At 35.2% G+C, this 144,179-nt stretch overlaps 1 protein-coding gene across 1 annotated transcript; it reads left to right on the forward strand.

The window, feature by feature from the left end:
- Window positions 1–34,392: 34,392 nt before the first annotated feature.
- Window positions 34,393–118,023, forward strand: Tacr3 (tachykinin receptor 3). Its single transcript, XM_027935474.2, has 5 exons — window positions 34,393–34,937; window positions 70,377–70,565; window positions 74,674–74,824; window positions 115,325–115,521; window positions 117,711–118,023. Exons 1-5 carry the CDS (start codon window positions 34,393–34,395, stop codon window positions 118,021–118,023), a joined length of 1,395 nt encoding a protein of 464 aa, XP_027791275.2.
- The last annotated feature ends 26,156 nt before the right edge of the window (window positions 118,024–144,179 follow it).

Genomic DNA, 144,179 nt, shown 5'->3' on the forward strand with positions numbered 1-144,179 from the left:
TTGTCGGATGCCATGAGGAATACCTATCTTAACTATGCCCATTGAATGAATTTACAATTTCCCTTTTTCAGGTAGGTCTAACTATTAACCAGTCACAGGGTGGATGCTTTCTAGGTTGAGTGTTAGTCAGCTTTTGCCACATTGACCAAATACCTGACAAGAGCACCTTAGAAGAGGAAAAGTTCATTTGGGGCTCAATTTCAGAGGTTTAGTTCCTGGTTAGCTAACACCATTGCTCTGTGCCCCAAATGAGGCTGTGTGTGTGTGTGTGTGTGTGTGTGTGTGTGTGTGTGTGTGAATATAAAAGGTTCATGATTGAATAGATTATTGAGACATTGAGGGAAACATAGGGAAGAGAGAATGAGGTCTGATGTAAATACATGCATAATTTCTTGCCCGATTTCTAATATTTCTTCCTGATTCTTCATGAGGAAAGTTGCTCAGCTCATGGCATCCAGGAAGTAGAGAAAATAAGAACTAGGAACCAGAGATGGGTATAGTCCAATGCCATGACCCCAGTGACCTACTTCTTCCAGCTGTGCCCCACCTTCCTACAGTTACCACCATTCAGTTTATTTTGGCAATAGCAGTTTACTACTTCATCAAATGTACTAATCCACTGATGTTACAGCTCTTATAATCCCACCTTATCATCTATGAACATTGCTAGATTGTTTACTACATGAACAAATTATAACAAGGGTCAAACTTCTACTCCTGAGACAACATCTGTAAAGCATGTTACATTTTTGGCATTCTCAGATAAATGGTTGTTGGGATAGTCACGTTTAGCCAAATGGAATAGGTACTTACTGAGGAAGAACTTTTTTTTCTTAGTATTTAGATGGAATTCCTCAGTTTAAAGTAATTCTTCAGTTACTGTTTGGGGTTTTGTTTGTTTGTTTGTTTTTTGTTCGTTTTGGTCATACATGACAAGAGAATGTATTTTGACATATTATATGTACATGAAGTATAATTTCCCATTTTGGGGGAGGGGCTGTACTGGGGATTAAATTCAGGGGCACTGTACCACTGAGCCACATCCCTAGCTCTATTTTTTGTATTTTATTTAGAGACAGGGTCTCACTGAATTACTTAGGGCCTTGTGGTTGCTGAGGCTGGCTTTGAACTTGCGTTCCTCCTGTCTTAGCCTCCCAAGCCGCTGGGATTACAGGCATGTGCCACTGCGCCAGGCATAACTTCCCATTTTTATGGTGCACATGATGTGGTGTTACACTAGTCATGTATTCATATATATGAACATAGGGAAGTTATGTCTGATTCATTCTCTTCTTTCCTCTTCCCATGCCTCTTCCCTTCTCTTCATTCCCCTTTGTTTAATCCAATGAACTTCTATTCTTCAGCTCCCCCACTTATTGTGTGTTAGCATCTGCATATCATAGAGAACATTTCGCCTTTGCTTTCTTGGAATTGGCTTATTTCACTTGGCATAATAGGCTCCAGTTTCATCCATTTACCAATAAGTGCCATAATTTCATTCTTCTTTATGGCTGAGTAATATTTTTATGTGTATATACCATATTTGCATTATCCATTCATCTGTTGTAGGGCATCTAGGTTGATTCCATAGCTTAGCAATTGTGAATGAGCTGCTAAAAATATTGTTGCAGCTGCATCACTACAGTATGCTGATTTTAAGTCCTTTGGGAATATGCTGAGGCATGGGCTAACTGGGTCAAATAGTGGTTCCATTCCAAGTTTTCTCAGGAATCTACATACTGCTTTCCAGACTGGTTGCACCAATTTGCAGTCCCACTAGGAATATATGAGCATACCTTTCCCCCCACATCCTCGCCAACATTTATTATGACTTGTATTCTTGATAATTGCCATTCTGCCTAGAATGAGATGAAATCTCAGTGTAGTTTTGATTGGCATTTCTCAAATTGCTAGATCTGTTGAACACTTTTTCATATATTTGTTGACCGATCATATTTCTTCTTCTGTGAAGGGTCTGTTCAGTTTCTTTGACTATTTCTTGATTGGGTTATTTGGTTCTTGTTTTGTTTTGGTTTGGGGATCAAATTTTTGTGTATCCTAGAGATTAATGCTCTATCTGAAATGAAGGTAGCAAAGATTTTCTCCTATTCTGTAGGCTCTCTGTTCATGATCTTATTTCTTTGCTGTGAAGAAGCTTTTTAGTTGGTACCATCCCATTTATTCTTTTTTTTTTTTTTTTTTTTTTTTGAGAGAGAGAGAGAGATTTATTTTCATGTGATGCTGAGGATCGAACTCAGCACCCCATGCATGCCAGGCAAGCACATTACCCCTTGAGCCACATCCCCAGCCCCCAATTTATTGATTCTTGATTTTACTTCTTGCACTTTAGGAGTCTTGTTGAGGAGTTCAGTACCTAAGCTGACACAATGATCCTACTTTGTCTTCTAGTAGGTACAGTCTCTCTGGTCTAATACCTATGTCCTTGATTCACTCTGAGTTGAGGTTTGTGCAGGTTGAGAAATAGGGATTTAATTTCATTTTGCTACAATAAATTTCCAGATTTCCTAGCACCATTTTTTGAAGAGGTTATCTTTTTTCCAATGTATGTTTGTGGTGACTTTGTCTACTATGAGATAACTGCATTTATGTGGGTTTGTTTTTGTATCTTCTCTGCTGTACCACTGGTCTTCATGTCTGTTTTGGTGCCAATACCAGGCCATTTTTGTTACTATATCTCTGTAGTATAACTTGAGGTTTGGAATTGTGATACATCCTCTGTCATTTTTCTTGCTAAGGATATCTTTGACTATTCTGGGCCTTTTATGTTTCCAAATTAGTTTCATGACTGCCTTTCCTATTTCTACAAAGAATGTCATTGAAATTGTAATAGGAATTGCATTAAATCTGTGTAGCACTTTTGGTAGTAGAGCCATTTTGACAATATTAATTCTTCCTATACAAGAACATGGGAGATCTTTCAATCTTCTAAGGTCTTTTTTCATTTTTTTTTCTTTAATGTTCTATAGTTTTCACTATAAAGGTCTTTCATCTCTTCTGTTAGATTGATTCCCAAATATTTTTTTGAGGCTATTGTGAGTGGGATAGTTTTAATGGAAGACTCAAATGGCATATGTAGTGGCCTCCTGTCTATTCATGTGATTGATAACTTCAGGGGCTTCCCTTGTTGCATATTCTTGAATATGTTATTTTCTCTTAATGGAGACAATCTCTGTGTACTTTCCTCACAAGTGTTATAACCCAGGCAGCAAAGAATATTTCCAGCTTCAAAATAACTGTATGCTCTTCAGCAAAGAAAGTTCAGTCAAAAACAAAAGACTAGCTATCCTGTATGTACATTAAAGACACATCATATTATATCCTAATTCAAAAGCCTTAGTTGTTTCTGTTGGATGGTAGTAACAGACTTTTGCTAAATGTCATTCAACATAGCTGCATATGGCAGACACTTCCAAAATCACGTAAGTGTGTCAGAGTGAGGTCCAAATGATTTTGATTGTATTCTGGGCTTTTGAAGTTTAAAGGAAATCAGTTCTTGATCAATTTTAAGAATTAATGTTTTTCAAAGTTGTGTTTTTCCTGGTAATTTTATGAGCAGGAGATAGTAAAATTTCCAGATGTGGTATGTTTTCTCCAGAAACTGAAAAACGAATTCAGTTTTTTTCCCCTGCCACTTGCTTTAATTTTGAATCTGGCAGAGACAATAACTTATGTTTGGTTGTCTGAGGAATATCTCCAGTCATTCCTATGGCATGTTGAGCCAAGAAATTTTTGTATTTGCTATAATTCCTATACTTTAGTTTGGTTGAACAACATTACTCTGGAAATTGTATGATTATTAAACACTTTTAATTCATCCCTAGCTTGTTCTCAGATTGAAATATCAACAATATAATGAATAAAAGAGCTTTTTTTCCAACTTAATCAAAAGTGAGTATCTTCTGTCTAGATTTTGGCAATAAGTAGAATATTTTAAAATTTTGTGGACACACAATAAATGCACAGTAGAGGCCATTCCAAATGAATGAAAATTGAATTTGATTTTTTCTAAGATAGAGGCATTGGTAAAATCAATCTTCAAATATCAATTTCCTATATTTATGGGACAGCATAATTATTAATATCAAATTGGACACAGCTAATGCTATTTGAAGCATCACTCTGTTCAGTTTTCTGTAATCTCTGGTTAACTTCCAGAATCCATCTGCTTTTCTTAACAGTCATATTTGGTAAGAGTTGGTAAGTACTAATTCCTGCATCAAATAGATCCTAAATTAAAATAAAATTTATTTATGATCTCCATTTTTCCTATAGATTTAAATTACCCACAGAGTGGTCTTAGTTCACTGAAAAGATTCCAACTTAGCATGCTTAGTTTTAAACAGGATGAAGAGAAGATATAAACAACATCCTATCCTAATGATTTGGGCAAGGAAATTTTTCCTATTTGGTTGTTATATTTATTCCAATAATAAATTCAACTAACAGTGAAGCAGTGATTATACATAAATTTCATTCATAAATTCCCACTTGAACCATATTTTCACTAGCAGGCCTTATGCAAAGAAGTCACCATATCCTTCCCATTCAATTATGTACCCTTTTAATTTCATTACAATTTTCAGTCTATTGAGCACAGCATAATGATGCCTCTTCACTATCTTCAGGTCATGCAATGCAATGACTGTATGTCAATTCCCACTGATTCATTGTTTATCTCTGAGAGAGTTGGATTAAGTGATATCTATCTTCCCTCCAAAAAGGGAACTTTCAATAATTTGACTTTTTTGTTTTTTCCTTTGATTTTTTCTTCAATCATCCCAGGAAATGATTTATGCAGATGAAGATATCAATTTCTTCTAAGCCTAGGAAGACCAATAGAATCTATAAATACTTGTCTGAAGAGTTAACTCTCTAAATAAACTATCTTTTAATAAATTTACTCTCTAAGATTTTAGAAACACAATTTTCCTTGAAGCATAGCAGATAATATTTTTATTATCAAGTAATAAATTGTAGCATCATAAGCCACAGTAATAAATATTACAAAGACTAGGATCAAAATTTCCCTATTTTAAAAATAATTTATTCAAGCTTCCCCCATCCCCCAAAAATGTTATTAATCTCTCCCTAGGAAAAAACATGAATGTTTATCAGCCTGGTGTTTCCAGAGAGATAATTTTAAATCCCTGGATAAATGATTAATATCTGATAAGTAGAATACAAATCATCAGAGTTGGATTTAAAGTCTGCCATACAGAGTGGAAATTGCAAGCATAATTGCTTAAGGTGAAAAAGAATCTATTATGTAAGCTCATTTGTCACACTGTCACTGCAAGTCAGGAAGATTCTTTTACCCCAACATCCTGTAGTCCTGGAAGTAGAAGCCAACAAGGAAAAATCTGCTGGTGGCAGAAAGTAATGTACCTTCTCTGTGCCTAGGGAATAGTGGTGGCAGAAGCCAGGACACAAATAAGGGAAGCACAGGTCTTTTACAATAGATATTTGCCAATAGACACATATGCGCGCGCGCGCGCACGCGCACGCACACACACACACACACACACACACACACACCACAGGTAATCATCAGTGATAAATCGTATCTTTCCTGTACTAATATGTCAGATCAATCTTAAAATGTGCACCAATAATAGAAGACATTTAAAAGATAAGATAAAGAATAAAAATAATAATGTTCTAATAAGTCCTTATACATTCTAACAAATCTTTTCTAGGGGAGGTTGAGAGGCTTGTGGGAAGCCGGTTGTGGCAGTTGGGCTCTGAGGGTTTTTCCTGAGGAGCTGTGTGGTGTGGTGTGTGTGTTCTAAAAATAAAGTTCGTTTCTTTTGACAAGTGGCTCCTGAATTGTGCCCAGCCAGACTGCGGCAGAATATGCATTTCCTTGGAGACCAAAGTAAGGGAAACGGCCATGATTAGATTGATTAATATTTATTTAGATGAAATAATCCCTTCTTTAAATGCTTTACAAATGTGGCTATTCCTGGAAACTTTTAGCATTATTTCTATTCATCCTTTTCAAATTTTCATTTTGCTTTGTTTTACACTAAAAGAAAAACACTTTAAAAACCCTGAAAGAATTTTGAATGTTCAAAATTTAAATATTCAACTAACCTACAAATGCTCAAATTTTAAATATTCAACTAACCTACAAATTTTGTTTTGCCATAGAGAAATCATAAAATAATGAGGCTTCAATGGGCTATCTAAAAATTAGTGTAATTATCCTATATCTCAGTATGAAATTAAAACCAATTTATTCCATAGATTTGAAACAGATTTTTTTTCCTTAAAATATACCTATTAAAATTAGGCTTGGAATTCCTGTTAAGAAAGAGAGAAAAGGATACTTTGTGCCATTGATCACATACTTTTAGGCTCTAGCACACTACATATTTGGCCATCATTTACTAGAAATCCTTTTCTATTTCTGTCAAGCAATGTGGTTCTATTATGAATATGAGATATTTAGATAAATAATGAAATCATCAAGGAAAATACCCTCATAAAGGCTTTGTTTCTATATTATCAGAATCAATATTCAAAACATCTCTCTAGAAAAACATCTCTCTAGAAAAACATCTCTCTAGAATAACATAAATTGAAGTATAAATAATTTTTAAATGCTCCCTTTATATTTTCCCTTTTATTTTGTTGACTTTTTACTAATTGCTGGGACATTCTTTTTGTTTGCATCATCCTGTTTTACTGTTTTTGTGATGGTTTAACATAAAAACCCACAGTAGCCTGTTCCAATGACTTCCCAGTGAAATTGTGTCCAAAGATGATTGAGTTTGAGATTTGCACACCTATTTGTTTCCTGACCCTTCCAGTCACATTTCAAATTATTTCTCTATTTCTCAGTTTCCTCATTGATAAAATAAAGATATTAATAATAACAATGCACTGGCATTTGTACTATCTAAGTGTAAATGTTCCTGAAAGGTTTTCATTCTGTGGGAATTTACCGTTTTAGAAATGAGACATATGGGGAAAATAGGGTTAGGAACAGCTCTCAGAATCATTAATGGAGACAATCTCTGTGTACTTTTCTCACAAGTGTTATAACCCAGGCAGCAAAGCATAATAATCAGTATGGGGTTGGGGGAACGCTTAGTTGAAGGCAACTTCAGTAGATATGCATCTTCAACAACTGCCCAATAAGAAAATCATCATTCCCTAAATTGCCAATCCCATGCAGCCATAAGTGCTTCAGTATTCAGAGTTGCCTCTTTAGTTGTTAGGATCAATAGCTTCTCAAGGAAGAAGATGAACCCTCAAGGGGGAAAAAAAGGAAAAAATAAATTTGGAACCATTTGGAACACTGCCCCCAAATTATCACACCCGGGTTGGGGACTCAGTGATGGTCATACACAAACTCCCTGAGTTTGCTGAGGATTCCTACTGGAAAAATTAAGCCTATAAGACTGCTGCTCTGCTCTGTGAGTCCAAGCAGCTCCTGTAAGGCTACAGGAAGTCCCTCAAGCCAAAGAAAATGAAGGATCCAGGGGCTTGAACTGGGAAGCTAACATCAGCAGAAACTATCCACCTGTCCTGCAGACCAACCCCGCGGTTGTTAAAGGGACCTGGGGAAGGCATCAAGAGCACCCGCCACAGTGTCTCATGCTTCCTTGTCAATATCCTCAGTAGATTTCAGATTTTAAAAAACCAAAAAAGAGCAACGTTAGTAAGAAAGAAAGGGTTAGCATAATTAGCAGTGCTGTGAGATTCAGTCAACTCAGAGAAAATACCAAACAATCCCTTCTCGTTTATCACGTCATTGTCATATTGCTAACTTCAATAAAAAGAGAAAATTAACTGCAATCTGTAATCAAACTGTGTGAGGTTTTGCTGCTTGAAATGTTATGATTTGAAATATCTGTGGTAATCAATACAAATGTGAACAGTATGAGGATTTTGACTAGGGATTTTTCTTCCTCCATTTGGATTTTCTACCCACCCTCCAGCAGCGAGTGTCCAACATCTAGCCACCCCATGATTTTGTTTTTAATGGTTGTGTGACAGAAATGCCCATGTGACATCAGAAATGTCATTTTAATTAATTATGAAAGTAAGGACCAAAGATATTTTGTATAACTGTAGATTATATGCAGGGATCCTACAAGTGTTTTTTATAAAATTATCAATTGCTTTATCTTTCCTTTTAATTTTTGAATATTTTAATATAAGTACAATTATGTTTTAATTGTAAATATATATCTATCTCTCTCTCTCTCTCTCTCTCTCTCTATATATATATATATATATATATATATATATATATATATATATATATATATACACTTTCTTTTTGGTCAGGATCAATAAGTTTGTAGAATACCACACTAGCCAAAATATGGTATGAATATTGTAATGTAATTCATCTTCAGAGAGGTAGTTGTATTTGAAAGTTAATCTAAATCATGTCAACAATCCATAATCAAATCAGCTGTTGATTATAGATTATTTTCTTAGAAATGTTCTAAGAAATGCACTACAAATATTTGGAAGTAAAATGTGGGCCCAGAAAATTTCCAATGCCATTATGAGAAAATTGTATCTATTTTTCTCTTAACATACTTTCATTCTTCAATAATCATAGTATTTCAAATGAAAATTTCTAGAAACCATGAATGAAGCATATGTAAATAGACAAATCAGCCTCTCTGGTACATACTAATTTTTAATTCCTCATTAAAATGAAAACAAAGAAGTGTATATACCAATCATGGAATCTCACAGTATCACTGATGAACTTTAATTCAATTAACAGTATCTGAAGAGCTCCTATTGATAGAACTAAAGAGAAGCCGAATGATGCAACTATTCCCTAACCACTAACACCCACCTCCATAAATCAGCCATTCTTATATTTGAAGTCATATACTCTCTAATAAGCTTTGAAAATTTAATTTTTCTTTCAATTGTGTCACCAATATCACTTCAATAATAGGGAAAATCCTAGGGTTTGGTGGTAATCCACAGATATGGGACCTACAGCCCCACAGCTACTTAGGTAAAACTATTAAAGGGAACAAATCCTGATGTTACTGGGATAATTTTTATTTGTAGGGAATTTGTAAGAATGTTTTTATTTTTTGGTATATTGTCTCCACATTACTTGAAGACAAAAATCCCAATGGCAAAATAATCATCTAGAGAGTTCTATGGAATTATATTGTACATGCATTAGATATTTTAAGATCCCGACAAATAAACTTGGGAAACTGGAAGGAATGAAAGGGGATGAGAGCTAAGAAGTAAACGAAGAAAGTAGAGAGAGGGATAATTTATATCGTGCAGATAATATGCTTCTCATTTCTAGCATATATACTAGAGAGAGGAGGAGATTGGAGACAAGACTCTTCAATTATTCCTAACTCTCACAGTGAAAGGTATTGAACAAGTAAATATGGTTCTGGTGTTTGAAATGCACCTTTTCATTTGATCTCTGAACATAATTTAGTACTTTCATCTTGAGCTGAATTGAAGAAGCAGAAATGTATGCCAAAATTTGAAGACTAGTTATTTCATTCTTTAAGAAATATGGTTCTTACCTATACTTCATAGCTGATATAAAGGATTCTCCAGGGTAACTTTAAGATTATGACCTTTTATTGTACAGACTATAGAAGCTAATCCCCATGTTATCTGTGACTATGTTGTGTTTGTGTGTGTTGTGTGTTGTGTGTGTTGTGTGTTGTGTGTGTGTTGCTAGAAACATTTCCATATGAGATTCAGTCATCTAGAATCAGCACAGTGGCTCATACCCAGCTCTAGCTCAGGGTTGCCTTCTTTAAATCACAATTTCTTCAGTCCTATTTTCGTGGACAGTGTTTTCATTCCAGATTCTCCACTCGCCATTTGTTTATTTGTTGGAGAATTTTTGCATTCCTTTTCTAGGAAACAATCATTATAAGACCTGAGTCCTTGCATGCTTGAAAATGTCTTTCTATTATCTTTATATTTGAACATGAGTTTAAACAATGGGAATAAATTTATTGGAACACATTCTTATTTCCCAAAGAAAATTGAAGATTTCTCCAATTGTCTTCCAAAAGTAAGGTTGTTTTGTAAAATTCCAAGGAGAGATTGATTTATTAAACAGACAGGTAATTTGATATTGTGGTTAGCCATATTTTTATACATGTAAGCTTTTTATTAATATCCAGAATTTAAAAAAAGCTAATTCCAACCAGTTTATGCATTGCTTTTGTAAATAGACTTTTGGAAATTCCCTTCTCCACCAAGTCTGATGAACGCACTCTTATATTTTATTTTTGCACAATTTTTCCATTCCTTTTCTTTGATTCTGCTCTTCAGAAACTCTATACATATGTTGGATAACATTTTTATTCTATAACTATAATTTACATTATAATTTTTTTTTTATTTTTACCTACTAAATTGTGCTTCTAGTCAAACCTGCATTCTATATTCTTTTCTGTAGTAGCCATTCATTTGATGTGTACCTGTAACATATTTTATTATTTTTGTAATTTAAAAATTATTTGAATTCCATTTAATTAAATATTTATTTAAATATCTTTATTTTTCACTCATAAACTTAATTATTTCTTTAAGATACTTACTTTTCATCGTATATTTCTTTATCATGTCAGTGTTCTGCTTTTTACTTCATATGAAATCTTTGATTAGGTATTTAATAATTGTTATAGATTGTTGTATTAGATTCTTTAGAGGAATAGAACCATAGAATATATAAAATTGTAAGAGAGTATTTATTAGATTGACTTACACAACCAGAGGTTGAATCAACTTACAATGGCTGCAGGCTGGAACACCAAAGAAACCTGTAGCTGCTGGGTTCAAGAAGCTAGAAGTGTCAGAATAAGAGGAACCAATGGAGAAGCCCCAGCTCAAGAATGAGGGCCTTGGAATCCCTGGAGAGTCACTGGTACAAATCCACAATTGAAGGCTGAAGAATCTGTAGTCTTATTTTCAGAGGCCACAGTAGCAAAACATGTACCCACTCAAGAAAGTTTTGGCATATACTTCGGCTTATATCCAAAGGACTTAAAATCAGCATACTACAGTGATAAAGCCACATCAATGTTTACAGCCCAATTCACAATAACTAAACTATTGAGCCAACCTAGATGCCCTTCAATGGATGAATGAATAAAGAAAATATGGTACATATACCCAATGGAATATTACTCAGCTTTGAAGAAATGAATAGAGCTGAGGAGTACCATACTAAGTGAAATAAGCCAATCCCCAAAAAACCAAAGGCAGAATGTTTTCTCTGATAAGCAGATACTAATCCATAATGAGGTGGGTGGGTGGGGAAGAATGCAGAAAATTTGGATTGTGCAGAGAGGAGTGAAGGGAGGGGAAGGGGTTTGGGGATGGGAAAGATAGTGGAATGAGATGGACATTATTACCTTGTATACATGTATGATTATACTACCACTGTGACTGTGCACTATGTTCAGCCAGAGGAAAAAGTTGTGCTCCATTTGTATACAATGTGTCAAATTGCATTCTACTGTCATGTATAACTAATTAGAACAAATTTTTAAATAAAATTTTAAAAAAGTGACACTGCAAGAAAGAGAGCTTCATCCTTCATATTTTATTACATCTATTGCCTATTGGACAATGCCATCCACATTCAAGGCAGGTCTTCCCCACTCAGTTCATTAACCTACACTGAAATTATCTAGTAACGCTCCCACAGCCTCATCCAAAGTGTGCTTTACCAATTTTCTATGCATATATCAATTCATACATGTTGATAACGAAAATCAACCATCACAATTATTATTCATCTTTGATTTGTGAATGTGAAAAGGGCCGGGGTGCTCTTTTTGAGCCAGCTGTTTGTCAGATTAAAATGAGGTGAAGGCCAAATTCTTCTCTTGGTGATAGGAAGTTTGAGTTTAGTCTATTGTTATCACTGAGCACTTTCTGATGAATTGTGCTCTGGTGTATAAAATCTTTACATCTTATAGTGTAGCTCTCATCTCTTTTATGTAATAATTTCTTCCTTGAATTTCTCTGGCTTTCTAAAATCAGAAACAGACAATTATATTTAACCTAAATAATTTTAGAATCTATTCTGCAAAAATGGCTTGAATATTTATGTTTGTGCTGAATTTTTCCTGTACTGCCACTTTTTTTATTACACAGGTCTCAAAATTGTTCACAATCTGTTGGACCAACAATATCATTATATTCTAATTGATTTACACAATTGGGGGCTGGATATCTATTTTGGGGGCTCTGTTTTTATACCCACTTAATAGGAAAACTCAACTCTACCAATTTATAGTCATTTGGCAAACACTCCTCTTGGCCTTGAAAGGATATATAATTGCATGAGCCAATCCTGTTCTGCTTATTGCTCTCTGAAACTGAATCTGTTCATAGATTCCATTACAGAAGTTTTCTTACCTATTTTTAAAATTTTTATTGTTTTGTGTTTGTTTCAGACAAAAGAGCAGTGTAATCATATTTGGACCATCAGCTTTAACTAGACAATGTTCAAGCTTTAAAGAGTTTTTTTGTTATTCTGTTTGTTTGATTTGGTTTGGTTTTTCTCTTAGAGTTGAGCTGATTAGAGGGAGAGAATTTAGGGAAATAACAATGAATTCAATTTCACTTAGCTGCAGTTTCAACTTTTCATTTGATGTGTTTGCCAACTATTTTATGGTTTATTTTCGTGGAACAATGGTATAATAAAATGACTAAGATCCCAGATACTGGTTCTAAATTCTGGATACAATTCTGCCTCCCATTATTTCTGAGATAGTATGTGTGACTTTGGTTATTTAATATCCTAATACCTTTGTTCTTTATTGAAAAATTAAAATATTATCAGCATCATGTATATCCATAGGACACATAAATAAGGCATGTAAGTAACCTGATTGGAACAGTGCCTGACACAAAAAAGTGCTCAATGAATTATTATTTTTTATAAAAATAATCTATAGTTAGGAGATATATTCAGTTAGTATAAGCATTACATATTTAGTATGCTTTATGTGGTACACACTTAATACAAAAGATATATGGTTAAATATAATTATCACAATTTACTGAGGATAAAACTGAGCCTAAGAGAAGGTAAGACCAGTTCATTAAAGAGAGTAATAGTCCCAATAAAACCTTAACCTCTGTTTTAAAAGCTTAAACTCTTTAGTCTTTCCTAGGAACAATAAAAAATCAATAATAAGAGATGAGATGGTTATTGCTTGATTGGTTGCCTCAAGCCATTACTTACTAAAGTACAGAACACTAATTTAATAAGTATGCAGAGTGTCATTTTTGTTAACTGTGTTTTGTTATTTTTGGAGATATTATAGTAATGCTATTAGAACATCATCAGATTCAATTAGCTCACCAGTCAACAATACCAGATCTTTAATAAAAGTGGATCTTCATTTGGAATTTTTGTTTAATAGGGGACATCTCACAGTAAAGAAGATATTTCTTTCAACTAGTCACTCAGATTCAGAAATCATCTTTCTTTTGTCCCCTTCTTTCTCTGTATCAAGGCTTTCCTAAATAAGATCATCTTTTTATTCATAATTTAAATTTTAAAGGTATGTAAACAATCCATTTGTAGACATAAAGAGATGTGTAAAAATAAAATATTAAAATCATGAACAGTTTTATTTAGGATTTCCAACAGTAACCATTAAAATCAATAAGGGTAAACATTCTTTTTTTATATATTTTTTTATTATTAGTTGTTCAAAACATTACAAAGCTCTTGACATATCATATTTCATACATTTGATTCAAGCGGATTATGAACTCCCATTTTTACCCCATATACAGATTGCAGAATCACATCGGTTACACACCCACTTTTTTACATACTGCCATACTAGTGTATGTTGTATTCTGCTGCCTTTCCTATCCTCTACTATCCCTCCCTCCCCTCCCCTCCCATCCCCTCCCCTCCCCTTCCATCTTATCTTCTCTCTCTACCTCATCTACTGTAATTCATTTCTCTCTCTTGTTTTTTCCCTTTCCCCTCACTTCCCCTTATATGTAATTTTGCATAACAATGAGGGTCTCCTTCCTTTAACATGCAATTTCCCTTCTCTCTTTCTTTCCCTCCCCACTCTTGTCCCTGTTTATTGGTGATCTTCTTCTCATGCTCTTCCTCCCTGCTCTGTTCTTAGTTGCCCTCCTTATATCAAAGAAGACATTTGGCATTTGTTTTTTAGGGATTGGCTAGCTTCAGTTAGCATAATCTGCTTTAATGCCATCCATTTCCCTGAAAATGCCATGATTTTGTCATTTGTTAGTGCAGAATAATACTCCATTGTGTATAAATGCCACATTTTTTAATCCATTCATCTATTGAAGGGCATCTAGGTTGGTTCCACAGTCTAGCTATTGTGAATTGTGCTGCTATGAACATCGATATAGCAGTATCCCTATAGTATGCTCTTTTAAGGTCTTCAGGGAATAGTCCGAGAAGGGGAATACCTGGGTCAAATGGTGGTTCCATTCCCAGCTTTCCCAGGAATCTCCATACTGCTTTCCAAATTGGCCGCACCAAGGGTAAACATTCTTAAAGGTTTTTTTCTTCATTGTGATCATGCAAGTAGATTATCTGTTCATGGAATATAGGCAATATATATACATATATAAAAAAAATGTGTATATATATATATATATATATATATATATATATATATAAAACTGTCTATATGTATCTATAATTATATACACACATATATGTATATAGAGTTATATATATAAAACTGTATGTGTATATATGTATATATATAATCATGTTATATATATAATTGTGTATATATGTATATACACAAATATGGATGTTATATCATTAACAGTCTTTAAAATATGTTCTTCAAATGGAAGGGTAAAAGCTAATCTTTAAAGGTGTCATGTTTCATTATTTTACCATTCCAAAATTATTTACATTATCACCCTCAAAAATATTGTTACAATGTGTCTTTGTATGTGAATTTTTGTGTGAATTTCTGATTGCTTTCTTTCTTTTTTTTTTTAAATTTTTTATTGTGGGTTGTTCAAAACATTACAAATTTCTTGACATATCATATTCCACACTTTGATTCAAGTGGGTTATGAAATCCCACCTTCACCCCATACACAGATTGGAGAATCACATAATTTACACATCCATTGATTTACATATTGCCATACTAGTGTCTGTTGTGCTCCGCTGCCTTTCCCATCCTCCACCCTCCCCCCTCCCCACCTCTCCCCTCCCCTCCCCTCCTCTCTCTCTACCCCCTCCACTGTATAACCCTGAGGGTCTCCTTCCATTACCATGCAATTTCCCTTCTCTCTCCCTTTCCCTCCCACCTCTCATCCCTGATAAATGTTAATCTTCTTCTCCTGCTCTTCGTCCCTACTCTGATCTTAGTTACTCTCCTTATATCAAAGAAGATATTTGGCATTTGTTTTTTAGGGATTGGCTAGCTTCACTTAGCAAAATATGCTCTAATGCCATCCATTTCCCTGTAAATTCTATGATTTTGTCATTTTTTAATGCAGAGTAATACTCCATTGTGTATAAATGCCACATTTTTTTTATCCATTCGTCTATTGAAGGGCATCTAGGTTGGTTCCACAGTCTTGCTATTGTGAACTGTGCTGCTATGAACATCGATGTAGCAGTGTCCCTGTAGCATGCTCTTTTTAGGTCTTTAGGGAATAGACCAAGAAGGGGAATAGCTGGGTCAAATGGTGGCTCCATTCCCAGCTTTCCAAGAAATCTCCATACTGCTTTCCAAATTGGCTGCACCAATCTGCAGGCCCACCAGCAATGTACAAGTGTACCCTTTTCCCCACATCCTCGCCAGCACTTGTTGTTGTTTGACTTCATAATGGCTGCCAATCTTACTGGAGTGAGATGGTATCTTAGGGTGGTTTTGATTTGCATTTCTCTGACTGCTAGAGATGGTGAGCATTTTTTCATGTACTTGTTGATTGACTGTATGTCCTCCTCTGAGAAGTGTCTGCTCAGGTCCTTGGCCCATTTGTTGATTGGGTTGTTTGTTCTCTTATTGTCTAATTTTTTGAGTTCTTTGTATACTCTGGATATTAGGGCTCTATCTGAAGTGTGAGGAGTAAAGATTTGTTCCCAGGATGTAGGCTCCCTATTTACCCCTCTTATTGTTACTTTTGCTGAGAAAAAACTTTTTAGTTTGAGTAAGTCCCATTTGTTGATTCTAGTTATTAACTTTTGTGCTATGGGTGTCCTATTGAGGAATTTGGAGCCCGACCACACCGACTGTAGATCGTAGCCATCTTTTTCTTCTATCAGACGGTGCGTCTCTGATTTGATATCAAGCTCCTTGATCCATTTTGAATTCACTTTAGTGCATGGCGAGAGAAAGGGATTCAGTTTCATTTTGTTGCATATGGATTTCCAGTTTTCCCAGCACCATTTGTTGAAGATGCTATCCTTCCTCCATTGCATGCTTTTAGCCCCTTTTTCAAATATAAGATAGTTGTAGTTTTGTGGATTGGTTTCTGTGTCCTCTATTCTGTACCATTGGTCCACCCGCCTGTTTTGGTACCAGTACCATGCTGTTTTTGTTACTATTGCTCTGTAGTATAGCTTGAAGTCCGGTATCGCTATACCGCCTGATTCACACTTCCTGCTTAGCATTGTTTTTGCTATTCTGGGTCTTTTATTTTTCCATATGAATTTCATGATTGCTTTCTCTATTTCTACAAGAAATGCCGTTGGGATTTTGATTGGCATTGCATTAAACCTATAGAGAACTTTTGGTAATATCGCCATTTTGATGATGTTAGTTCTGCCTATCCATGAACAGGGTATATTTTTCCATCTTCTAAGATCTTCTTCTATTTCTCTCTTTAGGGTTCTGTAGTTTTCATTGTATAAGTCTTTCACCTCTTTTGTTAGGTTGATTCCCAAGTATTTTATTTTTTTTGAAGATATTTTAAATGGAGTGGTTGTCCTCATTTCCATTTCAGAGGATTTGTCGCTGATATACAGGAATGACTTTGATTTATGCGTGTTGATTTTATATCCTGCCACTTTGCTGAATTCATTTATTAGCACTAATAGTTTCTTTGTAGAGCCTTTTGGGTCTGCTAGGTATAGAATCATATCATCTGCAAATAGTGATAATTTAAGTTCTTCTTTTCATATTTTTATGCCTTTAATTTCTTTCGTCTGTCTAATTGCTCTGGCCAGTGTTTCGAGAACTATGTTGAACAGAAGTGGAGAGAGAGGGCATCCCTGTCTTGTTCTAGATTTTAGAGGGAATGCCTTCAGTTTTTCTCCATTCAGAATGATGCTAGCCTGAGGCTTAGCATAGATTACTTTTACAATATTGAGGTATGTTCCTGTTATCCCTAGTTTTTCTAGAGTTTTGAACATAAAGGGATGCTGTACTTTGTCGAATGCTTTTTCCGCATCTATCGAGATGATCATATGTTTCTTATTTTTAAGTCTATTGATTTGGTGAATAACATTTATTGATTTCCGTATATTGAACCAGCCTTGCATCCCAGGGATGAATCATACTTGATCATGGTGTACAATTTTTTTGATATGTTTTTGTATCCGATTTGCCAGAATTTTATTGAGGATTTTTGCATCTAGGTTCATTAGAGATATTGGTCTGTAGTTTTCTTTCTTTGAAGTGTCTTTGTCTGGTTTAGGTATCAGGGTGATGTTGGCCTCATAGAATGAATTTGGAAGTTCTCCCTCTTTTTCTATTTCCTGAAGTAGCTTCAAAAGTATTGGTATTAGTTCTTCTTTAAAGGTTTTGTAAAATTCTGCTGTATACCCATCCGGTCCTGGGCTTTTCTTAGTTGGTAGTCTTTTGATGGTTTCTTCTATTTCCTCAATTGATATTGGTCTGTTTAGGTTGTCTATATCCTCCTGACTCAATCTGGGCAGATCATATGACTTAAGAAATTTATCTATGCCTTCACTATCTTCTAATTTATTCGAGTATAAGGATTCAAAATAGTTTTTGATTATCTTCTGTATTTCTGAAGTGTCTGTTGTGATATTGCCTTTTTCATCCCATATGCTAGTAATTTGAGTTCTCTCTCTTCTTCTCTTCACTAGCATCGCTAAGGGTCTGTCGATTTTGTTTATTTTTTCAAAGAACCAACTTTTAGTTTTGTCAATTTTTTCAATTGTTTCTTTTGTTTCGATTTCATTAATTTCAGCTCTGATTTTAATTATTTCTTGCCTTCTACTTCTTTTGCTGTTGTTTTGCTTTTCTTTTTCAAGGATTTTGAGATGAAGTATGAGATCATTTATTTGTTGGTTTTTTCTTTTTTTAAGGAATGAACTCCAAGCAATGAATTTTCCTCTTAGAACTGCTTTCAATGTGTCCCATAGATTCCGATATGTTGTGTCTGTGTTTTCATTTATCTCTAAGAATTTTTTAATTTCCTCCTTGATGTCTTCTATAACCCATTGATCATTCAGTAACCTATTGTTCATTCTCCAAGTGATGTATGCTTTTTCCTTCCTTCTTTTATCGTTGATTTTCAGTTTCATTCCATTATGATCAGATAAGATGCATGGTATTATCTCTACTCCTTTATATTGTCTAAGAGTTGCCCTGTGACATAATATATGATCTATTTTTGAGAAGGATCCATGTGCTGCTGAGAAAAAAGTGTAACTGCTTGATGTTGGGTGGTATAGTCTATATATGTCAATTAGGTCTAGGTTATTAATAGTGTTATTGAGTTCTATAGTTTCCTTATTCAACTTTTGTTTGGAAGATCTGTCCAGTGGCGAGAGAAGTGTGTTGAAGTCTCCCATGATTATGGTATGGTGGTCTATTAGACTCTTGAACTTGAGAAGAGTTTGTTTGACGAACATAGCTGCACCATTGTTTGGGGCATAAATATTTATGATTGTTATGTCTTGTTGGTGTATGGTTCCCTTAAGCAGTATGTAGTGTCCCTCTTTATCCCTTTTGATTAACTTTGGCTTGAAATCTATTTATTTGATATGAGTATGGACACTCCTGCTTGTTTCCGAAGTCCATATGAGTGATATGATTTTTCCCAACCTTTCACCTTCAGCCTATGTATGGCTTTTCCTATCAAATGCGTCTCCTGTAGGCAGCATATTGTTGGGTCTTGTTTTGTGATCCATTCTACTAGCCTGTGTCTCTTAATTGGTGAGTTTAAGCCATTAACATTTAGGGTTATTATTGAGATATGGGTTGTTCTTCCAGCCATATTTGCTTATTTCTGTTACTAAACATGGTTTGTTTTCCTCTTTGATTATCTTCCCCCCCTTTACTGTCCTACCTCCCACTGTTGGTTTTCATGGTTATTTTCCATTTCCTCTTCCTGTAATGCTTTGGCGAGGATATTTTGAAGAGATGGTTTTCTAGCTGCGAATTCTTTAAACTTTTGTTTATCGTGGAAGGTTTTAATTTCATCCTCCATCCTGAAGCTTAATTTCGCTGGATACACAATTCTTGGTTGGAACCCATTTTCTTTCAGTGTTTGAAATATGTTATTCCAGGATCTTCTAGCTTTCAGAGTCTGTGTTGAAAGATCAGCTGTTATCCTGATTGGCTTACCCCTAAATGTATTCTGCTTCCTTTCTCTTGTAGCTTTTAAAATTCTCTCCTTATTCTGTATGTTGGGCATCTTCATTATAATGTGTCTAGGTGTGGATCTCTTATGATTTTGCACATTCGGTGTCCTGTAGGCTTCTAGGATTTGGGATTCTGTCGCATTCTTCAAGTCTGGGAAGTTTTCTTGTATTATTTCATTGAATAGACTGCTCATTCCTTTGGTTTGGAGCTCTGTACCTTCCTGTATCCCAATGACTCTTAAGTTTGGTCTCTTAATGTTATCCCATATTTCTTGGATGTTCTGCTCATGGTTTCTTAACAGTCTTGCTGAGCTGTCTATGTTCTTTTCAAGTTGAAATACTTTGTCTTCATTGTCTGATGTTCTATCTTCTAAGTGTTCTACTCTGATGGTAGTATTCTCCATTGAGTTTTTAAGTTGGTTTATTGCTTCCTGCATTTCTAGGATTTCTGTTTGTTTGTTTTTTATAACCTCTATCTCCCTGTATAGTTGATCCTTTGCTTCCTGGATTTGTTTGCGTAATTCGTTGTCGAAGTGATCTTTCATTGTCTGATTTTGCTGTTTAATGTCTTCCTTGATACTCCAGATCATCTGAAGCATGTATATCCTGAATTCTTTATCTGACATTCCATCTGCTGCAGCTGTTACCTCTTCTAAAGTTGCGTTGACCTGCATTGCTTGTGGTCCTTTCTTTCCTTGTCTTTTCATACTGCTTGCGTATCTTTCCTGCAGGCGCGGGCGGCGGCTCTGCTCTCTCCTTATTCCAATTGGGGTGTCGTGGCTACCACGCCAGCAGGTCACTGGGCCTGTTCTGGGCACTGGCGGCGGCTCTGTTCTGCCCCTATTCCAATTGGGGTGACGAGTGTACCACGCCGGCAGGCCAGCGGGCCTGATCCGCCGGTCGGTTGTAGGTTTGCCTACCCTGCAGGCGCGGGCGGCGGGTCTACTCTGCCCCTACTCCAAATGGGGTGACGTGTCTGTCGTACCGGCAGGCCACTGGGCCTGTCCCGCTGGTCGGTCGCAGATCTGCCCACCTTTCGGGCACGGGTGGAGGCTCTGCTCTGCCCCTACTCCAATTGGGGTGTCGTGACTACCCCGCCTGCAGGACGCTGGGCCTGTTCCTGGCATGGGCGGTGACTCTGCTCTGCCCCTACTCCAATTAGGGTGGTGTGTGTACCACGTCGGCAGGCTCCTGGGCCTGATCCGCCGGTCTGTCGCAGGTCTGCCTACCTTGGACGCGCGGGCGGCGGATCTGCCCTGCCCCTCCTACCACGCCTGCGGACCCCTGGGCCTGATCTGCAGGTTGGTCACAGGTCTGCTCACCCTGCGGGCACGGGTGGCGGTTCCGCTCCGCCCCCACTCCAATTGGGGTCACGTGGCCACCACACTGGCAGGGCCTGATCCAGGCACGGGAGAAGGATCTGCTCTGCCCCTACTCCAGTTGGGGTGACGTGTGTACCACACTGGCAGGCCACTGGGCCTGACCCGCCAGGCTGTCACAGGTTTGTTTACCTTGCAAGCGCGAACGGCGGCTCTGCCCTGCCCCTCCTACCACGCCCATGTACCACTGGGTCGCGGGTCTGCCCACCTTGCGGGTGCGGGTGGCGGCTCCGCTCCGCCCCCTCTCCAATTGGGGTCACGCGGTCACCACGCTGGCGAGCCCCTGGGCCTGCTCCGGGCGCTGGCGGCGGCCCGGCTCCTCCCCTCTGGCTCGACGACAAATTGAGGAGACTCAGGTGTCTGTGCCTCTCCCCCCCTACCAGGAAACCAACTGTTTCTGTCGCCGCTGGTATTGATGAAGTTCTCTCCTCCACCGCTTTCTGATGACATCAGATCTCTGCCATGTTGGTATCCTATGCGAATGGCAGCATTTTGTTCCCCTTGCCGGGCAACCAAAGCAACGGGTGAGTCCTGACCGGCCCTCAGCAGGACCCGGACCAAGAAGCAGTTTCCGCGGGCTCCTAGCCCCGGGCCAGGGAAGTTCCGTGAGCCGGAACTCGGCCGCTCCGTGCTCGGTGTAAGCTCCTATAAGAGTAGGCTCCAAGAAGCAGTCCCCGCGGGTTCAGTTCCGGGAGCCGGAATTCAGCCGCTTAGTGCTTGGTGTATGCTCTGATAGGAGCAGGGTCCAAGAAGCAGCCTCCGCAGGCTCCACAGCCCTGGGCCAGGGCGGTTCCGGGAGCCGGAACTCGGCCGCCCCGCGCTCGGTGTTCGCTCTGATAAGATCAGGTTCTTAGAAGCACCCAGGCACTGAACCCTAGCAATCTGTCTGCAAGCCGCAGGTGAATGGCAGCCTGAAATTACCTGTTCTATGGCTGAATGAGCTGCGGTCAGTCGAAAACAGGGATGGTGACGTCAGCTTTCCAACATGGTGGCTGCTGGCCTCCTCTGTGGTCTGACCGGTGTGGAGAACCGAGATGGACCGCTTCCTTCCTCCGTCTCGAACCCAGAATTCAGCCCTGAGTACGGTGCTTGCACGGCTGGCAGAAACTGCAGCGCTGTATCCCTGCGTCGCTATCTCCTCGTTTCCCAGCGCGCGCTGCAGACTCTAGCGGCGGGGCGATTTGCTGAATAAGCAGTGTGACCCTCCGTGCAACAAACCTCTCGCGTTTGAGTCCCCGTAGCCGATCCTCATGCGATGGAAATCCTTCCTCCAGGTTCCAGAGCACCCCATTATTGCTGGAAATTCCTAACAAGATATCCTTTAGCCGTCCTGACTTGTCATACTCCCACACAGTGAAGCAGCACACGGGGGCAATGCACTCCCCTCACCGCCATCTTCCTTCTCCTGATCATTTTCTTGATGAAATTAAATTCTTATTCATGTGCCTTGTTAAAGTCCCATGGATGGTTTGGGAGAATTGGGGTCAAACACTAAAATATCTAATTTTTTGAATCTTACAATAATATTTATGTGATGGTTTATATCATTTGCTTTGGAGTGAAGTATTTCATTCTGGCTCCACCCCTTACCAGCTGTGTGCCCTAGGGCATGCTAGTAATGTCTATGAGACTCAGTTTTTTAATACCTCAAACAGGGTTTAAAATGTGGGATTGTTTTCGCATAAATGAAGTAAGATAGGTAAAGCTTTTGTGCCTGGCACTCAGTATATTCTATGTTGATGATAAAAAAAGAGAATGGAGCTCATGCCCTCAATCTGCTAACTCTGTCATTTAGATAATGGTTGCTATTATCCTTTTCTTTAAAGACTTTGCATATTTTCAAAATTAATAAATTATTTTTCATCCTTTAGTTCTTCAGAAGGAAAAATTTCCATATATATATGTGTGTGTGTGTGTGTGTGTGTGTGTGTGTATCTCCCAAGAGATAAGATTTCTAACCCTATAGTTATTTATATGACTTTCCTACAAATTTTCTTGTCATACTCCCACACAGTGAAGCAGCACACGGGGGCAATGCACTCCCCTCGCCACCATCTTCCATCCTGATTGCTTTCTTGATCAAATTATTAGAAGTTAACACTGAAATGAATGGACTGTAATAGTGAGAATTTTCTTAACATAGTATATATTAGTAAATTGTTTTATATTATACCAATTTCTACTTCCTTAATTTATGTACCAACATATATTATTGTAATATAATTTTAAAATTACAATTTTGAAGTGTGGAGGAATTCATGGTACTTTTTTATTCATGGTTTCTTTAAACATTGCTTCCCACTCAATGCTTCATTTAGTAACATCTATATACAGCACATAAGCATCCAATCTCCAATTTAAAATCTCTTAAATATGACTTTCAACATTGCAGTTGCTCAAACGTAGCAGGTAAGTTCAGTTTGTTTGTTTGTTTGTTTGTTTGAACCTGTTCCTTTTTCCACCTACCATCCTGTGTCTTAGAAAAAACTCTTTTTGGTGGGGTGCAGGAAGGTGGATTGAACCCGTTGGGCACTTTGCCACTGAGCTACATACCCAGTCCTTTTTATTTTTTGTATTGACACAGGGTCTTGCTAAGTTCTGAGGTTGGCCTCGAACTTGCAAACCTGCTGCTCAAGAGTCACTAGGATCTCTAGGATTAGAGGCATGCAACACATATCTGGCTTGAAGAAAAATCTCTTGAAATCTTTGTTTTCTCATCTGCAAAATGGGTACTACAGATACCTCAGTACTGTAATTTAAGGGTAAAGGACAAGCTATGTATGTATAATGCTCCCTAAATGATAGCTATTCAAGTTAGGTAAAATAAATTAGTCTTTCGAGGCAACTAATACATAATTTCATACTACTTACTGTGATTTGGATATGATTTGAATATGTCTCCCAAAATTTCACTTGCTTGAAGTCTGTTTCTCAGAGTGGTGACACTGACAACTACTAGAACTAAAAGGTGAAGCCTAGTGAAAATTATTAGGCCACTTCAGAAGGTATTAATTTAGTTCTTTCAGGACCGTAGTTAGTTCTTGCAAGAATAAGTTGTTATATGGAAGCCTCTCACCTCCCCTGAATCTTACTTGCTTCCTATTTAATCATATGATCTCTCCTCTTGCGTATGCTCCCACCATGATGTCATCAACCATGTGGTGATGTATCCAGAAGGCCATCACCAGAAGCTGATCCAGCAGTGCTGACTAATCTTGAACTTTCAGCCTTGAAAACAGTGAGCTATATAATCCTCTTCTATATACATGCCCTCAAGTATTCTGTTATAGCAGCATAAAATGAAAGTAGAGTATGTTTAGAAAAATTCCCTAGCTAGACTGCATCAAAGCACAAGTCTTTTAAGATTCCCAAACCTACCCTATCACTTGTCATATAATAAATGCTCAGTTAGTATGTTCTAATTCAGTGAATGCTGATCAGCTACTCCCCATTCCACTGAAAGTTCCAAAGTCACAGGAAAAATGTCATTCTTTCAACTAAAGCCTATAATAAAGCTCTGGTCACAAATACACCAACCTTTAAGCATTTGTGGTACCATGTTCGTTCCTTTTACAAAAAAAAAAAAAAGAAAACCATTCCAAAGAAGAAAGTTATATATTCAAAATGAACTCACTATTTCAAAAATCTCAGTATTCTTTTTACCCAACTGTGCTATTGTTTCCAAACATATGTATCACAGAAAGGAATAACTAAATGGACGACAATTCATTCCACATGATATAAACACAGGAAGTAACTTGCAAGACATAAGTGAACAAAAGAATGAAGATTAGTTTCAGATTGTCTTTTGTGAAAATTGAGTATTTTAAGGAAAGATCATTGTAAAACAAAATTAATATGTTTCTCTGTATTATAAGCCTCTGAGAAACAAATTATAGCCTTACTTCCAACAAGTGATTCATTCAGAAATTCCGGGAAATCAAATGTACACTTCCAAATGATTTAATTTCTTACATTCTCAAACAGTATAATTTAATTTTGTACTTTTTCTTCACTCAGGTTTTGTAAAACCTTCTCAGTTAACTGGATATGAAGAGCTTTTTTATACTTACTACTTTAAATGTAAACAAAAAATGTTATGTAGATTGCATCTCTTTGCCTAAATTTTGTTAAAGGAAATACACACAAGAATCACTAATGTTGTATGGAGATTCCTTGGAAAGCTTGGAATAGAACCACCATTTGACTCAGTTTTATCCCAATCCTCAGCACATTCCCAAAGGACTTAAAATAAACATACTACAGTAGTAGAGCCACATCAGTGTTTATAGCAACTCAACTCACAATAGTTAAACTTTAACAGATGAATGAATAAAGAAAATGGGGTACCTATACACAAAGGAATGTTACCCAGCCAAAAAGAAGAATGAAATTATGGAATTTACTGGTAAATGGATGGAACTTAAGACTATCATGCTGAGTAAAATAACCAATCCCTAAAAACCAACAGCTGAGTGTTCTTTCTGATACATGGATGCTCACTCACAATAAGGAGGAGGAAGGATAGAAGCACTTTGGATTAGAAAAATGGGAATGAAGGAAGGGAGGCGGAGGGGAATGGGAATAGGAAAGATAGTAGAGTAAATTGAATATTACTTTATTTTATGCATGTCTGAATACATGACCAATGCGTAATTCCACATCATATACAACCAGAAGAATGGGAACTTATAATCCATATATGTATATTATGTCAAAATACATTCTACTGCCATGTATAACTATTAAAAACAAATAAAAAATAGATACAATTTAAATAAAATAGTAATGTTATCAGTAAAATAGTTAATGGAGCCCAAAATTTTGACACATTAGTAGTTTCCTAATAACTATGTAAGTAGAGATGTGAAAACTACATTTCTAATGATATTGTCCAGTAATCGAAGGAAACTGATATTTCCAAGTACACGTTTTATAGAGAAGAGGAATAAAAATTGTTGTTCTGTGGAAATTTAATGTAGGATTTTGTGACAATGAATAAATTTGGTGTTTAGATACTCCATGTCTATGTACATATAAAATATGAATTTATAAATTCTGCCTTTCTATTATGTGCAAAAAATATAAAGTCATCTTGAAGTAACTGCGTACCTAGTACTAAAACAAAATCTAGCATGATCTGAGAAGCCAGTAACAACAGTCAGTAGTGTTAACCTCAGGTCCCTTGAGTAAGGGAAAAAGAACAATGCACAATCCTACTATTTCCACCATGAAATTCACCAGTGTGTTTCCTTACACAGAACATAAAATCATTTATTCTGAACATGGTTTAAAACATAAATTAAGTTCTAAAGTTACAATTTGCAATACAATAAAAACTTCACATACAAATGACAAATTCCATGAAATAAAATTTATTTCTGAAAACTCATGCTTTTGTAAATTAAATGTGCCCATTAGCATTTCAGTATCTAATTTAGGAACTGTCAATTTCATATTATAAACAGGAAGAAAAATAATATGCTAAGCATATAACAATTCCATTACAATATCTACTATGCTAATCACTTTAATAAAATTCACATTTTACTCTCAAATCTCTTATAATTGGGAAATCACACAGGTAAATCAATAATTATAAGATGTTGTCAAAGCATCTGAGCTGAATAGGATAGAATGATAGACTGCTTTTTCATAGGCACTTTCCTTTAAAAAGGAAATAAGTAAAACGAAATTTAAGAAACAAGTGACAAAGTAATAGAAATGAAAAAAAAAAAAAAAAAGGATTTCCAGGAAGAAGGAACAGAATTGTGAATATAAGGTGTGTAAAAAAATAGGATTGCATCGGAAGAATTGCCAGTGGCTTTATTTTATAAAGAAAAGAACCATCCAGGGCAAAGAAAAAACCAAATAATTGAGGTAAGCGGAGACCAAATATTGGACAACATTGTTGCTCTTCAACAAAAGGCTTTTGTCAAGGGAATGACTGATCTGATTTAGGTCTAGAAGATCCATCTATCCCATGTTAGAGAATAGTTGACAGGAAGAGTGTGGACTAAAACTAGAATGATCTGTTCTGAATCAGAAGTCAAAGGTCATATGTTTTCCTCTCATATATGGAAGCTAGAGGGAGGGAAAAAAAGAGGGGGTAATTTCATAAAAATAGATGGGAGACCCATTGAGGAAGGAGAACAGGAGAAAAGAAGGGAGGAGAACGGAAAGTTCTGGGGAATTTAAAGGATCAAATTAAAAAAAAAAATCTGTTCTGAGCCCATCATAGACTCCACAGGAGAAGTAATAGGAATTTGAACTAGGGAGTAAGGAAGTAGGAATTTAAATAAGAAAATTGAGATTAAAAACTGCTAAGAATATTAAATCATTCTACTGAAGTTAGTAAGTTATTGGATTTGTGGCAAAGGGGAATGGGGAAATACAAAGAAATTTTGACACTCTCAATATCCTAGTTTGGGAAATTCAATTCAGCCAGACATATTTCCTTATCAACATGGCAAAAATAGGAAGAGCAGACTAAAGATCTTGAAGATAGATTTAGTTTGCATCCTGTAGAGTGGGAAATGACTGTAGGACATCTGAAGTATCTAAATCTGTGACCATGGAGAAATAGCTGATAGACATTGCGCATTGCATCTAATAGGATGGGCTTCATGAAAGGATATGGGCTCGGGTGAAGTATCTATGTCAGGAAAAGTAATAAAAGCAAGTCAAGATAGGAATCTTTGGGAACACCAAATATAAGTGCTAGTTAAAGGAAGGAAAATCTCAAAACATATTGCTTAGACATGGGGATAGAGGAAGGGAGATACAGCAGAGAGTTGTTCTACATCCCCACAGAGGGAGAGACTCAATAATGAGAAAATAATAGTATTGTTGTGGGTTGGCTTGTGGGGAAGTGGGTGTGCTGCTATAACGAATAATCAAAATTATGGAAGTAGCTTTGGAATTAAGTAAGGTTTATGGCAGGAAGAAATTTTAAGCATATGATAGAAAAGGCTTAGATTGCCTTGAAGGGACTACTAAAAATATACACTAAAGGGAATTTCAATAAGGTATTAGAAGAAAATGAAAAATATTTTATTGGAAACTGGAAGTAAAATGGTCCTTTTTATAAAGAGGCAAAGAACTTGGCTGAATTATGTTTTGTTTTTGTGTGGAAACTAAAACTTGCATATGATGAATTTGGATATTTAGCTAAGGAGATTTCCAAAAAAAGTGTGGAATGAAAGGCCTGGTTTCTCTTTGTTGCTGATAGTGTAATGCCAATAGGAAAGATATAACAGTTAAAGAAAAAAGAGCCAGAAGATATTGAAATATTTGTAAAATTCACAGCCTGTCTATATTGCAAAATGTGATAAAGCTATGATCTAAAAAAAATCTAAATCCTTCTTTATTAGAAAGTTTAAGAATGTGACACATGGATCCAATAAACTGGCTCAGCAGAAGCACAGCCAACATGGATTAAAGGGAAAAGACAAGATAAAATGAAGAAAGGCAGTTAGACTTCTGGAATTCCATAGGTAAAAACAGGAAATGTCCTATACCAGTACTCAGCACAAACCACGTGTTATCTTTCATAAAAGGGGACAAACAGCTCCAAAAATGGCTATGAAGTTATCAGGGCTTCTGCCCTCCTGGGTCCAATGGGCAAGGCCATCACCTCCTTGGTAATGCCACCAAGGACCCAGAGGCAAGGATCTATAGGGTTCTAGAAGGCCTAGAGACATGGGCATCCAGAGAACAGAGTATAAACCATAGACGATGATTCCCAGGACTTGACTGGAATGAACTTTGACTTACTGGGTTGTAAACTTGCTTTCGACAGGGATCCTTTAATTCCTCCACTATCTCCATTTTGGAATGGGAATGTCCATCCTATCCTACTCTCCATTATATTTTGGAAAAAGATAATTTGTTTCTCAGCTTCAAAATCCTGTGAATGAAGAAGAATTTTGCCCCATAACAGACTATAAGAGTAAGACAGAGTCTTACTCATAACTGGTTTAAATGATGACATGTAAGGACTTTTAAGTTGACATTTAAATATTTTGGATATAGATTTGATGCCGGAATGGCTTAAGGCTTTTGAGGATGCTGGTATGAGGTGAATATATTTTGCATGTGGAATGAACATGATTGGGAGGAATAGAAGGCATACTATTGAGGAAAGATTGTGTCCCACCCCAAAAATAATGTTTAAATCCCACCCCCCGGTAAATATGTGACAATGTTTGCAAATATGGTCTTTGAAGAAGTAAGAACATTGAAATGAGGTATAGTGGTTCAAGATTGTTTCTATTCAAACAATTTCTCTCTATAAAAAGAGAGAAACTTGTATAGAGAAACATACAGGGAAAGTGATGGTAAAGACATACAGGAGGAAGACCATCTAATGACAGAGGTAGAGATTAGAGAGTGATCCATCTATGAGTTAAAGAACCCAAAGATTGTGTAGAGAACCTAGGAGAGAGATATGAAATAGAGTCAGCCCCAGAGACTCTTGCAGGACCTAGTCCCCAACTTCATTTCAGCTTCCCAAACTGTAAGACAATAAATCTCTGTTGCTTTAAGTTATTCAGTATATGGTACTTTATTATTAAAAGCCTGGTAAACTAATATAAATACCAAACGCTGCTACTGCAAGAAGTTAAGGATGGAAAATGACTAATTGGCTTAATATGCAGATAAGTAATAGAAAAGTGCATTGATAGACCAGTATTAAGTATTCCATACTTTAAAATGATATCATGCAGTGAAGAAGTAGAAATATTGAATTTAAATCTAGGGATAGAAGAAGTTGAATAAAAGGAATAAACATAGCTACTAAAAGGGGATATGGGCAAGAAAGTATATTTTAATGTTGATTATTAGATATGTCAATATTAAAGGGAAAGGTAAAAATGAATAAGATGTTGAAGAGAAAGAAAATAAATTGTTAAAAGATAAAATAATGTGTTTTAGAAAGAGAAATGGCTGCCAGGCGTGGTGGCATATGACTGTAATCCCAGTGACTCAAGAGGCAGAGTCAAGAGGATCACAAGTTCAAAGTCAGCAACTTAGCAAGACCCTGTCTCAAAATAAAAATAAATAAAAAGGGCTGGGGTTTTGACTCAGTAATTAAATATCCCTGGGTACCAAAGAAAGTACCAAAGAAAGAAAAGAGAAATGACTATCTCTGGGATAATAAAAAATGATGAAAATGGATGAAATACACAGAAAAGTTAAAATTCTTGGCTAATGGTTTTTAGCTTCGTCAGATAAATTGGAAACAACATCATTTGCTGAGTGTTAAGAAGAAAGAGGTTAGAGAAGGAAGAGATTTGACAAATAGATGGATATTTTCGAAATGGAAACTGATTATACACATGGAGAGGTATCTGACAGAAAGCAAGAATTTTTAAGAAGCAAGCACCTGTCTACACAATTAAGTGGAGATGTATTGATTGATTGATTGCAATCAATATTTAGGAACTTGATTACAGGACCCCAAACCCAAAATGTGAAACTGACTCAATGTAATTGCAAAGCAACTGTGATGAAAAACATCAAAGAAAAATGTATAAATCAGGGGTCAAAGTACTGAAATTGATAAGAAGGGGAAATTTTTCAAAATGGGAAAAACTGAACATATTGAAGTGAAAACTGTCAAACAGAAGTTCACTGTCAAAGACATAAATATTACATTTAGACAAGCTCTTCTGCCCCAAAATAACTCCTTCACTAGCTAGCCAGCAACATTATCTGAAATTCTATCCTATTATACTTATTTTGGTGAGGCTGTTAAAATAAAAAAATAAAGTATGAAATATATGGCACTAAGTTCAAGCTGCTAGAGAGGACAGAATAATTAATGCATGACAAATGTCCATTCTCTTATTATAAGTTGTTAAACAGTTGGAAAAACATTGCCATTATACATTCTAAACAAAATCATAGATAGCAAATGAAATTTAGAAGAATTATAATATCTTTAAAAACATATATACTAACCATTATTTTGAGAAATGAAAGAAAGGTAATAGTTATTCTTTTTAAAAGTGAGCACACACATTTATTTGTTAACCAGCCTGGTTATACAGTCCTGACTGTATGATGAAATTTGAATGATATGCTTTTAATAACTAAGAGTATTGTGATTGTAATTTCAAAAGTAATTTTATGCATATTCCCCAGAGAAAGCCAGTTCTATATTGCAAGAAAGCCTAGAAAGAAAGAAGTATAATCTTTTAAATATAGTACTTCATAATAAAATGCATTCATACTTCTTGATCATTGGGGATATATGTATATATAGTGAGTATTCACAAAAAAAAGAATCATAATTTGGATGATACTTATGCAATTAAACTAACTTGCTATTAGGTAAAATCTACTACCATCTTCTACCAAAAGATCTACCAACCTTAATTTCTTTTCCTGCTGTCTTGTATATTAGCATAAGTACATATTCACTCTCCCAGGTTTTAAACACTAGAGTGTAAGTTCCTGTTTAGAAAGTGAGCTTTGAATCATTAACATTTTCTCTGCTCTTCTGCTTCTTCCTTTACTGGTCCAAGTCTAATACTTTTGGAGTTCTTATGGTAAAAGAACGAGGAGGAGGAAAAATGAAGGAAACAGCTGAGTGAACTCAAATAAGACCAGAATTCAGAATGTGGAGCTACAATGGGCAGATTGTTCACCAAATTCTCTTACTCAAGAAACCTCATTATTAGCCCTAAACTTATCAACCTCAATTTTCAAGGTATACACTTCTGATAATTTTGTCTTTCTTTTTGGAACTTTACTACCTTCTCACAAAGAAATTTATTAAGAGAAGCTGAGAATTCAGAATCCAATGGACACAGTACTGGATTAACTTTCTCATTTTTTTCTCTGTATTTTCTTATTCCTATTTCTGCATCTGCTTTAATGGCAAAAATACTGCTATACTCCATGAGGAGAGAGGTCATAGCTAACTGCTTTGTTGCCATGTTCCCAGTACCTGGCACAATACCAAGAAGTATACTCAATACACATCTGAGAATTGATAGACAGGAAGGAATACTGATGAACTTATTGAGATCCAGAGAGATTCTAAGACAGATCAAAGAAGGAAAGATGTTTTGAATCCTCCAGACCCCTCATTTGGAAAGGAAAAAGACTTTTAAAACTCTTTTTATTGAATCTGCTTCTGACTCCATCATTATCATTTGTTTTATTTCATTTAGGAGGGGGATCATATCACCTATACTATTCTATAAGCATAATATAGATAGAATTGCAGACTTATAATATTTTATTGTATTAGAAATAAAGTTAAAGTGCAAAATGGTTGTATTTTTACACAAGATAAGTAATTTTACAACTTTAAATTTTTAATCAAAATAAGCTTAATTACCAAACTACCATATAACCTATTTCATAATCTTGATAAGTGGTGTGTCATACAGAGTATTTCTAAAATACTCCTTCTTGTACCATTAGAGAAGGAAGAAACTTTCATTTGTCACTCAAATAATTTCTAGAGGTTGAATTAGGAAGAAAGAAGCCATCTGCCTTTCAAAGTAAAATGATTTAATTTAGAATTAGTAATCAGGAAGTATGAAGTCTTTATTAGCTTTATCTATGATTCAGCACATATTTTCACAGGCTTCTCTGGGAAGAAATAGGAAATAATAACGTGATAATGATCATGTTTAGCATGCATTTATTGTGAAGCAGGGTTTTCTCAGTGTAATGGTTTTCAGATTGCCTCAGACATTTCTATACACTACACTTTTGGTCACAAAAATTGTAAGAAGGAAAACTCTATTCATTTACCTTAAGTACATTTTGCATAGCAATCACAGCAAGGTTTTTGAAGAATATGTTCTAACTTAGAAAAAGTAAGAATGCAGAATGTCTTCCAATCATAAATGCTACTTACTGCTCAGATCCATTTCATCTGAAAATGTTCAGAAGCAATGCAGGTTGATAAATAGAAGGAAGGATACTTAATATTTATTGGGGTCTTCTTCTTACCTTGTTTTGTTGAAGGCTGTTGAAATTCCTAATCCAAAATTATGCTGTAAATTAAATTTGTAAATAATCTTTACTTTCGAGTAAAGAAGCTGAGACACAAAGAGAGTGGTGTGTGGAAGATGGTTAAGAATATGTTTAACCCCTTATGATGCATCCCTATACACACACTAAGAAACTAATGAAGGAGGGTTTCTCACTAGAACATCCTGTAAAGTTGCCTGTGAGATCAGTCTAAGCACAAACTACTTCTCCAGTGTGCCCTTCACAAAGAACTAGCTCACCTGCTCTCAGCCAGAGCTCTTGAGTCGCCCCCTTGGTCTGCCTGGGAATCTTTATTGTTGCTGGTCCTCAGGTTCAAACCCTTAAAACCAAAGCAACAAATGTCTGGAACCACATTAAAAATTTTTTTTTTTTGTATGCATTTACATTGCCTATGTGATACAGTTCGACCCAAATCGTCCTTGTATTTCAAGAAAACTTAAATCTTGGGATTTCTGGTTTACCCTCCGTGTCAGAATCCCATCCCAGAAGAAACCATTGTTTCTCTCAGCCTGAAGGCAATGAGTGGACAGAACTGATTTCAGGTGGCTGTAGAAGGTAAATAGAGGGGCGGGGAAACCCATCGAAAGAGGAAGGGGGGATCTAAGACAAGGAAATGTAAACCCAGGAGCAGAATGTTGAATGAAACTCCAAAGGCCACTGAAACAAAAGAAAGTTGCAACTCCCAGTGCCCCCAGCCTGCAGCAGGTCACACCCATGCACATCTTTTCGGAAAGATCACTTGGGATCCTGCCTTTGCCTCACGGGTAAATGGTTAGTTGATTTAGAAAAATACGTCCCACAGTAAACGTCTGAGAGCGGGTACATCAGCAAAATCCTGGGAGTTAAAGGAAGGAAAGCAACATTTGAAAGATTTTAATGATAGTTGATATAATGCAGCCCTTTCTTGTGAGCGCATCAGCCCTCCACGGTTCAGCTGTCTGGCAAATGAATGAAATCCAAAGGGCGGGATGGAGAAAAGGAGCGCAATCGTAGAGCGGGAGAAGGGGTTCGTCAGCTCTGCTGCCCCCACAACGTCACCGAAGAGACTATAAAGCGCGCCTGCAGCTCAGGATTCTCAGTTCTCCAGCCTATGCCCAGAGATCCGCCAGGGCGGGATCTGAGTTCCCCACTGGGTACAGTCCCAAATTGTTTCTTTCGCATCTTGTCCTTCCCGCCTCCCAGGACTGCAAACTCCTCAGAGGAAGTGCGACTCTTGCTCCCCTTTAAAGGCTGGACCAAAGCATCCCTTAACCAGCAAGAGCTACGGTACTTTGTCTACTCGCTTCCCAGGCGGGACTAACGACCGCCGGACACGACAGTGACCAGGAGGCAAAGAACAACTTTAAGGGAGTGGGCTAGGGCTGGCAGCGGGGCGAGGTCTCAGGCTACAGACCTGGGGCCATGGCCTCTCTCCCAGCAGCAGAGAACTGGACAGACTACCCGGGAGGAGTCGATGTGGACTCCGGGAACCTGAGTGCTGCTCTCGGAGTCGGAGCGGCGGCAGGGACAGCGGAGACTGAATGGCTGCGTTTGCTAGTGCAAGGTGGCAACTTCTCCTCTTCCTCCGAGCTGGGACTGCCTGAGGCTTCGCCCGCGTCCTCCCAGCCCCGGGCCAACCTCACTAACCAGTTCGTGCAGCCGTCCTGGCGCATCGCTCTCTGGTCCCTGGCATATGGCGTGGTGGTGGCAGTGGCGGTCTTTGGAAATCTCATTGTCATCTGGATCATCCTGGCCCACAAACGCATGAGGACCGTCACCAACTATTTCCTCGTGAACCTAGCTTTTTCTGACGCCTCCATGGCAGCTTTTAACGCGTTGGTCAACTTTATCTACGCGCTTCATAGCGAGTGGTACTTCGGCGCCAACTACTGCCGCTTCCAGAACTTCTTTCCTATCACAGCTGTATTCGCCAGCATCTATTCTATGACGGCCATTGCAGTGGACAGGTGAGGGGAAGAGGGGGAGGAAGGAGGAAGGAGAGAGAACTAGGCTGCGAGATAAAGTTACAAAAGAAATGATGACTTAGTGGGGGTCTTCGAAAGTAAAGGAACTAAGAGTTTTTGGAGAGAGTCCAGTGGCTGAACCAGTGTCTGGTTCCGTGGCCTCCTCCCACTCAAGCCTTAACTCTTTGAGGGCATCGGAGAGGGACTGAAGAGGGCAAAGCAAAGTGATGTAAAAAAAAAAATAATAAAAAATTCTTTCCTTCTGAGTAGGACCATTTAGCTAGAAACATTTAATGATGCCAAATTTATTCAAATGACTTTAAACAATTGCCTGAACTTTAGGTTCACAGTAAAATGTTTTTTGTTGTTGTTGTTGTTTTTGTTTAACATGTTTTGTCTTCTTTTTCTTTCTGTTGGTCACTATCCTGGCTGATAAATGAGGAGTTACCCACCGACCTCCCCTCCTTTCTCTGGTCTGCTGGACCTCATTCACAGGGTCCTCCCCACTCCCTAACTTTTGGCAGAGGCAGCAAGTTCCCTCCAACTGCCAAGCTGACAGTTCCCATCATGTCTCTGTTAGCTTTAATTTCCAATAATTTGTGAAGATCATAAACTGGATAAACTCTATGCCTGGAAGTGTGTAACAGTCATTCAGAAGATGGGGAACATTAATCCATCCCAAGGATTAAGCGGTTTAAAAATGAGACACACTACAGATGTTTAAATTTTTTTTTTCAGAATGAACCTCTATTACAGTAGGAATTCTGAGATGTGTGAGCAGTTAAAAGAAGCTGAATGACCCTCAAACACTTGTTCCAGTATTCTGATTTCTAAAAATCCTGCATGCATCTAATTTACTTTCTTATATTGAACAGTGTGAAATGTACACACTTGTGAAAACACAATGGTGAATCTACCTGTTATTGAAAGCTAGATATATTTTAATTCAATATTAAGTAGAAACAAACCACACCAGTGGATTCCAGGGCTGGCTTTGTGATTGACTACTAAATGAAAGATGCAGAGGGATGATGTCACTTTAATGTCTCAATGTTCTAATCTGTGAAAAGAAAAAAGAACTTTTTTTATATTAACAAAACTTTTTCAAAGTAAAATGAGGCTAAATACTAATTGTTACTGTGTTCAGCTGCCATTATGAGAAAAAAAAATTTTAAAAAGTCAAATGTTTTTTCCTCGAGTTTATCCTCTATGCTTACTATTTTGAAATGGCAAGCACAGTGGTATTAATAACATAGATCTATAGAAACTATTCTCACATACCAGGCCCAAAAGGTTAAGTTGAAAAAGCAGTTATTACATTCACTAGGATAAACACAAAGTAACACTTTTTAAAAGCCTTATAACTTGTACTTTCCCTTTCTCCTAACCTCTGATCTTCCACACACTTTCACCCTTTCATTTCTGGATAGAAGTGAATGTAAAAAATGAACAAAGTCAGCTCTAAGTTGGGAGAGGTGAAAATGTCTCCTGTCTTGCTCCACCAATATAGAAGTGAATATTCTTTGAGTTTGTACATCTTTTATATTTTTAAAAAATTTATCTTAAGTATTTGCTTTTTAAATATTGTGATCAGAGGAGAGGTATTAGCATATAATTTTATAAAATGCTCACAATCTTCTTGAAGTGGTAATGAGGCAATATAAAATTTGATGGAAATTTTAGTGCATGTGAAGTTGTCATTTCAGTTCTAAGGGGAAAAAACAGGTTATTTTTCCAATTTCTTCCTGTCAACATTTCCAAAATGGTTATTTTAACCGATAACATAATGCTGTTTGATTACACTCACTGGTTTGAGATTAATGTGAACTTTGCTATTTATTCTTTTCTCCTTCTTATATCACTACAACTATACAAAATTTATACAGTACAATTTGCTATAAAATCTGAAATATACTTGGTTTGTATACAGAAAATATTCTTTAAATGTTCTTATTTCAGCAGACAGTAGCTAAAAAGAAATACAGAAGTTGAGAAAACTCTGATTATGATAATTTCTGGACTCAAAGACTGTGTAAAGATTACAGGTGTTAAAACTCGCAATAATTTACCAGTCCATGGAACTTTTCTGCATTGATGCCTTATCAAATATGGATTGACAAAGCTGACCCTTTGAGATTTTCAATCATTTTATAGATTACAGTTTGCAAGATAAATCCTTCTGGGGTTATGTGAGTCTTGCCTTTGTTTATGGTTGCATAGCCTAACTGCCTCATGAGCTGAGGACATATTTAGGATATGCTCATAGAAATTAGTACCTTATTGAAATAACTGTAAATACTGAATAATCCTTAATTGATTCCCATTAATAAAGAAATACATCATTTAGATCATGGTGTCAAAGTTAGGCTTGAAAAGGTTTATGAAGACCTGTATTCTACAAATGGAGAATTTTAAGCTAATGGTCACACGTTTGTCGTAATAAAATGCACTGGGTTTTCTGTGAAATGTTTAGCACTCATTTGCACCTGAATGGTTTGCTTTTTATTTTTACTTTGTAAATAATTCTACTAAAAATTTGAGTGTGAGGGCACAGGTTCAACTCCTCTGAAGAATGGTATCTACTGCTTTGTTACAAATTCCAGTGTTCTTACTGGTCAAGAATCTTTCAGTCCTTCTTGCCTGGGGGCCACTTCATCACCATCACCAGGCCCCTGCCCACACAAACAAACATGGTAGAATTATTTACCAATGAAAAGTTGCTTTTCTCGCTGCTGTCCTTCCCAAACTTGCCACTTTGAAACATAGCATTTGGAAATAAGACTTATCTAAGAGATGCCAAGCTTTCCAAAGATCATGAAGTTAAACTAAGATTCAATCACAGCACTCTGCTCTAGGAACGACAGTAGTCTTCACACCTGCATTATTACATCTTCTAACTAGTTGTGAAGTCTGTATTTGACTGGACAAAGTCAGCATCTTCAAGAAAATTAGATATAACACTTGTTTATACCATGTATCTTTAATTCATTGTTGCTTCCTGGTACCTTTAGAGAGAGATTTGATATGCTTTATCTAATAGATCCAAAGTACTAACAAAGATAGCGAAAAAAAAATATGTCTTTAAAACCCAGAGACATACCTGGCATGAATAATTATTAAAAGGAATATGCAGTTGAACTAATATATAGTTGAACATAAAGGAATATTTTTAGTCAAAGAAATAAAAATGTATATTATATGCTACTACTCTTCTAAATTTCTTTCATCTTCAATTTTGCTCTTTTTTTATAAATCTAATTTGTACAAATTATTCATTGAACCTCTGTGAAGTGCTTTCAAATTTGATTATGAAGAAATAATATTATACAGTCATAAAAATTTGTGAGGTTTTGATCTGGCAACAGATTATCTAAATGTATTATGGTAAATTTTATATATGGCTGTAAATATTGTAGATATAAATGCTCTGGTAAAATTTTTAGAAATTATTTATTAGTCTGATTTGAGTACACTGAACCAGGCTCATTCATCTTCTAGGGAAGGTTCATGCAGTTAATATTCTTTATTAGTGTGATAGTCATACGCAGCTCATTATTTAGTCCAGATAATAAACTTGATGAAATTAGCCTAAAGTCAATTATTTTATGCCCTTGAACCATTCACAAAGTAGTAATTAGAGTCATACTTTGGGAAATATTACTTTTAGTAAATTTATAAATCTTTGGCTTCTTGGAGTTCTTTTCAAGGATTTAAAAATATCCTATCAGTGTCCAGTAAAAGTACTGCTTTAGTGAAGTGTGAAAGTTCTGTTAAAATTATAGTGTCAATTCTTATAAAATTAATTATGAGCACATCAAAAAAGCAATACATATTTGAATTGAATAGATAGAACATTCAATTAAAGAATATAGGCTTTTCAGTATATTAACAGATATAGTGTTAAAAAGAAACCATTACATGTCACATATTATTTTACACTAAGAAATTTATGTAATCCATGGAGCACAGTGGTATATACCTCTAATCTCAGCAGTTTGAGAGGCTAAGGCAGGAGGATCACAAGTTCAAAGTCAGCCTGAGCAACTTAGCCAGGCCCTATTTAAAAAAAAATAAATAAATAAGGACTGTAAAAGTAGCTCAGTGATTAAGCACTTCTGGGTTCAGTCACTGGTACTAGTACCACACACAAAAAAAAGAAAGAGAGAGAGAGAGAATATGAAGGAAGGAAGAAAATTATATAAACTGAACACAAAAAGAACAAAGGACATAAATGGAAAGTTTACAAAAGAAGAAGAAATAAAATACCTAACAAACATAAAACTCTCAGTTCCTTATATTCTATATTTCCATTTCCTCATCTGATAAATGCTCCTTAAGTCACTCAAATCTCATTTCTTTTCTTCTCTACCTGAAGAGTAACATTATCAAAGCTAGGGAATATCTCAGTTATTGACTTTTTTCACCTGGCTGTACTCCTCCCAGGCAGCTTCTGCCTAGAAGTCCCTTCTCTGGCTTCCAATTTTTCTAATCTCCTCTTTCCTCCCTAGCCTTTTTCTCATGATTATATTTCTGAGTCTCTACCTGCATATAGTAATTAAACACATAGGTTGCTCAATGCTAAATTCTCTGTATGATTTTCTTCTTACTTTTATTTTCTGTGCCCAAGTAATTTCATCCACACCTGAAGCTTCATTTATCCCATTTGAATGAAGAGCTTTTTTTTTTTTTAATCTAATTGTTTTTCTGGGTTATAGGTGGCATATAAGGGCCCACAGAATGAAAATACAAATATATATGAGCCAAAAATTAAGACAAGGCAAGATGTATAAACATATATACATATGGGAAATATTACTTTTAGTAAATTTATAAATCTTTGGCTGAATAAGATATTAATATATGTAGAATAAGATATTAATATATATCTTTTTATATAAATAAAACGATGTCTAGGACAAAAGGGTAACACACATTCAGTTCAAAGAGGTCCTAATATCTTATGAAGTTTGAATTTGAAATATGGCACTAAACCTCTTGATAACATATTAAAAGGAAATAAAATTAGTAATATAGTTTACACTGTTCATAACGACGGTGCACACGTATGTTTTAAGTGTTAAAAAAAAATTCTGGTTTCAAGGAGTCTTTGTATGGGCAATATCCTCAATTACATTATTGAAAGTGCAAAGACAGGTTTTCTACAGTTTTTTCTTAGCATTCCTCTGAGTGGGCCAAAAGCCTATGGCATGGTGTCAATGCACAACTCAGTAACAGAGTTCTCAGTTCTCATGTACTAAAGCAACATGTGATTGCAGATTGCAGATATTCTCACTTGATGCGAGGATAAAACTGTAAGAAACGATAAACTATATTTTCTCCAGTAGTATGTTCCTTACCTGCACTTTGTATATAGCTTGAGAAGTTGGTAACTCAAAGTTGTAGTACATGGTCAAAGTTATCCAAGTCATTTTCATTCCTGTCCCTAGTCTCTGATCCTGATCCATTCTCTTTCCCAGTCTTGTATTTGTATTTGAATATATTCTTTCTCTAGTTCATTATTAAGTGTCACACCTACACAGTGGAGAAAAACAAACATATTATTCTACTTCCCAAATATAGCCAACCAAGGATCTTCACATCCACATTGCAACTCTTCATGGATTTTTTATTTATGTTCTCTTTCTTTCTCTTCATTGTAGCCATATATAATATATGAATTTATTTACATAACATAATGCCTATATACAGGTATATTTATTTGATAACTAAAATAATATCACCTTATTATGTCATCTTTAAATTAACATGCTGAGTTATTAAACATTTTAATAGATTATAGATCTTGGATATATTTTGGTATCGAATTACAAAAACACATATCCAACATATATATTTTTGTATTTTTCTATAAAATTTTTACTTTAATTTATTTGGTACAAAATTCAAAAAGCAAATGCTTGCTTTGAGCTCTAGTTGTATATACCCAATTACCTACTTGACATTTCTACTCAGATATCTGAAAGTCTCCTTAAATTCCTCCCATTATCTTTCTTCCAAATCTTTTACTCTTCAATGTTCCTCCAGTTGTTCAAATAGCTCCCAAATCTATTACCTTTTTCTGACTTAACCACATCTTCTTTAGTATAAGAAACCCTGGTTCTTTACTAGAGAACTCCAGTAGCCTCCTCATTGGTCTCCCATATCTAAACTTAACTCATCTTAATGTGTTCATGTTGCAACACAGAACAATGTTTCAAAACATGCATGAAAAACATGTTTCCTGCACCACTACTTAGAATCCTACAATGTCTTCTTGATGTTCTTATGCAAAGGATATTCTTAATCCAGAACTACTTCAACCATACCATGATGCAATGGCCTAATCTCTGTTCCCACCTCTCAGATCCTCTTTCAAGTTCACAGCTGTATGATACTATCTTTTGCCATAGCCTTTGAACATACCATTTTCATTCTGCCTCTGATCTCCTTTTTCAATTTCTTATTAGCCAGATGTACTCCTCTTTTGGATAACAGTTCAAATGTCACTTTCACAGAGAAGACTTCTGCAAACTTTCCAATTTAAATGTTCTTTTACAGGTTTTCTGAACATGTGAGTCATGACATTTTTTATAGATTAAATTTCAAATGTAATTTGAATAAATTAATGACTTTCTCTAACAGACTGAACACAAGTGAGGCAGAGTCAATTCTGTTCTGGGTCCTCTTTGTATATGTATCCCTGTTATAATAACTTGAGTATTGTAAAACACACAGATTGTTACGTAAATTAGTTATAAAAATAATAAAATAAATGAAAATTAAGGCAATGAGATACACTTTTTATCTATTAAAATTGTCAGAGAACATCCAGTGATGAGGTCATTTTTGTACACTTTTGAAAATACAATTTATATATATATATATAAGTTATATTTGGACACAACATCTTTATTTTATTTACTTACTTACTTTTTTTATGTGGTGCTGGTGATTGAACCCAGCACTTCACGCATGCTAGTCGAGCGCTCTTCCGCTGAGCCATAATCCCAGCCCTGAAACTACAATTTTTTAAGGTTTGAAATTATCAATTATTATTTCATATACTTTAACCTAACAGTTAAACATAAATTGACAAAACCATTTCAAAATACAATTTGACAATACCTATATCATTCCACTCTATTCTTTAAATTTTTTTATGTCATTCTAAAGAATTAGTTCTAAATAGTAACAATAGATGGTAATATAAATTCATGTTCAAGGATATTATTTTCAAACCAAAATTCAAGTAATTGAAAAAAGTCAAAATCTCAACAAAAGAAAATGATAAAATAAATGACAGAACATCTAAAAAAGGAAATTCTACATAGAATTTTTTTAAAAAAAACACAGGCTTAAATATAACTCTGAACTTCCCAAGCCTCCAGGCCCACGAATATAAATGTGATAAAATCAGCATGAATATCCAGACATTTTCTAGCTATGGTCTCCCAGATATTTCAGAGTCCCTAGCAGTGGGGAGGCTGTGTGTCTGACACTGGTTCTTCAGGAGTTCCCATTAGCACTTCTCACTAAATGTCAACATTTTGATACAAAGCATGACTGTTTCTTGGAGCAGTAATCATGTCCTATTTTTGGATTGCTGGTTTTAGTATGTTGCATCTGATTTTGCAAAATTCACAAATTATAACCTTTGTCCTCTGCCTGAACTTTTTGTGAGTTTGAAAGAATGACTCCCTAATTTTTTGCTAATTGTATTCTAATTTTTTACTAACCAGAATTTCTTCAACTTCTATTTCCACTTTCTTTCCTTGGGATTATCTCTAAATTATATGTCAGTAACATTAAAGCATAATAAAATGGCAAACATACCATTTAAGCATTTACAATATAAATGATAGAGTTAATAACTTTAACTTATAACAAGTTCCTGAAAGTCAATAAGATAATATTAGTGTAAAAATGTAAGAAATGGCAATTTTAGAAGAACACAATTGTTACCTGGATAGATGAAATATAGTCATTGTTATAATAATCAAATAACTTCGCATCTGCCTAAAAATAAACTACTAAATTTTTTAAAACTACCATATTTGATATTGATATATTGATGATTAAAGTTGAATAAGTAGTCATTTCAGTTTTAAACCAGAACAACTTTAGAGAAATCAATTTGGCTATGTATACTGAAATCATTCACCCCTTAGACATAACAACTCTCCCTCTTGCTATACCTCTCTATAGAAAATGAAGTTTCTATGAAAATTTGATTGCTTGTGATTTTTAATATTACAAATAGTTCTAAAATAGACTTTCCTATACATGTTTTACAGTGAGCATTAATCAGTGATTAAAAATAACATTTTGAGAGTATTTTATGCAAAATTAGAATAAAATATTAATTTAAAAGTTAATATAAACATAGGCAAAATATAATATATGCATAATAATATACATGTAAATACACATATGAATAAATAAAACAGTAAAAGAAAATACAGAACAAACAAGGATGTATAGCAATGTTGTTCCGTAGTGATAGGTTTGTGGGGAATTTGTGTTTTCATATATATATATATACACACACACACACACATACACACACCTCTATATTTCACATGTACATATTTCATGGTTTGGGGAAAAGTGTAACCTCTTGTAAAGTAAGACAAGATTATTCTTCCATAATTTCATTTAGAACAGTGAACTAAATGTGCATACTCTTTGTTATTACTCTGTTATTCTGTGGTTGATTTACTATTAGAAAACCAGGCAATCAATGACTATGACTGCCCTTAGACGTGGCCTTAGAACTCACACTACAAGTTCACTTACAGGCAAGTCTCTCATGTGATGGCAGATATCTAATGATGCGTTGCACGAAATTTTCATTCATTGTCAGCTAGATATGGTTACACCATTTTATTGGTAAATTTTGAGGGGAAAACACTCTGAAAGGTTCAGAAAAATATCTTACTAGCAACACATACATAAAATTTCAAAATTATTGGAGACAGTTTTTGACATCATCTCACATGATGACTGTCCTCAATTATGGCAAGTTGATTAATCATGGTGTTCAAATATTCTTTATCCTTACTAAATTTCTTTATTCTCATTTTGTGTTCTTGTTCTTTTGGCTACTGAGAGGGTGTTAAAGCCCAACTATAGTTGGGAATTATTTATTATCTTGGTTATAAGTTTTCTTTGTACACTTTGAGGCAATCTTAATATAATATAGGATTGTTATGCCTTCCTGTTGAATTGATCCCTTTCATCATATCAAATGTTCCTTTTTATATTTAGAAACATATCAAAATCTATTTTTTGTGTTATATTTATAGTCAATCTTTTCACATAAATATCTTGCTCTCAGGATATTTAATAATAAATCAAGAGCTTAATGTCATGATCTGTGGGTATATAAATTCTAGTTGTATTATTCTATTTTATTTTATTTTAAAATTAAAATCAAGTAAAAAGTATTTTACTTGACATACAGGTATAGGATTTGTGTTGCATGAATAAATTCATCCATAACCATTACCATCAGGATATAGAATAATTCTATCACCACAAGGGAGGTCCTTCAATCTGTCCCTTCATATTCATACCCTTTACCTGCCAAAAAGTCTGGAAACTCTGAACAATCCTCTATCAGTGTGGTTTGGTCTTTGGGGAAATATATTAATATTGTTATATAATATGAAAACTTTGAAACTGGTTGCTTTCATCAAAGCATCCCAGAGATTATCTAAGTTATTGAATGTATCAAAAGCTTTTTTTTTTCCTTTTTTATCCTTAAGGGTATTCCATAGTATGGCTGCCCCAGAGTTTGTTCATTCCCCTGTACAGGACATTTGGGTTGTTTCCCAGTTTTGAGCAATTATAAATAGAATGGCTATACAGGTTTTGGAAAACACAATTTTCATTTCTCTAGTAAAATACTGAGAAGTTAGAGGGCTCTGTCTTATGGAAACATAAATATTTATACATATTTATATACATATTTACCATTTTGAGATATATACATATATGTGTGTATAAATAAATAAGTATATATAACTTTATATGAAACTGCATAACCAGCAAGCAATATTATGTTCTTTTTATTTTATAGTTATATATCAATGTGGTTTTTAAGAATATTTTTTTTAGTTGTAGATGGACACAATGCCTTTATTTTATTTACTTTTTAATGTGGTACTGAAGATGGAACCCAGTTCTTCTTGTGTGCTAGGCAAGTGCTCTACCACTGAACCACAACTCCAGCTTTCACTATGGTTTTAATTCACATTTTACTAATATATAATGATGCTGAATATCTTGTGTGTGCTTATTTGCCACAGATATGTCCTTTCCATTTATAAATTGGGTTATTAATGTTGAGGATTTGAAAATTTTTAATAATCTCTTGAGTTATAATTTATTGTAAGATGGATTCATTTTGCCAGACCATGGGCAGATGTCTATAATCCCAGCAGTTCAGGAGGCTGAGGAAGGACTGAAAAGAAGCCAGGCTCATCAACTTAGCAAGACCTTGTCTCAAAAAAAAAAATTTTTTCTTTTGTTTTTTCCTGCTGTGACCAAAACACATGACAAGAACAATTTTAAGGAGGAAAGGTTTATTTATATTTTTACAGGTTTATTTATTTACAGTTTCAGAGGTCTTAGTAGTCCATAGCTGGTAAACTTCATTCTTTGGGGCACAAGGTGAGAAAGAACAATATGGTGGAAGAGTATGGTAGAAGAAAGTGGCTCATGACCTGATGATCAGGAAGCAGAGAGAGAGAGCTCTCCTCACCATGACAATTATAAACCTTAAAAACAAACCCAGCTCTTCCAGCCACACCCTCTGCCTTCAGTTACCACTCAGTTAATCCCTATCAGAGGATCAGTTCACTGATCTGGTTAAGGCTTTCTTTACCTGATCATTTAACCTCCAAACCTTCTTGCCATGAGCTTTTGGAGGACATCTAATATCTAAACCATACAGGCTGGGGATGTGGCTCAGTGGTTAAGCACCCCTGAGTTGACTCCCTGGTACAAAAAAAAAAAAAAAAAAGATGTACTCATTTTAAATATGCAACTCACAGATGTTTAGTTAATTTTTAGCTATGTAGCCATCAACACAATCCAATTTTAGAACATTTCTATCACTCCAGAAAGAAGCCTCACTTCCAATTGCAGTTAATTCCTGTTCCACACCTAGCTCTTAGCAACCATTAAACTGTTTTCTCCCAATATAGATTTGACATCTCTGGAATTTCATATCATTGAAATTACACAATACATAGTCTTTTGTATAGACTTCAAGTTGTTTTCTCTATTTTAAAATTGCATTTTATATATTTTTATTAAATTGTAAGGTTCTTTGCACATTCTGACAAAAGTTTGTGATTGGACACATGATTTGAAAATATTTTTTCTGAGTCTGTGGCTTATCTTCACAGTGTATTTAAAGAATAACCATTTTTAATTTTGAAGAAGTACAATATGCCACTCTTTTTACCCTTTATTATATGCTTTTGTGGTCCTATCTAAGAAATCAGTTCCTAACCTAAGGTTGTGATGATTCACTCTTATGTTCTGTTCTCTTAGGTTTATAATATTAGATCTTACATTTTTGTATGATCCAGTTTCAGCTGTGTGTGTGTAAATGTTTTTTTTTGTGTGAATGTGTGTGTGTGTGTGTGTGTGTGTGATGAAGTAACAGTCTATTTGGTCTTTTTGTGTGTGACTTGCCAATTATCCTAGCACTATTTGTTGAAAAGATTACAGTTTCTTGCATTGGATTGCTTTTGCATGTTTGTGAAAATTCTGTTGAACATAAATGTGAGCTTTTATTTTGGGATCTTTGATATTTCTAGACCATTGATCTATATTTACCTCTTTTTATGGCAGTATCACAATATTTTTATTAGTGTGCCTTTGTAATAACTTTTGAAATATGAGCTGTCTTTCAATTATCTTCTTTTTCAACATTGTTTTGACTAGGACCTTTGAATTTCCTCATGATTTTAGGATCTGGTTTTTCCAAACTGATATAGAATAAAGAGTTTTACAAAGATAACATTGCCATGGGAGAGTGCTGTTAGTTTAAGAGTACCGAGTCTTCCATTCCATAAATACTAATTATCTATTTATTGAGGTCTTTAATTTTTAGCAATTCTTTGTAGATTTCAGTGTATAAGTCTTGCACTTATTTTATCAAATTCATTCTTAAACATTCCATTCTTTCTAGACTATTATGAAGTAATTTTAATGTTTATTTTCAGATAGTCCATAGCTAATATCTTGATTTCACATGAATCCCATGAACTTAGTGAACTTATTAATCTACTAGGCTTTGAGTTTTGTGGATTCCATGGGATTTTTAGTTTGAAAAACTGTGTCATATGTAATGAAGAGAGTATTACTTCTTCCTTTCCAATCTGGTTGCCTTTCATTTATTTTATTTTATTTTCATTATTTTCATGTTTTACATGATTGATTAGGAACTTTTCATGTTTTCTTTGATAACTAGAGCTTCCAGTACAAATAAGAAGGGAAGTGGTGGAATCAGACACCCTTGCCTTGTTTGAGATTACAGGGCAGAATTCAAACTTTAAGAGTTAAGTGTGATATTAATTGTAGGTTTATTGTAAAACTTTGAGGAAGTTTCTTTCTATTCTTAATGTTTTGACAGTTTCATTATGAAAAGAGGGTGGCTTTTATCCAGTGCTTTTCTGCCTATATTGATATGATTATTTATTTTTTATTTTCCTTTTACTGTATTACCTAAATTGAAGATCTGCCTGAAGTCCTGAAATAAATCCTACTTTGTCATAGTGGATAAAGCTTTTCTGTTTCTGAAATTTTAGTTAGCTAATATTCTCTTCAGAATTTTTGCATCTCTATTCATGAGGGATATTGGTCTATGACTTTTCTTTCCTTGTGAAATATTTTGACTTTGATATAAACACTTCCCATATGATGAGAGGGGACGTGTTCCCTTCTCTATTACATGGAATAGTACATGAGCTATTGGTAACATATATATTTTAAATATTTAAACAGATTCACCAATTAAACAATATGGACCTGACTTTTCTTCATAGAAATATTTTTATTGTTAATTTTATTTCTCTACTTTTCATAAAGTTATTCATATTTTTTATTTTAATTGAGCCAGTTACAGTAATTTGTCTCTGTTTTCCATTTTTAAATTTCATCTAAATTGTCTAATTTGTTAGCATACAGTTGTTCAAAGTAATACCTTAATAACCTTTTAATTTTGATAAGGTCAATAGCAGTGTCCCTTTTTTTTTTCTTTCCTGGATTTAAAAATTGTTATCTTCTGCCTTTACTCATAAGTCTAGCTAAAGCATGTGATTTTATTCTGCCAAAAAACCCAACTCTTGGTAGGGCTGGGGATGTGGCTCAAGCAGTAGCGTGCTCACCTGGCATGCGCGGGATGCTGGGTTTGATCCTCAGCACCACATAAAAATAAAATAAAGATGTTGTGTCCACCGAAAACTAAAAAATAAATATTAAAAAGTTCTCTCTCTCTCTCTCTCTCTCGTAAGTAAATAAATAAAATATGGATGCTTTGCAGTTCAAGTTTTAGTTTTGAAGAAGAGTGTCTACCTCCAATGAAACACTACATTTTCCAACAAGTAGTATTTTCAGAGAAGAGACTGTCTAGTTGGATGCTACAACATTTTATGAGGCCTAGTGATCCTCATGAATTAACTCTGCCCTGGTTCTTATCCTAAGACTTAAAATAGATCAGAGTTAATTCCAAACCAGGACAGTTGAATAATATTAACAAAGTTCATAGAAACTGGAGAAAACATCAGACTATCAGCTAATGAGCATATTGTCTTCACATTTGAAAAGACAATCACTCAGAAAATTTTATGGACATGTAATAAGAACAAGGGTTATTATATACTTATTTTCTTTTATTGGTTTTCTTTATGAGTACTTCCTTGGACAACAATTCTTATCTTTGTTATTTTATCTTCTATTTTTTAATTTGTTTTTATTTTGATTTTTACTAATTGTTTCCTACTACTCTTTTTGGCTTTAGTTTATGTTTATTTCTTAAAGTGGAAGCTCAGATTTTGATATCAATCGCATCATTCTTTTTTACTAATATGGGAATGCATATGTAGCTATCAGTTTCTCAGGAGGTACTCTTTGACTCTCTCTTTAAAATTCTGATATGTTTTCATTTCATTCAGCTCAAAATACCTTTTAATTTTCCTTGTGATTTATTGTTTGTTTGTTTGTTTTTTTGTTTGAAAGGGTGTGCTTACTGGGTATTGAACTCAGGGGCACTCAACCACTGAGCCACATCCCCAGCCCTATTTTGTATTTTATTTAGAAACAGGATCTCACTGAGTTGCTTAGCATCTTGAGGTTGCTAAGGCTGACTTTGAACTCACAATCCTCCTGCCTCAGCCTCCAAGCCACTGGGATTACAGGCATGCGCCACCGTGCACAGTTTATAATTTATTCTTTAGCCCATTGGTTAAAACATCTCTTTTTTTAATTTCCACATATTTCTGAATTTTCCAAGTTTCCTTCTTTTGTTGATTTCAAATTTCATTCCATTGTGGTCAGATACCATACTTTGTATTACTTAAATCCTTTGATATTTCTTAGATTTTATTATAGCCTGGCTATAGTCTGTCCTAGACAGTGCCCCCTACCCCAGAAGATGTGTATTCTGCTGCTGTTAGATTTAATGTTCTATAAATAATCAGACTCCTTCTTGGATTGTGTTGTTCAAGTCTAATCAATCTTTGTTAGATTCTGTCTACCCATTTTCAAAAGTAGTTAGTGTAAGTATTCTACCATGGTTGTTGAATTACCTATTTTTCTTTCATTATATCTGTTTTACTTTATATATGTTGAAATTATCTTTTAAGTGTGTATCTATTTGTATTTATATTCCCAATAAATACCTACTCTGTCTCCAGTAACTTTTTTTGTCTTAAAGTTCATTTCATCTGATATTACTCTAGCCCCTCATCTCTTTTACTTTTATTCACTTATTGTCATTAAATGTTTGCACAGTATGTCCTTTTCTGTTGCTTTACTTTCAACCAACTAGTTTACTTAAACTTTTTTCTTCACACAGATTTGAAATACCATTTGATGTTTCCTTCTTCCCAAAGATAAGTCCCTGAATATTTACTTTAGAGCAGTTCTTTTTTAAAAAATTCTGTCTCTTTGATCTGAAAGTCTCTTTATTTCAACTGTGTTTTTGCAGTATATTTTTCAGTTTTCTCTTTTACACTTTGAATACTTTGTACCACTGTCTTTTCAGGTTTCTGTTGTTTCCCAGGAAAAGTCAGCTGTCAATTTTAGCTGGCTCCCTTGCATGCAGTGAGTTTCTTTTAACTTGCTAACTGCAAAGCTTTGTCTATTTGTCTCATTTTCCTTTTTGCCTTTACTTGGAAGCACTTCTATTATGATGTGTCCAGGTACTGATCTTTGTGTTTATCCTACTTTGAGTTTGTTGAGTACTTGTATAGATAATTTAATGTTTATCAAAGTTGGGAAGTTTTTAATCATTATTTCCTCAAATGTTTACCTGTTCTTGCTTTTTCTTTAGATATTCCCATTTTGCATTTTGTGTCTCACAAATCACCGAAGCTCTGCTCATTTTTCTTTTTAATTTTTCTTCCTGTTTTCTAATTGGAAATCTCTATCAATATAAGTTCTTTGGTACCTTATTCTACTAGTTCAAAAATATCTACAGAGGTTTTATTTTTCTGTTGTTGTTGTTGCTGCTGCTGCTTACTAAATAAATACAAAATTTAAATGAGATTTTATCTCATAATTTATATTTCTTTGATAGTCTCTTTGATGAATCAGTGATTTAAGACATAGCTTCCTGTAGTTTTCCAAACATATTATTAATATGTTTTAAAGTCTTTAAGTCTATCTTATAAGGCCCTCATAAGATAATTTTTAATGAAGGCATTTATTTCCATGTCTGGGACATATTTTTTTGTTTATTTCATGTTTCACAACTTTGTGTGGAAAACCAGACATTTGATATAAACTATATAGCCACTCTGAGTTCTGATTCCTCCATTCTACTCTGGGGCTTATTGGTGCTATGGATTCTTATTTGTTTAATTATTGTTTATTTATATAATGGCTTGTCTATACTAATTTTGTGGGGTCTTCTTTCCCCACAGTGTGCGGCCTATAATGTCACTACTTAGTTGTTTGTTTCTGGTTTTTATTTTCCTGATTTTTATTGTTAACTCTATCATCCAAAGAAAGTTTTATCTGTGTCGGCTTTTACTGGTTAGCTGATTTGCCAAAGACAGGTCAGAAGTTGTGCTTAAACACCTTAAGGTGGAGGAAATGATTCTTCCTCATGGGATCCTTACAGAGTTCTGGGAGTTACAAGTCTGCCTCACCTTCCTCCAGCATCCAGTAACTCTCAAGAACTTTCTCCAGTCTCTCTTAAGTAAGGACACAACTCTGCATGCACAGTCTTCCAGACCACCAGGGTAATGTGCAATTTTAAAAGAGCCTTTAGTGACTTCCAGAGGTAACCCTATAAATGTATAACTGGCCTCTGGTTTGTTGCTTATTCCAAAGAAGAATTCTACCTTATTACTAGCCTTCCCTGATTGTTTACCATTGAGATAGCTATTGTGTTTTATTTTCTTCCATTTAAGTAGATATTCTATTATCTGGAGGCAGGGAAAATCTTTGGGTCGCTTGTGTTGCTTCCAGCCTAGTTTGGTAGGCCCCCTGTTAATCCCCCAAGATGAGCAACTAGTGAGTTAATTCTCTCAGCCCCAAGGAGAGTGGACAATGCTGTTTCCTAGTCTTTGCTCCCCCAGGAGTGGTTTTTCTCCATACTCTGCTTTCATAAAGTCAGCAGGGCAGCAGAGGTAAGAGTAATAATAAATGTCCCCACAGCAGGCAGAATTTCCACACCATAAACAGACTTTAACTGTTCTCATGGAGATCCAGAAGATTTTCATGAATAAATATGTGTTAACTTGTTTGACCCTTGTTTAATTTTAAAGGCTTGTAATAGTTAATTTTGACAATTGTGTTCATAATGTTTTCATTGGTTTTGAAGCACAGGTTTTCTGGAGCTCCTCACACAGTCATTCTGGGAATATGCACTACTCGGTGGCATTTTAAATGCTCTTATACATTCTGCATATAAGTCTTTTGTCAGGTATGTGATTGGCAATCTCCTGGTCTGTAGTCCCAATTTTTTCCTTCTCTTCACAGAATTTGGTAGAGCAAATGTTTTAAATTTTGATAAATGTGAACTTATTGTTTCTGCTTATATGAGTCATCCTTTCATTGTCATATCTAAAAACTCTTTTGCTTTTGCACAGACTACCAGGATTTCCTCCTGTGTTTCTTCTAAACATTTTATTGTTTTGTATTTAACATTCAGATATATGATTCATTTTGAGTTAATTTTTGAATGAAGTATGAGGTTGAGCCCAATGTAAATTTTTTTGGCATATAGATACCCAAATGTTTTGAAATATTTAGTGAAAAAAATATCATTTTTCCATTTAATCACTGTTGCACCTTTGGGAAAAATCAATGGGCCGTATTTATATAAGTCTATTTCTGGACTCTCCATTCTGTTTCATTGATCTATGTCTGTGCCAAATCCACAATTTCAATTACTGCAGTGCAGACTAAGTCTTAGGATACGGTCGCATGATTCCTCCAAATTTAGTCTTCTTTTCAAAGTTATTTTTACCGTTCTTTATTTTACTTTTTCAAATAAAATTTAGAATGAGTTTTTATATGTCTACAAAAACATTCTCCTCCTGAATCTATTGTAATTGCATGAAATCTGTAGGTCAATTTGGAGATTATCAACACAATTAATTTGCTAAAACTTCTAAACTACAAACATATCTCTTTCCATCTAGTTAGACCTTTTTAAAGCAGCATTTTGTGGTTTTTGCATGTAGATCCTGCATATATTTTGTTAATTTTATGCCCAAGTATTACTTTTTTAAGACGATATAAATGGTATCTTAAAATTTCAGTTTCAAATTGTTCATTACTAATATATACAATTATTTTTTTATTGTTTGCTGATCTTGTATCCTGAATTCCTGTTGAACTCACTAATTAGTTCTAGGTAGGTTAATGGATTTATTAGAATCATCTGCATAAACATTCTTTAATGTGAATAGAGATTATTTATTTCTTCCTTTGAATCATATGCCTGCCAATTCTTGTTCATGACTTGTTGCATTTCAGGTATGATGTCAGATAAAACTGGTAAAAGTGGACATTCTTGCATTATTTTGGTCATAGGGAAAATATAGAGCTTTTTAAAATTAGATGTGATATTAGAGGTTATATGCAGAGTCTATCAACTGATTTAGGAAAATTGCTTTTTGTTTTAATGTGCTGTAACTTTATAATAAATGTATTTTGAACATCATCAAATGTTTTCTGCATTATTGATATGTTCACATGGTTACTTTGTATTAAATTTATTTACTTTTAATTATTAAAACCTTAAGGGGCTGAGTATATAGCTCAGTGGTAGGGCATATATTTAGCAAAAACCTAGTTTGATTGCCAGTACCCACACAAAAAAATTCTTGAATTATGGGAATAAACACCAGTTGTGGATGGAGTTTTTTTTCTCTCTCTGTATCTGTCTCTCTCTCTTTCTGACTCTTTATATAATCTCTAATATAATTTTAATCATTTATGTATGATTATTTATATATAAATGATTATGCATTTATATAATTATACATATGCTTATATATAAATATTATATATGATTAAAACTTTCATTAGGGATTAGGGGTTTTGGCATCTATTTTCACAAGGAATGTTAGCTTTCTTTTTATTATATTCTCTTTATCTGGCTTTGGTATCAGGGTGGTATTGGCTTAAAAATGAACTGTGAAGCTCTTTTATTTTTCAATTATGGGGCATTATTTTCTTTGAGTATTTCATAGAATCCCATCATAATACCATTTCTCCTAGAGATTCATATTTTGGAAGTCCAACATTTTGGGTGACCATCTGTAGCTTGTGGATATTAAGAAATTGATCTATTTTATCTGAGAATATGTGTGTGAAGAGTTGATCATAGTATTCTATAATACTCTTTTCAAATACTTGTATCTTTAGTGATAATACTTATTTCATTTCAGATATTGGTAATTTGTGTCTTTTCTATTTTCTTTGTCAATCTTGCTAGTATAACACCAAGTTTAGTTACCTTCTCAAAGAATTGATTTTGGATTCATTTATTTTTAATTCTATTGTTGTTCTACTTTCACTTTCATTGATTTATTCTTTAATTTCTTTTCTTTTTCTTGTTTTGGGTTTATTTTGCCCATTTTTCTACTTTCTAAGGCAAAACCTTCAATTCTTATTTGACAACTATTTTTCTTTTCTACTATAAGCATTTAGTATTATAAATTTAACATAAGAATAACATCTAAGCACTGTTAGTTGAATCCTACAGATCTCTGTGTGTGTGTGTGTGTGTGTGTGTTGTTGTTGTTTTGTACCAGGGATTCAATGTTCGAGCACTTAACCACTGAGCCACATCTACAGCCTTTTTTTATTTTTTATTTTGAGACAGGGTTTGTTAAGTTGCTTAGAGCCTCACTAATTACTGATACTTGTCTCAAATTTGTGATTGTCCTGTATAAGCCTGCCAAGTCACTGGGATTACAGGCAATTGCTATTACGGAGCTGGGCTCTTCCAGGAAACTGAGGCAGTGCCAAGACTCCCCTTCAAATCCTGATTCATGTGATCAAGTCAAAGATTTCAGACATGTCCATCAAAGAAACAGGAATGCATTTATTGAAGCAGTAGGAAAAGGGACACTCTCAAGGGAGAGATGCATTTTCTCAGAGAGCAGAGGGACAATGTGCTTCTCCTGCCTTCCAGTTTTATTGGCGGTACCAGAGAAGTTTCCAAAGAGTCTTTCCCATAGTCCTTGCATCTGTGGACCTACCTCTTGACTTTTGACTGACACCAGGATGACATCAGACTTTTAAGTCCCCATTGCCATGGCAACTCTATGTCACCTTGGCCCATGCTGACTGATTCTAGTTGGATTATTAATCATTTTTACAGGTTTTATGGTTAGGAGGAATTGTCCCTTTCTTCCGGTCTATGTAAAGGGTCACCAAATTTCCTCCCTTCAGAGTAACTTGGGTTCCTCTCGTCAATATTATTTCATGCCTGCATTTCTGTGCAGGTACCAGGTAGTTTCCTGAGGAATGTGACGTATCCTTTCCACTTAGACCAGGCAGGGATGCAGGTTAATTGCCTTTTGGCAAAAGAGGCATGTGGGGGTCAGCCCAGTGGGCCCATTTTATATAATTACTCTCTTAACCTCATGTTCCCACCATCCTCCTCTCTCTGTTCCCTAACAGTACCACCATGTCTGGCTGAATCCCACAGGTTTTGATATTTTGTATTACATTTATTCATCTCAAAATTCTTTTTAATTCTCTTGAAACTTCTTTGACCCATTTTGTAGTACTTTTAGATGGTTCTTATTCTCTCTTCCTCCCAGTCTTCCTCCCTACAGTTGCCTCCTGTTGAGTGAAGGCTGGATCGATGATTTGCATCTAACCAATAGAATGTGGCAAATGTGATGTGATGTCATGCTGGTCCTCACCTCATGTTATCACAGGTTCCATCTCACTTAGCAGATAGCTCTAGAGTCTTTGTTTCTCTACTGATGACTTTAAATAAGCAAGTTGGCATGAAATCTGTTGCCTCAAAAACATTCTCCCAAAACCCTTCAAGGGACAAAAGTAGATCCCTCTCCAGTCAGCACTGCAGATGGGAACAGCTAAGCCAACATCTTGACAAAGCACATGAGATTCTAAGTGGAGCACTCAACCAAATTGTCCCCAGACTCCTGACTCATGGAAACTGTGAGATGATAACTGTGTGCTGTTTTAAGTCACTAAAATCAGTCACAGTTTATAATAGAGCATATAAAACTAATACATATGGATTATTTAGCAGTGTTTTGTGTAATTTTAAAGTTTGGAAATTTTCATATTATCTCTATTATTGATTTTTTAATTTAATTCCATTATCACTAAAGAAGATTTTTAAATTATTTTGATTCTCTCACATTTTTAAATTTTATTTTATATTCCAGGATATAGACTCTTGAGTGAATGTTCTATTTGCACTTAAAAAGCATATTCTGCTGTTGTTTGGCTGAGTACTCTAATCATCAGTTAGATCCGGTGTGAGGTAGAGTTGTTTCATTCTGCCATGCTCTGGCTGATATTTCTGAGTTCTATAAGAACAGTCATGTGCCACATGGTAATGTTTCAGTCATTGATGGACCACACATGTGATGTTAGTCCCTTAGTTAAAGAAGCTGAAAAATCCTAGTGCAACAGAGGGCTCATGTGTTTGTGTGATGCTGGTGTAAACAAACCTACTTTATTGCCAATTACTATATAAAATTATATTACATGTCATTATGTACAATGTATAATACTTGATAATAACAAATGGCTATTATTAGCTTATGAATTCACTATACTATACTGTTAATGTTATTTTAGAGTGTATTCCTTCTACTTACTAAAATATGTTTACTTAAAACAGTATGTCAAGTGATATGGAAACAACTTCATGTAACTCATGTTCTTCATTGTCTGAATTGCACTGAGGCCACATCAAGTGCCTAACCTACACATGTGCAGATACACTTTAAAATGTTTGAACAATGACAAAAATCACCCGACATTGCAATTCTCAGAATGCATCCCCATTTTTAAGGGACTTATTTCAATTTTTAATAAGAAAATGTTTGTGAAGTTCTAAATTATAATTGTGGATTTGAATATGTATTCATATACTGTCAGTTTTTGCTTCATTTTATAGCTCTGTTATCAGATACATTAGGGATTCTTACACTTTTTGGTGAATTGACCCTCAGCATTTTGTAGTATCTTCTTTATATCTGGTAATTTTCTTTGATGTTTCTGTGTCTAAAAGTAACATAGCTATTGAAGCTTTTTTAATAATTTTTTTCAATTTTTTAATTGAATTTATTTTAATTGATACATAAAAACAAAAAAAGTGTGCATACTAATAGCATACCATATAATGGTTTAATACCTATATATGTCATGTGATGTTTACATCAGGTAAATATTTGTAATTCCTAAAACATTTATCATTTAAAATTTTTTCTAGTTTTTTGAAATGTACACTATGTTATTATTCTCCATAGTCACCCTGATGTGCAATAGCACACCAGGACTTTTTGATCCTGTCTAACTGTAACTTAGACCCACTGGTCTGTCTCTCCCATCCCTCCCTTCTCCCCTATTCCCCTCAGCCTCTGCTAACCAACTTCCATGACAACTTCTATGACAGCCTTCTCAAATACCAAGTGAGTGAGATTGTGTAGTATCTGTCTCTCTGTGCCTGACTTATTTCACTATGGTAACTTAGCCACTCCAGTTATCTTAAAAAGTTAGATCTTTTATCATTGTTTTACTTTTAATATGCTGGGTCATTATAAAAGTTCTCATTCAGGTACAAATTTTATAATCTGTGACTTCAGATGAATTATAAACAAAAGATGATGCAACAAAGAAAGATAGTATGCTCAATAAATTTCTGACAATATATTTTAGGACATGAGATACTATGCTTTAGGGTAAATTTGCTATCATCAAAAAGTGACTAGAGTTGAGAGACCCTCTTAAAGTGTAAGAATATTAATCTGTATTTTTGGTGGGGGGTGAAATATTATATGCAATTTAACCTCCTCTAATGTTTTAAACTTCAATTTCATTCTGAATTTGGTAAGTGAATTTATTTCAAAACTTTAAAAAGCATACCAGGGAGCCTGTTGGTTGTAATATGTCAAAAGGAAGGATAGCCAAACAAAACAAAAACAAAAAAGTAGTTTTATTCAACTATATATGGGAAAATGAGAGAACACTTAAATAAAACAATTAACTCAAATAGAAAACCATGAACAAATTAGCATTTTCTTTTGAAAAATGTTGAGACTGCTACTGTCAAACAGATAGATGTTCAACTATAGCTTCAGAACAATTTTCAATTATTTAATATCCCTATTAAGCCCTACTGAGAACATAAATGAAATTCCTTATTCTGGAGAGCTAACAAGCTCTTTACATGGTGATTAAAACAAAACTAGAGTATCTATATTTGTCATCAATAATTTCAGGTGATGGATGGATTAAGTAAAAGATGATAAAGTCCAAAAAAATACCTCCTGAGCAGATTTTCATTCTTAGCTACATATTAAGGTACAAATAAGACACTAGTGTATATACAGCTATCAGAGCAGTTCCACTTGATAATGATGAGAACAATATATTTTCCTTAAATAAATCTGGAAATCTTCTAATGGAATGTGACTAGAGCAAATGTCCATAGTGTTTCCTATTACAGTACATTCCTTCATTTCTACTGGGCATGCTCAGATTTTTCTCTTTTAATCTGATTTAAACATTCCTCCTAATTCCAGCAGCTCCTGTAGATTCGGCACCATTTTCTTTACATTCTGTCACTGTGATTACTACTCAATCAAGTAGCTCTTTATGCTAACAATAGAAAGAGTATCCAAGCTCACATTGGCTACTTGATTTCTTGAAATCAGTTTTTTGTTTATTTGTTTGTTTGTTTTTTGGGGGGTGATATCAGAGATTGAACTCATGGGCACTTGACCACTGAGCCACATTCCCAACTCTATTTTGTGTCTTATTTTAGAGACAGGGTCTCATTGAATTGCTTAGTACCTCATTTTTGCTTCAGCTGGCTTTGAACTTGAGATCCTCATGACTTCTACTCCCAAACTGCTGGGACAACAGGTGTGTACCACCGTGCATGGCCTGAAGTCAGTTTTACCTGTAGATCCAGACCATACCTTATAAAGGCATGAGGCTGCTAATCATGAAAAGGGAGCAGGGAATCCATTAGAACAAAGTTTATTCAATGTTATTCCACTTAGAATAATAACTCAAAGCACAGCTATATTGAAAAGAAGTAAAATCATCAGTCTACTCTTCTAGGAATAGACTTGGAAACTCCTTAAAGCCACTTGTTATGTAACCTAAGAAATAAATACTATTTCGTCACAAGTTAATATGAATGTCTCATAATATTCTGTTTTAGAAGATGCAAATATGGTAGAATTGAAGACCTTCAGTTTTATGTATGTAATATGTAGTAATTTTTGCATGAATACTAAGCTATAGCTTTCTTTATATAGCTAGCATGCAACATGTAGAAGTTGCTGACTACACCAGTTGGCAGTCTGAGTTATTCCCTGCTGTCATTCACCCTGCCCAGTTTCCATGTGAAGGTTTTCAAGTAGCTAGATATTGCACATATTTTACACTGGAATGATGGAATTTTATCGAGCCAGACACTCTTGAGACAGATTTTAATTGTTCCAATATTTAGTTAACAAATAATATGATAATCAAAAATTAAAATCACAAAATAGAGGTTACATTTCGAAAGCTCCTAACTCATCTAATTATACAAAGCACACAAAAATATTTGCAAGTGATTTCCCACTGATCCTTAATCCCCATTAAGATCTAAGGAGCACAGCCCACTTTTATTTCTTCAAGGACTGGACATTGCTTGCACATAGTCTGTCAATATAATTTTAGGCATAATTTGACAGGAGTTAAAGAGTACTTTCAATTGAAGTATTTAAGAGAAACAGAAAAGAAACATAGTTGTTTATCAGTACAATAACAGGCTTTCCATGTGGAATTTAAGATGTCACAAATCCTTTTTTATTACACCAAATGACTCCATGTGTAAAAGAATGACAAAAAATAATATAATAAGATATGAAATGTTGTGTCTCAATTCCTGCATTCCATGTGCTTCCAATTTACCTCTTTACCCACCCCCCTTATTTAAGAAAAAAATGCTATGTAGTTTTTACTTCTCTGATGACAGCTTTCACAATAAACCATCTATCATATAATTTAAATATGCATCTTCAAACTAAAGTTTAAAACTGCCTGATTTTACATTTTTAAAATAAGTAGAATGCAATTAAAAACACCCATACCCTCTTCTCTTGTCCAGCTTTCCCAAACTCAAAAGTGACTATATAATCTTGCTGTTTTATAGATGTCTTATGTCTGCACCTAAAGCCTGAAAATGAGAAAACTCCTAAAGTGAGAACCCTTAGTGCACATTTCATGAAAACAAAAATTACAACTACAATCTTGAGTTAGAGTTCTGGCTCCTAAAAATCAAATATGATAGTCCCTGCTGAAAACCTTTTCCACCTGCCTAACTATTCCAATCTTGAGATTTGAAATATGCTGATCTTAAAATGTCCATAAGAGCCATTATTTATATGCTATATTGTCACTTCAAACACAGAAGCACAGTTCTCCCCAGGAAGGATGAGAATTCTGTTTAAATATTTTGGACCAGGAGAAGTATGAACTCAGGACCATGATTGGTCTTTAACTAGAGAAAGCAACCTGACAGGGCAGAGTCACACCCTCCAGAACTAAACTTTAATTTCCTATTTGTACATACTAATGTACCATGAGAGATGTCAGTTAACACTGTGAAGATAATAAAGTGAGTATAATAATGTTCTGAAATTAATGGAACTTAAATCCAGAGTGTGAGAAATTGATCATTCAGGGTTAACTGTCTGGCATCCTGATTTGCTTCAGTAGTGAAATGTGAAAATTACAGAACTGGAAAACACTTGCTCTTTGAAGTCAAATTATATGACCTAAATCATTTGTCTCATGAGCTTGGAAAGACTTGGAAGAGTAATAGTCCACAAAGTGCCTAGGCAATTAAAATAAAGAATCTCAGATTTATAAATGTGGTATGCAGATAAGTAGTCTTTACAAAACAATAAACAACTACCTTACCTTGTGCTATTTTCTATATTTTTTATTGTTTTGTTTATCTTTATAGCATTTACTATTATTTATTGTTATAGAATCTAAGATAACTTTTACATTCATTCGGTACTCAATACAAGCTTAATTGTAAGAGTGGATGACTGGAAAGGGGCAAGTTTTAAAATTCTTTTTATCACTGACTAAATTGAGCTCAAATCAACTTTAATAGGATACCATGAAAATGTAATTAAGAGGCATCTATTTTCCACCTATATTATCTGAGTTTTGAGATTATCTAATACTTTCTCCCATTGCACACTTAACCAATTATATCATTGTGACTTAAATACCCAAATCATTTGGAAATTCTCCTACTTGACTGATGTCCTTGTCCCTGTGAATTTAACGATGATATACAGGAACTAGAACAGGTACTTATATAAGAAAAGTGTTTGATATGCTGTGGTTCTAGATTAAACAAAATAAAATGATTAATTCCTAGGGCAACTAAAGTACTTACAAATTCTCCAAATGTAGCATGAACTATTTCAATTTAACCAGTGAATCACTGAACACTAGAGGCCCTTGTTCCAGTTACAGAAAAGATCTCATTACTCTTCATTCAAAAAATTGTTGCAGAGATTTAAAAGAATTATCACCTGTTCCACATTACTGTAATGAAAGTAATTTCTCTTGAAAAGCTAGGGACAATGTTAAAAATTGAGTTTTTTAATCCTTAGAATGGAATTTTCACATAAACTTATTTTTTTCCATGTCAACCACAAGTACCTAAGAATCACTTTAAATAAGTTATTTCTTATTTTTCTATTGTCTTAAGTTTACCTCTATGGATCTTTTTCTTCCCAAATGTTAATTTCATCATGTCTACTATAGCTTAGAATGACTTAGGTTGAATATTTATTGTGGCTGACATTATCTAACTCTGTTCGAATGTATTGTGTAGTTTAAGGTAATTTTGACATTATAAAGATAACTCTGTAATGTTTTTTTATTCGTATTTAGCAAAATAAAGAAAACTAACCCCTTAAAATGGTATATATTCTGAAGCACTCATTTGTAAATGATGATTCATTTATACCTATGTCTAAATAGTCAAGAACAATCTGCGGTCACCATTTGACGATTACATTGACTACTGTGGACCAGATACATTAAAAGATGTTATGAAACCGAAGAAAGAATAAATCAGTATCCCTTTCCTCTTGGAGATCATGAGGTAAAAGTTAAGCATAAGCATAATACCTTTGGAACACTTGAGTATGTAAAAACTAGCTCAGGAAGAAGAGAACAGAAAGAATCTATGGTGATCATTCTGTATCTGAGTGGAAATCAAAGGAAAGGAAGTTTCCTAATTATAAAACTTAAACCAAGGTATGAACAAAAGGGATCATTTCTGCTTTTCGGTTCAGATCTACTCTACTCTCTGTGAATTCCATCCCTTTTTCTGTTCCCACCCCACCCCCAAGACTGTGGGTACTGCATGAAGAGAACCCCTTTCATTCAGAATTTGTTGGCCTTGCCTAGACAATGGGAGGAAATGAGAGAAGGCATGACAGTGATTTAGGGGTCTATCTACCATTCCTTTCCTTCAGGACTGTTGCAAATTGGCTGGCTATTCAAAATATATCCATATCTCTGGTTGAGTGTCTTCCTCAAACTTTATCTCCTAATTTCAGATTCTAGAATCCTTTCATCCTTTAGGCCTGGGAAAGCAGTGGTACCCACTCCTTAGTATTACTAATCCTAATGTTTATTCATTTCCACCACAATCACAACTCTGTAAATGGCCTTTTTATTAAAATCTGTTTTGTTTTCTTATTGGACTATGCCACATGTTTTTCCTGGAGTTTTGACTGGTACAATGTACTATATTTCAGAGAAAAAAAAATGTTACTGTCACTATAGTAAAGACTGTAAAGGGTTGCTATTAATCTATAGGAAGCAAAGAAACAGGGATATATTGAGAAAGATAATTTTGAAGACATTGTGAAGAAATCCAGGACAGAGCAATAGCAAGAAAACACATTATGATGGTTCAATGGTCCAGACATTGGTAATTAGAAGGGAGGGAAAGAACAGATTTGGTGATATCATAAATTGGACTGGTAAGTTTGTGACTATGCAAAAGAAATGCAAAAAGAAAGAATCAAAACAAATAATATGTACATATGATATTTCAAATGACAGCACTCAAAATATTGACTTTCCAATAATGAAAAACCAATGGATGAAATATAAGCATAGTTTTATTATATATGGTCACATTCAGGATTCTTCTGAAGTCATTCACATTTTAAGAGGACATATATAAAATAATTTGCATCCACTTTCATGACACCCTTTCCTGTAATTTTTTATTTATTCTTTTTGTTATACAGGACAGTAGAATGTATTTTGACATATTATGCATACATGGAGTATAACTTCCCATTCTTGTGGTTGAACATGATGTGGAGTTACACTGTGTATTCATATATGAACATAGGAAAGTTATGTCTGATTCATTCCACTGTCTTTCCCATTCCCACTCCTCTTTCCCTTCATTCCCCTTTGTCTAATCCACTGAACTTCTATTCTTTCCTCTCCTCCCTCCTCCTTATTGTGTGTTAGCATCCACATATCAGAGAGAACTTTCAGTCTTTGATTTCTTAGGATTGGCTTATTTCAATTAGCATGATAGTCTCCAGTTCCATCCATCTATCAGCAAATACCATAATTTCATTTTTTATGGATGAGTAATGTTATGTATGTATACCACATTTTATTTGTCCATTCATCTGTTTTAATGGCATCTAGCTTGGCTCCATAGCTTAACTATTGTGAATTAAATTGTTATAAACATCGGTGTGGCTGAGTCACTGTAATATGCTGATTTTAATTCCTTTGGGAATATGCTGAGGAGGGGAATAACTGGGTCAAATAGTGGTTCCACTCCAAGATTTCTGAAGCATTTCCATACTGCTTTCCAGAGTGTTTGACCAATTTGCAGTCCCACCTGCAATGTATGAATGTACCTTTTTCCCCACATCCTTGCCAACATTGTTAATTGTATTCTTGATAATTACCATTCTGACTAGAGTGAGATGAAATCTTAGTGTTATTTTAATTTGCATTTGTCAAATTGCTAGTGATGTTGAACATTTTTTCATATATTTGTTGATGGATTATATTTCTTCTTCTGTAAAGTGTCTGTTGGGTTCCTTTGCCCAATTATAATTGTGTTATTTGTGGTTTTTGGTGTTAAGTTTTTTGAGTTTTTTATGTATTCTGGAGATAATGCTCTATCTTAGGTACAGGTGGCAAAGATTCTCTTCCATTCTGTAGGCTCTCTGTTCACTTTCTTGGTTGTTTCCTTTGCTATGAAGAAGCTTTTTAGTTTGGTACCATCCCACTTATTGATTCTTGATTTTACTTCTTATGCTTTAGAAGTCTTGATGAGGAATTTTGTTTCTAAGCTGACATGATGGGGATTTGGGCATGGCACTCTTAATTTAGCTATTGGTTAAGAAAAATTCCTGCAAGAATTAATGGAAGGAGACCTCATTGTTATACAAAATTACATATAAGAGGATGTGAGGGGAAAGGGAAAAAAAGAGAGAAATGAATTACAGTAGATGGGGTAGAGAGAGAAGATGGGAGGGGAGGGGACGGGAGGGGAGATAGAAGGGGATAGGAAAGGCAGCAGAATACAACAGACACTAGTATGGCAGTATGTGTAAACGTGGATGTGTAATCAATGTGATCCTGCAATCTGTACATGGGGTAAATAAGAATTCAAAATAAGAATTCAAAACCCACTTGAATCAAATGTATGAAATATGATATGTCAAGATCATTGTAATGTTTTGAGCAACCAATAAAAAAATAAATAAAATGTCATCAAATTTGAAAAAAAAAGAATTATTTAGTATTACTGCCAATTATAATATGTAGCTTTCTTTAACTGCATACATAGATGGAGCACAGAAAAAGAAGCCAATAAGGGAAACAAATAGCTGGACAGGAATTTGAGTTCAGTAATATTTGATAATTGGGTCAGACTTGTAGCATTTTCAAGTTACACAAAGTAAAAACAGTTATTTCAAAATGTGCAGTTTTCAGCATACTAGTTTGTCCCTATCAATATGCTTCTTCTCTTAATCCTAAGTGTAAGGGCCTGGAACTATGATTAGCTTTCAAATAACTTGTCTGTGATTAGAGCTAGAATTCAAAATTGAGAGAAAGCTTACTTCATCTATTTCAGTAATTCATCTAATAGTTTATGTTCTTTGGTCCACACAATAAATGGTTACTCTATTCCTGAACACCTCCAACAGAGCTTGGAAAGAAAGAAAGAAGGAAGGAATGAAGAAAGAAAGAAAGAAAGAAAGGGGGGGGAGGGAGGAAGAAGAGAAGAGAAGGAAGGAGGGAGAGAAGGAGGGAAGGAAGGAGAAACCCAAAAAACCTTGTGACAATTCTCAGTTCCTCTGAACAGTTGCGATCATCTTCCTAAAATATGCTGATTTTAAGTCCTTTGGGAATATGCCGAGGAGGGGGATAACTGGGTCAAATGTTTGTTCCACTCCAAGTTTCCTGAGGAATCTTCATACTGCTTTCCAGAGTGGTTGCCCAATTTGCCCAGGGTAAGGGCAAATTCTAGTGGCAATTCTCAGTTTCCCAGGACAGATGTGATCATCTTCCTACACAAATATTGCAGCATTAGCTATAAAGTGTGTAACAGTGCTCTAATATCTGTCCCATATTACAGTCTTTCATATATTTAGTTAAAGCAAGCGAGGGCTCTGTCTCTTTTCTGGGCTTAAGGTTTCACTTCCTTTACTTTTAAAAATTATTTTATGACATAGCTATTGCTCCTATCTGGAAGTTCCTTCAGCTCTTTTCCTGTAACACCTCTACCGATAAGCAATCTTTTGCACCATCTCTTCATCTAAAAACTCCCCCCCCCTTTCAAAATGAAATAAAACTGAATTAAATGGCTTTTCTATTGCCCTGCAAAAGGACTTTGTATATATTAGGGAAGTATATTACCTTAAAGTCTAAGGAGAATATCATGTATAATATATGATTATATATACTATCTTTGTTATTTCCTTAAAACACTGAATACTAGAGATATATTTATAGGTGAATTTCAACTTAATATATATTTAAATGAAAGCATTGCTTTCAAGAAAATTATCTGTCACAAATTCAAAAGCATTTTACTACTGAATGTATACACTGGTATTTGATAGAAATTACATTTAAAACTGCTTCAGAACAGAGCCACATTGCAAGCAGAAATTCCCTCTCACCCAAACCAAAATATTAGCCAGGTAACTTGCATCCCTGCTTTCATTCTTTCTCATCAGTCCATTTTCCAGATTAAAACCAGACACTGGCTTGGAAAGAAAATCTGATTGTTCCAGTCCCTAGTTAAATCCTCTCAATTACTTTTCATAGTAAAAAAAAAAAAATCTATAATATGCACTATAACTTCATCTCAAACCACATGCCCCCCTTCTACTTTCTTTGTTTCCATTTCAATAGTCTCTAATGCTTCTTCTCCCTGTTGCTTTAGTTTCCTGGGGCTGCTTTGACTTAAGAACATACCACAGATGACTTGAAATAATAGAAATTTATTGACACACAGTTCTGGAAACTGAAATTCTGGAACTGAGGTGTAGGCTGGGTCATGCTCTCTCAAAAACAAGTAGGGAATCCATTCTTGCTTCTTTATAAGTTCTGTTGGGTTTCTGACAATCTCTGGTGTTCCTTGACATGTTGATGCATCACTTCAATTCTCTATCTTCCCATGGCACTCCCTCTCTGTATCTCTCTATTTCCAAATTTCCCCTTTATGTAAAGGACACAGTAATATTGAATTGACCTCATTTTGTCTTGACAATCTATGTGAAGATCCTCTTTCCAAATAAGGGTACATTCTAGGATACTGGGGATTTTGGTCTTCCACATATATTTTTAGGACAGGCACAATCCAACACCTAAAAACCCCCATGCACCCAAGAGTATTCCACAGATTATCCATTTCCCCAGTAATCTTCTTTGCAACCCTCACTTTTCTGACACTTTGTCTACTCACGTTTCCATGTTTCAACCCAGAGTGGTGTATCTTAAGGAATACTGATGTATCCTAAGGAATACTGATGTATCGTCTCAACATATTTTTCTCAGTTAATGCATTCACTTGACTTTGTCTTTGTGACAGTTGTTACATTTGTAATTTTTATTATTGGTGAGATCATTTGGTTACATTTTACTATGGTTTGGATGTGGCTGTGATTTATCCGCCTGGGATTCAATTAGAAGCTACGACCCTAATATGGTGGTGGGAATTTTTAATGGTGGCAGAGCATAGTGGAGTATGGTTAGGTCACCAGGGCTGCCCTCTCAGAGACTTAACAGTCAAGGGATCCCCATTAGTTCTTGTGAGAGCAAGCCTGGCCCCTCCTCACTCTCTGGCTTCCCACATGGTGTTTCCTCTCACAAGTGCTCCTGCCATTGTAGTACTGTTCACCCCAAAGCACTTAGGAGAGCCAGGCTGATGCCAGTGCCTCATCTCTGAGCCTCCCAAACTGTGAGCCAAATAGCTTCTTTTCCACATAAAATACACAGCTTCAGGTATTTTTCATAGCAACAGAAAATAGACTAATTTAGTACCTATCTATTTCATCAGCTTTGAGATCTGTGAAGGTCATTTTTGCTCTGTGCTGTATTATCACGGTGTTTGAAATGCCACAGGAAGCTTTTAATAAATATTTTGTTGAAAAAATAAATAATAGAAAGAACAGAAATGGCAATCATGCCTGCCTGAAGTTTCAATATTTTTATTCTCACTAAAATATTGAGAACATAAATTGTTTCCACATAATTCAAATAAAACAATAGTTTACCTCTCAGGAAATAGCTTATATAGAATCAGGATAAGTGGCCCAATTAATTAATAATAAATCTGCAATTTATTTTGAATTGTCTGAGCAATGGTAGCCATACAAGAGTCTTTTATTAGTCTTATAAAAGCAACTGTATAAATATTCAAATTGCATTTATAAACTTCTAGGGCACAAAAAGTAAAAGATTACAATAGAATTGGGGAATATTTATTTTAGTACTACAATAAAATTTATTGACAAGTGTTGTGCTTGGCTGGGAAATACATATTGATATACTGTGATAAATACTGTGTGGGTTATCATCAACAGCAGTGGCAAGATAGCTTGCAATTCATGTTTGATTTTGTTTTTAATATTACACATAAAGGTTTTTGGATTCAAAAGCATAATACTACTTCTGATTCTTTGGGAAGTTAGCAACATTACATCTTTTTTTTTTCTATTCCACAATTCTTTACATGAATGGTTATATTCAAAAGCTATAAATAGTAACTATATGGATTTTTAAGACTGGCACAACTAATTTAGAATTCCTCTTGTCATTATGACTATTTTATTGAATCACTTTAAACTCAATTTTCTTTTCTGTAAAATAAAAATATTATCTACTTGATAATATTACTCTAGGTACTAAATGTATAAAATGGCCCTGGTTAGCAGTCAAAAATTGTTTCTTGTAATATCTTCACCAACATAAGCACCAAGACGTGAATTTTAAATAGTTTTCCATTTAACTGTTCATTATATTTTCTTTATATGGTTCATTTTGTTCTCCTAAACCAAGGTTTTATTTTATAGTTTTTATTTTTCTACTTTTTTTATTAAGATTTACTTGACACACAAAAATTGTACCTACTTAACATATACATTCCAACAAATTTGAACAAGCATATACAGCTATGATATAATCACAACAAGCAAGATATTAAATATATCCATTGCGGCCAAAGCTTTCTTTGTGTTATGATGTGGGAGGGCTGTTTTGTTTTATTTTGTTTATGCAGTAACAACATATCTGTTAACATAAAATCTATCCTCTGAACAAATTTTAAACTATACCACTTGAAAATTAAGGTACTGTTATTGTATAGCAGATCTCCAGAGCTGTTTTCTGTCTTGCAAAACTGAAAGTTTACACCCTATGCAACAATTTCTCATTGTCTTCTGCTACCCACTGCCAATCACTGTTCTACTCTCTGCTTCTCTGGAATTTGACTATTTTTAGGTACCTCAGATATGTGGAATCCTCCAGCTCAGTTAAATAAGCCAATCACAGAAGGGCAAATTTTTTTTATGTCTGATTCATGTTTGCCTATTAGCCATCAAACATAATGAATAAAGACTATTATGTTAGGAAAATTGTAACTAAAGTCAATATTAATAATAATGTAAACATAATTTCCAATATTGCTACTAAAAATCTAATAGTAATGGGCTGGGGCCATAACTCAGTGGCAGAGCGATTGCCTAGCATGTGTGAAGCACTGGATTTGATCCTTAGCATTGCATAAAAATAAACATATAAAAAGTTCTAATAGTTACACAAAGAGAAATAAACAAACTGGTAATTTATATTATCCTTATTTTGAAATAATTTTTCTTAAGTTTAAAATATTTTAGGCTAAGCAATAGTCATTCTTTGACAGAAATATCATCTTTGGAAATTTTATGTATTTTAAAATGTCTGTGAAAAACACAAAATAGCCAACAGTGTAATGCTTTATTGATATAAATATTAAATTTTAATATAATATATTATTTTCTTCTTTAAACATTAGCCAAATTTGCAATTAGCCATATGGTATCCAATTTAAAACTGAAAATTATTTCTCTGAGATACATCATTTTCTTTTTTTATGGAGGGAATAAGATTTGACCTTTCTTAAGAATTCATAGTTCCCAATTTCCCATGATTCACTGACAGTCATATGTAAGTGTACTCTGCTGAGCCTCAAATGTATTTTCCCATTTGTAACTATGTTTTCCAGTTACATAGTTGTAATGGCACTAGGTTAGATACCAGGAAGATTTACACAATGCAGTGTGAGTCCAATTTGTTGGGTAACAGGAAATCATGGCCTCAATCAAATTTGATTTATCCATCATACCTGAATCCTGAATTTGTCTCCTGCTACTTTTAAATGACTATGTTGACCACATTTTTTATTGTAGTTCTTCATCTTTGTCAATTATATAGGTACCATCCATATTACTTTGTCAGAATTTTTTAAGAAGTTAAAGAGACAGAAAAGAAATGAAGACTTTGAGGAGAAGAACTAGTATTTTTAAGCACCTATTATGTGCCTTTTCAATTCAATTCAACACACGTTTATGAATTTTGATGATGTGGTAGGCACAGCACCAAACAATCAATATTCTTCACTTATATTATTTCTATTGATCTTACTGCACCCTAAGTGGGTGTTCTTATTTCTATTTTAAAAATAATGAAGCTGAGGTTTAAAAAGGTTAAGCAACTGTCAGAATAGGATTTGAACCTAGATCTGCCTAGTTCCTCAGACTACTGCCTTTGTACAACCCAAATCTTCATCAACTCATTTACCAGAACAGAGATAATTGCATCTATAGAAATACCTTTGAAGTTAATTTTTAAACTCCAACATCAAAAGAATCAACAAAACATTCTTTTTTTTTTTCCATATAGGTATATGGCCATTATTGACCCCTTGAAACCCAGACTGTCTGCCACAGCTACCAGGATTGTCATTGGAAGTATTTGGATTCTGGCATTTCTACTTGCCTTTCCTCAGTGTCTTTATTCCAAAATCAAAGTCATGCCCAGCCGCACTCTTTGCTATGTTCAATGGCCAGAAGGTCCCAAACAACATTTCACGTAAGTTAATTCTCTCTAATGATTTTCAATTCAATTTATCAGACACTTAGGGAAATAGTGGTTTGGAGCAGAAATTAATAAGACATAGATGTTTGTCTCAGGGCTCACTTACTACTTGGAATAAAAAAAAACATAAAATTATTATAAGACAGTGTGATGTGGTCAGAAAGTCTGTATAAGTTACAAAGGTTTTAATTGGAAACGTGATGACTTCCATATGGGACAGCACGGGAGAGTTTCCTGGAGTCAGTGATAACAAATGAAAGAACCTTGCCAAGGAAAGCAGGGTTGTTATTGATTGAGAAGTTCGAACAGAGGAACCAAAGCCCGAATGTGTTGATTGCTCTTTTAGGGAGCCTGGCAGAAGGGAAGGGAGGTCCTGGCAGGTCCTCTAAGTTTGCCTTGGCTTGATTTGGTCTTGTTCATTTGTTTCAGCATTAAGAAACCTGAGCACTGGGTCAGAAAGGAAATAGGAATGGTGTAAGCTAGAATTTGGCATTTTGTACTTTGGATCCACCTAAAGAAAAGCAAAAGGGAAAAATAGCATAATCATACACTTGATTATATTTATTGTAACTTGATTATATTTGTTATTCTGATCATTTGAATTTTATTACAATAAAATGCTTATTTTCCTACTTTTGATAACCTATTTTTTTCTTTAAAACTAAGAAATGATTCAAATAATGGTCATCTTTTAAGCAGTCATTTTAATCTAGAATTTTTAAGAAAAAAAATATTAGCTGGCACTAGTAAAGCAGAATCAGGCAGCAGTTATTAAACTGAATGCTGTATTCTGTTCATTATAATTAATAAATCTTAATTGTATAACAATATCATCCTTGAATTATTTACTCACTGAATTACTTCTCCATTGACTTTTTCCCAAGATTTTCCTCTTTTACTTGAAGAAATAATACAGAATTAAAACTGCCGAAGAAGTTAAATACAATATATATTCACACACACACACACACACACCAAATCCAGAAATTTGCAAAGATGAAATACATGTAAAATTAAGGTAGTTATCATCTGAAACATTAAAAAAAATACAAACATACGATAATAGATGCTACTGTTTAAAATCACATTGGAGGGAAGAAAACACTTATTTAGGGACAGATACACCACAAGGAACAGGTTTGACATCAACAGTGAAATAAATTCATAAAGCTATAGTATAACTAGTTAATCAATTTAAGAATTGTTCCCAGCTGGGAGCCATGGTACATGCCTGTAATCCCAGCAGTTTGGGAGGCTGATGTAGGAGGATTGTGAGTTCAAAGATAGCCTCAACAAAACTGAGGCACTAAGCAAATCAGTGAGACTCTGTCTCTAAACAAAATACGAAATAGGACTGGGGATGTGCCTCAGTGGTTGAGTGCCTCTGAGTTCAATCCCCAGTACCAAAAAAAAAAAAAAAAAAAAAAAAGAATTGTTCCCAAATATGTTACATTTCGGCCCTCAACCCTTTTCATTTCTACAGACTTCAACTATTCTAAATTTCTAGCTACTGAGAGGGAAAGAATGATTATAAGCTTTCCACAGAGTTACAAAATATACATAGACAGGAGATCGGCTATCACCAGTCTTTTCTCACCACCAGTCCTTAATTTTTCTAAGAAGTAATGAAGAAAAAATTCAAACACAGGTGTAGACACTTTCTCCAATGTCAAAGGGATGGGGACCATTATTAATGCAGAATGATAAAGAATAAGTTATATTCTATATTTGTAAAATATGTCAAAATACTCTCTACTGTCATGTATATCTAAAAAGAACAAATAATTAGTAGAAAATTATTTTATTTTCTACTGCATTAAATTTTGACCAAACACAGGAAGTCTTCTATCCTTTTTTTGTTTGTTTGTTTTAGCTGGTCAAAGGTCACAGACCTGCTTTTTAACCTACTGTGTACTTTAAGTCAGCTGAATATCTAAAATGAAAAATGCGCTAAAAAGAATTCTAACTATGATCTTTTCCAAGTCTGTTGTGCAAAGGGCTTAAAGCTTTACTAATTAAAGTAATGCAGGGAACAAGAGCTCTAAGCCTGTCTCATTCTCTGTGTGGAACAAAGTACCAATGTTTCCTGGAACTTGCTAAATTTTGCACAAGCAAGAAACCTACACATACTCGAACATAGAATTAGTTTCATTTTATTCCAGAGAGCTTCTTCTCTCCTGGTAAAGAAACAGCATAAGGAATGAATCTTAATTGGTCTCATCATCAGAAGTCATAAACTTGGTCTTTATTTCATGAAGTCAGACAATTTTTTTAAGTACACTGTGGAAGCAGACAGTAGAATCAGCTTCCTGTGGTACAGACGATTACCTTATATCTAGCTAAAACAAATATCAACTTGAATGATCATCCAAAGTCACTGTTAATCGTACCATTGAATAAAGTTTACCACTGTGTTCTTCTAAAGGAAGTTGTCAAAAATAAGAATTCATTGAACTCCAGGTGAGAAAAATCAAAACAATTCATACTCACTAATGAGTTGTCCATTCAAGGCTAACTGATAAGAAGGTGCCCAGCTACAACTGACTCAACGACACTATACTCAAGTCCTACCTGGGAAGTGTGAATTTCCATTAACTAAGGGCAGAGTGAGGCAGACAAGAGCTACTTCTGTAACATTTTAATATCCAAGCAGCATAATAGAAACTGTTCCCAGGGTGATGCATATTCCATTAACCACACTGAATAAAACAGATGTATTATGCATTTTTTTCTTTTCTTTTTGTTTAAGAAGCTTGTTTATCTCCCTTTGACCACTGAAATATACTTTGAAATGATTCCATGTTGATTTTAGTCCAGGAAGCAACAGTAAGAAAGTCACTTATCCAGTAGGAGGTGAGAAACAGGTTATAGAGTTGCTGTACAGTCCAAGCAACTGCAGCAAGAGAGACAATCATGGTTGTCTTAGGCTTTTCTTCCTTTAGCATAAAGAGGTGTTTCGACCAGCCCACAGCTCTGTGTCACATTTTTACTAGATTGCTACAGATTTCTGGAATCTTTGCTGTTGTTCAATGGCCCACTTATTGGAGCCAAAAATTCTAGATGCTAGAATGGGAACAAACACAGATACATAATAAAACAGGAAACACAAGACAGAACAGATGGATCTAGATAATATATAATCCAGCAGGTTGGTGCTGCAATTATCTCCCTCCTCCACCATCCCTGAGGTGCACATCCCTGAGGTACACTCCTTGAGTGTAAGCCTGAAGGCTTACCTCCCTCCCCACCCACACAGTGACTGGAGCACTCCCCATTGATACAAAACTTTAAATCAGACACAGCAAGCCACTAAGAAATAGAAAAGCAAGGTTTAAGATTCACTTTAAAAGAGAGAGAGAGAGAGAGAGAGAGAGAAGGATAGGTATTGATAAGACTATTATAATAAACTCCTCAATTACTGTAAAGCCTTGTTAAAAAAATGAAAGCCACACTAAATTTGTAAAATTCTATTTAGGCTATAAAGTTATTACATAAACTTCTACTCCTCCCTAATTGAATCCTTATAATTTTGGTTGAAAGCCATGGAATCCTAGAATTGATTTTGATAATTATTGGTGACTTATATTGTATGCATGTTATTTAACAAGCTAATAAATCAAAGGCACCATGATTTTGGAAAAACGCATGTGTCTTTGCCAAATTTTTAAAATCACACATAACTCCTGTATCCAATTTATCTCAGAGTACCTACTTAACTTTTAATTTTCATTTAGATGAAAAACAGTTTATTTCTAATATTTAATTTCTAATATGTTTAGCTTAGCTGAATAATTACTAAATAGAGAACCAAGCAGAGGAAAGGCATTCATTCTCCATTTACTAAGCAAAGAAAATATGCATAGATTAAATGAGCACTTGCAGTTACATGCTTCCATATACAAAGACTAACATAGGTCAATTGGCAGCATTTGAAACATGAATCCAGGTGACACTAATCATGACATGACATTTTGATCAGTTTGTGAAATGAGGACATAAAGTGAAAATTATCTTTGGCATTTTTTATTATGATTCAAAACTGAACAAATTTGAAGTTCCACATATTTTTTTTTCCAAAAGATTGTTTTCTGATTCCTTACAGGTACCACATTATTGTCATTATTCTGGTGTACTGCTTCCCGTTGCTCATCATGGGTATCACATACACCATCGTTGGAATTACTCTCTGGGGAGGAGAGATCCCAGGAGATACCTGTGACAAGTATCATGAGCAGCTGAAGGCCAAACGAAAGGTACTGTTCTGTATAATTCACCTAGCATTGTGCAAACTGTGGCACATCGGAGACAGGAAAACTTACTCATGGCATTTTAATATAATATGATTTGATATTCTACTTCCACTTTTTAAAATGTCTTCTTTTCCACCGGACGTAGTGACACACACCTGTAATCCCAGCAGCTCTAGAGGCTGAGGTATGAGGATCACAATTTTAAAGCCAGCTGCAGCAGTTTAGTGAAGCGCTAAACAACTCAGTGAGACCCTGTCTCTAAATAAAATATTAAAAAGAGCTGGGGATGTAACAGTGGTTGAGTACCCCTGGTAACAAAAAAACAAAACAAAAAAAGACTTCCTTCCTTTGTTTTCCAATATTTTTCTTTTATATTCTGTCTATGTTGTTGTCATTCTGTAAGCCACTGTCCATGTGCAGTATCAGAATATTAGAGCCTGATAGAACAAGAGTTACTTCCTTACAGCAATACTTTTTTTTTTAGTTGAATTCTTTATTGTTGCCATCTTAAAATTATTACTAATTTTTAACAAAGGGTCCTATGTTTCCATTTTTCATAGGGTTCATAATTTATATAACCAGTCTTGTGTAGGAGTACATCTTTTAGATATAGGAGTGGGGAAGGACTTCTGTAAAATAAAAACCCAAATTTTAAGGAAAAAATTATTTCTCCATGTAAAGAGTAACATGGATAAAGTAATGAGGTATCATAACATATTAGAATTTGTAAAGTTTCCAGATTGGCAAGACACTAACATCTAGAATGTACAAGCCATGAATCTTGATGAAGTTTTCCAAACTTGCAACTTGATTTTCAGAGGAACAAAAATTCCTTTTTTACATTATTGTTTGTACTTCAATTAAATATTTTATAATTAAAGTGCACAGATTCAATAGTAATTACAACAGATACAAACATGTTTGGGAATAAACACAAAACCTCGTGGGAAGCATTGAATTCATTTGATGAGAGCATCAACCTGAAGAGCAGCCCACTACCTAGGAATCCATAATGCTTTGGGTTTTATTTTTTTTTTAATTTTTTATTGTTGGCTGTTCAAAATATTACATAGTTCTTGATATATCATATTTCACACTTTGATTCAAGTGGGTTATGAGCTCCCATTTTTACCCCACATACAGATTGCAGAATTACATCAGTTACACATCCATTGATTTACATATTGCCATACTAGTGTCTGTTGTGTTCTGTTGCCTTTCCTATCCTCTACTATCCCCCCTCCCCTCCCCTCCCCTCCCCTCTTCTCTCTCTGCCCCCTCTACTGACATTCATTTGTCCCCCTTGTATTATTTTTCCCTTTCCCCTCACTTCCTCTTGTATGTACTTTTGTATAACTCTGAGGGTCTCCTTCCATTTCCATGCAATTTCCCTTCTCTCTCCCTTTCCCTCCCACCTCTCATCCCTGTTTAATGTTAATCTTCTTCTCATGCTCTTCGACCCTACTCTGTTCTTAGTTACTCTCCTTATATCAAAGAAGACATTTGGCATTTGTTTTTTAGGGATTGGCTAGCTTCACTTAGCATAATCTGCTCTAATGCCATCCATTTCCCTGTAAATTCTATGATTTTGTCATTTTTTAATGCAGAGTAATACTCCATTGTGTATAAATGCCACATTTTTTTATCCATTCATCTATTGAAGGGCATCTAGGTTGGTTCCACAGTCTAGCTATTGTGAATTGTGCTGCTATGAACATCGATGTAGCAGTGTCCCTGTAGCATGCTCTTTTTAGGTCTTTAGGGAATAGACCGAGAAGGGGAATAGCTGGGTCAAATGGTGGCTCCATTCCCAGCTTTCCAAGAAATCTCCATACTGCTTTCCAAATTGGCTGCACCAATTTGCAGTCCCATGAGCAATGTACAAGTGTACCCTTTTCCCCACATCCTCGCCAGCACTTGTTGTTGTTTGACTTCATAATGGCTGCCAATCTAACTGGAGTGAGATGGTATCTTAGGGTGTTTTTGATTTGCATTTCTCTGACAGCTAGAGATGTTGAGCATTTTTTCATGTACTTGTTGATTGACTGTATGTCCTCCTCTGAGAAGTGTCTGTTCAGGTCCTTGGCCCATTTGTTGATTGGGTTGTTTGTTCTCTTATTGTCTAATTTTTTGACTTCTTTGTATACTCTGGATATTAGGGCTCTATCTGAAGTGTGAGGAGTAAAGATTTGTTCCCAGGATGTAGGCTCTCTATTTATCTCTCTTATTGTTTCTTTTGCTGAGAAAAAACTTTTTAGTTTGAGTAAGTCCCATTTGTTGATTCTAGTTATTAACTTTTGTGCTATGGGTGTCCTATTGAGGAATTTGGAGCCCGACCCCACCGTATGTAGATCGTAGCCAACTTTTTCTTCTATCAGACGGTGCGTCTCTGATTTGATATCAAGCTCCTTGATCCATTTTGAATTCACTTTAGTGCATGGCGAGAGAAAGGGATTCAGTTTCATTTTGTTGCATATGGATTTCCAGTTTTCCCAGCACCATTTGTTGAAGATGCTATCCTTCCTCCATTGCATGCTTTTAGCCCCTTTATCAAATATAAGATAGTTGTAGTTTTGTGGATTGGTTTCTGTGTCCTCTATTCTGTACCATTGGTCCACCCGCCTGTTTTGGTACCAGTACCATGCTGTTTTTGTTACTATTGCTCTGTAGTATAGCTTGAAGTCTGGTATCGCTATAACGCCTGATTCACACTTCCTGCTTAGCATTGTTTTTGCTATTCTGGGTCTTTTATTTTTCCATATGAATTTCATGATTGCTTTCTCTATTTCTACAAGAAATGCCGTTGGGATTTTGATTGGCATTGCATTAAACCTATAGAGAACTTTTGGTAATATCGCCATTTTGATGATGTTAGTTCTGCCTATCCATGAACAGGGTATATTTTTCCATCTTCTAAGATCTTCTTCTATTTCTCTCTTTAGGGTTCTGTAGTTTTCATTGTATAAGTCTTTCACCTCTTTTGTTAGGTTGATTCCCAAGTATTTTATTTTTTTTGAAGATATTGTGAATGGAGTGGTTGTCCTCATTTCCATTTCAGAGGATTTGTCGCTGATATACAGGAATGCCTTTGATTTATGCGTGTTGATTTTATATCCTGCCACTTTGCTGAATTCATTTATTAGCTCTAATAGTTTCTTTGTAGACCCTTTTGGGTCTGCTAGGTATAGAATCATGTCATCTGCAAATAGTGATAATTTAAGTTCTTCTTTTCCTATTTTGATGCCTTTAATTTCTTTCGTCTTTCTAAATGCTCTGGCCAGTGTTTCGAGAACTATGTTGAACAGAAGTGGAGAGAGAGGGCATCCCTGTCTTGTTCCAGATTTTAGAGGGAATGCCTTCAGTTTTTCTCCATTCAGAATGATGCTAGCCTGAGGCTTAGCATAGATTGCTTTTACAATATTGAGGTATGTTCCTGTTATCCCTAGTTTTTCTAGAGTTTTGAACATAAAGGGATGCTGTACTTTGTCGAATGCTTTTTCCGCATCTATCGAGATGATCATATGGTTCTTATTTTTAAGTCTATTGATGTGGTGAATAACATTTATTGATTTCCGTATATTGAACCAGCCTTGCATCCCAGGGATGAATCCTACTTGATCATGGTGCACAATTTTTTTGATATGTTTTTGTATCCGATTCGCCAGAATTTTATTGAGGATTTTTGCATCTAGGTTCATTAGAGATATTGGTCTGTAGTTTTCTTTCTTTGAAGTGTCTTTGTCTGGTTTAGGTATCAGGGTGATGTTGGCCTCGTAGAATGAATTTGGAAGTTCTCCCTCTTTTTCTATTTCCTGAAGTAGCTTGAAAAGTATTGGTATTAGTTCCTCTTTAAAGGTTTTGTAAAACTCTGCTGTATACCCATCCGGTCCTGGGCTTTTCTTAGTTGGTAGTCTTTTGATGGTTTCTTCTATTTCCTCAATTGATATTGGTCTGTTTAGGTTGTCTATATCCTCCTGACTCAATCTGGGCAGATCATATGACTGAAGAAATTTATCGATGCCTTCACTATCTTCTAATTTATTGGAGTATAAGGATTCAAAATAATTTTTGATTATCTTCTGTATATCTGAGGTGTCTGTTGTGATATTGCCTTTTTCATCCCGTATGCTAGTAATTTGAGTTCTCTCTCTTCTTCTCTTCGCTAGCATGGCTAAGGGTCTGTCGATTTTGTTTATTTTTTCAAAGAACCAACTTTTAGTTTTGTCAATTTTTTCAATTGTTTCTTTTGTTTCGATTTCATTAATTTCAGCTCTGATTTTAATTATTTCTTGCCTTCTACTTCTTTTGCTGTTGTTTTGCTCTTCTTTTTCTAGGATTTTGAGATGAAGTATGAGATCATTTATTTGTTGGTTTTTTCTTTTTTTAAGGAATGAACTCGAAGCAATGAATTTTCCTCTTAGAACTGCTTTCAATGTGTCCCATAGATTCCGATATTTTGTGTCAGTGTTTTCATTAAACTCTAAGAATTTTTTAATTTCCTCCTTGATGTCTTCTATAACCCATTGATCATTCAGTAACCTATTGTTCATTCTCCAAGTGATGTATGCTTTTTCCTTCCTTCTTTTATTGTTGATTTTCAGTTACATTCCATTATGATCAGATAGGATGCATGGTATTATCTCTACTCCTTTGTATTGTCCAAGAGTTTCCCTGTGACATAATATATGATCTATTTTTGAGAAGGATCCATGTGCTGCTGAGAAAAAACTGTAACTGCTTGATGTTGGGTGGTATATTCTATATATGTCAATTAAGTCTAGGTTATTAATTGTGTTATTGAGTTCTATAGTTTCCTTATTCAACTTTTGTTTGGAAGATCTGTCCAGTGGTGAGAGAGGTGTGTTGAAGTCTCCCATGATTATTGTATGGTGGTCTATTAGACTCTTGAACTTGAGAAGAGTTTGATGAACATAGCTGCACCATTGTTTGGGGCATATATATTTATGATTGTTATGTCTTGTTGGTGTATGGTTCCCTTGAGCAATATGTAGTGTCCCTCTTTATCCCTTTTGATTAACTTTGGCTTGAAATCTATTTTATTTGATATGAGTATGGACACTCCTGCTTGTTTCCGAAGTCCATATGAGTGATATGATTTTTCCCAACCTTTCACCTTCAGCCTATGTATGTCTTTTCCTATCAAATGCGTCTCCTGTAGGCAGCATATTGTTGGGTCTTGTTTTGTGATCCATTCTACTAGCCTGTGTCTCTTGATTGGTGAGTTTAAGCCATTAACATTTAGGGTTATTATTGAGATATGGGTTGTTCTTCCAGCCATATTTGTTTATTTATGTTACTAAACATGGTTTGTTTTCCTCTTTGATTATTTTTCCCCCCTTTACTGTCCTACCTCCCACTGTTGGTTTTCATTGTTATTTTCCATTTCCTCTTCCTGTAATGTTTTGCCAAGTATGTTTTGAAGAGATGGTTTTCTAGCTGCAAATTCTTTTAACTTTTGTTTATCATGGAAGGTTTTAATTTCATCTTCCATCCTGAAGCTTAATTTCGCTGGATACACAATTCTTGGTTGGAACCCATTTTCTTTCAGTGTTTGAAATATGTTATTCCAGGATCTTCTAGCTTTCAGAGTCTGTGTTGAAAGATCAGCTGTTATCCTGATTGGCTTACCCCTAAATGTGATCTGCTTCCTTTCTCTTGTAGCTTTTAAAATTCTCTCCTTATTCTGTATGTTGGGCATCTTCATTATAATGTGTCTAGGTGTGGGTCTCTTATGATTTTGCACATTCGGCGTCCTGTAGGCTTCTAGGATTTGGGATTCTGTCTCATTCTTCAAGTCTGGGAAGTTTTCTCGTATTATTTCATTGAATAGATTGCTCATTCCTTTGGTTTGAAACTCTGTACCTTCCTGTATCCCAATGACTCTTAAATTTGGTCTCTTGATGTTATCCCATATTTCTTGGATGTTCTGCTCATGGTTTCTTAACAGTCTTGCTGAGCTGTCTATGTTCTTTTCAAGTTGAAATACTTTATCTTCATTGTCTGATGTTCTATCTTCTAAGTGTTCTACTCTGCTGGTAGTATTCTCAATTGAGTTTTTAAGTTGGTTTATTGCTTCCTGCATTTCTAGGATTTCTGTTTGTTTGTTTTTTATAACCTCTATCTCCCTGTATAGTTGATCTTTTGCTTCTTGAATTTGTTTATGTAATTCATTGTTGAAGTGATCTTTCATTGTCTGATTTTGCTGTCTGATGTCTTCCTTGAGACTCCAGATCATCTGAAGCATGTATATCCTGAATTCTTTATCTGACATTCCATCTGCTGCAGCTATTACCTCTTCTAACGTTGAGTTGACCTGCATTGCTTGTGGTCCTTTCTTTCCTTGTCTCTTCATACTGTTCGCGTTCCTTTCTACTTGGTGAAACTGTTGTGCTATTGAATTTTCCCCCTATATATTTATATTGGTCTTGTATAGTTGCAAAGTCTCCCTCGCAGGCGCGGGCGGCGGCTCTGCCCCTCCTCCAATTGGGGCAATGTGCCTACCACGCCGGCAGGCCGCTGGGCCTGCTCTGCCGGTCGGTAGCAGGTCCGCCTACCTTGCAGGCACGGGCGGCGGCTCTGTCCCTCTGCGGGCCGCTAGGCTTGTTCTGTCGGTGGTCGCAGTTCTGCCTACTTTGCAGGCGCAGGCAGCGGCACTGCCCCTCTGCAGGCCTCTGGGGCTGTTCTTCCAGTGGGTCGCAGGTCCGCCTACCTTGCAGACGCGGGGGGCGGGGCGGCTCTACCCTTCCTCAGGCCACTGGGCCTGTTCTGTCTGTCGGTTGCAGGTCTGGCCTGTTCTGATGGTGGTCACAGTTCCGTCTACCTTGCCAGCACAGGGGGAGGGGGCGACACTGCCTCTCAGCAGGCCGCTGCTCCTCTTCTGCCGGTGGGTCGCAGGCCCGCCTACCTTGCAGGAGTGATTGGAAGCTCTGTCCCGCCGCAGGCCACTGGGCCTTTTCTGTCGGTGGTCACAGTTCCGCCTACCTGGCAGGCACGGGGGATGGGGGGCGGCTCTGCCTCTCAGCAGGCCGGTGCTCCTCTTCTTCCGGTGGGTTGCAGGCCCGCCTACCTTGCAGGAGTGATTGGAAACTCTTTCCCGCCGCGGGCCACTGGGCCTTTTCTGACAGTGGTCACAGTTCCGCCTACCTGGCAGGCGCGGGGGGTGGGGGGCGGCTCTGCCCCTCAGCAGGCCATTGGGCCTGCTCTGTGGGTGGTCACAGTTCCCTCTACCTTGCCGGTGCAGGGGGAGGGGGCGGGTCTGCCTCTCAGCAGGCCGCTGCTCCTCTTCTGCCGGTGGGTCGCAGGCCCGCCTACCTTGCAGGAGTGATTGGAAGCTCTGTCCCGCCGCGGGCCACTGGGCCTTTTCTGTCGGTGGTCACAGTTCCGCCTACCTGGCAGGCGCGGGGGGTGGGAGGTGGCTCTGCCTCTCAGCAGGCCGGTGCTCCTCAGCAATACTTTTTTTAAAAAATCACCCTTTGCAGAGTATTCTCATTTATTCTACCAGAAATTGCCAAAATTTCACTTTAAATGGAATCTCAGCTGATTTTATTTAGGCAACTGTAGCTATAATTAACCCTGATTGAACAGAGTGCCTATGATGTACTCAATAATCTTCCAGGAATGACATCTCTCTTAGAAAGTGCTATAATTCCTGGATGTCTATTCCGCCTCCATCATGCTCCTGATCCAGTCATCACGTATATCTGATTAAGAAACAAGAACTGTATTAGTGCTCTTCTACAATTCGTTGATACAAAAAGAGCCTATTTCTGACTATTTCACATTTAGTAAGAAAACACCTAAAACTTAAACAGGATTGATGTTTCACTAAAATTTTTTCAAAGATTTTTTTTCCACCTATCATTGATTCATTGACTCAATGAATGAGATTTGTAAAAAATTGGTGAAACTTAAAAGTATCTTATTCCATCATCTTCTTTCCAATTAATGTGTGCCTATTGCATACTGGAGAGGTTTATTTCAAAGATAAATGAGCATGTCAATCACTATTTATTTGTTCCATTTATGATTAATTTATTCATGTAAAGCTTCTAACAATCACATGGGCATTTCCTTTAAAAATCTCTCAACAATATTAAAACTAATTAACAACATACACTCACTTAACAATGATCACTCAGGTTTAAAAATATAATGCAGCAAAAAGATTCCATTTTAATATCATGATTTTTCTTTGATATTGACAAATTATGCTAGACAAAGCTTATGCTACATACATATGTATATGAATGATATACATGATTTTCTCTTTCAATAAACTAATCTTAAAAATGATGCACACAAACCACCAAATTATGCATTCAACATCTAAAAAGTATTACTGAAAGTAGAACTCCAATAATATGTTCATCTTATCTGAAGTTTCTTTTACCCTTTTGCAATTTCAACCCTTATTTTTAAATATGTTGTTCATATTAAACTATGTTTGGGGTATCAACACATCAAATAATTGATGTAATGTTATATATTTCAGAATAATTTCTGTCTTTGTATTACCTACTTAGTTATCTTTTGTTTCTTATTGGTATAGACCTTTTTTTGTTCTGCCCCTTTCCCTGTTCACTTCTACACAAATTAAAATAATCCCATGATTATAGATTAAGAGGATTTTTCCCACATACATGTAGTAATTTTCTAGGAAGAAATGAAAACTTAATCTCAGTTCTTTATTTTTGAATTTAGAGTCCCAGAAAAAACAAAACCAAAAGGAAGTATATTTTTACTTTGCCCCTGTATAGCCAGTGAGAGTGAAGAATAAATATTCCCTTTTGATTTCATCACCCTACAACTTCAAAGTAAAATATCAACTCAACCTGTGTGACTCTTCTAGAACATTTCAGAAAAGGAGGACACTTAAAGGTTTTGTCCATTTATCTCCCTCTCAAATTTATCTGAGCTGAAATAATGCAAAGTTAAATCCAAGACAGGGACTTAAAAGAAATACCCTTGTCCTTGGATTTCTTGTACACTCTTAAGGCCATAAGTATATGGACTGATTTTGCTCTAAATTTTAAAATTTCAAAATACAAGTAGCTCTTAATTTTTTAAAATAAATTGATACTGTATTTTAATTTTAAACTGACACATAATAATTGTACCCATCTAAAAATCTGAATATTGTTCTGGATTTGAATTACATACATTACTACTAATAATAATATTTTCACATTTTTATGTGATCACAAATAGATGTAAGTCTTACCTTGGACTTACTATTTAATCATAGGCTGTATAACAGAGACCACAACCTTGATAATACAAACTGGACTTGAGAGATAAATATGGATATGATAGTGCAAATTAAGCATGACTATTGGGAGGAAAAACTCCATAAACAATTATGAGCCATCCTCTTAAAAATAAAAATTGGTAGATATTGATTCTCAAACATACATGTACAAGAATAAATAAATCCACCCCTCAAATTTTACATATATCCTACCTAAGATTATATATTTTGAAAATAATACCACTGCTTGTCGTAAGCACTGGGGAGAAGACTGTTAATTTTGAGTAATATGTTAACATACTTCCATAAATACTTCATCATTAAAACTGTAAAGTTAAACCTGAAAATCAATTTTTAACCTTTAGGGCTCCAAGAACTTTAATAAGATCCAAGAAGCAATCTGTAAAAGTGTTCCAACAATTTAATCATATCTCTAGAACTGGTCTTTTATCGGAGAAAAAGAAATTATAACAATACATTAAGAAACCTTCATGTAATTTACTTTAGTTTTCAAAGCACTTTGTATTCCTCATAACACAACCAAGGGTATCTTTAATTTATAGTACATATCCTGTTTTAAAGTCCTGAATGTTTTGTACCCATTGGCTTTAAATATGTTGTCTATTTAAATGTTTTAAAATAGTGAGTCTCTTTATTATAGCAAAGTAGTTAAATTAAGAATTCCTGTACTTTAAGTAAAAGTATATTCAGCTGGATGCAAAATACAAAATATCAATTAAGGTCATACAATTCTCAAAGACTGGACTAAGGTTTATTCTGTTCTTCAATGGTAGTTGGTTAATAATCTTGTCAAAGCTCTCCTTCAGGAAATGTGAACTATTTGGTACATTGCTATAACATTTAATTTGGAAAAATGAAGTTAATACATTTTTATGAACTCTTAAGAGAGACTACTTTTCTGATATTATGCTGTTTGCTGAGCATGTTTTATTAATCATGAGATTCCAGAATTAGAATAATATGCTATCTAGAAAAATACACTGATCCTCTTCTACTTTATTCTTATTATAGAAAAGTCACAGATTTTGACTTCCTATTAAAATCTCAACTATAATTCCATTTGTTAAAAGTATTAAAACTATCTGTGTAAAGTCATAATAATTATACAACAAAACTTGAAACATTATTTCTTAATTTAATGTATTATGTTTTGTCATATGAAAACTTAGATTTTAAATATCTAGTGTTCAATTCACAAGCAAATTTAAAACACATTTTCGTATTTCAGGATGATATATCATGTATAGAATCTAGAATGATGGATCTAAAAAGAATCTAAAACTTCACGACTTCTTTCCTAAAATCATTTGCCTAAAACCAAATGCAGAGTGAGAAGAAAATGAATGCAGATGCTGATTTTATAATTAGGATGTTTTGGTAAAGAAATCAGATATACTTTAAATTTTTTCAGTCTTGTTAATATCATTGTTTCCTTAAGTGGTTTTATATAGGAAAAACATATATTTTTCTCAAACTCATTAGTAATGTTCATTATAAGACTTAGCTTTTTATCTATCACTAACTAAATCCATGTAGTTTCAATTTGAAGTCACTCAATTGAAAACAGAGATATGTCATCCATCTTTCCCACATAATTTTTTCATAAATAGAGACTATCTCTTTCCAATTTGAGTGGGGAAAAATGTAGTGGCATTCTCCTATAAATGATTTAAGTTAAGATTCTTGGCAATGACAAAATACATCCCAAAATGTATGTGTGAATGAGTCAGATGAATCCCTGATGGCAACTTGGAGTAACTATCTAGAACATAAATGCTAGAAGGCTGGAGATTAGCAAGATGGGAAGAAAATAAATTATACTAAGTAAAAGATACATGAATTAGATGTAAAACTTAGTTAATTCTTTGATGATCAAATTATTAAATTAATCTATGTAAAAAAGAAGAAATGGTGACTAGGTAGAAATGAACACTCAGAAGAGTTAGATCAAGCTCAATTCATTCATCAAAAATCATTTATTAATAATTCTTATTGTGGAAATGCCACACACAAAATTTATCTTAATTTAGGGAAAATGTCTTTTAGTCTTGTGATACCCTTATGAATCCTGCAAGTTGTGTGGTACTATTGAAGGCAGATACTCCATCTGTTTTGATGAAGTGCATCAACATTCAGAGGAAGGACCATTCACATGCCACAGAGCTCTGCCCTCAGAGTTGCCATGTTGAAGTCTGATCCATCACAAGAATACCAGTTCTGTGATCATGACATAACTAAATGTACAGAGACAGATATTAGGTATCTGATTCAGGAACTAGGAAAGCCAGGAGCACAGTGCCATGATCATGATACCATGGCGGTCTTGAAAGGTGTCAAAGTTATTGCCTTACTTAAGTGTGATATTAGACACATTTCTCTAGCTTTCTTACATCCTATTTTCTCAAACTCATTGAGGTTTGAAGACAGTTACATTATTATAATTTAAACTAAAGTTATAAGTTTTTTAATTTCAATTTTTAATTAAAAAATTTAATTTTGGAATTGAAATTCTATGGTTCTAATACTTAGCATTGTGCCTTCTACAAAGCAGATACTTATTCCATGTTGATATTTCCCTTTTCTTGTGTCATTTTCGTACCTTTTTCCATATGGAGAACCTAAAATTGGATGAGAACTCTCTTTCCCAGACATTAACATCTGATTAATAAGAATTCATTATAATGGCTACAGATTTTAGGATATTTTATACTGACACAGCCACATCAATGTTTATAGCAGCACAGTTCACAATAGCCAAGTTATAGAACCAGCCCAGATGCCTGTCAACAGATGAATGGATAAAGAAAATGTGGTACACAATGGAGTTTTACTCAGCCATAAGGAAGGATGAAAATAGATGAAATTAGGGTATTTGCTGGTAAATGGATGGAACTAGAGAATATTATGCTAAATAAAATAAGCCAGACCCAGAAAGTCAAGGGTTGAATGTTTTCTTTCATATAGAGAAGCTACACCAAAAAAAGGGGGCAGGGAATAGGTAAGATAAGGGGAATCCCATCAAAAATAGAAGAGAGACCAGGGGAGTTAGAGGAAGGGGATGGCGGGGGGGTGGGGTGAAATAAGAAAAGGAACAGTGGAACGAAATTCACCAAACTATCCTATGCACATATATGAATGCAGCCCACTAAATTTCACGTTTATGTATAACTATAAACCTGTATTTTTAAAAAACTGTAAATAAATAGAAGGAATACCAGTAAAGAAGAGGAAATTGAACAGGGTAGGAGAGGAGAAGAAGGAAAGGGGAATACTGAAGACTGAATTGGAGCAACTTATATTCCATGCTTGTTTAATTATGTCAAAATGAGCCACAATGTTATGTATAACGATAATGCCCTAATTGTAAAAGATAAATTACATTAAGGATAATACTACTTCCCAAGGACCTTAAGATTTTTCTATACATTAATTATAATGAGAAATATCAACAGAAAATTCCCTGTGAGTACAATTAATCAAACTATCAAAACAACAACCACCGCGGAGGGAGACACGGAGTATTTTTCATTTTTCCAGTTTAACCTATAAACTCAACCTCTTACTCTTGGAAAATATCCATTAAAAAAATCTGAACCAAGAATTTTACAGCACATTGCCTTCTCTGTGTTTTAATATTTATATCATATTTTATTCTATTAAAGTGAATTTTAGCTTCAAGGTTGTGAAGTCCTTTAGTACCAGCTCTAGCAATCTAAGTAACAAAATATGTATAGATTTTTCTTAGAGAATTCACTGAATATTATCAATGGTATTAAATATGCATAGTTATTGAGAAACTTGAAATTCTGGCTTTTTGAATAGACTAAAACTTTTCTGATACTGTCCTCATAACCATTTTCTCTTTCTGTACTTCACTGTATTTATTACTATTTTTTAAAAAAGAGCCACATCATGTACAACCACAAGAATGGAATCCTGATTAAAGTAAGTTATACTTCATGTAAGTATAATATGTCAAAATGCATTCTACCCATAAATATCTAAATAGAACAAATAAAAATATAAACTGGAAAAAATTAAATTTACCTAGATGACATAGACTCCAATATTAATATTAACATATCATGTAGATGTGTGAGCTCACACATGCCACAGTTGTGATTGACATATCTTTATGTCACTCTCATTTCCACATCTCTGCAACACACTTCCATTTATTTCCACCCAACTTTCCCCGATCATTTGTCATAATGATACTTTATTGTTACTCATATTATTATTAATAATAACATCTTTTAAACACTCATGTGTTGAATTTTAAAGTATCATGTAGGTATAAACCAAATATTTTAGGAAAAAGGAAAAGAAAGATCAGGAGGCATCTCATAAAAATCTAAGGAAGACAAGTAGAGTAAAGAGACCACAGGGAAAGGGGAGGGGAGGGAAAAGGAAATGATATTGTCCAAATTATATTGTAAATTGTGTGTATGTATGAATATGCTACAATGAATTCCACCATTACGTACAACTACAATGCACCAATAAAAATAATGGGAAAAATAAACCAAACATTTTAATAGTAAGTTTTCTAGGGAAATGAAAGTCAAGAACCATAAAATATATTAAATTTCTGTCATATATCAAAACCTCTCCCCCCAAAAGAAGAAATAAATATTATAAGAATTTTATATAGGAATACATGATTATTTACCATTTATTTTTCATACAGGTATTTTAAGAAAAGTTTCTTTTTTAGCTGATAAATCACTAAATACCATTAGAACATATCTGTCCTACAGTCTTCTCTGAAATTGCAGAAAGATACAAGAAAGTGATATTTTAACTCAGTAGAGGAAGATGAGAAAATGTAGAATTTGTTCCCTAAGAAGATTTATTTTCTTAAAAGGAAAGAACCAAAACCAAAATAATGTCAAAAAATACCTGAAACTTTTGATGGATTTGAATAATATTACCATACAATATTTCTAAATGAAACAGGGAAGCTTACCAAGAGCCAATAGCTGTTTGTTCCCTCTAGCTAAATCCATCTACTATACCTGGCACAATCAGGAGGGCCTCCCAGTCCCACACTGTGCATTCCTTGCCAATACCAACCATACCCTTGATTAAGTGTTCTCCCTGCTCCCTATGGCCAGCAAGCGTTTCTATATATTTTTGGTTTATTAGTCATACTTTATTTCTTAAAAACAACAGAAAAGATAAGCACTCCAAGGAGAATATATCTAGAGCCCTTGAGTGCATGACAATCATTTAAAAAGATTTCTCTGTGAAATTAACATTTTCCATTCTGCAATTACAGGTTCAGACTTCATGGATTGCATCTGGAAAACAAATCTTAGCATACGAAGTATATAACAACCACTATAATTTTCAATGTTTCAGGATACACTACACACAGACACAATTGAAAATTATATCAGTTGTAATGGGTTTTATAAAATTACTATATGAGTAGAGATTTAATGTGACTCTTCCCATGTTTTTTTAAAGTTTAGTTCCATCTGAAATGAATTTGTCTGAGTTGGGGAAAACCTTACAGATTTACTTTCTAGATCCTTTCCTGTTGTTTCCATCAACAGGTATTGAGGAATCTATCTTTGCCAACAACTTCAAAAGTCACAGTTACTACTATTTGAAACTCAATGAGGACTTTCATCTCTCTTCCTATAATATAACTGACTCTTCATGCATCATCCTAACACTAGGCTAAATTAATGAAGCTTTAATGTATATTCTATAATCTGACAATGACAAATATCTACCCCATTTGTTCTGTTTCAGAAGTTTCTTAATTATTCTACCTTCTTTATTTTTTTGTAATCATATTTGTGTAGTTAAAATTATTTCTATTTACGGAATTGGATAAACTTTTTTATTAGTTTTGAGTGAATTGGACAATAACTATTTGGTAAGAGAGATGTAGAATGGGTTGATGAGTGAATAAATGAATGTCATCCTTTAAGTTACTTTCAAATAATAGAATATAGTGACTGAGAACAAAAGTTTACAATCATTATGCCAAGTTCAAATGCTGGCTCTGGCACATACCTTGACCTCTTTTGCATTTTTATCTCTTTTGAATCATAAAATACATTATTAATTATGGTCACCATGCTTTGTAATAGATCCTTCTTTAAATTTATTTTTTATTGGTGCATTACAATTATAGATAGTGGTGGAATTCATTATGCCATATTCATATATGCACATAACATAATTCTATCATTCCACAATAGATCTTTAAAACTTATTTATCTTACCTAATTGAAACTTTGTACTCTTTGACTAATATCTTTCCAGTCCTCCACCTTTACTCCAGCCTCTGCTAATCACCATTCTAGTCTCTGCTTCTATGAGTTTGACTATTTTAGATAAAGTTGTATTTTTCCTTCTGCTTCTTTTTTAGTAACTTGGCACAGTGTCCTCTAAGTCTATTCATGTTGTCTCAAATGACAGAATTTCTTTCTTTTTTTTCAGGCCATATATTTGCATATATATTTATCACATGTATATTTATCATATGTATATCTATCACATGTATATTTATCATATGTATATCTATCACATGTATATTTATCATATGTATATCTATCACATGTATATTTATCATATGTATATTTATCACATTTTTAAAACCATCATCCATCCATATATGCTTAAGTTGATTCCTTCTCTTGGCAATTTGTGAGTAATATTGCAATGAGCTGAAAATTCCAGATATCTCTTGAACATATTAATTTAAATTCCTTTAAAGATATATCTAGAAGTGAAAATTTCTGGATCACATCATATTACTAGTTTTGCATTTTGAGGAACCTCCATACTATTTTCCACAATGGTTATATGAATGTACATTCCTACCAGCAGCATTTATGGGTTCCATTATTTCCACATCTTCACTAACATTTGCTTTTTTAAAAAAATTTTTTGTAGTAGTCACTCTAACAAGTATAAGGTGATATCTCATTGTGATTTTAAATTGCATTTCCTGATGATTAGTGGTGTTGTACATTTTTTCATATACTAAAGGAAAACTTTGTAGACATCATGCAACTTGATATCAAATCATATTACAAAATCTTAGTAATCATAGCAGTGATACTGAAATGAAAGCAGATGCATAGACTACACATGTAAAACCAATTGATTCCTCTCACAGATACTGAGGACAGACAATAGGAAAAGAACAGTATCTTCAGTAAATGATTTTTCACAAAACTGGATATCCGTAGACAAAAGAATGTAATTAAGATAATATATGTGTCAAAGTGTATGCTAACAATGTTTATAATATATGAATTCAGTATGTATTTCAGTCTGTGTATAAGACAAAAAAATAATTATGATCACTAATAAAAGGAATACTTGTGATAGTTCTAGCATTTATTGGTACTTATTATGTGCCATACACTTGATTTTAGAGGTTTAAATTGATTAGCCAGACCTGAGAGTGTAGCTAAGTGGTAGAGTGATTGCCTAACATGCACAGGGCCCCAGGTTCAATACCCAGAACTGCAAAATAAAAAGAAAAAATAGATCAGAAATTACATCTTGACAATCACATCAGCAAGGCAATGTGTTATTTTCATTTTGCAGATACTAAAAAATAATTAGATGGGTTAAGTAAATTGCCCAGTCTTTCAGTAATAATTAAGATTTGAACCCAGAAATTTGATTCTAAACAATGGATTCTTAATTTTTGTATTATATAGATCTTTTCTGTGTTTTGCTCAAGGAAGAAAAAATAAATAAATAATTTTTTACTTGTATCTTTGTTTACTTACCAGTATTTGAATAAAAATATGTATACTATATCCAGGGAATTTTTTTTTCCAGTACTACTAATCAACTAAAAATTTATTTAAGTATCAGCAACCAATTTAAAAATTAATTCTTAGGAAACAATCTTCATCAGTAGGCTTAGACAGCATGAGAAATAATATCCCAATACTTAATTCCAACACTTTTAGCCTTTTCTATAACATGTACTCAATATGTAAATTATAAGAAAACAAATTCCTCCTAAATACTTAATCCCTCTAATTCTGCTGCTCATGGAACTAATGGTATACCTTACCTTCTTTAATTATCCATGAATAATTGTGGTTGCATTTACAGGCCACTGTTAGGCTTTATTTTTAATGCTTAAATGATCTTATTTTCTGTGTGGGTTCTCTTACCTGAAAATAGATTTGTCCTTGCTCTTCAACATATTATCTTCACGAGCTCTCATCCAGCTGTCAGTGTAGCTTTTAGGGCAACAAGATCATGTCAGAGTTTGTTTCAATGTTTTATGTCTTTTCTGACAAGGTAAATCTCCAGTAACATTATTGTGTCTTCTCTCTCTTAAGAATATGTTTATCTCTAAATGTTATCCATTTTCTCTTATTTTCCCTTTCTTGAATCATTTTTAAGGCACACTTAGATCATCTCAACTAAGGCTATTGGTGTACTTGAAATATTCACTTTTGTCAATAACAATCATTTAATAACCATTTATAGTTCTTCAGTCTACAATTAAAATCCATTCAAAAATAAGATCAAGTGGCTATAAGAGTGGCTTAAAAAGGAGGAAAGAAGAAGGTATATTAAAATTAGGTTAAATTCAAATGAGGCTTGGTAGTATTCCTTAAAAGGTGGGTATTGACTCAAAGTTCAAATATTTTCTATCATATAAAGGTGCTAGAGTAAAATAAAGGAAAGGGAAGGGCTGGATAGGATAACATAAGAACCAATAAAATACAAATTAATGGAGAGTGAAAGGAAGTTCAATTGAATAGAGGAAGGAGAAGGGGAGACAGGAAGGAAAAGGGAGGCCATGAAGGGAAGTAGATGTCCATGCGTGTATGAGTTTACTAGGATGAACCCAACTACTATGTAACCAAGGTTATATAAAACTCTAATAGGAAAAAAAAATGCAAGTCAAAAACACCCACACATACATACACACGGTGGGGATTTTATCCCAAGTTCTTGGATCTGTTGTAAAATGCTGAGCAACTGATGTTCTTTACGTGCTATTGTACATAATCAGTGCTTAGTGTAAGGCCTGATGGAGGGGTGGATGGGTGAACAGGGTTTTGTGAATCAGCCACTTTCTTGTCTTACACATGAGAAAGTGTGCAGTTATGTGATAGGACTTTCTCAGAGTCAAAATTATAAAAAGAGGGAGGCAATTCTGAAATTTAATCTTCTCATGTTCAATCTGTTATCCTGTTCATAGTTGAGACTGCTCTGATTGAGACACACACAGATTGTAGACTAAATTTTCAGGGAAAAAAGTGAATGTCCTCAGGACTGTATTACTATCTTCAAGACTAAAAATGATGCCTACTTATCTTATTGCTGAATAAATTAAAACTGTTCTTCAAAATATTCCATATTTCATGAATATTTAAATGAAAGTTTTCTTAGCCCTACGACAAGTAAAACAGTTCTTAGGAATTTCCACATTATTTAGATTCTTGAGATAATATCCTAGTAAACCTAAACTTCTCATTAGTAAAGAATTTATGTCATGCATTTATTATTCATTATAAAACTTCTAATTCCCTTAATATTAAACTATGCTACTTTCTTTCATAGTAGGAAAAACACTTTGTGTTTTGCAGGACTATATTTATCAACATCAAATATAAATTTCCTGGCCAAGTAAAACTATTAATACAGTGGTTCAGTTAAGAGAATGATGGCTATCTAAGGGTTTGTACTGTTAGCCTTACCGCAAACCTCCATAGCAAATTTTTCCATAAGCCTCTCACCCTCCTTAGGCCTTCATCTGGTAACACCAGCTATAACTGTTTTACCTGAACACAAAATTCTTTCCCTCAAAATCAAAGAAAAATTCTTTTTCTTAGTGTCCTTTTAGTTAACAGGGCACATGGATGACCTATCTCAAGGCTATCTCTACTGGAGGTAATTGGTAAAAGATTTCAGATTAAATTAACCATCCCAGCCACAGAAGCAACTATGTAAATTAGATATGTAGGAGCATGTACTCATCATGGATCAACCTAGGTTAATTATCTATATGAATATCAGTTATTTTATGACATCTGCCCCATATAATTATATAATTTAGGAAATGAGTGAAATGATGGGGGGTGGCAGACAAAAAAAGTGTATCCATTTGTTAGAGCTATTATAACAAAGTGCCACAAACTAGGTAGCTTAAACAACAAAAATTTATTTTCCTGCAGTTATAGAGGATAGAAGTCCAAGATCAAGGTGTGAGCAGGGTTGATTCCTTCTGAATCCTCCCTCCCTGGATTATAGATGTCTGTCTTCCTCTGGTGTATTCACATGGTCTGTGTCCTCATCTTGTCTTATAAGGGGACCACTCATATGGGATTAGAGTCCAACCATAGGACCTCACTCTTTCCTAAATTCTACCTCTTTAAATGTTCTGTCTCCAAATTCAGTCTGAAGTACTAAATGCTGAGACTTTAACATGTTGGTTTTTTGTATTGTTTTGTTCTGTTTCTTGGTTTTGTGGGGACAATTCAGTCCACAACCAAGAGATTATTTAAAACCTTTAGTAATTGATGCCTTTGATCCAAGTCAACTCATAACTTCTGGTAGTGTCCTAGCACCAAGTAGAAATTTTGCTGTTATGAAGACAAGTTTCTATGAAAGTGAGAGTTCCTGAATAAAGGGTGGCTCCACAGAACTCTCCCCAGCTCCTATTGACAGTTACATTCCTTAGCTGAGAGAAAATCAAGGAAACTCTCCTTCTGCTTGTTTGGCTTGAGCATCTCATTCCCTTTCTCATGCCTGGTTGGCAGTTTGCTTCCGCTTCCTCCCACTCCTCTGCTCTTTCTTCATCCTTGCCCTAGAGAAAGCAGTTGCTTTTGAAATTATTTCACCTTCCCATCTTTATGTGATCTTTGTAACAGGGACCATGCTTTAATGCGCCTAACAAGACATATCCCTCCCTCTACAGTACTCTATAAGTGACTCTTACCTCTTCTGTTTTTATGACATGAAGCAGCAATTCGCTCGTTTTATTTGTTATTGCTATATTAACTTCATGTATATTATGGTTTTAGAGGGTTTGGGTTTTTTTTTTGGGGGGGAGTATGAGGGATTGAACTCAGGAGCTTGATCACTGAGCCACATTCCCAGCCCTATTTTGTATTTTATTTAGAGACAGGGTCTCATTGAGTTGCTTAGCACCTCGCCATTGCTGAGGCTGGCTTTGAACTTGTGATCCTCTGCCTCAACCTCCCAAACCGCTGGGATTAGGTGTGTACCACCAGCCCGGTTTATATCATGGTTTTTAATCTTTATATGTCCTGAATGAAAAATGTACATTTTACCGAGAATTTGGTAGTTTACACCAAAAGGAGAATTTTCTTCTCAAAGCATAAAATTATTTTCATCATCCTTTTAAGTCAGCTCCCAGGCAATGCTGTGTGCCTCTCCCTCTCCATCTCTTTTTCCCTTTTCTTCTCCATTTCTACTTTCCCCTCCTTGATTCATTTCTCTGCTTCAGAAAGTCCATTCACCTGCACCTTTTATTTTACTTTTTATTGATTTTTTAAAAAAATAAATGACAGCAAAATGCATTACAATTCTTATTACACATATACAGCACAATTTTTCACATCTCTGGTTGTATATAAAGTATGTTGACACCAATTCATGTCTTCATACATGTACTTTGGATAATGATGTCTATCACATTCCATCACCTGCACCTTTTAAATATAAATTTAGTATTACAATTAGAACCACAGTACTATCCCTGGGATTCAAATAATTCAAAAGTTGTGAATCCTAATCTACATTTGTGACTCTGCTCAGCAAACAAAATATCCTTCATCGGCCCAATTTTACTCTCCTTCAAGTAAGAAAGGGATTATAATTATAAAAAATCACATTTTTTTCAGTCACACCATGATGTAGAGATGCTTTATTTACATTAATCAATTATTTACTCCATGTCTGTCAGATGTCTTCCATCTTCCTCCTGCCTTTTTTTTTTTTTAATTTCAGGGAGATTTTTCTCTACAACTTTGCTCAGATATTAAATACCTAAAGAGCTATAATTTTCTGTACATCTATATGCTTTACCCACTGCATTTCCAAGTTAATGGCTCTGTCAAATCATTTGTATGCCTCCTAAACCTTCTTTAGTCGGTTTTTATTTAGAAATGTTCAGAACTGGTGGAATAATACATTGTGATTACTTCATACTTTTTGATTTCCAGGTATTATCCTCAGATTACTTCTGCTTCATTATTTCATCATTCTCCAAGAAGTGGCAGCATTATATAAATCTCTGTGATAGACATTTCAAAAGCCCTTTGCTGGAGCCATCTGAGCTCAGATAAGGAAAATTATTTTCACTGACACCGTAAGAGAAGACACACCTGTTTCACATCATAAATCTGCAAAGGAAAAAAGCACCATAAAATAACTGAAAAGGACATTGAAGAGTAGTTGCACACCTACTAGAAATAAGAACTTGAATATTAATTAGGATAAATAACAGGTCCTTTAAATGTTAAGCATGCTGAGTAAAAGGTAGGAGATCTAGTATAAAATAAGTTCCTGCATATAAACAATATCTCACCAGATACTGAAAGCTAGTGAATGGTGTTTATAAGATCATATGGCACAGCTAATCCACTTTTTAGAAGATAAAGTGTTTTTATTTTAAAACAAGATTTCATAGAGAACTAGAAATCACTGTTTAACTTGCTTGATTGAGAATACACCCAGTTCTCCAATATCCCAATACCTTCTAGCCATAAGAGCTCATGAGGCATTTCCTAGAACAGTTCATCACCAAACCAGGGATTCTTTGCTGGAAAGGACTTTGCATATAAACCTCTATATCCAGTGGTATGAGATGATAAATCAACTTACATTTATTTCAGATCACCTGTGATATAATGAATGGAAAACTATATCTTGCAACTCAACTTCTTTTACTCTCTTCTTTTTCTAAAAGATTTCCTAGTAGTTTTAAGCAAATGATTCAAAACTGGAGAATTTTGCCCCACTCTTTCCTCAAGCACCATAGTCTTAAGATGGGAAACATAGTTCAGAAACACTTTCTTATAGTTAATTTCATCAGATTTTTACCATATGTGTGTATGTATTCATACATACATACATATATATGGCCAAAAGTAATTATTCCATCATGTATTTTGATAGTAAACCAAAAGAAATGTTAACATAAAATAACAAAAGAAACTCCTAGGATCCTAGTACATAAATTTGTTTCATTTATTCTTTTTATTTATTTATTTTTTTTTAAAAAAGCACAGTCTCTTTGTGAGACTCTACAGCATAAATCATATTTTAACTTCTCTGAAATGTGTAACTTTGCAGACATTTTTTCATCCAACTAAAGTATCAGGTTATATTATTTAAGTGGAAAAATGTATAGTTTTATTTATGCAAATATTGAGTATAAGAAGAAAAGATTAATACGTTCATTTTGAATCCTTTTTCATGAGAGTTGTAGGTATGCTACAATTTGAGGACTGGTAAATCTGACAAATGACTTCATACCTCATTCCTATCTTTAATTTTGCCCTAGAGTAGAATTTTAACGTGTGCTTCATTTGGCTTTTGGACATATAGTCCCTTAGACTGGGTGAATGCCCTCCTCCAGCCATCTTGACATGGTGTCTTCTGGGTCTTGTTGCTCCTTGTATTGAACTTCACAACCCCACAGAATGGAAGATTTTCTGTAGTACCTGAACAATTTCTAGAATTAGATTTGGATTCACTTCAATCTGGGCTTTGAGGTTCATTCAGCTGGCCATAAATTGCCACATAATTTCTGAATGTCTCATCAAGTTTCTGCAACTTCCCTCTGGTCTCTCTCTTTTCATCTTCTTCATACACACATTATGTGTGTTCTGGATCCTTGGATATGCCTTCTCAAGGATAATCTTGCACTAAATCATCTCTATTCTGACCCCTGATCTTTTCCACTTCCCTGCACCCCTCAAAGTGTAAGTATGTTTCCGTCACTTCCCTCAGTATCCACAAGGAACTGATTCCAAGACCTCTTCAAATACCAAAATCAATAGTTGTTCAAGTCCCTTATATAAAATGATGTAGTCTATTTGCATATAATCACATATACCCCATATATTTTGAATAATCTCTAGATTACCATCTATGTATATCTGTATATATATAAAGCCTTCCATCAGTATCAGCAAGACTCTGGCTCCAGGACCTCTCGAAATTACCAAAATCAGCAGATGCTCAAGTTCTGAAAATAAAATGGCATACTATTTGCATATAACCATGGACATCTAACCATACACTTTATATCATCTCTAGATTACTTGTAGCATTCAATTCAATGTAAATATTATGAAAAAGTTGCTATATTGTATTGTTGAGTGAAAACCTGACCAGATAAAATCTGCACATGCTAAATATAGATGAAACAATTGTAAGCCTAACTCCATAATATTGGAACAAGATGCAAAGCAAACAATGCTCAAAGCACAAGTGAGAGTGAGATTTTTTTTAATGTTCCCAACACAGCAGTACACTCTGGGCAATGAAGACTTCAAGGTGTGCTTGTAATTATTTTATGAAGAATATGTGCTTAAACATGCTCCAAAAGAATTCCAGGGGGAGGGGAGGCAGGGTGGGAGGAAGGTGGATGGACATGATCCATGCACAATGAATGCATGTGTGGAGATATCTAAGACAGATATAAAAACCATGGGCCACTGATCCATTTGAAGATCCACTTAAACTTTTGAACATCCACTCAACACTACACAGAGCCAAGTTAATAAATACATTTTAAAATATCAGGGAAAAATTTCTCTGAATTTCCTTAAAAAGTTGTATATTATATGCCTCTCCCAACCCCCCAGGTCAAATAATAAGTTATTATGTGTTAATATAAAAATTAAACTAATATTAAAAGGAAAACATTACTTTCTGATAAATCTCAATAGGCTGTTTTTTGTTGTGGTGGTGGTGGTGGTGCTGGGGATTGAACCCAGGGCCTCACAAATGCTAGGCAAACACCCTACTGCTGAGCTACATCCCCAGCTCCTCAATAGGTTGTTTTGAAGAGAAAAATCTAGAAAATACTAGAATTAAACACATTTATAAAAGAGCTTTTGAAGAGACTATCTTACATTTATTTTGCTAAGGATTGATTTGTATTCCCCCTCCACACACACATTCACATGTTGAAGCTATATCCTCCAATATGACTGTACTTGGAGATGGGACCTATAAAAAATATAATTAAAGTTAAATGAGGTCATAACAGGAGGGCCCTGATATGATAGAATTTGTTCCTTGCTGTTCTCTCTCTCTCTCTCTCTCTCTCTCTCTCTCTCTCTCTCTCTCTCTCTTCCTCCCTATCTCTTCCCCTTCTCCCTCCCTCTCCCTCTCTCTCTCCACAAAGAAGATGTCACAGGAACACAGCACAGTGCTGGCCATCTACAGCAAGATGGTGGCCACATATAAGCCACCCCAGATACCAATCATTCAGGATCCCTAATTCAGACTGCCAGCCTCCTAAACTGCACCCAGTCTATGGTATTTAATTATGAATAAAACAATTATTATTTTATTTCTAACTATCAAAACATCATAATCATTTTGACAGTTCTCCCCTGTCATGACGCAAAGCATTATTTTAAATAATTTTCATCACAACCCTGTAAGGTTAGTGAAATTTTACATGTGAGAAAGCTGAGGCTTATAGAGATTAACAACTTGTACATGATCACACACAAATTTAATAGCAAAACTGGCACTAGAATTTACATCTCCTGGCTCTTTACATACCCTTCTATGTTGTGGTTCTAAAGAGCAAGTTCTTTGCCTTTGTAAAGACCCATGGTCACCAGCACTAACTGTGACTCTTAAGATATTCCTAATGTTATTTGCCATTTCTGCACAATTCAATACTATCCACATACTATTAAATAGTTTTAGATCTTAGAGAAAATCTAAAGAGGAACTTTACTGTGCTCCTGTATCAGTCTACATAAGGTTAAAACTACTTTTAATCTAGGATAGGAAAATTCACATAGGAGAATTCAGTCTTCTATTTTGGGTTATCTATAATTTCCCCATTTGTGTACTTATTATTATTATTCATTTATTCAGAGGGTCATCATATTCTCTTCTATACTCTGGAGAGATAACAAAAGAGACCTTCATGGAATTTGCATTCAAGTGAGGCAGAGAGACACCTCCCACCCCACTTTTCTGCTGCCAAGAGGATAAAATAATAATATTTTATTGGAAATGTTGTAGGAAGTTAGCAGAATGATATGAAAAAAGGATAATTGCAAAGGGAGTTCCCCTTACTCCTTACTTTCTGGTAAATCTCAATAGGTAATCATTGTGTTAAAGAGAAAATCTAGAAAATAATAGAAGTAAATACAGAGAAAGCCTGTTGGACTGCCTAGCTAAGTTCTTATCATTGAGAAAAAGTGAGGCTTACAGAGATCTACAAGAAGACCACTCCAGTCAAGAAAGACAACATGAGCGGCTGATGTGTTTAAAGATCAGAAGGAAGTCTGGATGCTGGAGCAGGAAGGAGAGGGAAGCTTGTGTCAAATGAGACTGGAGAGTAGGGGAGAATCAGCAAAATATAGCAGATGCTTGGAGCAGCAGTAAGAAGAGATGGCTTCATTTCAGATGCACTAAGAAAACCATCCTAAGTAGAGCACGATCTATTTTACTTTTTTTTTTTTAAAAGCCACACTAGCTGCTGTTTGGAAATAGAGCCCAACAAGGTGGTTGCTGAATTAGCCTAGGAAAGAGATAACAGTGCCTTCTCAAAGTTTATAGCAATAATGATGAAAATACATGAAAAGATTTAAAATGCATATTTTGAGTCTGGGTCAACAGAATTTTCTAAGGGATTTAATGAGAGTGCAAATAAGAGCAAAGAAACCGCCCTAACTTCTAATTATCTCGTTTTAGCAACTGAATGGCTGGTAAATGCCACTAACTGTGATGGGAAGGTTCATGGAAGAATAGCTTTTAGGAAGGAGTTTGTTTTTAATGTAAAATTTCTCAGATGTCTTTGGGATGCCTGGATAGATGCACCCATCTGGGGGAAGACAATGGCAAGGAAGGGCCTAGTCCAAGTGCTGCCTTCTCATCTGATGTTTGGCTGCTTTTCCTGAGAGTGGGCAGAGCTCAGAGGTGCATGTGAAGTCCAGAGGGTGCTGCTGCCAAGGAGAGAAAGGCACAGGATTTTTCCTCACCTGCCTCATGCTGCTGAGTTGGTGAGAGTGCATATGTGACCACTTTCTAAGCCTGGGCCAACTGCCTTTCTGCCTTCCCCATGGGATGCAGGCTGGTTGACCAGACAGGACACACTCTCCCTGCTATGACTTGCAGATCCCTATCCCCGAACAGAACACTTTCAGTTTATCTTTATAGAACAGGGGAAGCACAGCCTGGATTTGGGGGTAAAAAAAGAAAGAAAGAAAAGACAAACAAACCTTAGGAGACCTAGCTGCTCAAAACAAGGCACAGTGGAGCAGCTAGAATAAGCTGTACTTCATGAACTAGAACACAAATAAGGTCACTTAAATTATGTCATGAAAATGAAATCATGAGACTATTTGACCTTTAAATGTAAAGCTCAATTGTTAGGAAAAAAAAAAAAGTGAGTGCCACTGTTGAGATGTGAAGAAATAAAACACAAAACATCTCATGCCCATAAGGAAATATTTTTAAAAAGCATCTTAGGAAATAGGTCTAGTAAGAGATAAGAATTAATTCATCTGAATAACCAAGAGTTTAATGTATAGAAGAATGTTTAATTTATGTTTTGCTCCTGTATCTCTTCCTATTTTTTTTGACATCCCTGATAGAAAAGAAATGTTTTTGCTAGACATTTGACTAGAATTGAAACAATTAGCTGGGTATCTCTAACATGTACAGGTTTCTTTAGATCCAGTGAAGCAACTCATACAACACATGTAGAACAGTGCCCTGCACATAGCAGGACCTCGACAAATTAGGAGGCAACTATTTGTTCCTTACTTTTTCTTTTGTGGTGTTGTTTAGTTATTAATAGTTTTTAATAAGTAGTCTTTTGAAACTAATTGTAGTTCCAAGTTGTTATCTCTTTCTGAATTATTCCTTATAATTAAAAGCATTTTTTTTTCATTTTTAGCATTGCTGATGTTGAAGAAAGGTAGCATAAGTTTCTTGAACATGTGTAACATGTATTTTCCAATATATTTACTTTGAAGTACAAAGGAATCTACATTGACACATTATCACATTCAATAAAAATAAGTTCTGTGTGAAAATAGTTTTGTGGGTACTGCTGAAATTGAATTCAGTGGTGGATAGCAGACAAATATCTGTGTTTCTCAGTGGTGTATTAAAAATCAACCCAACGGAAAAATGAAGCTTAGGCTGTTATGACATTGTACTACACACTACCCTATTATTTACTCCATATTTTTTGCCTGCCTAGAAGCAATCAAATATCTGGGCACTTTCAGTTTCATACCAATATATATGACAAATTCATTTCTCATCAATTTAATAATTTATTCATTTATTCCATGAACACTTATTAAGAATGTACTATGTTATTTCTACTTTTATAGGCATACTGAGCACTGACCATTAAGAATCTCAGGGACATTAGATGAAATGACTCTAGGTTTTCCATGGTGTAATCCACAAATCTACCTACATATATCCTCTAGAGTCTTCGCTCCCATCACAATGAGTAAATGCCTCCTCTCAAACATTTGTGGATTCTTTTCACTCATACCATCTTGGCAAGCCTTCAGTTATAACCAATGACTGATAGGCTGATTCCATGGAATAAATATCTATCAGTATGTCTAATATTAGGAAGTTATCTTGTTTCCAACCTGTTCACCCAACCAGCTCCCAACTTATATCTGTCCATCCTAGCTAACCAAAACAACCACATGTCATTTGTACATCCTTTCTCCATATCTCATTCACACTTTTAGCTTTTCAATTTGGATTTCACCTCCAAAATTCCACCAGAGGTGCTCTTGTTCAGTGTGTCAGTTGTGTTCATGGAAACTGCGAATTCTTATAAAAATTTTGAAAAGCATTATAAAGTTTGATAATCTTCCCTTTTAAAGGAGGGAAAAGTTCTTCTATTGACTTTCCTGTCACAAGTGGTTACTACAGACTCAGTCTGAGGCACATGTAGATTCAGCCAAATCTATTTTATTAATGCTCATCACACTTCAGACACACATCCTAATTCTAAGTCCTAACTGAGTCTACACCTAAGGGTCCCACGCATACACCTATAACGTGTCCTAAGTCTGGGTCCCTGGAACTTGATCCTTGACAGAGGAGCCTGGCACAGGGGGGACAACAGCAATGGAGGTCTCTGTCTTTTTGTCCGGGTCCTGTTAGTCCCACCAGCCTCCACAAGGCTAGGTTTTTAAGTCCTAAGTTCGGTTGTGCTTGCAACTAATAACTGAGTGAGCCCTGGTGTCTAGGCCTGGGTATAGACTCTAACTTAAGTCTATCTAAGTTCTGCAATTTATCTAAGTTTTGCATTACATCATGGACATAGTGCTTACAGTCTTTATCTAACACACACACTAATTAATACAATCCACAGTCAATAATCCTATAATATTTTTTGGTACCCATATCATTTCCTGACCACACTCTAGTAAGTTCTCTTACAAAACCTTTATTCCTTCCTCCTTACATTACTTTCAACTCTGCCTCTATCTGGCTTCAAAATATCTGAGTTACTCAGGGCTAGATCTGGGCTAGTTCTCCCTTTTCACTTTCTGAGAAATCTCTTTTATTCTTATGACATTAAATATCATCCACACATTTCACTGACTATGAAATATATATTTCAGTTCAATACTTCCTTTGTGGCCTATAAGTTTATGTAATCACCTAGAAACTTGGCATATTAGTTTTGATAAATTCTTAAATATTTTTAATTTTTAATATACAAAATTTGACTCTGAGATTAAATTTCCATTTCTGCCATGTAAACAGCTCTTCCTACAGCCATTCAAACATCGGGAAACAGGATTTCCATTCACCCAGATACTATATTCAGAAAAGTCACTCTTGGGCAATTCTTCTCCCTCTAACTCTCATCTAACCCATCACTAAGCTTTAATGACTCTCCTCCCTAAAAATATCTCCCATTTCTCCACTTACCTCCAACTCTGTTACACTACTTCTCCAAAATACTGTCACTGAGCACCAGGACCATTACAACAACCTCTCCAACAGATTTGCCCAGGTCTGTACTTGTTCTCCTCAAATTCATTTTCCACTCACCAGTAATGATGATGTTCTTTAAAATGTAAATATGTTCATGCTTCTGCTTACAATTTTTCAGTGTTTTCACAATATATTTTTAAAAGCCCCTAAAAGCAATTTACACCCTGAAAATAATGTACAAGACCTCGTGGAACCTTGCTGCAACTTACTCTACCAACTAAATTTTGTGTATCTTTGTCACTCACAAACTCTGTTCCAGTGATATTTGGTCACATTTGCTTAATCCACCAAGGTTTCTTCCACTCTGGAGCCTTGATTCACACTGTTATCAGGGACAGGGATAATGTGACCTTCACTCTTTTGCCTGAACATTCTCTAGGTTTAAGCTTAAATACTGTTTCTTTCAAGAGATCTTGCATGATAAAAATAAACGCTGGTAAGACAAAGATAAATAAATGATGTGCTTTACAATTAAAGTATTCATAAAATGAGTGGGAAAATCAGATACGTTGATCAACAGATATTTACTGAATGCTAAGAAGTATGCTAAGTTCTGGGGACACAAAGACAAATAATACTTGTGCCCTAATAAACAGGTTTGACAATACCAATTATCTATGTTATAAAATGTATGTATGATGTTTTATACTAATTGGAAAGCATCTAATACTACATGCCAGAAGTAAAAAATAGAGGCTATTCACAGGGTAGACTTGAGGTGCCCCTCCTCAAGGAAGAAAAGAGGTTTTTTGTTTGTTTGTTTGTTTGGGTTTTTTTTGTTTGTTTGTTTTGTTTTGTTTTTTTGAGACAGCATCTCAGTAAGTTGTTTAGGGTCTTACTAAATTGCAGAGGCTGACCTCAAACTTGTAATCCTCCTGTCTCAACTTCCTGAGCCACTGGGATTACAGGCATGCACTACTGTGCCTTGCCCAGTAGAATATTTTATAGATGAAGAAATGAGATCAAGGCATTCCAGGTGAAGGGGGAAGCATGTACAAGTTTTGTAGATTTGCTTCACCATAAGTACACATAGGATAACAAACACATCATTTATATACCAACTGTCTTACTTCATCAAATATTGAAGACAAAAATATTCATTTTTGGTGACTGATCTGTTTTTCTACTAGGTTCAGTACAGGACAGTATAATCTTGAATAATTTATATTTATGCTGTTTCAAGAAGCAAATCAAGTATTTACACATTCAAGATGAAAGGTCAATGGTAAAAGCATCTTAAGATATTAGCTGGCTCAACATTTCAGGCTACAGTGTATTAATCAATAAGAAGGGTTTATAAAGGACTAGTTACAGCAACATATAGCAAAACATCTGTTGTTCTGGTGACCCTAGCCTTTTCCAAAAACCAGTCACAGTTTCGAATTACCAGAGCTCTCCATGCAGCTCCCAGGACAGAGAGAGATGAGATGCCCCATGCCTGTGTCCAGCAGGCTGCTATAGGTCACAGCTGTTTATTCTGTTGCATCCTCTTCTCCAGGAAATATAACTGAAACAGAAATGTTCTTGATGTTCTCCTCATCTATGAGCTTCAAAGAACTTAACCCCCTAACAGTAGCTATTTATTTGGAACTAAAACATCCTTTCAGTAGATCTTTCCTTATGGCTTCCAGTTTAATGAATATGTGAGATTGCTAAGGATTTACACTTCCTATGCATTTGTCTTCAAATGTGCTCTTCCTAATTGAAGAATGTGAATGTAGGTTGTACCATATGAGCTCATAAAATATTTGAAGAATTGAATCTCTATTTCATAATTTTTATTCAGAGAAGTCTATTCATATTCATGTAGATTTAAATAAACCAGTCTCCAATTTCAAGCGACCCACACCATCATTCCAACTTCTTTCCTCATACTTTTGCTTTCTTGCTGAGCATGATAAAAGAGGAAAGAAATAAGGGCTATTTCTAAGGAGCCTGGAAGTTGGGTTTATGCAAAATGAGGATTTAAGAGATTTAGTAATCCTGTCTTTGGACTTCCTTGGGAACTTGACAAATGAATACACCTTCTTAGGTTTAAGCCCTTCATCCATAATTTGGAGAAATGACTTCCATGTTCAGAGATTTTGGGCATGAACATTAAATAAGTTCAGGCATTTGAAAAAAAATTAAATAAACACTAAGCCTTTTACTAAAATCAAAGATGGACACAATTCCACTAACTCATCCATCAATGCTTATCTTCTGGCCTTCTTTCTTTCAAAGGACAAAATAACTATCAGGGTTATTTTCCTGTGTGATTCTCAAAATCAGTGTTAGAACAACCCAGTTGATGGACAGAGCGAAGCCCTTTTCCTGTGTGCTGAGCACAGAATCTGCATCAACAGAAATTGGTCACAGGATTGTAACTCAGGAAAAAATAGGGGAATAGATGTTCGAAAAGTCAAAAAAGAAAGTCCTTAGATAGCCAGGAAAGTAGGAAAATACTACCATACCTTCAAGAATTTTTAAGAGAGAAAATGGAAACGCAGAGGCAGGAGCTTGCTGTCTATTTTGTCAAGTTACAGGGTAACAAACCTACACAGCTCAATAAGAGTAAGCAGAAAACATTGATCAAAAAATTTCAAAATTGCATTCTCATTACACCTTCTTGTAGGTATTATTTTATACATTTTGTCCATATGTTATAAATAGCATACTTTTATTACATTTTTGTGTTACTCTGTGAGATACAAAGTGGACCACATTTTTAAACCATATTTGACATTCTTCCCTTTGCTAATGTCACAGATGAATCAAAAAACATGAATCTGTCCCAGTGTTTATAGTATGTGGGTTTTACTTCAAAAAAAATTATTGTTGAAATTGGTTTTGACAATTTGGACTCCTGAAATAAATAAATCCACTTCTATTGTTTTTTAAACACTAGAAGTTGTTTTCTGGCTCTTTTCTATTTTAACTCTCTTACTCTAAAAGCAAACAAGTCATGTCAGCTCCAGTCCTTCAAAGGTGAATACCCAAGTGTGATAACTAAGAAGACTTTTGCTATCAGCAAAAGGGCTGCTCTTCAATCTAAGCTCCAGTGACAGATTCAAATGGATTTTTGAGTTGTGTAAAAACTAAAACAAATCTATCATCTCTCTCGGCAAGCCAGCTTTCTGTGTACTTGTATTCTTTCTGCTACAAGGGAATTAGCATGGAAAGGAGTGCTTGTGAAGAAGAAAATATATAACCCAAGAGAGGCCCAACTGAGGAAGTGGAACTGCTGGTCTAGCCCTTATACTGCTGAAAGCAATTCTACTGGCAATCTAAACCTCTCTGGAGATGTCTGTTTTCACTGGGACCCTGTGCACTATTTTGCTTCTTACTTTGCTAGAATGAAGCCGCATAACATTCTGTCCTCAGCACCTCCAATATTGTGTTTGAGAATCTGCTCAGGCTGCCATAACAAAATACCTTATACTGGGGCTGGGGTTGTGGCTCAGCGGTAGAGCACTTGCCTAGCACCTGCGAGGCCCTGGGTTTGATCCTCAGCACCACATAAATATAAATAAAATAAAGGTATTGTGTCCAACTACAACTAAAAAATAAATATAAAAGAAAACACCCTATATTGGATTTCTTAAGCAACAGAAATTTATTTTCTCACAATGCTGAAGGCTGGAAGTCTGAGGTCAAGGTACCAACAGGGTAGGTTTTTCTTCTAAGGTGTACAGATGGGCATCCCTGTGTATTCACATGGTCTTCCCTTCTCTGTTCATTAATCTTTTTTAAGGTCACCAGTCATATTGGATTAGTGCCCACCCTAATGAACTCACCTTAATTTAATTTAATTACCTCTTGAATGACTCTCTGTCCAAATAAGGTCACATTCTAAGCTAATGGGGATTGGGAGTTCAATATATAAATTTGGGGAAAATACAATTCAACTGTCATATCTGCCTCTGGTGACCCCGATTTATGTCCTTCTCACATGCAGAGTGCATTCACTTCATCTAAATAGTCCCCAAATCATCACACATTCCATTAAAAATTCTCAATTCAAAAATCTCATTATATTTCATTTTGAGGTATGGGCGAGACTCAAGGTATAAGATTCATCTTTGAACCTAATTTCTCTCTAGCTATGATCCTGTGTAGGCAATTAAATTATCTGTTTCCAAAATACAATGATAGGAAAAGCAAAGGATAGACATTTCCATTCCAAAAAGGAGAGATTAGAAAAAGGAAGGGGATGATGGGTCCCAAGCAAGTCTGAAACTTGGCAGTACAAAGTTCATTAAATTTTAATGCTTGAAGAATAATCCTCATTACTTCTATGCTATGTCCTCTGGGCCCACTAAGGCAGTAACTCTACTCTCTTGGCCCTGGTCAGTGCCTCAATCCCCCATGCCCTGCTTACAATTTGTGATCTTTGAATCCACAGTGGCAATGGCAACCCTGCCAACCTCAGAACTGCTTTGGGGTCTTTCTTCCCTTTTCTTGAAAGATAATGTCTGGTTGTAGCAAAAGAGTTCTATTGGCCTAACCTATAAATCAAAACAGTCTAGCAACTTTTCCATTTTGTCCCAACTCTGTCACGTTCCATTCAAAGTTTTCTACTGAAATAAATTCATCTCTATTGAGAACTTCTGCTGAGATACCAAATTAGGTCTTTAAGCCATTCTTCTGTAATCTCTATCAAATGATGGTCTAGCCATATCCTCAGTATTCTCTCCAGAACTTCCAGTATGAGTTTTTGCTATATGGAGAGACTGAGAATTTTCCAAGTCTTCAAGTTTTTGTTATTATCTATTTAACAATTCATTCTTTAATATATTTCTCTCCTCACACATTTTACCACAAGCAACAAGGAGAAACTAAGCTATACCTTCCATGCTTTGCTTAGAAATCTCCTCAGCTAAATATCCAAGTTTATCACTCTTACAAGTTTTACTTTCCACAAACAATAGAGAACAATTTGGCCAAGTTCTTTTCAACTCTACAAGAACTGTCTTCATCCCAATGTTCAATAATATTTCTGCATTTCCATTGGTGACTTTTCCAGGGAATCTTTGATGTTTATATTTCTACCAATATTCTGCTAATGAACTTGATACTCCCCAATTTCAGTATGTACATCACTAAGACTATGAAATCTTTCTCTACTGTCCTTTTCTGAGCGCTCGCTCACTAGAACTGCCTTTCTCACCCATCTTTCTAACAACAGTCTCTTTCTTCAAGGCAATCCAGGCTTGTTTATTTTCACATTTCACAGTTCTTTCAGCCTGTACCAATTACCCAGTTCCAAAGCCTGTTTCACACTTTTAAATATTTGTTAGAGCAGCACCTTATTTCTCATTATAGAAGCCTCTATTAATTTGCTGGGCAACATAAGACCATAGACAGGGTGGTGTAGGCAATAGAAGTTTATCTCCTCACAATTCTGGAGGCTGAAGGTCTAAGAAACAAAAGGGCAACAGTGTTACTTTCTTCCCAGGCTTCTCTCTTTGGCATACTGATGGCTGTCTTCTCCCTGTGTCTTCATGCCATCCTGCCTCTGTATGACTGTGTGTCTTCTTATAATAATACCAGTCATATTGGATTAGGGGTCTAGTACTTCCTTTTAACTGAATTACCTTTTTAAAGACCCCATATCCAAATACAATCACACTCTGAGATCACAGGCATCAGAATTTCAACATATGAATTTTGAAGGGAGCACAATTCAGGGCATAACAAACCCTTACAAGTTATCTCTAATTTATAGTCATGATCCTGTAAAACCAATCTTTATACCCTCTCCTTTAATGTACAGACTTTTCTAATGCCACTCATCTTCTCTATGTGGCTGCACCCCTCTCTTTGGTTTAAAGTCCTCATATACCTAGACTCCTACAGTACTCTCAATGCCCAAGTTTCCAGTGGAAAAATAAAATGAGACTGAAAATGAAATATGACTAATGAAATGTAAATAAATAGATTAAAAACAATACATATATGCAATATTGTCCTTTTTCATGTATGTGCACATAAGCTTTTTTTTTCATTGTTTGGGGCTTCACTTAATTTTGTGTAGTCCTTATTCTATTATAAATTGGATGCACATGTTGGTTGGATTGTGTAACTGTTCAGTTTCTTGGATGAAACTAACATAATATGCTTATATTCTCCTAATACTAAATTACTAGAAAAATTCAACTTATCCTCCGGACAACCCACACTGTTTCTAATAAGAACTTTACTAAGTTCTTATTTTCTCACTGGGACTGAAATTCTTAAATATAGTCATTGAAACTGAACAAGCTTAAGTAGCCCATGAAGAAGGATTGTAAGATTTCTTTTTTTTCTTTTCTTTTTTTTTTTTAGTTAAGTTGGACACAATAACTTTATTTTATTTATTTATTTTTATGTGGTGCTGAAGATTCAACCCAGGGCCTCCCAATGTGCGAGGCAAGTGCTCTACCACTGAGCCACAGCCCCATCCCCTAATGTAGATGTTCTTTGTTAACAGTTGTTTTTTTTTTATCACTTATACTTGAGAATGTTATTTTAGCTGGATAATTTATGGTTAAAATAAACAGTCCTATAATTTGCACTTAAGGAAATGCATTGGTCTCTTCCAGGACAGATGTGCACATGGAAGGTATAGAGAGGTGGTAGGATATGACCCATGGTATAGTTCTTCAAATCAGATGCTCTGGGGAGATTCTAACCAAGATTAGAAGTTTCCTCTCACATGAGATTAACTATTTCTAGCTCAGACAAGACTAAATCTTGCACTGAAAAATATGACTCCTAGATATTTTAATGGTTGGCAGTACTTTATTTAATTTCTAGACTGATTTTTTATGACCTAAACCTTAAAATCACTCATCCTTCTATAATTAAATGTGATAGATGAGAAGAGCTGCAGGCATTTCAGACTAACTTGCACACAATACAAAGATCAGAGATGTTTTTCCCTTAGATACATGAGGAAAACATGCCCCAAATTTATTCACACTAACTATAACATGCATTTCAGTCCAGCCTATATGGTTAAAATGGACTCTTAACACTAACAGCAGCAGCACTCTAACTTCAATAAGGGCTACATCACTTGTTTCCACTATAACTTTAATAAGGGCTACAACACTTCTCTTTCTACTAGTAAGTTCCTGCACCAAGGACAACAAATGGCCGAAACATACATGTTGCCATGGAAAATAACTCCCATTGCCTCAGAAGCAGGATATGTCTATCAGCCTCAAGAAATACCGAATATCAATCAACCTTTAAGTCCAGTTACAAAAAAAAAAAAAAAAAAATTGCTGAAACACAATGAAAAATTTGAATCTTCTCTATCCCAGACCCTCATCTTGCCTGAAAATCTTAAGACTTCAGGACTCTACCATCTAATCCCCTTTCCATCTCTGCATTCATAGCTCTCTAGCGTCATTCTCCAGCCACACAACACAGTGGTATCTGCTCACAGCATTTACACATTTTTTATTATTTAATGCTGCTCAGACTTGGGGTTTTTTTTTTATAATTCAAACAGGGTTTTCTTCCTTCAGCATTTTATCAGGATGATAATCGCAATTTTGTGGTTTCAGCATCTCACAAAGCAAAACAATTTCTCCCACCCAAGAGACGACCTTTGTAATTATATCAAAACTAGGATCCCAAAAGTTCAATACTTGAGGTAACTCTGTATGATTTTTGTGAGCAGGGTGCTGAGGTAACAGTATCTTATAGAAATAAAGAAACAAAAATATAACAATTGTTTCACTCTAGAAGAGACTTTCTTTTATGGTCTTTTTGGCTTTTCCTAAATATCTTCAAATATTTTTCTAAATAATTTGCCAGAAGGTCCTAAATATCCTACCTACATGAATCAGAAATTATCTAAAACCTCTGCTGTACCTCCACATACATTTTAATTTTGTCCATGTTTTCCTAGACTTTTTCCAGGTTTTTACTTGGAAGCCTCTTAAAAAGAATCAGATAGTTTTAGTAGATTTTTGCTATTGTTGGGAAATAATTTTGTGCATAGACAGTTTGTGTCCATCTGTATTAGAGGACACATTTCACTGTCATACTTTTCTTGCTCTTAACATTTATTTAGAATGAAATTTAATGTTTTGAAGCACCCAAACAACATATGCTTCTGTTGTTTTTGCATTCATTCTCTTTACCTGAATTTATTTGCCAGAATGGGAAATAGCCACCCTGGCATGGTCATTTTATACACACATGTCCATTTTACATTTAGGGAGCAAATGATACCAGTAATTAACAAATGAATGAAATCTTAGACATTACTTAACCAGTATTTTAATTTATTTAATTTTATATTTATTTTCATTCATTTAATTAAAACAAAATTGGCACCTATTATTTCTGAAGTCCAGTCTAGGTGCCTAGAATACATCAGTGAACAAAACAAGCAGGAAAGTCCTGATCTTTTGTATTCTAGTAGGAGAATAAACAGAACACTTAAACTGAAAATAAGGAGCAAGGTAAGGGCCTCTGACTGTGCTGGAATAACAGATTGCAATTTTAAATAGACTCGTGAAAACAGGAACCACAGAAAACTGACAATACGCAGATGCTTAAAGGAGATGAGCAAGTAAGCCAGTGGAAATAATTGGCAGAGGAGGGCTCCAGGTAGGGGGAAGTCAGGGAGCATAATCTGGAGCGGGAGCTTGCCTATTTTGTTCCAGAAATAGTAGGCTGCTTCCACAGTTAAGAATGAAAACGTCAATAGAACCATCTCATTCAGTCTAATCTCCCCAACCCTGTAGTTAGCAGGTATGCATTCAGCCATTCTTCATTGTAATAAACATGTACATTCTTGTAAATAGTATTTTCAATTTTATTGACAAATTTTTGTACTCACCACATTTCTATGCATTTTTACAATGATTTTACTTTTTTTTTCATTATATTACAAACTTCAGGGTAAGGAACGGATCCTCTATTATATTTCCGAAAATTATTTTCTACACCCAACTGGTATTCAACATGTTGTCAACTTTAAGAAGGAATAAAAGAAGATTTAATAGTCTGAGTTTTAAAGACCCTAACTTAGTTCCACGAATTGCAACGGTCAAATCTTTTAGTCTTTGTCTCAGTTTCATATTGTGCAACTATAAGACAGTAAAATGTTACATATGTACTATATCACATAACTTAGATAAAATATGGAACTGACTTTGATTCCACAAATATATGAATAAGATATATGAGGAAAAGTTCAAAAATCTGAATGTAGTTCTTCAGGAAAAAAAATGTAATTTGAAGAACACTGAGAAAATCAAATAACTGCATGGGGTGGCCAGTGATGACATTCTGTGAGCTATTGACCTGAATTTTCTGCTCTGATGCCCAGTTTTTCATCTGCTCAGTACTAGTCACCTGAATGGTAGTGTTTAGACCTCAAGGGAAACTTTGCCTTCCACACTGATCCATTTCATGCTGTGTCTATTTTAGAACAATGTCTCTCATGATTCTTGACCTTGCCAACTTTCATCCAAATTCACGACTTTCAGTCAAATGACAAGTCCAGCTCATGAATAATGTAGTTCCCTTGTCCTAAGATGTCTCTTAGGCCATATATCAGATTTTTTTTCTGATTTGTGTTAATCTGACTGTGATAAGCCTCAAAAGTGTTTTGTTGAATATATTTTATTCCAATATTTTATGACTTCCAAATTCCCATAAAGAACAAATTTAGGAGACTGATTAACAGTGAGAAATATTAAATGATATAATTCAGGAATATTAATTAATTAATTAATTAACTTGTTTTGTTTGTTTATTTATTTATTTATTTTTGTGGTGCTGGGGATTGAACCCAGGACCTTGTGCATCAAAATTTAATTCTATTTTACGCATAAAGCTATATTGCTTTGAGTGACTTTGAGTCTACCTTTCTTGTAGATACAGAAATATAGAAAAAAAAATTATTTGATTTAGAGACTCATGAAGCATCCTCTTATTCAACCTCCTGTTACAAACTGTACATTGCCATTCATCATTCAAACATTCTTCATCTGTTTATGACCATCAATATGCCAGTGACCATACTAGTGCAGGGTTCTCTCTGCCTTTCAGGAATTCATGACCAAGTACAGAAGAAATAAAAGTTACATTCTACATAGGCCAAAGCTTTCCAGGATATTATGGTTCAAAACTTTGAAATAAAAAGAAATGGCCTATGCTTATTAAATTCATAAGAGCCAATGGATAAATATCAGTTATATAAGCCATTTGCCTATTTATGGATTTTAAAGTTAGTGAAATTTCCTTAGATTCTTGTGAGTATTCATAATCACTATTCAGGGAGACCTTCCCCAATATAATATGAGAAACCAAATTAATATTCAGAAGGTTTCAAAGTGAACATGGTTTTCAAATAATCCGAATATCCTTAAGCCGTTGGACAGACTATAATAATGAAGAACCAGCTTAACCCTTGCATCCCAATGTGCCTCCAGAGTAACTTAGTCAGTTTCTCTAAATGAATCTCTCCATGTGACAGTCTAGCACAGCCATATCTAGCTCCTGTTTCTCTCTCCCCAGGCTCTGTATGATTCTGAAAACACTTACTTTCTTCAGGTCAATTAAAATATATTTGTTTATGTTTGCATTAGTGCTTTTCATTCATTTGAGTAGGTAGAAACAGAAAGTTAACCCAAACTACTTTATGCTTTCTTGAGATTTACCTTAGCTGACTAGCTATCTCTTTCCAATACATGTATATATGTGTGTGTGTGTGTTGTATATGTGTGTGTACATATGTATATATGTACACACACATATATACACATATTTATATACATACATATTTATATATGTGCATGTTTATGCTTCATAGTATATCTTTACATATATGTGTGTATACATGCATGAATTTCTATGGTATATTCACCATTTTAATATATTGACTATTCCTTAGGCATACTGTGTATTTGATATATTTAATTATACTGGTATTTGCAGTAAGGTATTAGAACTATTATGCCTAATTTTTAAAAATTTTTAAAAATGACTTCTTTGTTTCTTTCCAGGTTGTAAAAATGATGATCATCGTTGTGGTGACATTTGCCATCTGCTGGCTACCCTATCATATTTACTTCATTCTCACTGCGATCTATCAACAATTAAATAGATGGAAATACATCCAGCAGGTCTACCTGGCCAGCTTTTGGCTGGCAATGAGCTCAACCATGTACAACCCCATCATCTACTGCTGTCTGAATAAGAGGTAAAAAATGAACCCACCCAATCAAGCTTTTTATCACCCCTGCCTTTGCTGGAAGTACATGTTGTGCCCGTTTCTTGGTGCTAATTTAAAATACAGAAAGACAGGAGAATGTAAAGATCTGCTGAGAGGAGAACAGAGATTGGTTTTTAAGGAGTTCACCCTACTTCACAAAATGTCACATTTAAAAATTACATGCTCAAAACAGTGTTTGAAGAAGTTATAATTGGACATTTTTTGTATGTGGGCCACTTCTCTCTCCAAACTCTTCAGAATTTTACCTGCCAAGGAAAAAGAAATGATTAAAAGTGGTGAATTGAAAATGTATTCGAATCTTCAAGGAAATAAAGGTGCACAGATAATGCCTATAAGATTGAGAGTTGATGACTTAGGTGAATGGGCTGTGTTAGAAAAGATGTCTCATAAACCGACTTTAAAATAGATGTTGCTGTGAGAGTGAGATAACAAACAGGAAGGACAAGGAGAATCCTAGTCTCCTAGTCCTCCTTCCCATGAAACAATGAGGGGTGATTTCTAGAGGATGCAGCTTCCACTGAGATGGATTGTAAAGAAGTCAGGGAGAAAGGGAAAAATGTTCATAAAGCTTTTAAAATATCAGGACACTTAGCCAGGAGTGGTGGTGCATACATGTAATCCCAGTGGCTCAGGAGGCTGAAGCAAGAGGATCACAAGTACAATGCCAGCCTCAGCAACTTAGGAAGACTCTTTCTCAAAATAAAAAGGTCTAGGGATGTTCTTCAGTGGTCAAGCACCTGATACAAAAAAAAAAAATCAGCACACTTATATTCAAATTTAAGACTAGAAAAAAGGAGCCTGACTTTGCCTGGCAAAACAACAGATGTGATTAGGTTTTTCAGCCATTGTTATCTCAAGAAGAAAAAATGAGTTAATTGATTTGGGTCTACCCTTGTCTTCTCTGTAGGGAAGTTAAGATCACAGATACTAAAGTTAAAATGATCTAGGTTCAAATCCACAACTAGTATTCCAGCTATGTAAGCATGAAATGTTCTCTGAGCCTGAGTTTCCCCACTTGCAACATAGAACATAATATCAACTTCAAAGGTGGTTGTGAGATTAAATTAGATAAAGTATGTGAAATTTTTAGCACAATGATTAGAATATAGAAAAAAATGAGATTACAGGTCTTTTAGTGATCAATGCATAAATAGCATACATATTATCATATCAGTGTTGGTCACCTATGGTCAAATAACAGTAACTTCTCATTGAAATTTACTTAGATAGGACTTTTTTTTTCTATTTTTCACTAAGAAGCTATCACTTTCTAATGAAAAATGAAAATGAGACATAATTTATACATCTGCTTATGTGAACAAAATGAATTTCGACTGCAATAAAATTACTTTAGCCCAAAAAAAAGGACTACAAAAAAAGTAAAATGTGGTTATCAGATTTAAAAAAAAAAAAAAAAAACTTGTTTCTATGTTCCACAAATAGAGTGGCATGCCTAAATTTCACAAAGTTGACAATGTCCAGGAGGTTTTATGCACTAATAGAAATGGGTCTTAATAAAAATAGCTGCATAAGCCAAATCCTAAACTCTCTTCCCAGTTGGGGCTCCACCACACTGTGCCTTAAGTTTGTTAAATACTTAATTAACTCTTACTCTTTTTTCACTAATTGCATAAGTCACTTAATTTAAGCTACCCCACAAGCAACACGTTGCTTTTAAACTTCATTTAATCATCTGCCAAAACAAGGATTTCACTCTTTCAGATATAATTAGGTTAAAAACCATTAAGATTAACAATTAATTCTACCATTAAATGATGTTATAATTTATAAATGGGAATTATTTGTGGAGAAGCTATTTTTAAACACAGTATTCCATTTGAAGTGTTACAACCAGCCATATTAATTCAATTATACTTATGTAAATGTATAAAATTAGTGCAGAAAACTAGTTTCTTTGGCATATTAATAACCTGGTGTTTTTCCTTTTCTATTTGATGACTTCCTTCTCAATGATGAGAAATTAAGATTCTATTCAAACAAGAACTGAGAAGACTAATACTAATACCATGGCATAGGTTCTGAATTTGGGTAGAAAATCAGGCTTAACTGCCTTCAGTAAGGTTTCCTATGGCAGCTGGAGAAAATGTCCATTATGAAAACATAACTTTTTCTTTCTGTGGCCCTCTTCTCCTCAGATTTCGAGCTGGCTTCAAGAGAGCATTCCGCTGGTGTCCTTTCATCCAGGTTTCCAGCTATGATGAGCTAGAGCTCAAAACCACCAGGTTTCACCCAACTCGGCAAAGCAGCCTGTACACCGTGACCAGGATGGAGTCGGTGACAGTGGCGTTCGACCCCAGTGACACCGACAACACCAAATCCACTCGGAAGAAAAGAGCCACACCCCGAGACCCCAGCATCAGTGGCTGCTCCCGCGGGGATTCCAAGTCGGCCTCCACCACCTCCAGTTTCATAAGCTCACCCTACACCTCTGTGGAGGAGTATTCATAAGGCCATTTCCTGAGGTGAAAGATTTGTGTGAGGCCATCACGGTGCCAGCATAGGTCCCCGTTCTCCTGCCTATCATCAGTATTGTATTGCATACCCTCTGGAAGCAGGAGGATGACTTTATTTAGGCAGCTATGTTTAAGTCAAGAAAGAAAGCATGTAAATATAACAAAGACCCTACTAAGATATTAAGCCTTCCCCCCACACACAAGAAAAAGAAATGAACTGGATGTAAGTACATTCTTTAAAAACTCTAAATTATTATATGCAGCAAAAAATATATATCTAAAAAATACTTGAGGGCTGGGGTTGTATAGATGAGTGCTACAGCGCTTGCCTTGCATGAGTGAAGCAATGGATTCAATCCTCAACACCACATAAATAAATAAAACAAAAGTATTGTGTCCATCTACAACTAAAGAAATATTTTTAAAAACCTTGACAATTGTCAAGTTTCTCTCATTTAAAAACTACAGTATACATTTGTGATACTAAAATGACATACAGTTTTCCCAAAAGATTAAAGAAGCTTTAAAATATATTTTGAGTAAGGAAAAACAAACTCTACATAAAATGAAACTTTTCATCTACAGCTATAGAATGGAAAAGTTCAATGGCTCCTTTTCCCATAAGAGTGATGGAAAATTAACCTCAGAAAATAGGAAGTAATAAAAAACCTTTTTCAAGAAAATTCATTTTGTGGCATGAAAGCTGTTAAAGGTTTAAAGATTTCCTGCAAGACACTTAACAGAAAATAAAATCACATCAAGTCATTAGGCAGATAGACATATTATTCTCTGAATTATTTTTTCTGAGAAAGTGACTTCAAAAGAAAAAAATAATCACCTAATTTTGACTATGTATTTTAAATGCTAATCTATGATATAGTCAACTTGAGAACCTTAAAAGGACAAAGAGAATTCCTAGATTCTTCTGTTTTATTTTTCACAGATTTTTAAAAATTACGTAGATTATATAATACTAAAGATGCCTTCTAATGCAGAAGAGGAGAATCCCATTTGCCTCTATAATTAGCTACCAATTATTAGACAAGAACTACAGAAAGTCATTCATAGGTATGAAGAGACAGAAACATCTGCTAGCTTCAAAGGCAGATGTTTGTCACCTCTAGTCCAAGGAAAAAGTTTTAGAATTAACTTTATCAATAGTACTGTGTACTTTTCTACTCCCCTAATTTAAAAAGAAGCAAGGACTAGTGGAACACATCAGAATATGTTTCGAGTGCCAGTCTTTATGGGGAAAAAATGTTGTAGGAGTTAAAGAAGAAAACGTAACTGAAAATACTACTATACCTACAAGTAAATCAGAAAAGATGTAGAGAGGTAAGTCAAGTGCTAGAAACAAAAGCTTTAGAATAGTTTGGATACATATGAGCTAATTAATGTCAGGTGAGCAAGAGAATAACAATCACCCTTTCACACAAAGACCTCTTCCTTGTTTAGCTAACCCCAACTTTCTCTGGAAAGAAATAAAGCCCTTTTATTACCAGAAAATTGATTGACAGATGATAGATAAATAGATAGATAAACAAATAGATGGATATGTAGGCACATTTCTGAGACCCATAACAAAACAATGAACAGCTGAGTAAAGAATTTATCTTCCAGACCTCAGTCCTTAGAAATCATCTTTCCTTAAATTGGGAATACTGTCAATCCTGTCCAATAAAATCACAAACTTTCTGAGAACGTGGATGTGTAGTTTAAAACTTCTTTAAAATATCATTACATTTTTTAAATTGTCCAAATAATTACCTGTAACATTTTACTTGACTGGTCAATATTAGAACCAATATCTTTTTGAAGAACAGGATAAAAGCAATTATTCAATGGCAAATCATGGTAGATTGCTATCATATTAATCTTTCAATCCTCCTCCCTATTTTGGAGCCAAAATCAATCAATTGTTTCAACGTGTTAAAAGTCTAAATAACTTAACCAGATGTGTTCGAGTTGAATTTCTTTTAATGATACCAATAAACAAAAGGAAGCATATAAAATGCATACATGAGTGTTCAGGCATATATTATTGTACAATAAATATAACAACTTTTAAAAAATTAAATTAAAAATTAATTTTGAAATAGTAAATGGTAATTAGAGGGTTGTCATAAATAAATCAGTAAAGTCCAGGAAGCTTGTGTGCATGTTTTAATCAAATTTCATTATTTAGTATCTAATTGTTTGAATATAATGCCTTTTTTAATGTTCATATTTAAAAATGTTAATGCTTATCAAACGTAAAAATGTCAAAAAAAAAGTCTAGTATGTAAATTCAGGTGTAACTTTCTTCTTAAATATACGAATGATATGGGCCTGGCATAATTAATGTACAGGACACATGGGAAATATTTAGCTATAGAATACAAATATGAAGTTTGGCCTTCAAATTTCATATCAACAGCCACCACCCAAAATACACTTGAAAAATCTAACTCCTGGCCTTCACACCTGTTAGGAAAATTCAGTGGAATTTGCTAAGACATTTCTGAGTAAAATTATTGTCCTGGTCAGTTTTGTTTGTTGGTTTGAATTTTTTTTTCCCTTGAGTAGATTTGCTGTTCCTTCACTGAACACCATCCCTTCTAGTGAAATAGAAATACTTGAGGCCTGATGGTATCTTTTTAATACTTTTGAGGAAAATTGACATCATTCATTCAGTATTCATGACTCTTAAACCAAGATATACAAGGCAGAGTTTAAGTTCAAAAATGTAATCAATAATAATAATGAAGTAAATGAATGAAAGAGGTAAGAGTTTCAATCTTTTGTCTGAATCGACACTAAGGATTACAGAATAGTACATATGGAAATCAGTTTCAACAGTAATCACTCTAAATAAATAAAAAAAATCACTTTAAATCAGTGTTTCATATTTGCCAGGTTTTAGAAGAATTTGCCTCCAAGATTCACTGTATGCTGATATTAAAGTTCAGCATGAATCTTCATTGTTTGCAAGAAAACACTGACTCAGAATACTGAGTAGATAGATAAAATGTCATAGGTTTTTTATTTAAGATTTTGCTCAACATCAGAAAAATCTGAAATATTTTGAGAGAAATCTGAAATGTCTTGCATCATTTTAAATATTCTCTTTTTAAAAGAAAAAAAGCAAATGAAAATATTATGTTTTTTATTATTTTGCATCTGAACAAGGTGTTTGAAATTATCTGCAAGGGAAAAGCAGATAAACATGGTTCTTGTATAATCTGATCTAACATCATTTTTTATTTATTTATTTTTTGGGATTTTTTGGTGGTTCAGTGTGCTGTTTCTTTATTCCACTATTCCACCTCCCAACCTCATAATAGTGACATTTCTGACCTAGCAGCCAAATTCATATTCTATTCCAGTTCCTGAAAATCTCTTATAAACAGACATCTGACTTCAAAGTACCTCCAATCTTATAACACATACGAAATACCAAGAAGCATAGTGTCAAGTATCAAGATTTGGAAACACAAGATAAATGTGAAAAATCAATGAAGGCCAGCTCAAAATTTGATTTCACTTTTGTTAATACAGAATTTACTTGGAAAACCTTTGATTAGTGTTTGATAAATTACTCCATCAAATATAAATTTGCAGCTAAACATCTAACAGTAACAATTTGAGTTCCATTTGTCTTTGACAAGGTGCCAAAAGTTCAGGAAATCAAGCATGACACTGGCCTAGTAGAATAATAAGATTGTAATAATTTTCCTTCAAGCCAAACAGGAATGGAGAATAATGTCCACTCGAGCTATACAAGGTCATTAATTGTGTGATTTAATATATATATATATATATATATATATATATATATATATATATATATATAGTGGAAAATATATGCATACAAGAAATAAATGTATATAAAAGTTGTAGCTAGTGAACATAGTATTTTCAAGTGTGGTAATCATACTGAGTATGTTTAATCAATTGATGTCCTTTGCATATATGGTATTATGTAATAGATTTAATTTCAGTATTTTTCTTTGAATACATTAAAAATGATATGAAAAATTAAAAATACCAATTTTCCTGTTGGTTATTAAAACATATGTAATGGAGGGTCTCATCTTTTGTAAACATAGTCACCTAACTATCACACAAAACAACGTGTGCTACCTCCCTTTCTTTTCATCATAAAAATGTCCAGTTTTTGTAAGTTTCCTGGATTCAAACAAATCATTTAAGGGAGCAAAGTTATCAAGGTACAGAAAAATTATTCTGTAGAGGGAATAGGAGCAAAGAAACAGGAATAGAACCTAAAGCATACGTAGCCGAGTATAGAGCATTTTATAACTATGGCATCCAGCCTATTCCCAGCAACAGACTCCAGTTTAAATTTGAGCCCCCTAATGGATATCTGGGGGACTTTGAGTGTTTGATTCTCTGCTCTGAGCCTCACTTAATGTACCTGTAATAAAAAGAAATATAATAATTTCCTCAGAGAGCTAATGTGAGGGTTAAGTGAGTTAATATATAAAAAGGACAAAGCCAACCAGGAAAAAAAAATATTTAAAACATCATCATTATTATTGGGAGCATGTAGAAAAATATTAGACAAACCCTTTTTTGCCTGTACCATTCTACCTCCATACAAAGCTCTTTGAGGAGCTATGGGAAGACTTAAGGACTTTTATCACTTGACCCTGGGCTGTTTTCAGAGTTCCAATGAGAACTCATGGTTTGTATACATGTGTTCTGGGAATTTGCTACCTGTCCCTGGTCCCTGAATATGGAAAGCTATATAGGTGAAGGGTTGGACATGGCCAATCAACAGAAGGAGTGCCTTTCAGCATGTAAAACTAAATTCACTTCTTTAGAGAGATGCAGGTAAGTATGGTTATATGCAGGTTCAGAAATAAGAATGTTAACCATTAGAGGCTGATAGATAAGGGAGAAAAGGCAGAAAGTTTTCTTTCAAAGTTTACTTTGAAGCTCCTCTGACTTAAATCTTAGTGTCTCCTACCTGGTGCTCTGAGCATCAGTGCCCAGGAACATTTCCAGTTCAGGTACTAACAATGACCCTCACTGCCTATGATTCTAGCAGTCACAAGGACATCTCCCCTGACCTAGTCTCTCATTCCAACTTTCAATGCAAGCCAAGCATCCTCTACCAATTCCTTATAACAGGGGACAGAGAAGAAAGACATTTTTATTAGCTTATCACACACTCAGAGCATTAAGAAATCCTTCACACTTTTAAAACTTATTTAGTGTTCTTCTGCTCTATTCAACTTATTAGGCAGATAATTTTAAATAATCATTTTTAATATGTTAAGAGAGTTAAAGGAAACCATGGACAAAGAACCAAAATGAGCCAGCAAATTGGTATAAAAAATGATAATATCAATAAGGAAATGGAATTTCTCGAAACCAACTAAATGGAAGTTCTAGAGCTATAAAGAACAAGTAAAATGAAAGTTTCTCTGGAGAATTTCAACAGTATTTCAGTAGGCAAGAGAAAGAGAGAATTTGGTGATAGTGTATGTGAAATTATCTAGACTGAGGAGTAGAAAAGAAAGAATGAAGGGAATACATGGAACATGTACAAGGTAGCCCCCAATGACCACCTCCTCCAGCTAAATGCTACCTGCCTTCAGCTACCACTCAGTTAATCCCATCAGGGGAGTAATTCATTGATTGTGTTAAGGCTCTCACGACCCAATCATTTCACCTATAAATTTTCTTGCGTTATCTCACACATGAGCTTTTGGAGGACACCTCACATCTAAACAATGACTATTGGGGATTTTGGTAATACCACTTTCAAAAATTAAGAGAATATCTAGACAGATAATCTATAATAAAACAGAGAATTCGAACAATATTATGAACTACTATGGCTAACACACATATACAGAACCCTCCACTCAGAACATCAGGATATATATAATTCTACATGTACACAGAATATTCTCCAGGATAGATGATATTTTACTCAATAAAACAAGCCTTAAAATGTAAAAATACTGAAATCATACCACATATCCTATCTTGCAAAAATGGAGTGAAGCTAGAAATCAGTAACAAGGGAAAATGAAAGATTCACAAGTTAGAAATAGAAATTAAATAGCCTGTTCTTAAACAACTGCAAGGGTTCATTGTATGTATGTGTAAGTTTGATGGGATCATGGGGTGCTCAAATGCTTGGATAAAAATTATTTCTGGGTATAACTAAAGTGTTTCTGGAAAAGAGAACAGAAGAAAAACAGGGCATGGTGGAACATACCAGTAATCCCAGTTGCTCAGGAGGCTGAGGCAGGAGGATCCAAGTTCAAAGCCAGCCTCAGCAACTTAGTGAGGCCCTGAGCAACTCATTGAGATTCTGTTTCTCCATAAAATACCAAATAGGGCTGGGGATGTGGCTCAGTGGTCAAGTGTCCCTGTATTCAATTCACTGCACCCCCTCCACCCTAGCCTCCCCCAAACAAACAAACAAAGCAATTGCCTATGAGAATGAAAATGGGCATCATCCAACTAAGGATCCAAATAAAATAGAAGGTGGAGGAAGGGAGAATTGCGTCTTCTGCCTGATGGAATAAAAATATTGGTCTTTTCCTACCCTCATACTAGCATCAGACTCAGATGAACTAAAGTGGCCTCCCCTTTCTCCATGGAAAAGCCCCCTTCACCATGGCTGATTTTAGGACTGTCAGAAAAAGAGTCCTTGCAAAAAAGTGCAATGTAGATAAACTTCCTATTTTCATGTCACCCTGTTTACTTGGCCACTGGCCGAGAAGATACCAGCACTCCAGGTGCTGGACACCCTCTTACTGGTTTTTCACAAATGTACTTTGAAGAAATGTGCAAACAAGGCCTCTGGCCTTGAGCTGGGCTTCACAGAGATGTCTACGTTTTTAAGATAAGTTACAAATGGGCTCCATGGTAACAGCTGGCAGGGGAGAAAAAAAAGGGAAGAAGAAGCTCTCCCCTTCTCAGGTGTTGTCCTTGAAGAGTTAACTTGCCCAGAACAGTGAAAGAAAAAGCTGCTTTTATGTGAACTTCTGCAGATTGTGAACTTCTGAGCCCCTACCCTTACATGCTGGGTATAAAATTCTGAAACTCCCTGAACTCGGGGCTCAGGGGATTAATTGATTACAGCAAAAGCTTTGCCCTCTGAACCTGGCTGCAGCCAAATAAAACTGTTTCCTGCTGTCTTTGGTGCCTTGCCTCGTTTGTCCCCACAACAGAACCACACCACTAGATTTCCTGGATCTGCATCTTGCACACAGCCAGATGAGATTTCTCAGTCTTCAGAACCATTTGACCAATAGGGAAAATATGAATCAAAACCGTAACAAGATACCACCTACTAGGATAGTTGAAATAGAAAAGAAAGATAATAGCATAGTTTGACAAGAATGTAAAGAAATACAATGATTTCAATGTAGGAAAATTAAAATTAAATTAAAGGTAAAATGGTACAGCCTATGTGGCACAATTTGGAAGTTCCTTGATCTTTTAAACAAAGTTACCATAGGACCTCAGATATTCTACTCACAGGTATCTACCCAAAGAAGAAACGAAATGTCCACTCAAAACTTGTACATAGGTATCCATTGCAGCTTTATTCATAATAGATTAAAAAGTCTAAGCAAACCCAAATACCTACCAACTGATGAACAGATAAAACAGAATTCCAGTGAAATCAAATATTTGGCAATATATAAAAGAAATTAAATCCTGGTTTGTGCTACCACATGAATGAACCTCAAATCCAAATGATAGATGAAAGAAATCAGCCACAAAAGACTATGTGCTATATGATTCCAGCTATAGGAAATGAAGAGAACAGAGAAATAAAGTAGATTCTTAGGTTCCAGGTTACCCTAGTGCTCGAAGAGAGAGGAAAGTGAAAGAGAGAGAGTAGTAACTGCTAATGAGCACAAGTTTTCTTTTTGGTTTCATGAGAATATTCTAAAATCAGATAATTTTGTTAGTTACACAAATCTGAAATACATTAACAACTACAAAATTGAATACTTTAAATGTGAAAACATATCAAAAACAGGTTTTTTTAAAAAAAGAATAAGGATCTCGAGAAGCAAAAGTCTAATGAAAACATCAACAGCCTATACCATTTTTTTAAAAAGACCTATGAAAAAAATCATCAAATCAGAAAGCAAAAGAGTTGGTTGTATGGTCCTTAACAAAGAACTTTCAAAAAAGTGATAAATCCAGTTTTCTTTACAAATGCAACAGGCTTTTAAAAAGTCATGCTTCCCCTTATGATGAACATAACTGGAATTGGACATAAAAATTTCCATTAGAAACATCTCACTCAGTCCATGGACAGAATTTATCCCAGACACAGATGCATATTGAAATATGATGCCAACCATATCATTAAAAAACAATAATTCAGGGATTCCATGTTTTTATTTGTAAGCAATAGACATGAACTCCAGTAATCTTAGACAAAAGGAATTTTATAGAACACATCAGGAAACTCATAAACTGTCTCCACGTTCTAGAAGAACAAGCCTGGAGCCATGCAAATACTGGCAACACACAAATCACACCTGGAACCATTAACTTAGTGACACTGCCACCAGAATTAACTGGACATAATCACTCTTGTTTGCAAAACTTTTATTGCCTAAACTGAGTAGCTGGTACTGTGGTGGAACTGCTGCTGCTTCTGTCTCTATAAATTGGATGTTGGTGCTACTGTGGCACCACCCCTATTGGAACAGATTCTCCTGATCTTCTGCTTTGCCTAATAAGCTTTCAATCCAAAGTGTAAGGCAGTTACATCAAATTGGTATAGCCTAAGCCAATGTGCCTGCCCCTAGCTTCAAGGCCAGCAAAAATGTGCAGCAGAGTTTTTGCTTGTAAAATGGGAAGGACTACCTGTTTCATAAGGTAGAAATTCTTCAAACACAGATGCCAGGTATTCAATAAGAATGGCAAAAATCTTCTATAAATATCTTGAAAAAAAATAAGAGGAGAGTACTTCAGACTAGATGGGGAGTAGCGTTAATTGCAAGGGTTCTATTATGAGTCAAGAGACATTGACTGTCTTCAGAACCTGTCAGGTATGTCCCAGATGAAAGAGTTGGTATTACTTGGGTTCCCTGGTATAGCAGGAAGTTCAGGACCATGCGGCCCCAGAGGAGGAGTTGGACAGTAGATGATGATGAGGATGATGATGCAGAAGATGAAAATAACACTGATAGCAAAACTAACCCAGATGGACCATCTACAAAACAGCCAAGATCATCTTCTTAAGCTATAACTTTTATGAAATTTAAAAGACTGACATTATATTCTAGTTATCATACTCTGATATTTAAGGAAGATTTATGCTCCAATTTGAGAAAGCATTTAATTAGTTCCCCTGGGACAAGTTTGTCAGAGAGAAAACTTGCTTCTGTTTCTAGCAGAGAAACATATAACAAATGTTTAGGAATGAAATCTGTTTTCTTGAGTAAGAAATTTTAGACCAAAGAAAAGAAATGGAACATATCAGTATGTATAAAATCCTCCAAGTTGGCAACTGAATTTTTATCATTGTTTTCTATTTTTAAAATTGTCATTGAATTAAATTGTTGTGATGTTTTCAACTCTTAGATTTTGTTATACAAAGAACCATGTCATGGATCATGGGCAATAATATTTCAAAGCACTGCTAAAAGCAAGTGGCAAAAAATTGACTATTAAATGTTGGAATGTCAATTCTTTTAAGTGGAAGGAAAATAAGAGCATAGAAATACTGATGAGAAGGGAGAGACCTTGAGAGTGAGCCAAGGAAATGTTGAATTCACGCCTACACCATTTATATAGACATCCAGAGATAATTCTATTCAGTGTGAATTAATCTTCTGACTTACCTGATAGCTTGAGAGAGCGGGATGGGGTGGTTTTGTGCTGTAATATGGAATATGTACAAATATGAGGCGTAAGTAAACCTGCTACATTGACTGCAACTTGGGTGTTTCCTGTCCACCTGCAGTCATACTTTAGTTTTACTTAACATAGAACAGTTGAAATTTTTAAAAATATATATTCCTAAAAAAAATTAAAGAAAATACCACTAAATATTAAGTAGATGTCTTCGGTTAATAGAAACACAGTTTATAATTTTCCTTTTCTTTTTTGTATTAATTATATTTTTCCTTAATAAGCATTTATTGTATCAGAAATTTTAAAAAAAAGTAAAGAACATTATTTTGAGGAAAAAAGTGAATATTCTGTTTTAACTGAATTCACAGTAAATGCTTCCAGTTTTTTCAAGATTAGTGTTACCCTTACTTGCAAATATTAAAAACAATTGCTACAGGTTTTAAAGGTTAGAATAGCTGGATATTCATAGGCAAATAATATCACAATTAGGGATAATTAACATAATTACTATCTAGATATAATGATATATTCACAAAGGCACTGTTTGAATAAATGAAAAGGTAACACCTATAATTATGACAAGTCACACAGGCAATGATGAACAGCCCAATGTCCTCTTAAAGAACTTGAAACTCTGCCTGGTCTGAGATTTCAGGGATCAAATTGAAGACCTCTTTGACTAACTATAAATTTTAATACCAAAGAAACTGTTCTTTTAGTTTACCCTAAGACAACTTTAGTTCATTCTAAAATTACTTGGAATTATCAAAAATGTTCCTAGCGCATGAACAGAAATTCATAAGAATACTGTTCTATCACTATGTATAATTAGTCTCATCACAAATGGTAATTGATAAGCTCCTTAGCTTCATTTGATCATTCCATGTAGTATACATATATCAAAAGATCACATTGTACCCCAAAATTATGGTTATTATTTTTCCGTTAAAAATAAAATAAAACTAAAAAAAGTTAAAAAGACTTCCCTGAACTAGAAGCATCAGTTGTTGAATGTCTTCTTCTCTAACCTCCAAATAACCTGAAGGTAGATTTTCCTGAAAGAGGATAGATGTGCCTCAATTCATTGATGAATTCAGTCCCTGAGCAGGAGTTGATGCACCAGGCTAAGAAAAACTAAAACATTAAAGCTTCAGCTTTGTTCTCCAAAACAGCAATGACTCCAAAAGTTTTGTTAGCAGAGCATGGTAAGTTCTTGGATCTGTTCAAGTGCAGTGAGTGGAAACAGTTTTCAGAATATATTGACACCATTGTTTACCTTGACATGTCCTGCTTCCTCAAATGTTGAAGTATAACACCAGAGAAATAGAGTTAAAAGTAAGAAGTTGTTAAAGGATAGTAAAACAGACTTCTCCCGGGTAGAAGTAGGGGACCCAAAGGCATAATCCATGGGATGAGGAAGTCCTGTCCCTTTTATATGTCTAAAGTTTCCCTTGATTTCCTGCATTCTCCTCCCTTATCTTGTTCATTCCCCCTTACCCTGCATAGTGACTGGGGGATGTTGGTGGAATGGCCAGGGAGTGAGCAGGTAGGCTGGAAGGGCCTCCCTGGAGTGCTAGGCAGGAAGGGATCAGCAGCCTAGGGGGCCTTGATTAGCAGCTCCCTTTCTACTCAAGAGTTGCTTAATTAACAACCTTTCTGGTTAGGGGGAGTATCAAAGGGCTTTGGAGACATGAACATTCCATTCTCTCAGGGGCTGTTTCCAATTCCCCAGATTCAAGTTGGATTTTTTTTTCTCCATTAGGCCCAATTTACCTAGCTACATTAATTACTTGTCTCTAAATCTGGCTTCAATATGATTGAATTACTGATTTCATAATAGGTAATCTTGGTAGCTACAAATTCGGAACATCCAAGAAGACATTGAGGACTTGCACTAGGAAGTAAACAAATGGGAAAGCCCAATGGGAGTCCAGTGGATCAGTGGAGAGTAACATTAGGGATTTAGGCAAGAGAATCTGACTCAAAATTCTGGTTACTTAAGGGTAGAACCCAGGAACCTCAAGGAAATTTTTGCATACTACCTAGTCAATAAATTGATGCTAAAATGTGAATTGTGACAAATATGACTAAATACTAAAGAATAAAAATATTTGGCTGAAATTAAACTTTTTCTACCCACATGATAAAGGCAAGAAAAAGAAGAACAAAATTTCCCTGTCAACACCAGATCCTTTCATTCCAAGGTCTTACATATGCAGATCAAACATTATTTCTTAAGACTAGTAATCCAGGCTAATGAAATGCAAAAATTTGTGACATTTTCTCCTCATTCCCGAAAGCAGACCCTGCTACACTATAGGAATTCCACATCAGTCCACATGGACACTTCCTATTGCATTTCACCCACCTAGTTCCACCTGTCCCATGCCACTCTTGGCCTATGTAGTGTCAGCTTTTAAGGCCTTTATGCAGTACTCCAAAGGAGGGATCTTCAAGACCAATAATGGGGATGGCAAAAAGAGATGTGTCTGAAAACCCATACAAGATTAAGAACATGAGGGACAAAAGATTATTTTTCCCCTCTAGAATTGAAAGGACAGTGTGATAGTATATAAAACACAAGTCTGTGTTGAAATTACTAAAGCTGACAGTTTAACTGCCTCAATAAAACATTTAAAAATAGTTTTAAAAGTCAGATGTGCTATCCATTTAAAGACAAAAACCTAGATTCAAGATGGCTGGATAGAAGTACTCACCATTCGCCTCCTCTTCCACAAGCTATATACTTCCACAAGTATATAGCTGCATTTAAAAAAAAAAAAATTAATTAAAATTAAATTTTTTTGTTATGGATGAGAGTATAGCTGCATTTTGAGGTGAGTAACCATGGGAGAACTCCATAAACAGCAAGACTGGAACTTGTAAAATTTAAAAACCTGTATCAACAACAAAGCAAGAGAAAAAAATGCCCTGGCATCTGCCATCCTGGCTCCATAGCTGGGAGTCAGAGTCTCTACTTTGCAAGGATAAGGGTGAAAGAGAGTCTCAGCAAACTCTACCAGCACAGATGCTGGCAATCCTAGCAATTAGAAAGATCACAGCTCTCACAGGCTTCAGTTACTTATCTAAGCCCACTTAGATAAGTAACCTAAATCTGAACAGTGACCTTGCTTTCAAAAAGGATCCACAGGATCACCCAATAAATACCCAGGGTGCTATAACCAGAAACCATCTTAACAAGTGAGCTATTATCTGAGTTTGAACTGCTTTCGCGATAAGAAATCCCTGCATATTCCCACGCCTAGGACTCCACAGACTTTCTACTGCACTGTCTTGGGATGCAACTGCCTTGTTACCCAAACTTGGCCCAGCAGAGTGACTGTGACCTAAGCACTTGGGTTACTCTGCACTGTAGGGGATCCATGCCACACAGCACATCACCCACAAGAATCAGAAGATCAGTGTGCTTATTCTCTGGGACCAAGAGCTTGGCCAGACACATGTGGACTCACGTCAGTGCTGGCACTAAGGGTAGACACTCCCATAGCTCCCATCACCCCTCTTCCCCATTCCACTCAAGTGCCTAATACTAACAGAGTGGGAAAGGATTATGGTGGTTACTGCTGCTGCTGCTGCTGCTGCTGCTGCTGCTGTTCTGTTCTGCCTACAGGAGCTTTCTGAGGGAACCTTGAGCCTCCACCCCTCTAGCTGTCACCCAATCCTTGGACATGCACTACCCATGAAGGAGTGGGGGTGTGGAAAAAGCCCCTGCTCTGTGCATTGCCCTTTCCTAAGTGAACACAGCTAAAGAGGGCTGAGAGAAGCTTCACCATGTGCCATCTACAGTCCCCCACACTCTTGAAGTGCACTGCTACCAACAAAGAAAAACATCAGAGCTCCTGCTGCCATTGCCCCCATGCAGTTCCCACAACTGCCCTCATCTCACACCATGCACTACTGTCAGGACTAAGACATAGACGGACAGAGGTGTTGCTGTAGTTCCCACCACTGCTGTTCCTTGTGCGGTGTCCGGTCCCTCCCTACTGACTGGTTGGAAGATAAGAGCTTCAGGCACCTCACTGCTGCTGGAGCTGCCAGTGCCAGAGAAGATTGTAGCAGAACTATCATCAACAGGAAGTGACAGAGAAAATCCTGACACTTGATAGTGGCTGTCACCTTCATTATAGAAATAACCACATGGTAACCATCCCCTATACACTGCTGTCTGCTATAGTGTCCTTATTCTTACAAGGCTCGCAGACATAGCAGGCCTCTTACTCCACATGCTACGCTCTGTGTACAAAGTCATTAATCATAGCCATGTAAGCTATAAGGAGATACATCATGGTGTCAATCCAGGACTGAAACCAACTTTGCCTAAAAGTACATATCCCAAGACACTCTTCAGGTGAAAGTGGCTTACTAGAAAGGCCATTGAGAAAAAGTGGTAGAGACACCCCATCTACCAGATACACCCATCTCAACACAAGAGCATCAGAAAGATGAAAATACAAAGCAACGTTACACTTCCAAAAGGACATAAGAACTCTAGCAATAAAAAAGAATCAAACAGAAATCTTGGAAATTTCAAATAAAAAGTAGAGTTGAAAGCTTCAACAACAGACTAGATCAAGAGGAAGAAAGAGTATCTGAGCTTGAAGACAGTTTCTTTTGGTTCAATTTTAGTAGCTCATATGTCTCTGAAAATTTCTCCATTTCTTCTAGATTTTCCAATTCATTGGCAAATCAGTATTCCCTTATGATCCTTTGAATTTCAGTGGTATCTATTGCAATGTTTTTTTTTTTTTTAAATCTTAGTTTTGTTTCTTTGTATCCTCTCTTTCTTTTGGTTAATTTAACAAAAGGTTTGTCAATTTTCTTTATTCTTTCAGAAAAGTAACTGTTTCATTGATTCTTTTTTATTATTTTTTGACTATAATTCATTTATTTCTGCTCTGATTTTTTTTATTTCTTTCCTTTCACTAATTTGAGGAATGATTTTATTCATTTTTTCCCTAGGACCTTTAGATGCATCATTAGGTAGTTTTTTTGTTGTTGTTGTTTGTTTTTTAATTTGGTATTGCTTGCTTGCTTGCTTGCTTGCTTGATTGATGTAGGTACCCACTATTATAAACTTCCCTTTTCATGTTGCTTTGGTTATATATGCTTAGTTTCTTCTGGTATAATGTTTTTCCATTTTCATTTTGCACGAGGAAATTTTTAATTTCCTCTCTGATTTCCTCAGTAATTCACAGTTCATTCAATAGTCTAGTGTTTAGTCTGCATGCATTTGTATAATTTCTGCAGTTTCTCTTGCTGCTGATTTCTAGTTTCACTAAATTATGATCCAAGGAGATGCAATTATTTCAATTTTTAAAAATTTGTTAAGACTTGTTTTGTGCTTAATATAGTCATTCTATGTGCTGATGGGAAGAAAGTGTTTTGCAGCTATTGGGCTGAATACTCTGAAATTGCCTGTTAAGTCCATTTGATATCTAATGTAATTTAACTGAAGTTTTTTTTTTTTCATTGATTTTTTTTGTCTGAATAATCTCTGTTGGTGAAAGTGGGGTATTGAAGTCACCCCACTATTATTGTACTGGCACACCTCTCTCCCTGTATCCAATTAATGTATATTTTTAAAAGTTTGTTTTATATATAAAGTATTTATAAAATGCCTATTTTATAAAACAGTGTGACTTTTTTGTCTCTTCTAACTCATTTTCTTAAAATCTGTTTTTCCAGAGGTAAGTATAGCTATTTTTCCTTTGGATCCTATTCGCTATCATTGTGTTAGCTATCATTTTCCATTCTTTTACTCTTGGTCAGTGCATGTCTTTGCGATGAATTGAGTTTCTTGTGGGCAGCATATTGTTTGGTCTTATTTTTTTAATCCATTCATCCAATCTGTGTCTTAAATAGTTTACATTCAGAGTTATTCCTGTCATTTTGTTGACTTTCTTCTGTTGTTATGAATGTTCTGTGTTTGTTTCTTTCCCTTTTATCCATTTTAGAGGTTTGTGGTTTTACTGTATATTCATGATGATGCTTGGTTCTTTCCTATTTGTCATTTGCATGCCTACTCTCACAGAAGTTTATTCTTTCACACTCTCTAATGATTGTGTTCATCTTTCTTCCTCTTCTCGGTATAGAATTCCCTTATGCATCTTTTGTAAAATGCTGGTCTGCTGGTCATGAATTCCCTTATGCACATCATTCAAGGTCTTTATTTCTTATTTGATTCTAAAGCATGACCTTGCTGAGTACACTAGTAGTTTTGGCTGCCACTTCTTCTTCTCATTGACTTGAATACCTAATTCCATACCCTTCTGACCTTTAAAATTTCTGCTCAAAAATGTGCTTCTAGCTTAATGAGTTTGCCTTTAAATGTGGCTTTTCCTTCTTTTCTGAAGATTCTCTATTCTCTCTTTTTTCATGAACATTTGGCAATTTAAATATAATATGTCAATTTAGATATAATATGTCAATTTAAATACAACATGTCCTGGTCATGCCTGTTTGGGGTTCAAATATCTCCCGTATCTGGATATCCATGTCTTTCTAAGTTTTAGAAAATTTCCCCCAAGTATTTCACTTACTATGTTTTCTATGCCTTCAGACTACAGCTCTCCTACCTCAGATACACTGATGAGCCAGATGTTTGATATTTTAATGGAATTCCAGAGAACTTATATATTCTTTTCATTTTTTCTTTATTTTTATTTGAATAAAATATTTCAACCAACTTGTTTTAAGCTTAAACATTCCACTTGATCTAGTGTCTTGTTGAGGCTTTTATATGAATTTTTATTTTACTTTTTAAGCTTTTCATTTCCAAGAATTTTAACTGGTTCTTTTTCAAGATCTCTCTCTCTCTCTCTCTCTCTCTCTCTCTCTCTCTCTCTCAGTACAGGATTGAACCCAGGGGCACTTAATCACTGAGCCACATCCCAGCCCCTTTTTATATTTTATTTAGAGACAGGGTCTCACTGAGTGCTTAGGGCCTCACTAAGTTGCTAAGTCTTGCTTTGAACTCACATCCTCTTGCCTTAGCCTTCAGAGATGCTGGAATTGCAGGCATGCACCAACACATCTGGCTCCAAAGTCTCTATCTTTTTAATTAATTTCTTATTCATATCCTGCAATATTTTCATAATTTCATTTAACACTCTGTATTCTCTTATATCTTATTGAGCTTTTAAAAAATCATTATTTTGGGAGCTGGGATTATGGTTCAGCAGTAGAGTGCTTGCCTAGCATGAGTGAGGCACTGGGTACACTCATACATTGATAGTGGGACTGCAAATTGGTGCAGCCAATCTGGAAAGCAGTATGGAGATTCCTTGGAAATCTGGAAATGGAACCACCATTTGACCCAGCTATTCCTCTGCTGGGTCTATACCCAAAGGACTTAAAAACAGCATATTATAGGGATGCAGCACATCAATGTTTATAGCAGCACAGTTCATAATAGCTAAACTGTGGAGGCAACCTAGATGCCCTTCAGTGGATGAATGGATAAAAAACTCAGTGAGGCCCTAAACACTCAGTGATACCCTGTCTCTAAATAAAATATAAAAAGGGGCTGGGATGTGGCTCAGTGATTAATTGCCCCTTAATTGATCTTCAGCATCACATAAAAAATAGAAGTTAATTGTGTCCACCTACAACTAAAAAAAAATTCATTATTTTGAATTCCATATCAGGCATTTCATCAACTTCAGTATCTCTGCAGTCTGTTACTTCAGAATTATGAACTTTAGGAGGTATCATGTTGCCTTATTTTTAATATTTCTTATGTTTTTATGTTGAGATGTATGCATTTGTTGAGATGTGTATCTCTTCCACTTTTATGTGATAGCCTTCTTAGTAAGCAGCTTTCTCTGGACAATGTGTCTTAGAGGATCAGTTTGTTTTATGATGTTGAGTTTATTTCCAATTGTACTTCTGAGAGTCATCTTTCTGTGGCTTCTCCAGCTGTGATTGGTGGGCTTTGACATAAGGTGTACCTTATAAGAGCCTGAGGAGCACACTTTCTCTGTAGGTATCACATGAGGTTCCTCTAGTAACTCAGTGGTTTGGTATAGATAGATCATGTGGGGTGTATCCTCCATGTTACACCTACAATAGGAGAAGTGAAAGCCCTATTGGGTGATAGGGATTTCTATGGGTATTATTGATCCTATACTATTAGTTGAAAGCAATTCTGCTACTTCTTTCTTAAATCATGGTAAGGGCCTGAAACTTGTAACTTCTGCTTAGATGCTGGTACATTACTAGTGTTTCATGGGGAGAGGCAGAGGCTAGAAATCACAGCTTCCCCTCTTTGGCATTTATTTTCAGGGTACAATCTGATAGGGTGTGGTAGTGATCAGCGCTGAGGACTTCCATAGGCGGGTGTCCACAACAATTATGTTATTTCTCACTGTCATTACTATAGGATTGACTATCTTGTATGAGGATATCAGACCCACTTTAAAAGTGTCTACTTTAATTGTGCCCATTCGAGGACAGGTCATCACTTGGGACCTTCCCCACCACTTTATCCTTGAAGTTGAAGTTTTTGCCAAGGTTGGAGAAGGACTAGGTCATGACGGGAGCTGGGTGCAATTCCTCTCCATTGGCTGGGAGTGTAGCTTACCTATCCCACATATGCAAAGTCCCAGGCTCCATCCTTAGCATTGCACAAAAATCCCTTGAAAAAAAAACAGATCACAACAACAACAATGGGGAAGGGGAAAAACAATATAGAATACAGGAGAAAAGTAAAAAACTGAAATAAGAAATAAAAAACTGAAACAAGAAAAAAAGGAGAAAAGAAAAATGTAAATATGTATAAATAAAAAATAGAAAAGGGAAAAAGCAAAAATTTAAAAGGGAAGGAAAACAGAAAATAAATTTTAGATAATAAATGAAGAAAAAGAAAGAGAAAAAAAAGAAACAGAAAATTTCTTCTTTTCCAAGGTGCTGAGAGGGGAAGACCAGGGTGGATGCTTATAATCTATGCCAATTAGTCTCGGTCTTCTTTGGCTGTGAGTCCTGTGGATAGGGTGAAGGCTAAAGATTATTCAAAAATACCCTATTCTTTCCATTGTGGTGTTTGTCAACTGGCTAGTGGAACAGATTTGTCACTGAAGCTCATTGTAATTCCTCTTGGCTGCTTTGCAGGCTGTAACAAGCTGGTATAGAATACAAAGTTTGCCAGGCAAAGGTTCTCTCTGAAGGATTTTGGGATTCATGCTCCAAAGAAAAGGCATAGGCCAGTGCTATCATGTATCTCCAGATTCCTCTGAGGGTGAAGAAAGGAAATGAAGCCACAAAGATCTGTGCTGTATGGGGGGGGGGGGGGGGGGGGGGTGGCAGCGTGAACCATGTGATCTGCTGCCTTCAAAACTGGTGCCCTCAAATTTGGCTCCCATGTGAAATCACATGCAACCATTTACTTTCCCAGGCTCTGAAGGCAGGTTTAACTTCTTTAAATTAACTTTTAAAGATAAGTGCCCTCTGCTCCCCTCCACATCACAGTCCACATTTCCCACTGCAGAGAATTCTCAGTGGATTTGTGTTGAAGTCTCTCCCCTAACCCAACACTGTCACATGAGTCAGATGCCCACTGAGTCAGTGCAGGGAAAAGGCCAACAGATCCTGGAGAGAGGAAAATAAAGGGGCTCTTGATCCCCTGAGCAGTAAGCTCAAACAAATAGGACCCTTCACAAGATGGCTTCCAGTTACAACACCATGAAAATACGTTAAGAAATGCAGATATGTGTTCTGAGCTAGCTCTCTTTGTGAATCCCAGGGCTCTTATCCTATTTCTATCTACACAGTGCCACCATCTAGTTACTGTGGGGCTTGCTGGGACTCTCTCTTAATTTATAACCTTGCAGAGAGTTACTCCCCTGCCATGAGGTCAGTGTTAAGGTTCTTCTATTTTTCTTACTATTCTATTATCCAAAACCTCTGGGTTTTGCCAGGTCTCCATCCCTGTAGTATTAAATTCTAGCATTCTCCCGTGGCTACCAAACTCAACATATACAGCGTCACACCAGTTGTCTCCATCCTTTGGAGAAGCAGGCAAGTACTGGGTACCTCTAATTTACTTTCTTAAATCCCCAAGAATTAATATTATTACAATGTCCATACTACCCAAAGCAAATTACAGATTCAGTGCAATACCCATCAAAATACCAATAACACTCTCCACAATAGTATCAAAAACAATCTTAAAGTTCATATGGAAGCACAAAAGATTCCAAATAGCAATTTTAAACAAAAAGAACAAAACTGGAGGCATCACAATACCTAATTTCAAAACATACTACAGAGCCATAGTAACCATGGTACCAACAACAACAACAAAATAGACTCAGAGACCAATGGAACAGAATAGAGATTCCAGAAATAAAACCATGCATCTATAGCTAAGTGATTCTTGTCAAAGGCTTCAAAAACATTGGATAAAGGTCAATCTCTTCAATAAATGAATGGTGCTGAAAAAAGAAAAAACTGGTTATCCATATGCAGAAGACTATAATTTAGCCCCTATCTCTCACCTTGTATAAAAATCAACTCAAGATGGGGGATCCGAATGGCAGATCTGAAATTTCTGGGTGAATATACAATACTTCAAAACCTCAGTATAGCCAGTGATTTTTCTGGATAAGACCTCAAGGCATGGGAGAAAAAAGCAAAAATTGACAAATAAGATTATATCACACTAAATACCTTCTTCAGAGCAAAGAAATCAATAAACAAAGTGAATGAAGGTATTTGCCAAATATTCCTGGGACAGAGAGTTAGTATCCAGAATATATAAGGAACTCAAAAATTTAACCACAAAATTAGAAGTAATCCAATTTAAAATTGGGCAAATAGTGAACAGGCACTTCTCAAAAGAATACAAATGGCCAAATATAAATGAAAAAGTTATCAATATTTTTAACCATCAGAGAAATGCATATCAAAGCTATAATGAGATGTCATTCATCCTGTTGGAATGGCTATTACTAAAATAAATAAATTAATTAATAAAATGCTAGTGAAGATATGGAGAAAAAGAACTCTTATACACTGTTGTTGGAAATGTAAATTAGTAAAATCAGTATGGAGGTTCTTTTAAAAACTACAAAGAGACATAACATTTTCATGATATACGATCCCACTTTGAGGTATGTAGCCAAATGAACTGAAATCAATATACCAGATATATAGCTGTTTTAGTCTATTTTTTTTTTCACCACTGTGACCAAAAGACTTGACAAAAATGAATTACAGGAGGAAAAGTTCATTTTGGAACTCACAGTTTCAGAGTAGTTCAAAGACGACCAACTGTTTTGATCAAGATGAAGGTTCAGCCTCATGTTGGCCTGAGATGAAGTTGAACCTCACGGTGGAGGAGTGTAGTGGAGGAAAGCATTTCAGAAAACAGAGAGACATGTGCTCACCAGGTACAAAATATCTACCCCAAAGGAATGATTCCAATTAGCCATCTCCTCCAGCCACATTCTTCCTGCTACTGTTACCCCTACAGTTAATTCCTATCAGTGGATTAATGCACTATTTAAGTTAAGGCTCTCATAACCCAATCATTCACCTCTAAACTTTCTTGCAGTGTTTCACATGAGTTTTGGGGGGACATAGCTAAACCACAACAGCTGTACACCCTTGTTTACTGCAGCACTATTAACAATTGCTAAGATATGGAATCAGCTTGATGAGTGAATGGATAAAGAAAATGTGACTTATATCCACATTAGAGTATTATTTAATCACAAAAAAGAATAAATTCCTGGTATTTGTAGCAAAATGGATAGAACTGAAGGACATTAAATGAAATAAGCCAGACACAGAAAGAAAAATACTGTATGTCCTCTCTCATATGTGTAAGCTAAAAAAGTCAACTTGAGAACATAATAGAATTACTAAAGGTTGGGAAGCATGTGTGGGTTGGAGGGTGGAAATGGGGAGGTTGGGTTTACTCACTGCCCACTATAGCACATATAGAAATATCACTGTGAATCTCATTGATATGAACAATTAACATGTGTTAACAAAACTTACTTAAGTAAAGATAAAACTTAAAGTAGTCCTTTCAAATATTTAATTCAAAGTAACCAAAAATAAAAATATATTTCTTTTGAGAATTTGACTTTTAAAACCATATATTTGCATTCATTAAAATAATGATCAATTAAATGTATGATATCAAAAATGCATAATACTTTACACAATTTATTTTTTCACCTAAAGTCCAAAAATAGAATTCCTGCTCCAGGAAGATATAGTTCTTCTCCAAGTTCTGAATCAATGAACTGAGCTCTTTCTGCCTTGTGGTTTTTCACATTCAAAATGTAGCTTCTAAAATTAGTGTTTTTTCCTGAATCAGAGTATGAGGGGAAAAACACCTGGAAAATGCACCCTTGATTCCTGACTGAATTGCACTGACAAGAACTAGTCACATGGCACCACCTAAATGTAAAAGATCCAGAGAAATATAGATACTGGATAGACAACTACATTTAAGCAACAGAGGAGCATAACTCTTTGGTGGAAACCTAGCCTTCTATTCCATCTGGCCACCAAATACCTCTGAGCATCATTTGCACCCAACACACAACATACCCTAAAATACCTCATTGTTGACATCCTCAAATAAATAGCATCTAGTTACTTCATACACCTCAAAGTTTGGGCTATCCAGCTTGTATGAAGTCCTCTTACCTATGCTTTTCAAGGAGCTACTCATGGTTCTGCAATCTGTGTTCCACATTGGCTAGCCATGTGTTACACCCTACATCATATAAAATGGTGCAGAAAAGAAAGTGTAAACGTAGTTACAAATTCACATTCAGAAAAGGGAAGATAGAGAAGCAGAAATCAGGCTCTAGTCCATAGCAATGATGAAATTCCAGAGGATAAGGACTGTGTACACTTCCTTCCTGGCAGTGGTGTATCTCAGTGTCTTTTTTTAATGGCTATCATATTTAAAATCACATGTGTCATCATAAAGGTAAACCTGAAAAAGGATATATCATTTGCTTCCCTTACTATTTTGGGGGGCAGTGGTACTGTGAATTGAACCCAGGGGTGCTTTACCACTGAGTTATACTCCCCGTCCTTTTATTATTTTTTATTTTGAGGACAGGGTTTCATTAAGTTGCTGAGAGTCTTGTTAGGCTGTTAAGGCTTGTCTCAAACTTGTGATCCTCCTGCCTCAGGTCTCCTGAGTCCCTGAGATCACAGACATACATCACCATACCCAGAGCTTCCTTTACTATTGATAATGGATACTAAAGATAAAATAGATTAAAATATTCCTTTTATGAGTATAAGCATAAAAATGACTATTAAATCATAACAATTTTATATTACCAATTAAACAAAAGTTTTTCTTAACATTCTGTCTGTAATGCTCATGATCCTTCATTAATTCAAAATTCTACATAATGAAAAGTGCTATATCACCCTAGAAATATTTTAGTACACCACATATAAACATTGAAGAATAACACCCAGCATAGAGGGTTGGGGATATAGCTCAGTTGGTAGAGTGCTTGCCTCACATGCATAAGGCCCTGGGTTCAATCCCCAGCATTACAAAGCACACACACACACACACATTATAGAGGAAAATTTGTGTTGATGTTTTATAATAATGCACATAAGAAAAATTTCATAGGAAGCTTTCTCTTGGTCTTTGGATTATGACATCCTTCTTTCAGACTTAAAGCTCCAAACTCATAGTAAAACAAAACCAAGAAACTTCTTTGAAAGTTCTTTTGACTCTGATTATGACAACTAAAGTACATATGCTATCTGTTATGCTCTGGCTCGAAAACCTATCATCTCAGTTTCAAAGAGATGGATGCTTCCTTTCTATGGCTTAATCTCTTAATATGAGCCAGAAAAATTTCTGCAAACACGGTCTACCATTTCTTTTTTTTTTTTTTTATGTCTGTCAGAGTCCATGGAAATCATAGTCTAGTATAAAATACGGTCCACTTACTTCATTTAACTGAAGAACCAGCTATGACTTTTAAGGATAACCCATTATGGATGAAGGTGAGAGCAACTAAAAACTCTAAGTGCTATATGATTGCATTGCCAATACTCTTCAGTGATCACATGAAATTTCACTGTTAAGAATGGAGTGACCATTGTGACATTTTATTTTATCATTATGATCATTCTCAGAAAATGTGAACGTGTATATAGATTGTGAACATTCACAACAGTTTTCAATGTTATACCAAGGACTTAGAATTTCTTTCACTTGCAGTTCTGGAGATTGCTCAATTTATCACTCTTCTTTCATCTGTTATCAGCATATATGTAGAAAGGCAAGGGAAAAAAAATCATTGTCTAATTTAGCAAGATTTTTTAAAAGTCATATTTATTTCAGCAAGTAAAATTCATTAATATCTTTACTGAGCCTCTCATTCCTTATTAGCAATGTAAACATTTAATCTATATTTTGAAGGGCATGGATAGACATGCCCTTATTAATTTTAACACAAGCTCGTGAAGTAGATTACTAACCTGATATTTTATACAAAGAAATTGAGGTGGAGATATTAAGCATCATGTCAAAATTGCATAGTTTGCTACTGGTAAAACTAGATTTTAAAATCAGATAATTTGGCTCCAGAACCTATAACATTTCTACTTGTTTGTGAGATCCAATCTCACAAACTTGAAGTAAATGCTACATTTGTCTGTCTCTGAGTCTAATATAATCTGAGGAAACAAATAATCCTGCCAAACTCTGAAGCTTTAAAATATGAATGAAAATTTGTGCTCCATTTTTGAACTATGAATCCAAGTGCATTCTGCTGTTGTGTATAACAGATTAGAACAAATAAATAGATGTTTAAAAGTAAATAAAATAAAATATGGATGCTTTGCAGTTCAAGTTTTAGTTTTGAAGAAGAGTGTCTACCTACAATGAAACACTACATTTTCCAACAGGTAGTATTTTCAGAGAAGAGACTGTCTAGTTGGATGCTATAACATCCTGATGAATTAACCTCTGCCCTGGTTCTTATCCTAAGACTTAAAATAGATCAGAGTTAATTCCAAACCAGGACAGTTGAATAATATTAACAAAGTTCATAGAAACTGGAGAAAACATCAGACTATCAGCGAATGAGCATATTGTCTTCACATTTGAAAAGATAATTACTCAGAATATTTTATGAACATATAATAAGAACAAGGGTTATTATTATATACTTATTTTCTTTTATTGGTTTTCTTTATGAGTACTTCCTTGGACAACAATTCTTATCTATAACTAAGACACTATCTAGTTAATAGTGCACCTGTCCTTGTTGAATTTGTCTTGTTAAATCACCAAAAGGCAAGTTAAGTCTAGTTACATTTGAACGAGTAATTTCATTACAATGCAATAAATGATTCAAAAATATATGTATAAGGTGCCAAGAGCAGATTGGGAAGAGGATCTCTGTTTACCTGGAGGAATCAGAAGAAAAGGAGAGATGAATAGGGAATCGTTTTCACAGAAGATATTATGTTTGAGCTGAATCCTGCAGAATAAATAGAAATTCTCTGAAGAGAAGGATAAACAAACATAGAGAACAAAGTGTACAAGAGTACAGTTAGAAGGCCTAAATGATCCGCAATTTTTTCCACAAGCTGCTGTTACTTACAAAGTTAAGGGTAAAGAAAGCTAATGATACACCATTAGGCAACACTCAAATTATCTTGAGGTTTGAGAAGATAAAATAATAAGTTACTTCTACCAGAAAAAGTGAGTTGCCTTCTATAATATCAATTTGGATTCACATAAAGAAATGACCATAGAGTTAAAAAAAAAAAAAAAAGAAAGAAAGAAAGAAAAAAAGTGATTGGTGGGGGGGGGGGTAGGGGAGAGGATAGTACTAAGGATTAAAACAGAAGAAACTTATGTTATATGCCAAAATGAACCTTGCTAATGTGTATAACTATAAAGAACTAAAAAAAGAAAAGAAAAGCTTAGATTCTTCTTACTTTCCTCCCACGTTCTCCTAGTAATACATCAAAGTAATATAAAGGAACATTAACCTGGTTACAAATGATCAAGGTCTTTCCTGTCTGTAACATTTCAGATCAAACTCAGTGTGCAGTACATTTTCTGAATTATTGTTAGCAATAAAAAAGACTGGTGGATTTTTAAAAAGACTTTTGTACAAGCTATTGGAGTTATTGGGTACGTAACATTTTATACAACAACATTAATGCAGTCATTTTTATTTCAGTAAGATTTTGATTACATCTCCAACTTTATTCTCATACAGTTGTTGAAACAGATGTGATCATTCCACGTCTGAGTCTTAACAGTTC

This window comes from Marmota flaviventris, chromosome 7 (genome assembly GCF_047511675.1).
Source record: "Marmota flaviventris isolate mMarFla1 chromosome 7, mMarFla1.hap1, whole genome shotgun sequence".
Classification (NCBI taxonomy): domain Eukaryota; kingdom Metazoa; phylum Chordata; class Mammalia; order Rodentia; family Sciuridae; genus Marmota; species Marmota flaviventris.

Coding starts and splice junctions, on each gene's coding strand:
- Tacr3 (XM_027935474.2), top strand. CDS start 34,393: ATGGCCTCTCTCCCAGCAGCAGAGAACTGGACAGACTACCCGGGAGGA. Junction 34,938..70,376: donor ACGGCCATTGCAGTGGACAG/GTGAGGGGAAGA, acceptor TTTTCCATATAG/GTATATGGCCATTATTGACC. Junction 74,825..115,324: donor AGCTGAAGGCCAAACGAAAG/GTACTGTTCTGT, acceptor GTTTCTTTCCAG/GTTGTAAAAATGATGATCAT.